The sequence below is a fragment of the Heterocephalus glaber genome, unplaced genomic scaffold (genome assembly GCF_053883595.1).
Source record: "Heterocephalus glaber isolate CG9 unplaced genomic scaffold, H.glaber_assembly_v1.0 deba00001610, whole genome shotgun sequence".
Taxonomy (NCBI): Eukaryota; Metazoa; Chordata; class Mammalia; order Rodentia; family Bathyergidae; genus Heterocephalus; species Heterocephalus glaber.
This window is the reverse complement of record NW_028258381.1, coordinates 2,070,073-2,214,251: the sequence shown is the minus strand read 5'-3', so window position 1 is coordinate 2,214,251 and position 144,179 is coordinate 2,070,073. Positions and strand designations below refer to the sequence as shown.

The following is a 144,179-nucleotide window of genomic DNA, read 5'->3' as shown; positions in this document are numbered from 1 at the left end:
AAAAGCTACAAGTGGGAGAAGCAGCATTGTGTGGTAATCTTTTTTGTAGACTGTATTAGTCAGCTTTCCCATTGCGGAGACAAAATATCCTATGCACACATCCTAAAGGACAAGAGGTTTAATTTAGTTTACGGATTGGAGAAATTCAGTCCATGGTCAGTTGGCTCCAAAGCAGGAATATCATGGCAGAAGGGCATGGTGGAGCAAAGCTACTCAGTTTATGGTGGCCAGGAAGTAGAGCTGAGGAACAGCACCAGAGAGGAGTGGGCAAGGAACCATACATAATATCTAAGGACACCCCTCCATGACCTACCAAGACTCACCCTGAGCTCTATTAATGTGCTAAGCACTTCTTAATCTATTGAAATTCATGTATCAAGATAAATGGTCACAATGGACTAAAGGTAACCTTGAAAATCAAAACAAACTAAACTAAAACAAACTAAAAACTAAATTTGGTAATGTGAGTAATAATGGATATGGAGCCTGACTTACTATGCCTGGAAATGAACATAGGTGGAGTCAGTGGATAGTATAAAAACATAAAATAAGAGGCTGGGGATTTAGCTCAGTGGCATTGTGCCTGCCTTGCAAGCGCAAGGTTGTGAGTTCAATCCCCAGTACCAAAAATAAATAAATAAATAAATTATAAATAAATAAATAAATAAAAGAAACAAGAGCAAGGTAGCACTCTCCTGTAATGCCAGCTACTTGGGAGGCTGACTCCGCCATTTGAGGCCAACCTGCTCAACATTGCAACATCCCTTCTCAAACCAAAAGCAACTCTGGATGTGGTGTGAAGGTCTGTAACCCTAGCATTCTGAGAAGCTGAGGCATGAGGATGGAAAGTGTGAGCCTGGCCTGGGCAAATTACAAGACCTTGTATCCAAATAAAAACAGAAAAGGGGTTGGGCATGTAGTACAATGTGAACACCCTCATTTCACACACACATAAAAAAAGGTAGTGCTATACATAATACAGCATTTTATTTAACTACACGTAACTGAAAGCTTAAATATCACATTTGTACCCTGCCAAAGAAATTGGGGTGGGGCCAGTCCAAGGCTGCTGTGGGATCTCAACAGGCTTTTTCAAATTTTTGCATCCACTGTCCTTAGTCAGGTCTTTGTCTTCATGCTTTTCGCCTCTTTACTGCAAGATAGTTGGTTCATCTCCTGGTATTACATCTGTATTCCATGCAGGGAGAAAAGGAAAAGGAGAAGTAGAAAGGGGCAGTGTATTAGAAAAATAAAAACTTTCACAGAAGTGCTCCACTTGTATCTTATAGAATACTACAGGGGTATATGGTACCTCTGGATGCAGCACAGTCTGGTTAAGCACATGTTTTTAATTGGACATACTCCACAAATCTAGGCTGGATTTTTCTTTCCCCCCAGCAGTGCTGAGGATTGAATCCAGGGCCTTGATCACACTGAGCTATATCCACAGCCAAATAAATAAATAAATAAATAAATAAATAAATAAATAAATAAATAAGAAAAGAGAATGAAAATGTGTATGAATGGATTAAGGATGGTCTCAGCCTTCGGTCAAACAGAACTAAAATTATTAGCACCCAAATTTCTCTACTAAAAACAATCCTGCCCCCACCTAATGGGTAGGCATGAGCCACTACATTAAAGTTGACTAGAAACTGTGTGAGATAAAAATGAAGAATGATTCACTCCTCTGGATGAGCTCATGATCCATCTTTCCCCCAAAAGCTAAAGCTCACAGACATCCTTCTCTAAGTCTGAAATGCCTTTAGTTACAAATCAAATGTCCCTGAAGAATGGGCAAGACGGGAGACACTCCTTTTAGAAGCCCATCCTCTCCAGCACCATTTATTAAAGAGGCTATCTTTCCTCCAGTGAGGGAGTTTGGCTCCTTTGTCCAAGATGAAGTGGCTGAGCACATCTGGAGTTGTTTCTGCATCTTCTCATCTGTCCCAGTGGTCCTCAGGTCTGTTTCTTTACCAGTACCATGCTGTTTTTATCACAGTAGCTTTGTGGTATAGTTTCAAGTTGGGGTTTGTGATACCCCCTGCATTGTCTTTGTTGCCTAGAATTGCTTTTGCTATTGTAGGTCTCCTTTTATTCCAAATGAATTTTTGGATTATTTTCTCAAGGTCTGTGAAGTATGCTGTTGGAATTTCATTTGGGATTACATTGAATCTATATAGCAGTTTTGGAATTGTGGCCATTTTCATTATATTGGTCCCATAGAAATCAGTATGGAGATACCTCAAAAAACTAGAATTAGAGATCCCATTTGACACAGGTATTCCCCTGCTGGGTATCTTCCCCAAAGAATTAAAAGAATCATACCACAGTGATATATGTGTACCCATGTTCATAGCAGCACAGTTTATAATAGCTAAAACTTAGAAGCAGCCTAATTGCCCATCAACTGAAGACTGGATAAAGAAAATGTGATTTTTTTATATAAAATGGAGTACTATTCAGCCATAAAGAATTAGAAATTAGAGAAATTCATAGCTAAATGGATGCACATTGAGGCAATACTCTTAAGTGAAATAAAAAGGACACACATGTGCAAATACCAAATAGTTTCTCTGGTGTGAGAAACTGAAAGTGTAAATAAGGATCAAAAGACATAACAGATATTGTGAAATGGGAAGAAAAGGTCCAAAAGGGAAGGGGTCATGGGAGGGATTGGAGAAAGGAAAGAAGGGAATGGAATTAATATGAGAAAATGAAAAAATGGAAACAAAGTCTTTGTAAATAGGGAGGGATGGAGGGGTTGAAGGGAGGGCAGGGGAAGGGAGAAAAAATAAGAACCAAGAAAGCTTATGTAAAGGTACAAATTCCCAATGATGAATGTCATTACATTGCATACCTAAAATGTAACAATATAATTCATTTTTTTAAAAAAAGAAACCCAACCTCTCACCCCTGTGCAGCTCCTCTCTTGGAGAGCCTCCTCCCCCCACCTCACAGTGTCCTCTGGTCTGAATAAACGCTTGTCTTTTCCAGGTGTATTCACTGACTATTAGTCACTGCCAATTCCTCACTACCAGCATCACTGACCATCTTGCAGGGCAAGGCTCACATGATATTATGACCATGTTAATCATTAAACATTGAGAAAGTTATAGAAAACCTACACTGAGAAATCTTGGTTTTGGACAAATACCCATTTACATTAATTTTTGTTAAATCCTTACTATTTATAGGAAAAAAGGAAGCTAAAACACTCCTAACATTTTTTCTCATTTTACATGGGTCCATTTTTCTTACCCATAATTACAAAATGCAAAAATAAAATAAACAAAACTATGAAAATAGATCATTTTCATAACCAGTTTTATGACAAAAACTTCATGTGGGGCCATGGATTTAACTCAGTGGTGCCATGCCTGCCTCAAAAGCACAAGGTCCTGAGTTTAATCCCCAGTACCCCTTCCCCCAAAAAACTTCATGTGACCTGAGAAAGGTCACATGAAAGGTCACACTACTGACAGTCATTGTTGATATGATTTCATGTTAATGCTTATTTTATATGTTGTAGAAATGTTAATGTATGATTAGAGCATGCTGCCTCAGGATCTTCTTGGAATACTACCTAATAAACAGTATCATCAAACTTCAAGCATCTCTAAGCCTAATGCTTTGAATAGGAGATTGTAAAACATGCTTACTGGGCTGGGGATTTAGCTCAGTGGTGCCCAAGGTCCTGAGTTCAATCCCCGGTACCAAAATAACAAAAACAAAAACATACTTACAAAATAGACCTTCATGTAACTATAGCTGGGAAGAAAGCTTAGGGTAAGCACATATATAACTGAATTAACACAGGCTGAAATTTTTTTTAAGTCCTGAAATTGTGAGAATCTAGAGTAAGATCAAATAAATATCTGATTGTTTATCTGCTGGTTGCAAAAATTTGAATAACTTAAACCATTTATGTAAATTAGTCACTAGGGGGTATCACAATCCTCAACTTGAAACTATACTACAAAGCTACTGTGACAAAAACAGCATGGTACTGGCAAAGAAACAGACCTGAGGATCAGTGGAGTGGATTAAAAGAGGCAGAAACAACTCCAGACATACTCAGCCACCTCATCTTTAACAAAGGAGGCAAACACCCTCACTGAAGGAAAGATAGCCTCTTTAATAAATGGTGCTGGAAAAATTGGGCTTCAACTTGCCAAAGATTAAAACTAGTCCTATATCTCTCACCAAGCACTAAACTAAAATTAAAATGGATTAAAGATCTAAATATTAAAACAGAAATGCAGAACTGGGTGGAACAGAGGTTAAGCAGAACTTTTGAAGACACTAGTGTAGGGAAAGATTTTATGAACAAAACCTCAGTCACACATGAACTAGCACAAACAATCAAGAAGTGGGATCTCTTCCTATTAAAAAGCTTCTGCACAACAAGAGAAACCACCAGCAGTGTGAAGAGACAACCCACAATGTGGGAAAAAATTTTCACCTGCTGTCCTCAGACAAAGGTCTACTATATAGAATCTATAATGAACTTAAAAAAATCAGACCTCCCAAATTTAAAGAACCAATCTAAAAAAGGGCATCTAAAATGAACAGACATTTCTCACACAAAGAAGTAGAATTAGCAAATAAACATATGAAAAAATGTTCAACATCACTGGTCATTTGAGAGATGCAAATGAAAACAATGTTGAGATTCCATCTCACCCCAGGAAGAATGTCTACTATCAAGAAATCAACCAATAACAAATGCTGACAGGGCTGTGGGGAAAGAGGAACACTACTCCACTGCTGATGGGAGTGTAGACTGGTGCAATCACTCTGGAAATCAGTATGGAGATACCTCAAAGAACTAGGACTGGAAGTCCCATTTGACCCAGCTATTCCCTTGCTGCGTATCTTCCCCAAAGAATTAAAGGAATCATATCACAGTGAGGTATGTGCACCCATGTTCATAGCAGCACAGTTTGTGATAGCTAAAACTTGAAAGCAGCCCAAATTCCCATCAACTGGAGACTGGATAAAGAAAATTTGATTTTTTAATATAAAATGGAGTACTACTCAGCCATAAAAAATGAGAAATTACAGACATTTATTGCTAAATGGATGTACATTGCGGCGATACTTTTTTTTTGGTACTGGGGATCGAACTCGGGACCTTGTGCTTTTGAGGCAGGTGGCAGAACCATCAAGCTAAATCTCCAGCCCCAATACTCTTAAGTGAAATAAATAGGACACACATGTATAAATACCAAATAGTTTCTCTAATGTGAGAAACTGAAAGTATAAATAAGGAGTAAAAGGTTAATAGATAATGTGAAATAGGAAGAAAGGGGCAAAGGGGAAGGGGAAGTGGGAGGGGTAGGGGAAAGGAAAGAAGGGAATGGAATTAATATGAGAAAATGAAAAAATGGAAACAAAGTCTTTGTAAATAGTGAGGGGTGGAGCAGTTGAAGGAAGGGCAGGGGAAGGGGGAAAAATAAGAACCAAGAGAGATTATGTAAAGGTGCAAATTTCCAATGATGAATGTCATTATATTGTATACCTAAAATGTACCAATAAAATAAAATTTAAAAAGTAAATTAGTCACTAAGAATGAAAGCACCAATGGTTTTGTAACCATTATGTATTTCTGAATGCTGAACTAGTCCCACAGCTAGCTCTGAGAATATCATTGACCAGGGGCTGCATTTAATATTTGTCTCCCAGTTTGTGCAGGATATCACAAGGGCAAAGGGTAAAGCACAGGCCCAGGACGTCTTTGGTCTTGTCTTGTCTGTTTCTCTGAGGTGACCCTCGACCTGGAAATACTTAAGCAGATACTTAGCACTGCAGTGCACATGAGAGCTAAACATCCTACAACTACTTTGTGCGCTCTGTGTGTTTTCTGCTAAAACATGCAATTACACAATAAGTAGTAGCTAAACATTTCATATATTATCTTATTCGATATCCATGGTATATAAACACTACATTATACAAGAATTATATAATATAGGCCCATACTATAAGGTTCAAAACTACAAGAAACTAACCTTTCTCCCGTTCTTCCTAGAGCTGCTGCAGCAGAGCTGAGAACCACATAAGTGACTAATCCAGAGTTTGGCTATAGCAGTCCTGCTCACATGCTAAGGTAGACACAAATCTTGGGGTGGGGTGGGCTGGGGTGGGGCCTGCTACTCACCTGTGTGTGCTGATTTGGGCCAAGGGTCCTACACATCCCCCAAGCTTATAGTGATGCGGATGCCAACTGGTGGGCCACATGCTGAGTAGCAAGACCCTACCACTTCTTTCCACCTTAAGTTTTCATATCTTCTATAAAATTTTCATAGGATGTAACTGTGAAACAGAATTTGGAAACAGCAATACCAATAACCTGCTGCTGCTGGTGACCTTGAGGGGTGTACGTCTGAGAGTACACAAAGTCTCAGGTAGGTCCATGTGCTTTGGAAATCCAGCCAGCTAGCCAGAGGATAGTGAAGAACATAACTGAGATGTGGGCAAAAACCTCCAAAGACTAGAAGCCTTTGCTCTCACATGTACTCAGAACATGGCTCTGCTCATGCCAAGATTTACTAAAAGGTAATTAACCCCAACCTTAAGAAAACACATATTTTCAAGAGACTAACTCTCAGGCTCAAGCAGACTTGTGCAATTCTGGAGGACCCAGTTAACATCTTGGGTCTATTACTTCTAAGGAACATTTAGACCCATAAAGAAACAAGATTTTAGCTAGATAACAGGCCACAAAAAAACAAACCAAAGTGGTGAACTCCACAGCAATCAAGAAGGACAAAAACGGATTGGAAAGCACAGTTCCTTGCAAGTGCAAGGTCCCAAGTTCGATCTCTGTTCCAAAACACCAAAAAAAAAAAAAAACCCCAAAAACAAAAACAGACCTCATAAAATTCCATCTGTTTATAGAATTTGCAAGAAACTATATATCCTACATACAGTACCAAAAATGGTTATCATATATCAATTTACAAAAGCAACATTTTGCACATTAAGTTAAGATTATGAGTCTTGAGCAAATTTGGATAATCATTGGGCAGGGAAAATAATGGCTATGCAACCCTGCATACACTAACCATATATGTTCCGTTCACATCCCTGGCTAAGTGCATTTTTATGTCAATATCTTAATAATTATGCCATCTAGACATATCCAGCCTTTCCTCTGATTTCAGTAAGGTCAGTATAACCTCCTTCAATAGACATGATATTATTCTCAGTGTGCTCATACCTAATAATCTAACTACTCAGTCATAATGGGATATGTCTGGTATATAATCAAAATCAAAGTATTTTTTTCAGTAGTATTTCAGATTCACTGTTTCATAGGATTATTAATTTGTTCTGATCATTATTATACAACGCAGCCATCAATACACCATACAATTAGCCCTATTGACATTTATGATCAAGAGTTCAACTAAATTTAGAAATATTGTGGCTTCTAGAGCTCCAATCATTTCTTGTTGTGCTCTAAGAAGCACATTGTTTTTACACCAAACATAAAAACATTTAAAATAATTCACAAAATATTCCAGTATTTTGTGAATCTAATTTTATTGACTTCTATAAAACATCATTTATTAAACTATCAACTTAATAGTACTTTTCAAAAGTATTCCTATTTTAGAAAAGCCTCATAACATAATATGGAATGGCAAAAAACTGCCTAAATTCTTCCAATGGCTGGATCCTTTCATAGAGTTGCTGATATTTGCTTCTGTGGAATATTGCTAAAAATATGCATGGAAAACAGATTCATTAGAAAGAGCTAGTCTCTTGCTATTGATCTCCAATTTCATTATACTATGGTCTGATAATATACCGGGGATAACTTCAATTCTTTGGCACTTACCTAAATATGTTCTATGAGCAAGTATGTGGTCTATTTTGGAGAAAGACCCACGTGCAGTTGAAAAGAGTGTGTATTCTGATTTTGTGGGGTGAAACACTCTGTAAACATCTGTTAAGTTCATTTGTTCAAGAGTTTGATTAAGTTCTAGTATTTTGTTGCTTGTTTTTTATCTAGTTGATCTATCTATTTGTGACAATGGGGTATTGAGGTCCCCCACTACTATTGTATTAGTGCTTATTATTATTTTTCATGTATTATGACTTTTTCATGTCCGTTAGTATTTGTTTTATATAGTTGGGTGCACTAGTGTTTGGTCCATATATATGTATGATTGTCATCTCTTCCTCTTGGATCGTTCCCTTCCTCTTGGATTGTTCCCATTGTGCCAACCAGCCAAAAGGAAGGGGCCCCGGCTAGGATCACTTCATCTTTTGTGGTTACTGCATGTCCAGCATGATGAACCCCATCTTCCATGAAGCTGCTCCCATCCATGAACAGAATGAGATCAGCATCGGCCAAGGGTGCCATTTGCAAGTCAGGGCAGCTGGAAAAGAGCTCATTTGTGACACTCAAACAGTCATGATCAGGAGGGCCTGTCTCTGTTGGCAAAAAGGTAGCAGGATTTAAGGTTTTTACAGGAATAAACCACAAGCGGGAGTACTCACAGAGAAGGGCTTGATACTGAGTAACCCGATTATTTGAGAGCCAATGATGCTCCCTTGTGTTTAGCAGTTCTAGGAGCGCATGTGGAACCTGTACAGTCAGTTTCTGACCTAAAGTCAGCTTGTCTCCTTCTTGGATCAAGAGAACTGAAGCTGCTAAGGCCCAAAATCAAGGAGGCCATCCTTTTGTTACTGGATCTAAATTCTTAGACAAATACACCACCGATTGATTCCATGGGCCTACTTCTTGGGTCAACACCCCAAGGGCCACATGGTTTTTTTCAGTCACATGTAGAGTAAAAGGCCGCTTTACATCTGGTATGCCTAGGGCTGGGGCAGCTGTGAAAGTCAATTTTAATTTTTTAAAAGCTTCCCTTTGTTCTACAGTCCAATGCAGATGATTTTCCTCCTGTCCCTTTAGGGCTTCATAAAGGAGTATAGAGATTTCTGCAAAACCCAGAATCCAAATTTTACAGAATCCTGCCTCCCCAAGAAACTCCCTCAGCTGTTTCTTTGCTTGGGATTCAGGGATGGCACTAATAACCTTTTATTTCCTAGGCAACGCATGTCCTGTGTTATTTGAAATCCTAAATATTTAACATGCTGTACCCAAATCTGGGCTTTCTTCCATGATACCTTATATCCAGTTTTCTTTTAAGTGCAGCAACAACTTTTTTGGTGCCTTCCCAGCATTGCTCTTGGGTTGGTCTACATAATAGCAAGTCATCTACATATTGCAGTAGGATGCAGCTATATTGTTCCACGGGGAAGGTAAGCAAGTCCTTGGCTAAGGCTTCCTCGAAAAGCATAGGTGAGTTTTTAAACCCCTGTGGCAATCTAGTCCAAGTAAACTGAGTCTTTTTCCCATCACTCTGGTCTTCCCATTCAAATGCAAAGATGGGTTGACTGAGGGGAGTGATGAGAAGATAAAAGAAGGCATCTTTTAAGTCCAAACTAGTAAATCATGCTGCTTCTGGGGGTATCAGACCCAACAAAGTATAGGGGTTAGGGACCACTGGGTGCAGCATTACTGTTCTGTCTTTTACTCCCCATAGATCTTGCACTGGCCTATAGTCCCAGCGGGTTTCCGAACAGGCAGCAAAGGGGTGTTCCAAGGTGACTTACATTCTCTAATAAGTCTGAATTCCTTTAATCTCATGATATGGGGCTTAATTCCAATTCGGGCTTGCCTGGACATTGGGTACTGTTTTACAGCAGTGGGGGCCAAATTGTCTTTTAATTTTATAACTGTGGGTGGATGATTCTTAGCTAAGCCTGGGGGTGATTCCTTTGCCCATACTCCAGGAAACATAGTTTTTAACTCTTGCGGAGCCTGGAAAACATCATCTACATTGTAACACTGCCATTCATCCTCTCTTTTAGTTGTTACCATCATGATGAGATCTCTTCCTGGGTCTAAATGCAGAGATGCATTTCCTCATTGGGTGAAAGTTATTGTAGCTCCCAATTTAGATAATAAATCTCTTCCTAGTAAGGGGATAGGACATTCTGGCATATGTAAGAATTCATGTTTCACTTTATGTCCTCCAATTTTACATGTCCTTTCATAGCAAAACTGGTGCTTTTCTGAAATTCCGGTGGCACCAATCACTTGGATGCACTCTCTGCTCAGAGGGGTAACTGGAGCTGTTACTACTGAATGTTCTCTGCCACTATCCACCATTAAGGACGAATTTTGGCCCCCTATCTTTACATTGTCCATGGGCTCATGGGGGCCTAGCTGCATTGAGCCTGATCTGTGTTAGTCACTGTCTTTCACCACAGACAGCAATGTGCCAGTATCCTTCCTTTAAGTCCTGCTTTTTTTTTTTTTTTTTTTTTTTTGAGCCTTGGGCACTTATTTTTATAATGTCCTTTCTCTGCAATATGCACACTGGTCAAACTCTAAGTCCTCACACCAAAACCTTTCTTCTGTCTTCCTTCTACTTTTGTTCCTTATCTTTCTTTTTCCTTCTCTTCCTTGGCTCCCATAGCTACTGCTATATAAGGAGCTCTCTTCTGATCCTTCTCATCTTCCTTCCTGGCCCTCTCTTTCTCTTTCACTGTCTCTCTATTCACATACCCTTTCCTCGCTAATGGCAACAGTTGTGTTATATTCATGCCTTCCCCAGTCTCCTGCCTTTGGACTTTCCTTCTAATGTCTGGTTCTGACTGGGTTACAAAAGTTGTATTAATTAGCTGATGGTTTTCTGGAACTGCCGGGTCAAATGGTGTGTACATTCTGTAGACCTCTCAAAGCCACTCATAAAATTTCTCAGGGCTCTCATTCAGCTCCTGCTGGGTCTCTGACACTTTAATCATATTAGTAGGTCTTTTACTTGCAGCCCGCATTCCTGCTAAAAGGGCTGTCCAATAATTTCTCAAGTTTTCCTGTCCTGCTTGGGTATTGGGATCCCAATCGGGCTGCACATTTACTGGGAATTGCTGTTCATGCCTAGCATCTGGATTCTGCGTATCACCCGGCATTCTAGTGGCATTAATTTTTTACATTTTTCCTCAAACTCTCTGCATTTCTTTAGGGGTTAACAAAGTTCTACAAAGTTTTTTACAGTCCTCCCAATTAGGCCAATGGGTAGCAAAGATGGAATCAAATAATTGAAGCACTTTGGCAGAGAATAAATGACTTTTTTCTCTGGACCTAACCTCCTTTTGTCCTTTTTTTAAGTTAAATCTCAAATACCGCATCTTGGTCTGACATATTTGTGCCTTTTCCCAACAGTCTTTTTTCTAACTCACTATAAAGGAGGTCATATTGTAAACTGTTGGCTCTTAAACTCTTTGAAAATGACCGATGTACACATATTAGTAACATACTTAGAATTCAACCCTTTGATGACAACCAATGTAAACATATTTAAACTTTTCATAACAAACTTGAAACCAACAAACAAGCATACATATTTTCTTGATAAATCACTTTCGTACATCTTTTGACATACCTAAACCTTCTGGTCTTGTATTTTTTTTTATCTTTTTAACAAGACAAACATACAAAATTTCTTACATCAAAATTGCATCTCTTTTACATATAGCTTTTTAATATTTTTTAATCTCACTTACTGTAGACCTTTTGTCACAAACTTGTCTTTAGCTGTTAAAATTTTAAAGTGTCCCTTTTTTGTTCTAAGATTGTTACATTTTAAATTTGGTTGGCTGACAATAGAGCCACAGTGACCTTGAGTTTTTTATCAACAAAGTACAGAAAAGAGCAAGTTAACCCTATAATTACAATTGAAGAATTTGCAAGTACAAGAAGTATTTTAAGCACACCAATTAAACATCAAGTGAAACTGAAACACAGATACATTTATCAATTAGCTAAAATTTGTAACTTGATTTCTCTTGTAAAATTTCTTACTTTCTCTGGCTTTGTTTTATGCTCTTCAGAGCTTTCTTAGCTGTTTTTAATCCATTACTTATTTTTTCTTTTCAGTTTTTTTTTCCAACTTGAGTGCAAGCCTTATTCGATCCTGAGTCTGACCACAGCATGCACCCTCTGGTGCACTAAAGTCAAGGAGTTTTCATGCTTTTGTCTCCACCTCCTCTGCATCTGTGAATTTAGCAACACAAAAAGAGGGGGAAAGTCTAAATTTTCTCAGTCCGGATCTGAAAGTACTGGTTACTTTTCAGCATTGTCCTCTTTCTGACAGAGGACCAGGATGTTGCTTTTCACTTCCGGGGTGCACATCTGAAGCCAAGGAGGCATTCTGTGCCATAATTTGAGCCATAAATCAATATAGGGAAATTGATCTGGATGTTCCCATCCAGGGGCGGTGACTGTTAGCCAGACAGACCAGATGAGACCCTCACCTAGGGATCTCTCAGCTGGCCAAGCTAGGCAAAGCTTGGGCCATTTTAACTCACAAAAGGCTCTAAGTTTTTGGAGTTTTATCTTAATACCATAATTTCCAGTAAAACATGTTTTAAAATTCCTAAGCATGTATTCCAAAACAGTAGGACGAGATGTTTCTGTCCCCTCGATCAGCCGATCAGAGTGTTGGTGTGTGTATGGGTACCCATGTATGGAGACGCAAGACAAACAAAGGTGGGGGATCATTCTCTTGCCTGCCTGGCTTTGGGCCTCTTGGCCACTTTAAGGTCTGTTCAGGCTAAGGTGAGCTGTCCCTTAAGCTCACTATTGTGCCTTTGTTAAATGCAACCACACAAGTTCCCCGACAGACAGCACACAAATTCCATGACTCAGGGAGGACTCCTTAAGAAGTGCAAGTGCCTCCTCCCTTTGTCTTGTTCCGAAGCTCGTTTCACACACTCTCCTATCCAGAACTCTTTCACTCACACATTTATCCAGAAGTTATCACATTCCCTCCCAGTGACCCCCTAACCATAACCAAAACAAATAAAAGAAGCTACCTTCCCAAATGGCAAAGTACAAGAGGTGATTGGGCCCCTGCACTGTATTTGCCCAAAGTTCCCAAAGTGAACCAAAACAAATGGGAGGAGCTATCTTCCTAAATGGCAAAGCACAAGGAGTGATCAGGCCCCTGAACTATGTTTGCCCAAAGTTACAAAATACGAATTCACAAAGTGAAGCCAAAGCAAAACCAAAAGTTAACAACTAGGAGGTTTCCCGGGGTTTCTCACCCAGCAAAGGAAAGAGACAGAGGGCCAGGGATTTAGCTCAGTGGTTATGCCGCTTGCCTCACAAGTGCAAGGTCTGGAGTTTTATCCCTAGCACCAAAAAAAAAAAAAAAAAAAAAGGAAAGAGACAGACAAGACACCAATAGCAATAGCCCTCCTTCTGTCATCTTCCATTCTCGGTTCCATTCTCCAGCAATCTGCCACTGGCCAGCGGGTCTCTGTGTCCTGTTGGGGAGCCTAGGAAATTAGTCCCAGGGGCGCGCCTATTCTCTCCAGGAGACAGAGCGCTGCTCCCTCCGGTGGAGTTCGGGCCAGTGCCCAAAAGGGCCGCTTTTTCCCAATTCCAGGTCAGGGAACCAAATGTTCTGGAATCGCGGAAAGAAATGTATGGAGACACAGAAATTGGGTAAAGAACCAAAGCCTTTAATTGCGAGTGAGGGGGACTGCCAGAAACTCGTCTGATCAATGTCTGCCCCATCCTTTGTTTTAACGTTTCCTTTTATATCTTCTTTTACCCATTACCTCATTTCTGGAGGTTTTAGTAAAATTTCTGTTTCACTTTTACAACTAGTTCCTGTTAATGGTTATAGTCACAGACATATAAAAAACAGATGGCGCCTAAAACACATACATTGTAAACTACCCAAACATTTCTACTTTGCTTTCCTCCAGGTTAAATGTTATCTACAGCTAGGTTACAGGTCAAAGGTTGAGTTAGCCATCACCTTAAACAATAAGAGTTATAGGAAAGGTAAATCTTAAAGGAATGTATTACTTATTCAACTTCAGCTACTTTAATAACTAACCTATAGTTCAAATTTTCTCTATCACTAGACTTAATAACCAAATTCAATAAAGTAGCTGGATACAAGGTCAACACACAAAAATCAATAGCTTTCCTCTACACAAACAACAGACTCACTGAGAGAGAGATAGGGCAAACAATTCCTTTCACAATAGCAACCAAAAACTGAAATACCTAGGAATCAACCTAACAAAAGAAATCAAAGATCTCTTCTCTGAAAACTATAGCACTTTGAAAAAAGAGATTGAAGACGATATCAGAAAATGGAAAGACATCCCCTACTCCTGGGTACAAAGGATCAACACAGTGAAAATGGCCAAACTTCCAAAACTCCTTTATAGATTCAATGCAATCCCAATTGAAATCCCAGCAGCATACTTCATGGACCTTGAGAAAACAATCCAAAAATTCATTTGGAATAAGAAGAGACCCAGAAGAGCAAAAGCAATTCTAGGTAACAGAGACATGGCAGGGGGTGTTACAACCCTGAACTTGAAACTATACTACAAAGCTACTGTGATAAAAACAGCATGGTACTGGCAAAGAAACAGACCTGAGGATCAGTGGAACAGATTAGAAGATTCAGAAACAACTCCAGAAACACTCAGCCACCTCATCTTTGACAAAGCAGCCAAACACCCTCACTGGAGGAAAGATAGCCTCTTTAATAAATGGTGTTGGAGAAATTGGGTTTCAACTTGCCAAAGACTAAAACTAGACTTATATATCTCACCATGCACTAAATATATCAAAATGGATTAAAGATGTAAATATTAAAACAGAAATGCTAAACTGGCTGAAACAGAGGTTAGGTAGAACTCTTGAGGACATTGGTATAGGAAAAGACTTTATGGTTTTGGGGGTTATTTTGTTTGTTTGGTTTTTTGGTACCAGGGATTGAACTTGGGACCTTGTGCTTGTGAAGCAGGTGCCGGAACCACTGAGCTAAATCCCTGGCCCAGGAGAAGACTTTACGAGCAAAATCTCAGTTGCCCATGAACTAGCACAAACAATCAACAAGTGGGATCTCTTCTTACTAAAAAGCTTCTGCAAGGCAAGAGAAATCACCAGCAGTATGAAAAGACAACCCACAATATGGGAAAAAATTTTCACGAGCTGTCCCTCAGACAAAGGCCTACTATCTCAAATCTATAAAGAACTTCAAAAAATCAGACCTGAGTCACGTGGAAGATGCCGAATCACCCCGCTACAGACAGGCAGGTCTGCCCATGCCCTACCTAGGTCCTGAGTCACACAGAACACGCTGAATCAGCCCGCTGCAGACAGGCAGGTCTGTGCATGCCCTACTGAGGTCCTGAGTCACGCGGAAGATGCCGAATCACCCTGCTGCAGACAGGCAGGTCTGCCCACACCCTACGGAGGTCCCTAGTAGCTCAGAACACAAGCCCAATCAGCCCGCTCCAGACAGGAAGGTCTGTGCACAACCTACCAAGGTCCTGAGTCATGCTGAAGACACCGAATCACCCCGCTGCAGACAGGTAGCCACCTGATTCCACACTACATAGACGCAGAGGACACCAGACCACCAGACCAAGGTACTGAGTCCCACTGTTCCCAGCCCAGAGGTAGAGGCTTCTGAGCTGTTGTCCCACTGCTCCTGGCCCAGAGGAAGGGGCTTCCGGGCCACCATCCCTCCCACCGCTCCCAGCCCAGAGGGAGGGGCTTCTGAGCAACCATCCCACTGCTCCTGTTCCAGAGGAAGGGGTTTCTTGGCCGCCATCCCTCTGGCTGTTCCCAGCCCACAGGGAAGGGCTTTTGGGTCACCATCCCTACCGCTGCTCGTGGCCCCTGTCCCGCCTCTCTCAGATCAGAGGAGGTAATCCATGCAGGCACTAACAGCTCCCTGCCCCAGTCGAAATGAGAAAACACATAAATAAGTCTCAAAACCAGACTTCCACATCACCTACAGCAACCCCAAAGGGAAATGAGATGGAACACTCTGATACTCAACCACCTGGACCCACTCAACTGGCAACAAAAGGGGATCTGGAAAAAATGAAATCAGAAATAATTTCTCAGATAACAGGAGAAATTGTGCCCTTAGTGCAAGACATGATTAATAAGTCTAGAGAGGAGCTCAGGAACATGATGGAATCCCAACATAAGAAACAAATGGAATCCATAAAACAGATGCAAACAGATTTCCAGAACATGAAAAACTCCATTGAAAGTCTACACAGCAGAATGAGCCAGTGTGAGGACAGAATTTCAGATAGAGAAGATAAGATTGCAATTAGTGACCAGGAAAAGAAAAAGTGCTTCAAAATTATAAGGGAACATGAGAAATCAATCCAGCAGCTGCTAGATGATGCAAAAAAGAATAACATAAGACTGAATGGGCTCAACGAAGAAACAGGAGAGAGTGCAGAGGACATAAAAAATCTCTTCACAGAAATAATGGCAGAAAACTTCCCAAGCAGGGGAAAAGAGCTTGACATACAGATAAGTGAGGCATATAGGACTCCAAATAGCCTTGATCAAAAAAAAATCTACACATAGGCATATAATTGTTAAGATTCCAGAAACACAACAGAAGAACAAAGTTCTCCAAGCACTCAGAGAAAAGAAACAAATCACATACAAAGGAAAGTCCATCAGAATCACAGCAGACTTCTCAACACAAACCATCAAGGCAAGAAGACCTTGGAGTGACATATTCCAAGCCCTAAAAGAAAACAGCCCCCAACCCAGATTGATGGACCCTGCAAAACTATCTTTCAAAATGGATGGAGAAATAAGATACTTTCATGACAGAGAGCACCTTAGGAATTTCGTGAATACCAAACCAGCACTCCAAAGAATTTTACACAATATCCTAGGAACAGACATTGAGGATCACAACCCCAGGAAGCAAAGCAGAATGAACCCATCTGGCATGACAAGAAATTAAATGTAAAGGGGGAGAACCCAACAAAAAGAAAAAGTCATGGCAATGATAAGTCAATATGTTTCAGTTATAACCATCAACGTTAATGGTCTCAATTCACCAATCAAAAGAAATAGACTAGCAGAATGGGTCAAGAAGCAAAATCCAACAATATGCTGCATCCAAGAAACACACTTAATTCAAAAGGAAACTCATAGACTGAAAGGTAAAGGGTGGAAAACAATACTGCATGCAACAGGAACCCAAAAAAAAGCAGGAGTAGCTATCCTCTTGGCAGAGCAAGTAGATTTCAAACCAACACTAATTAAGAGAGATGAAGAAGGACACTATATCCTTGTAAAGGGAAGAATCCAAGAGGAAGAGATGACAATCATAAATATCTATGCACCAAACACTAGTGCACCGAACTATATAAAACAAATACTAATGGACATGAAAAGTCATATATGCACTAATACAATTGTACTAGGGGACCTCAACACCCCACTGTCACAAATAGATAGATCAACTAGACTAAAAATAAGTAATGAAATACTAGAACTCAATCGAACTCTTGAACAAATGAACTTAACAGATGTTTACAGAGAATTCCACCCCACAAAATCAGAATACACATTCTTCTCAGCTGCACATGGGTCATTTTCCAAAATAGACCACATACTCACACATAGAACATGTTTAAGTAAGTGCAAAGGAATTGAAGTTATCCCCTGTACATTATCAGACCATAGTGAGATGAAATTTGAGATCCATAGCAAAAGAAACTCAAAAAATTTCATAAACATGTGGAAATTGAACAACACACTTCTGAATAACCAATGGTTCACAGAGGAAATTAAAGAAATCAGACAGTTCCTTCGATTAAATGACAATGATAATACAACATATCGGAATCTATGGGACACAATGAAAGCAGTCTTATGAGGGAAATTCATAGCTGTGAATATGCATATTAGGAAAACAGAACGAGCCCAATTAAACAACCTGAGGCTGAACCTCAAGCTTCTAGAAAAAAAAGAGCAGGACAACCCCAAAGCTCATACAAGGGAGGAAATTATAAAGATCAGAGGAGAAATCAATGCAATGGAGACTAAGAGAATGATACAAAAAATCAATGAAGCCAAGAGTTGGTTCTTTGAAAGAATCAACACACTTGACAAACCTTTAGCCAACCTTGTCAGAAAAAGGAAAGAAAAGGCCCAAATCCATGCAATTAGGAATGAAAAGGGTGAAATGACAACAGACCCAGCAGAAATCCAGAGGATCATCAATACCTACTTCCAGAACCTATACGCCAATAAGATGGACAACACAGCAGAAATGGACAGATTCCTAGATACATATGAATTACCAAAGTTGAATGAAGAAGACCTAAAAATTCTGAACAACCCAATATCGATGAATGAAATTGAAAACGTAATTAAAAACTTATCACCTAAGAAAATCCCAGGCTCTGATGGCTTCACTGCTGAATTCTACAAGACATTTAGAGAGGAACTACTGCCACTACTGTTTAAACTCTTCAATGAAATTCAAAAGGAAGCAATACTCCTAAATTCATTCCTCGAAGCAAGCATCACCTTGATCCCCAAAGCAGAGAACTGAAAAAGAGAAGTATAGGCCAATCTCACTAATGAACATAGATGCAAAAATCTTTAATAAGATACTGGCAAACAGAATGCAGAAGATCATCAAGAAGATCATACACCCTGATCAAGTGGGATTCATCCCAGGGATGCAGGGATGGTTCGATGTACACAAATCAATCAATGTAATACACTATATCAATAGAGCCAAGGACAAAAACCATATGATTATCTCCATAGATGCAGAAAAAGCATTTGACAAAATCCAACATGCATTTATGATAAAAACCTTCCAAAAAATTGGAATACATGGTCTCTACCTCAAACTGATAGAAGCCATCTGTGAAAAACCAACAGCCAATATCATACTCAATGGTCAAAAAGTGAAATCCTTCACACTAAAATCAGGAACAAGACAAGGATGTCCACTATCACCACTCTTGTTCAATATAGTTCTGGAAACATTAGCCACGGCAATTAGACAAGAGAAAGAAATAAAAGGAATAAAGATAGGAAATGAAGAAGTCAAATTGTCATTATTTGCAGATGACATGATACTCTATATAGAAGACCTCAAGAACTCCACCAAAAGTCTTCTAGACTTAATAACCAAATTCAGTCAAGTAGCTGGTTACAAGGTCAACACACAAAAATCAATAGCTTTTCTCTACACCAATGACAGACTCACTGAGAGAGAAATAGGGCAAATAATTCCTTTCACAATAGCATCCAAAAAACTGAAATACCTAGGAATTATCCTAATGAAAGAAATCAAAGACCTCTTCTCTGAAAACTATGAGACTCTGAAAAGAGAGATTGAAGATGATATCAGAAAATGGACAGACATCCCCTGCTCCTGGGTAGGAAGGATTAATATAGGGAAAATGGCCATACTTCCAAAACTGCTATATAGATTTAATGCAATTCCAACTGAGATCCCAGCAGCATACTTCATAGACCTCGAGAAAAAAATCCAAAAATTTATTTGGAACAAGAAGAGACCCAGAATAGCAAAAGCAATTCTAGGTAACAGAGACATGGCAGGGGGTATCACAATCCCCAACCTGCAACTCTACTACAAAGCTACTGTGATAAAAACAGCATGGTACTGGCAAAGAAACAGACTTGAGGACCAGTGGAACAGATTAGAAGATGCAGAAAGAACGCCAGACACACTCAGCCATCTCATCTTTGATAAAGGAGCCAAACACCCTCACTGGAGGAAAGATAGCCTCTTTAATAAATGGTGCTGGAAAAATTGAGCTTCAACTTGCCAAAGATTAAAACTAGACCTGTATCTCTCACCATGCACTAAACTAAAATCAAAATGGACAAAAGATCTAAATATTAAAATAGAAACTCTGAACCAGTTGGAACAGAAGTTAGGTAGAACCCTTGAAGACATCGGTGTAAGAAAAGATTTTATGAACAAAACCTCAGTTGCCCATGAACTAGGACAAACAATCAACAAATGGGATCTCTTCTTATTAAAAAGCTTCTGCACAGCAAGAGAAACCACCAGCAGTGTGAAGAGACAACTCACAATGTGGGAAAAAATCTTCACCTGCTCTTCCTCAGACAAAGGTCTACTCTCTCGAATCTATAAAGAACTTAAAAAGATCAGACCTCCCAAATTTAAAGACCCAATCCAAAAATTGGCATCTGAAATGAACAGACATTTCTCAGACAAAGAAGTAGAAATAGCAAATAAATACATGAAAAAATGTTCAACATCACTGGTCATTCGAGAGATGCAAATGAAAACAATGCTGAGATTTCACTTCACTCCAGAAAGAATGGCTGCTATCATGAAATCAACCAATAACAAATGCTGGTGGGGCTGTGGGGAAAGAGGAACCCTGCTCCACTCCTGGTGGGCGTGTAGACTGGTGCAAGCACTGTGGAAATCAGTATGTAGATACCTCAAAGAACTAGGACTGGAAATCCCATTTGACCTCACTATTCCACTGCTGGGGATCTTCCCCAAAGAATTAAAAGTATCATACTAGAGTGATATATGTGCACCCATGTTCATAGCAGTGCAGTTTGTAATAGCTAAAACTTGGAAACAGCCCAAATGCCCATCAACTGGAGACTGGATAAAGAAAATGTGGTTTTTAAAAAAAAATGGAGTACTACTCAGCCATAAAAAATGAGAAATTAGAGACTTTTATAGCTAAGTGGATGCACATTGAGGCGATACTCTTAAGTGAAATAAATAGGACACAGATTTGTAAATACCGAATAGTTTCTCTGATGTGAGAAACTGAAAGTGTAAATAAGGAGTAAATGTATAATAGGTCATGTGAAATAGGAAGAAAATAGGCAAAGGGGAAGGAAGTGGGAGGGCTAGGGGAAAGGATAGAAGGGAATGGGATTAATATGAGAAAATGGAAAAATAGGAACAAAATCTTTGTAAACAGGGAGGACTGGAGTGGTTGAAGGGAGGGCTGGGCAAGGGTGAAAAACAAGAACCAAGAGAGACTATGTAAAGGTGCAAATTTCCAATGATGAATGTCATTGTATTGTATATCTATGCTATAGTGTGAACTCAAGCTAAATAAAATTACAACATTAGGATAGTTCCAAAACCACCATAAATTCATTTCACTTGAAATTTGTTATTTAAATGACATGTCAAAGACAAATTTTCAAAAGGCCAAAATACCTTTTTTTTTTTTTTTTTGAGACAAGGTCTCAGTCTGGCTTTGAACTAATCATTATGTAGCTCAGGATGGCTTCAGTCATCCCTCCTCCTTCCGAAATCCTCCTTTCTTAGTCTTCCAAGTGCTAGGATTACAGGTGTGGGCCATCAGGCCGGCCCAAAATAGAATTTTTATTAGATCATGGTGAGATCCTTTTCAAACTGCAGAGCAGTTTCCTGGAGGGCTGGATCTGCTTCCCAGTTGAGTTTACTCCCCAAAATGAAGTTCTGCAGCACATGTTGAGTAACTGTAGTAGTCGGTGTCTCCCTCTGTAGGTTTTGTTGCGTGGTGTTTATCTTGCTTGAATTTTCCATACTGTCCAACTCCTCTTTCTGTTTCTTCTTCTCAGTCTGCATTTCTAAAAGCTTACTTTCTAAAGCTTGTTTTAATTGAACTATCTTCTTTCTAATATTAAGCAATTTTTCTTCTAATTCCCAAGATTCCTGTTGTAATTTCACTATTGATTTACTGAGCTTAAATATTTCTTTCCTGGTATCCATGAGCACACTGGTCTTGGTGTTAATATTTTCCAGGTTGTTTTTTTGTTCGTTTGGTTTTTTTTGTACCAGGGATTGAACTCAGGACCTTGCGCTTGTGAGACAGGCACAGTGCCACTGAGCTAAACCCCTGGCCAGTCCAGGTTGTTTTTAAGTGCAGCTGAAAGTTGCATCCTGCTTAATGCAAGGCTTTTCATTCCAAAAGCAATTTTCACCTTTTCAATTTCATTTTCTAGGTCTCCAACTTTAGCTTCAATTTGTTTTTCTTTTATGATTTGTTCTGGAGTTGTTTCTCCATTTACACCAATTCTAAGAGTTGTTTTGTCTGCACTGAGCCTAAACAGCAGCACCCTGTGGTTCTTGCTGTGTGGCCCCGTCCTGGGCCCTCCTGGACTGCTGCTCCATCTGGGTGGCCAGCACAGAGATCTTTTCTCACAATTGAGAAAAAAGGCTGAGATGTAGCTCAGTGTGAAGTTCCTGGGTTCATTCAATGTCCAGTACTGGAAAAACAAAACAAAATGCAAAACTTTGTTTCCTCTTTGTACACACATGTTCATAACTGCATGATTCAGAACAGCCAGAATGTAGAAGGAATCCTAGTGTCCATAGACAAATGAATAAACCAAAGTGGGAAATTATATATACACAGTGAAACATTATTTTGCCATAAACATAGATGAATTCTGAAGACACTTTGCTAACTGCCCCCTGTGTTAGCTATGTACATTAGTGAAACTGCCAAAGATAGCCTACTGTCTGACAATACATGAAGGGAGATGATGGGCCATTCTTGTTCCGTAGGTAAAGTTTCAAGTTTGCAAGATGGAAAGTTTTGGAGAATGAGAATATACATAACACTACCAGGCTACACACTTAAAAATGGCTGAGATGGTAGATTTTATGTTGCATTTTACCACAAATTAGATTCTTTTAATTAAAAAGAAGAAACTATGCACATCAAAAATTACAGATAGGAGAAAGTTATACAACAAGTTTCTGCCCAAGTTGGTGCAAGAAGAAGTGGTAAATAAATATATGTACTGGATCTTGCTGCAGATAAAAATGTAAACTGCACCATTTGCCAATGTTTTAAGTGAATAAAGCATGAAAGTCCCTAAGTTTATTTTCCTAACTTAAAAGCAGTCTTTCAAAAAATGTTTGAATTTGATAAAATTTTAATTTTGAAAAGTAAAGCATTAGTAAATAATAAAATCTGTTCCCTTCACCTCAGTGCTTTCTCTTTTGTTCATGGTGGCACTGGGGACTGAACCCAGGGTCTCATGGGTGCTCTGCCACAGAGCCACATCCCCAGACCCTAAGGGCTCTTACTATGAAATTATATAAACATGCATTTGTAATAAAATAAAACTTTCCCTCTAACCCTAAAGGACTGTGGAGTGCCAGTATGAACAGTGGGAAGAGACTTCATGAGGGAAAAAAATTGTAAATAAGACATTTTAAAACATTTAATGACTAAAAAAACCTTTTAAATTAATTTTAAATTATTAAGGCCCCTTACAAAGAAATAATATAAGAATTCATCCAGAAAGAAAGAAAGCTCAGCAGATTCTGCATCTTCAGAGCTCCCTTTGGTCACTGCCATAAGGTGGCCTTTGGCCTGCAGAGGCAGGCCGGCAGCAGGGGTCTGAAGTCCCTGTGCTGGCTGCAGGCTGGGCGGGGGGGGGGGGGGGGCAGTGCTCAGCCATCCTCAAACTAACTGCAGGCTGCCAAGGAGCAAACTCCCAAGACTGACAATGCAGCATCCCCCGGGCTCAGGCAGAAACAGCAAAGGCCAGGGTCCTGGCTGCCATCTCTGCCCTTTTCTATCTAGTAAAAATGAGGTCCACTGTAATTCAACCTATTTGAAACAGGAAGATGAATCCTAAACTCAAACAGGAAGATGAATCCTAAAGTCAAAGCCAGCCTGGGGAAATTTAGTGACACCTTGTCTCAAAATTAAAAATCAAAAAGGATTGGAGGTGCAGCTCAGTGGTAAAGGGTCCTTCAGCTTAAGCCCCAGGACCATTAAAAAAAAATAAAACAAAAAACTCAAAGCCCTGGACGGGGATTTAGCTTAGTGCTTCTGCCACCTGCCTTGCAAGCAGAAGGACCTGAGTTCGATCCCTGCTACCAAAAAAAAAAAAAATCAAACCCCTTTCCTTAACCGTGTCTACAAAGCACTTTTTGCTCTGGCTCATGGTCACATAGCAACCCCTAAGTGAAGGGAGGCTACACCCTGCTAGTTTAACTGTTGGATCAGCTGAGCACCAGTCTGCACACTGCCTGGTATACATTATACACACATACTTGAAAAACTGGGTGTTTGTTTGTTTGTTTGTTTTGGTGTCAGGGGTCAAACTCAGGACCTTGGGCTTGCGAGGCAGGCAGAGGCACCACTGAGCTAAATCCCCAGCCCAGGGTTTTTAAATGATGTCCAAGAACCACTAAAGTATGACTCCTCGAGTGCCTATTTACAAACTGGTAAGAAAAGAAACAAGTATGCCAAGGAAACAAAAAATAGATTGTCCTCAAGAAAGATAGATAAAATTATCCTCATCAGAAAATTTTGAAAAAAATAACACCTTATTTAGAATAATATTGGAAGTTCTGGCCAGGGATTTAGCTCAGTGATTCTGCCGCCTGTCTCGAAAGTGCAAGGTCCTGAGTTAGATCCCTGGTACCAAAAAAAAAAGAATAATATTGGAAGTTCATTGCTACTGAATATTGAACCCTCTTCCTTTCTCATAACTTTATGAGCATCTACAAGCAATGGTATATGGTTGCCTGAACATAAGAACATAGTGACTCCTGGCTCTAAGCAAAGGCCTGCTGTGTTCAGACACTACTAGGCACCAAGAAACTTTCAGGCCACCTGGGGAGACAGAGATTGAAGACATTAAACAAAAAGAGAACAGTGCCTGCTAAAACGGTGTTGTTCCCAAGCTGTGTGCTTCAAACCACGACAGAAGCCAGGCATGGTGGCCCATGCCCATAGTCCCAGCTACTCAGAAGGATGAAGTAGGGCAATCTCTTGAGGCCAGGAGACTGAGGCCAGTCGGGGCAACATAGTGAGACTCTGTCTCAAAAGAAAATAGTAATAATAGGATAGAATATTTTTAAAAAGTGAATAGCTACTACCAGTTGTTCACAGGTGAGTTGTAAATTTTTCTGATGGGATCTGTGTGTCCTTCCTTTTGCCCCCTTATTTCCAGGTTCATGCTTCAGCAAGCAAGGAGAGTGACATTTAAACTTTCTTCTGGTACCACCACCCCTGCAAGAATAGAAAACCACACCTTGTGTGTTCTCCAAGGCATGAATAAGAAGGAAACTTCCTCCATCTTTATCCCTTATTCTTCTGGAATCAGGACTTTCAAGGAAGATAGTATCTCCTTAAACAGACCCTGGCCAAAAAGCTTCATAGAGGAGTTAAAGAATAGGTGTGTAACAGTGAATAGTTTTCAAATGACTTATCCCATGAAGACGTGCCTTTTTAGGCCATGAAGACAGCAGAGCCTTGGGATTAGGATAGACCCCAAACTTTAGTGACTCAGCCAAAGATACCATTCCCTGAGGTCCTTGTTATATAAAACTGAGCCCCAGGGAACAGTGAGGCAAGCTGAGTGAATCCAAAGTCTGGAAGGTGAAAAACAGAGTTTTAATCAGCTTTAGTTCCCTGATACGTGAAGGAAGGGAGCAATCACAGCAGACCAGGATGACTCAGAATGAAATCAACTCTCAGATAGCAGAGGCCCAAACTAGAGACCCAAATGTAAGGCAGATATCTGGCTGGGGGAAGAGTGCCCCAGACAAACTTCCTGCTGATGCAGAAGGTGCCTCCTGGCCACCACAACGTGGTCCTTGTGACCTGAGGCAAAAGAGCTAAGCATAGTGTTTTGAAAGGAGGGAAAGCCCAGCAGTGGAGCAGCTTTACCAAGCCCAGCACTGAGGGATGGCATTTTCCACTGCCCCCAGGGACCGAGGTGCCAGGGTTGCCCTGAAGGGCCCATTTCACAGCGGACCATCACCACTTGTAGATGAGGAAGATTTATTTTTGCTGTAATAGTGGGTGCGTGGTGAGGTCTGGAGTGAGGGGAATGGCAACAGCTGACTAGCAAACGTTAGAGGAAGGTCCTTTCCAGACTTCTAAGTACCACGGTGTTTTAAGTTTTATTTTAACAACTCACAAAAATGAAATGGAAAAGGGATCTATTCAACTTCAGTTTATTGGGCAACTGAGGTTCTCTAGATGTCTCAAACTCACTATGAAAATATTTTATTTTATTTTTTTAATTTTTTGGTACCGGGGATCGAACTTGGATCCTTGCGCAGCAGGCGGCGAAACAACTGAGCTAAATCTCCGGCCTGAAAATATTTAAAAAAGTAACTAATTGTATTTAAACTCATGGATCAGGTAAATCCAGTAACACACATCACATATCCCTTATCCAAAACAGTATCTGAAACTGTAGCCAAGGCATTATGATTTCATGGTTACAGGCATAAGCTTTGAAGCCAGGCAGTGTGAAACCTAAAGTTCCAGTTCTGCTGCTGACTCAAGAGGTAATTCCAGGAAATAGCAGAAAGGGGTAAAAAGAAATGAAACAGGAAAAGGAAGGGCTCCTTTCTCCTCACAGCCCCACCAGCATTTGGTGTTGGTTGATTTCTTCATAGCAGCCATTCTTTCCGAAGTGAGATGGAATCTCGGCGTTGTTTTAATTTGCAACTCTTGAATGACCAGTGATGTTGAACATTTTCTCATGTATTTATTTGCTGTTTCTACTTCTTCATCTGAGAGGTGTGTATTCATCTCAGATGCCCATTTCTGACTTGGGTCTTGAAATTTGGATGGACTGATTTTATTCAATTTTTTAAAACTGTTGGTGGGAGTGTAGCCTGGGGCAACCGCAGTGGAAATCAGTGTGGAGATTCCTAAAAAACCTAGGATTAGAGGTCCTATTTGACCCATCTATTCCCTGCTGGGTATCTTCCCAAAAGAATTAAAAGCATCATACCACAGCGATATATGGGTACCCATGCTCATAGTGGCATAGTTGGTAATAGATAAACCTTGGAAACAGCCCAAATACTCCTCAACTGATGAATGGATAAAAAAGATGTTTTTAATGATGGAGTATTATTCAGCCATAAAGAAGGATAAACTTGAGACATTTCTAGGTAAATGGATGTACCCTGAGAACACAGTCTTAAAGGAAATAAATCAAACACACATGTGTAAATATCACATTGTCTCTCTGGTGGGAGAAACTGAAAGTGAAAATAAAGACCAAGTAAAAAATATTGTGAAATAGGAAGAAATTGTTCAAAATTATACAGAATGTGAGACACTTTATAAATACAATATTTTAAGCAAAAAAAGGTACAGTATTATTAGGAAATGAGCTGAGATATTAGCAAATGAAAACATATTCTTCTTAGATCATGATACACAGGGTATTTACTATTGTTATTCTCTAATCACTTTTGTTATGAAAAATTGTTTTTTCATGGAACAGCTTTTATATTTTCTTTATTAACATCTACTTGTATTATATTAAAATTTTTAAAGAAAGGGAAGGAAACTAAGAAAGGGAGTGACACCAACTGAGCTGGCACAGAGGCACCTGGGGTGCAGCACTGCTGGAGCATCTGCAGAACAGGACAGAGCACCTCAGAATAGTCCCAACCAAGAGTCAGGGAGTGGGGCTACTGACCCACCAGCCTTCTGTCCACCGGGGTCCAGGGCTGCTCCTGGGACATGAACTCTCTGGCTGGCCACACATGCCTCAGGACCAGAGCAATGTGATCTGGCAGAGAGCGTCTGGGCCCATAGTGAGAAAGCCTGTGCAGTAGCCAGGAGCGCCATAGGATAGAACCATGACACGCTGCCCACGAGGTGGCAAGGTCCACCCTGGGTAGCTTAGGAATCACTTTTAAAGACATGACCACATTTTACCTTCACTACAAGCCTGAGAGATAGGTTTTTACTATCCTCATTTTGCAAGTAATGAAACTGAGGATGCAAGACATATGATGTTTTCCCCAAAGCCACACAATTAATTGGCATAGAAAGCCATCTTCTAAGTTGAGCTTAAAAGGAGAGAAAACTAGTTGCCAATGACGACAGTCATGCTCCACACACACACACACCTAGTGGCACAAGGGCTATGGAAGACACCATCCTTGGACAGTTGCTGAACAAGCAGCAGCCACAAAAATAAATAAAATAAAAATAAATATACATGGGAAATAGATGATAGAGATAGATACATAGATAGATAGATAGATAGATAGATAGATAGATAGATAGATAGATAGACCTTTTTAAAAAAAAAGAGGGAGGTAGCATCCAAAGCAGAGAGCTTGGCTGCATTAGAATAAGATGGAGAAACTGAATCTGAGCTGATGTTGTAAGTTTCCTTCATGGAAATGAACCATGCGTTCCAGAAGGAATGAGAGCAGCATCTTTGGATGCAGGAAAGAGGGCACAGCAAGGCAGAAGGGGCTCAGTACAAACACACAGAGCTTTGCCACCTCTGCTGTCATGCTTCCCGCTCTGTCCCTCCCATCAGCCACATAGCCTCCTTGCTCACCTCTGACCACCTGCCACTTTACCTGCATGGGTCTTTTGCCTAGATGTTCCCTCTAACTGAATGTCCTCTCCTCAAATGGCCACCTTGGTGCACCTGTCCCCACCTCAGGCCATTCCTCACTGTATCCTCAAGGAAGCCCTGCTGTTGCAGTATCCTGGACACCATGTTCAATGCCATATCCTGATCGCATGCCTAACTTCTCATTCCTGACCCTCTGCTCTAATTTTTTTTCCCCTAACATTTATTGCCTTCTGACTTCCTGTTCAGCTATTTGTTGTGTATGTTGGACGTCTCTCCTAAACACAGGACAGTCATGCTTGTTGGCTCACTGACCCCAAGCACATAGACGGGTACCTGCTCCTGTGAGTGCTCAGTGAACTCTGGAGATAGATCTTTTGCAAATGGGAAGGGAGCAAAAGATGGAGGGAGGCAGAAGGAGGAGAGGGCAGGGGGACATAAAAAGAATTAAGATGTATTATGTACAGCACCAGCTCCACACAAGGCATGTGATCATTGTGTACTGCAAACATGGACTGTGTTGGTGATGAGGGCTAGAGAACAACAGAATCTTATGTGGAAACGCAAAATCCAAAAAGTCCAAATCATCAAACATCTTGTGTGTTTAAATAATCCTCACATACATGCCAAGAGCTAAAAACTCTGGAGTGTGGTGCAGCTGGGGACTCTGGGGGAGAGTACAGAGCACGCCTCCGAGCCTGAGGTATTTGCCCACCACCTTCAGGTCCTTATCCATTCAGGCTGTTCCTGGGGACATTAACCTAAATTTATGGAGCCACATTTAAAACTCTGACATGCCCTGATGAATACTGTAGTGTTAACTAATACATGATTTGATTTAACTAATAAATAGTTCCATTTCCCAAGACCTCAAATTATAAGTAATTGAGTATATGAAGAACATTAAAAATACAATACAGAGGGCTGGGGATTTAGCTCAGTGGTTCTGCCGCCTGCCTCGAAAGCGCAAGGTCCCGAGTTCGATCCCCAGTACAAAAAAAAATACAGTGCAGAGAAAATACAATATAGGTGAGAAAACTTAGGTCTAGGTGCTTTACATCATCCACTAACTCTGAAAGGAGTTTTTTTTAAACCTTTTTAAATCCTACTTAGTCTAGAGAAATTGACAGGAATTTCCATAACTGCATTATTCTGGGAATCTGAGACATTAAACCATTAAAAATGATGCAGTCTGACCCTGTCTAAGGCACAGCCCAGCAAGACACCTGGGAGCACGCGTGAGAGGGAGCAAGGAGACAAGGAAAGTCCAGTGACTGAAAAGTCTCAGTTAAAGGAGCAAGAAATCTGGTGGACACTATTTGAGCTAGAAAAGCTATGCTTAAAACTGTACCAGGTGATTTTTTGCCACACAATCTGAAAGCAGGTAAGGAAAGTGTTATTACACTGCTTCAACCAAGACTTCCCCTTGAGTTAAACTGTCTGGAAATTCCTGAAAAAATCAGAATTCAATCATATCACCACATTTGAAATGGTTGAATAAACTTACCGAGGATTTGCAATAAAATTCAGATTCTTATTATGATGGACTCTGTCCCCTCAGACAACAGACAGATCCCTGGGCCCCACCTCCTTTTCTAGGGTCCAGTTGTACAGCTGGCCTTCTCTTTCCTTCCCATGCTTGCCCACCTGGCTTAGGGGGCGGGGCACCCTGCAAATGCTGTTTCTCAGCCTCAGCACTGCAATAACTGGGATCAGGAAATCCTTTGCCAAGGGGAAACTGTCCTGAGCACTGCAGGTATTCAGCAGCGCTGCAATCTGCTGTCTGGATCTAGTCTATCTACCACACATTCTTGAAGGCCAAGGAAGACCACAACCTCGGTACTTCATTTGCCCTCGTGCATCCAGCACCCAGCAGCACAGTGCCTGACACTGAAGGCTGCTAGTTAAAATTGGCCAGCAAAAAATTAACATTTCAGGGGATTGTGAGGTTGGATTTCTTTTACATTCAAAGACATTAGGTTGATGCAAATCAATGTGGAGGTAGACAATATCCTAGGATGTAGGAGGAATTTTTTTGGCCATAGCTTTTGTTGAATGCCCCAATGGAAGGAGATTTGGATACAAAATTAAGCAGCTCTTAGACTTTGGATTCAGAGTAGCCTAGATCCAAAGCCTGGTTCTACAACTTCCCAGGCTGAGTTAATCATCTAATTTCACTGACTTACAGAATTTTGGAAAGAATGTTGTTATAAGGTGTTTATAAGGTTTGTAACCTAGCGATTGCTCAACAAATGACAAGTGTCATGAAATAATTTTCTTACTAACAACAACAGCTCTGTCCTGTCCATCCTTACCAACCTAGCCACACTCAGTTGTTGCCATTCAGCCTTCCATGGGCAAGCTAAGTCCCAAGAGCCCTGCCAGGGCAATCCACACAAGTGGGCAGAGTCTACAGTTCATTTTCCTCCTAACCTAATTATGCAATCATCCCAACTGGGTCTCGACCCTAACAAGAAGCAATCTGTCTCTAACTCCAGCTATCTTTGTTCCATCTGAGTAACTTGGCTTTTGTTCAAATTTCCTGAATTACACCATAGTTTCCTTTCCAGGCCAACTTTATCCTAAGATCCACCCATTTTATTAGGGCTCCTTGTTACGGTATTTTAAATTCACTTTCTTTCTTTTTTTTTCTTAAATTCTTTTATTGGTACATTTTAGGTATACAACACAATTACATTTCTCATTGGGAACTTGTACCTTTACATGACGTATCTTGGTTCTTATTTTTTCCCCATTTCTAGCCATCACTTCACCCCTTCCACCCTTCCCTATTTACAAAGACTTTGTTTCCATTTTTTCCATTTCTCATCATTTTTCCTTTTCCTTTTTTCCTTTCCCCTGCCCCTCCCACTACCCCTACCCGTTTGGACCTTTTATTCCTATTTTCCATTATCGATTATTCATTCTAATCATTGGCACATTTTAGGTATACAATATAATGACATTCATCATTGGAAATTTGCACCTTTACATAATCTCTCTTGGTTCTTGTTTTTCACCCTTGCCCAGCTCTCCCTTCAACTCCTCCATTCCTCCCTATTTACAAAGATTTTGTTCCTATTTTTCCATTTTCTCATATTAATCCCATTCCCTTCTTTCCTTTCCCCTACCCCTCCCACCTTGTTCCCCTTTGCCCCCTTTCTTCCTATTTCACATTACCTATCATATATTTTAGTCCCCATTTACACTTTCAGTTTCTCACACCAGAGATTGTTCAGTAATTATACATGTGTGTCCTATTTATTTCACTTAAGAGTACTGCCTCAATGTGCATTCATTTAGCTATAAATGTCTCCAATTTCTCATTTTTTATGGCTGAGTAGTACTCCATTTAATTAAAAAAAACACATTTTCTTTATCCAGTCTCCAGTTGATGGGCATTTGGGCTGTTTCTAAGTTTTAGCTATCACAAACTGTGCTGCTATGAACATGGGTGCACATATATCACTGTGGTATGATTCTTTTAATTCTTTGGAGAAGATCCCCAGCAGTGGAATAGCAGTGTCAAATGGGACTTCCAGTCCTACTTCTTTGAGGTATTTCCATAGTGATTTCCACAGTGGTTGCACCAGTCTACACTCCCACCAGCAGTGGAACAGGGTTCCTCTTTCCCCACAGCCCCATCAGCATTTGTTATTGGTGGATTTCATGACAGCAGCCATTCTTTCTGGAGTGAGGTGGAAATTCAGTGTTGTTTTCATTTGCATCTCTCAAAAGACCAGTGTTGTTGAACATTTTTTCACGTATTTATTTACTATTTGTACATCCTTGTCTGAGAAATGTCTGTTCATTTCAGATGCCCATTTTTGGATTGGGTCTTTAAATTTGGGAGGTCTGATCTTTTTAAGTTCTTTATAGATTCGAGATAGTAGACCTTTGTCTGAGGAAGAGCAGGTGAAGATTTTTTCCCACATTGTGGGTTGTCTCTTCACACTGCTGGTGGTTTCTCTTGCTGTGCAGAAGCGTTTTAATAAGAAGAGATCCCACTTGTTGATTGTTTGTGCCAGTTCACAGGCAACTGAGGTTTTGTTCATAAAATCTTTTCCTACACCCATGTCTTCAAGAGTTCTACCTACCTCTGTTCCAACTGATTCGGAGTTTCTGTTTTAATATTTAGATCTTTCATCCATTTTGATTTTAGTTTAGTGCATGGTGAGAGATATAGGTCTAGTTTTAATCTTTGGCAAGTTGAAACCCAATTTTTCCAGCACCATTTATTAAAGAGACTGTCTTTCCTCCAGTGATGGTGTTTGGCACCTTTGTCAAAGATGAGATGGCTGAGTGTGTCTGGCATTTTTTCTGCAACTTCTAATCTGTTCCACTGGTCCTCAGGTCTGTTTCTTTGCCATACCATTCTGTTTTAATCACAGTAGCTTTGTAGTATAGTTGCAGGTTGGGGATTGTGATACCCCCTGCCATGCCTCTGTTACCTAGAATTGCTTTTGCTATTCTGGGTCTCTTCTTGTTCCAAATGAATTTTTGGATTGCTTTCTCAAGGTCTGTGAAGTATGCTGCTGGGATTGCAATTGGAATTGCATTAAATCTATATAGCAGTTTTGGAAGTGTGGCCATTTTCACTATATTAATCCTTCCTACCCAAGAGCAGAGATGTTTGTCCATTTTCTGATATCATCTTCAATTTCTCTTTTCAGAGTGCTATAGTTCTCAGAGAAGGGGTCTTTGATTTCTTTTGTTAGGTTGATTCCTAGGTATTTCAGTTTTTTGGATGCTATTGTGAAAGGAATTATTTGCCCTATTTCTCTCTCAGTGAGTCTGTCATTCATGTAAAGGAAAGCTATTGAATTTTGTGTGTTGTCCTTGTAACCAGCTACTTGACTGAATTTAGCTATTAAGTCTAGAAGACTTTTGGTGGAGTTCTTGGGGTCTTCTATATAGAGTATCATGTCATCTGCAAATAATGACAATTTGACATCTTCATTTCCTATCTTTATTTCTTTTATTTCTTTCTCTTGTCTAATTGCCATGGCTAAAGTTTCCAAAACTATATTGAACAAGAGTGGTGATAGTGGACAACCTTGTCTTGTTCCTGATTTTGGTGTGAAGGATTTCAGTTTTTGACCATTTAGTGTGATATTGGCTGTTGGTTTTTCATAGATGGCTTTTATCAGCTTGAGGTAGGGACCATCTATTCCAATTTTTTGTAGAGTTTTTACCATAAATGCATGTTGGATTTTGTCAAATGCTTTTTCTGCATCTATGGAGATGATCATATGGTTTTTGTCTTTGGCTCTATTGATATAGTGTATTACATTGATTGATTTGTGTATGTTAAACCATCCCTGCATCCCTGGGATGAATCCCACTTGATCAGGGTGTATGATCTTCTTGATGATCTTTTGCATTCTATTTGCCAGTATATTATTAAGGATTTTTACATCTATGTTCATTAGTGAGATTGGCCTATAATTCTCCTTTTCAGTTGGGTCTTTCTCTTCTTTGGGGATCAAGGTGATGCTTGCTTCCAAGAATGAATTTGGGAGTATTGCTTCCCTTTCAATTTCACTGAAGAGTTTAAACAGTAGTGGCAGTAGTTCCTCTCTAAATGTCTTGTAGAATTCAGCAGTGAAGCCATCAGGGCCTGGGCTTTTCTTAGTTGATAAGTTTTTAATTACGTTTTCAATTTCATTGGTTGATATTGGGTTGTTTAGAATTTTTAAGTCTTCTTCGTTCAACTTTGGTAATTCATATGTATCTAGGAATCTGTCCATTTCTTCTGTGTTGTCCATCTTATTGGCGTATAGGTTCTGGAAGTAGGTATTGATGATCATCTGGATTTCTGCTGGGTCTGTTGTCATTTCACCCTTTTCATTCCTAATTGCATGGATTTGGGTCTTTTCTTTCCTTTTTCTGATACGATTGGCTAAGGGTTTGTCAATTTTGTTGATTCTTTTGAAGAACCAACTCTTGGCTTCATTAATTTTTTGTATCATTCTCTTAGTCTCCATTACATTGATTTCTCCTCTGATCTTTATAATTTCCTCCCTTGTATGAGCTTTGGGGTTGTCCTGCTCTTCTTTTTCTAGAAGCTTGAGGTTCAGCATCAGGTTGTTTAATTGGGTTCATTCTGTTTTCCTAATATGTGTATTCACAGCTATGAATTTCCCTTGTAAGATTGCTTTCATTGTGTCCCATAGATTCTGATAGGTTGTATTGTCATTGTCATTTAATTGAAGGAACTGTCTGATTTCTTCTTTACTTTCCTCTGTGATCCATTGGTTATTCAGAAGTGTGTTGTTCAATTTCCATGTGTTTATGAAATTTTTCCAGTTTCTTTTGCTATTGATCTCCAATTTCATCACACTATAGTGTGGTAATATACAGGGGATAACTTCAATTCCTTTGCATTTACTTAAACATGTTCTGTGTGTGAGTATGTGGTCTCTTTTGGAGAATGACCCATGTGCAGCTGAGAAGAATGTGTATTCTGATTTTGTAGGGTGGAACACTCTGTAAACATCTGTTAGATTCATTTGTTCAAGAGTTTGATTGAGTTCTAGTATTTCATTACTTATTTTTAGTCTAGTTGATCTATCTATTTGTGACAGTGGGGTGTTGAGGTCCCCCACTACAATTGTATTAGGGCATGTATGACTTTTCATGTCCTTTAGTATTTGTTTTATATAATTGGGTGCACTAGTGTTTGGTGCATAGATATTTATGATTGTCATCTCTTCCTCTTGGATTCTTCCCTTTACAAGGATGTAGTGTCCTTCTTTGTCTCTCTTAATCAGTGTTGGTTTGAAATCTACTTGATCTGCAAAGAGGATAGCTACTCTTGCTTTTTTTCAGGTTTCTGTCGCATGCAGTATTGTTTTCCACCCTTTACCTTTCAGTCTATGAGTTTCCTTTTGAATTAAGTGTGTTTCTTGTATGCAGCATATTGTTAGATTTTGCTTCTTGACCCATTCTGCCAGTCTGTTTCCTTTGATTGGTGAATTGAGACCATTAATGTTGATGGTTATAACTGAAATGCATTGACTTATCATTGCCATGACTTTTTCTTTTTGTTGGGTTCTCCCCCTTTACATTTAATTTCTTGTCATGCCAGATGGGTTCATTCTGCTTTGCTTCCTGGGGTTGTGATCCTCAATGTCTCTTCCTAGGATATTGTGTAAAATTCTTTGGAGTGCTGGTTTGGTATTCATGAATTTCCTGAGGTGCTCTTTGTCAAGAAAGTATCTTATTTCTCCATCCATTTTGAAAGATAATTTTGCAGGTCCATCAATCTGGGTTGGAGGCTGTTTTCCTTTAGGGCTTGGAATATGTCACTCCAAGCTCTTCTTGCCTTGATGGTTTGTGTTAAGAAGTCTGCTATAATTCTGATGGGCTTTCCTTTGTATGTGATTTGTTTCTTTTCTCTGACTGCTTGGAGAACTTTGTTCTTCTGTTGAGTGTCTGGAATCTTAACAGTTATATCCCTATGTGTAGATTTTTTTTGATCAAGGCTATTTGGAGTCCTATATGCCTCACTTATCTGTATGTCAAGTTTTTTTCCCCTGCTTGGGAAGTTTTCTGTCATTACTTCTGTGAAGAGTTTTTTTATGTCATCTGCACTCTCTCCTGTTTCTTCATTGACTCCAATGAGTCTTATGTTATTCTTCTTTGCATTGTCTAGCAGCTGCTGGATTGATTTCTTGTGTTCTCTTATAATTTTGAAACAATTCTTCTTTTCCTGGTCCTTAATTGCAATCTTATCTTCTCTATCTGAAATTCTGTCCTCACATTGGCTCATTCTGCTGTGTAGACTTTCAGTGGAGTTTTTCATCTCCTGGAAATCTATTTGCATCTGTTTTATGGATCCTATTTGTTTCCTATGTTGGGATTCCATCATGTTCCTCAGCTCCTCTCTAGATTTATTAATCATGTCTTGCACTAGGGGCACAATTTCTCCTGTTATCTGAGAAATTATTTCTGACTTCATTTTTTCCAGATCCCCTTTTGTTGCCAGTTCAGTGGGTCCAGGTGGTTGAGTATCAGAGTGTTCCATCTCATTTCCCTTTGGGGTTGCTGTAGATGATCTGGAAGTCTGGTTTTGAGACTCATTTACGTGTTTTCTCATTTCGACTGGGGGGGCAGGGGGGGGCGTGCTGTTGGCACCTGTGCAGCTCACCTCCTCTGAGCTAGGAGAGGTGGGACAGGGTCTGGGAGTGGTGGTAGGGATGTGACCCGAAAGCCCCTTCCTCTGGGCCAGGAGCAGCAGTACAGTTGGCAGCCTGGAAGCCCCTTCCTGTGTACCAGGAGCAGTGGAACAGCGGCTCAGAAGCCCCTACCTCTGGGCCAGTAGGGGTGGGATGGACGGCAGGTCAAAAGCCCTTTCCTCTGGGCTAGGAGTGGCAGGAGGGATGGTGGCTGGACAACCTCTTCCTTTGGACCAGGAGCAGTAGAAGGGTGGCTCAGAAACCCCTACCTCTGGGCAGGAATTCTTTAAATACTGAGAACTTCACTAGCTCCAGTACAGTGGTCTGGTGGTCCTGTGTCCTCTGCATCTTTGTAGTGTGGAACCAGGTGGCTGTACAGAGAAGAGGCCAAAGGAGCAGGGGGAGGAGGGTTGTCCAGTGGATTGTTGTTTTCAGCATGACTGGCAACCTCGGGGCTGCGTCCGAAGACCTTAAATTTACTTTCTTAAGCCAAGAATCACAGCCAATCTAACAACACAGATCAACCAAACCACAGAAACAAAACTAACATCAAAACTCCTAGAAACTCTCATGCTGCCCCTTATCCAGTAGACGGACCAAATGCCAGCCCACTGTCTGGGTTGGAGGTAGAATTCTCCACTAGAGAGTATGGTATCGAGTGCTGGAGCACAGACCAAACTGGGACTGATGTGAGGCAAAGGCAAGGGAATTATGTGGAGCAAAAAGGAAGGATAGGGGTATGGCTGGAATGACCAAAGCATAGCCTCATAACATCCCTTCCATACTCTGTCCTCTTCCTCCTGCTCCAAAGGTCCCTCCCAGCCAGTGGATGGAAAAGTGTTCAAAACACACCTCATACCCATGAAAACAGCTGATAACCATCATTATTCTAGCATTTCTGGAACTCCAGTTCACTTCCAGGTTGAGGTTAAAGAAAAACAACAGGGGCTGGGGATTTAGCTCAGTGGTTTTGCCACCTGCTGCACAAGCGCAAGGACCCAAATTCCACCCCCAGTACCAAAAAAAAAAAAAAAGAAAAAAACCAAAAAAACAGATTATCCTCTCTTAGCATATATAAAAGTGTTTAACAAATTCTTTTTTATTTCATTTCACTAGGTGGGGCCAACATAAGTTACAAAAGTTTAAGTCCTTTTCTGATTGAGTAACATGGTAATACTAATAAAAAAAAAAAAACCTGTTAACACATCTGGCAGACTAGTTATCTTTGTACATTGTGTGCTGCTGTAAGGGAATACCAAAGACTAGGTAATTTTTTAAAAACCAGAAATTTCTTACAGTTCTGGATATTGGGAAGTTTGGGATCAAGGGCCCCCACATCTGTTAAGGAGGGCCTTCACTTTTTGTGGTATAAGAGAGTGAAACCAAGCTTAACACAAGCTAAACAAGCAATCTGCAGCTGAGCTACATCCTAACCCTTTTTAATTTTTTATTTTATTTTTTTCAATTGTGAGATGTTGCACTGAATTGCCCAAACGGGCCTCAAACACACCATCTTCCCACCTCAGTCCCAGGGTAACAGCATTAGTCAGACTTCATTGCCTCCTGCACATCCCACCCTCAACACCACTGCATTATTGGCTAAGTTTCAACAATGAGCTTTAGAGGATACTTTTATTTGGGAAATGCTTTAGGAGATAGCACTGTGTCCCTTGTCCCCAAAATTGATGTCCTTCTCCCATGCAAAATACATCTCTTCCTACCCAATATCTCCGACATCTTCACTCATCCCAGTACTGACTCAAAAGTCCAATGCTCAGTCTCATCTGAATCAGATGTGAGGAAGACTCAAGGCCTGTTTCATCCCCATTATGAGGCAAATTCCTCTCTAGCTTCAAGCCTGTGAAATTAACAAGTTATAAGATTCTAAAATAAAATGATAGGGCCGGGGATTTAGCTCAGTGGTTTTGCCACCTGCTGTGCAAGCGCAAGGACCCGAGTTCAGTCCCTGGTACCCAAAATAAAATAAAATAAAATCATAGGATAGGTATTGGCTAGACATTCCTGCCCTAAAGGGAGAAATGGGCAAGCGGAAAGGGAAAAGTAACCCCGATTAAGTCCAAAACCCATCAGAGAAAACAACATGAAACCTTAAAGCAGGAGAACAATGTCCTTTGACTCAATGTGTTGACTGCTGGACACACTGGGGTGGGTTTTTCCTCCGAGCCCGGACAGCTCTACCCCTATGCTTTTTCTTGGCTCTGCTTGTGCAGCTGTTCTCACAGGTTGGAGTCTCATGTCCAGGTTGGAGTCTCCTATCTCCAAGGATAGACTCTCCAGGTCTAGGGTCTTGAGGGTGGCCCCAATTCCATGGCTCTCTTAGGTACCTCAGAGGGCCCATTAGGGGCCTATGGGGTGGCTCTACCTCTGCAACGAATCTCTCCCTGGGTCTCCAGCCTGTCAGGAATCTTTGAGATCTAAATAGAAAAAGCCATGCCCTCACAGCTCTTCCATACTGTATCCATGCAGAGTTAGCATGGCATGGACAGCACCAAAGTATATTACTTTGTGCCCTCTAGAGCTTTGCCAAAGCCACAGCTGGGCCTATATGAGTGGCATCTAGAGCTGAGTGCCTAGGGGAACAGAATCCCTAGGCAGTGCAGGGCACTAATCCTGAGCTCCTACAGGCACCTCTCTGGACACCTTGCCCTCACAGTCATAGCTTGCCTCGCAGTTCCCTGAACACCTTTGGAATAATTCTCCCATTGTCTTGATGAATAGAACTTGGCTTCCTTCTATCCAAGTTAATATCTTTAGCAAAAGGTCATGTGACAGAAAGAAGAATTATGACCTGAATGTGGGCATTCTTTGGAGCAGACGTTAGCAGAATTTTTCTTGCGATGCTAGGCGGTAAATATTTTAAGGTTGCATGTCATATGATCGGTTTCACAACACTCAGTTCTCTTATTGGGTAGCACAAAAAGAGCAACAGAGAGAACCCATCTGCTGCCATCTGAATATTTGTGTCATACAAAATCCAGTGTTGAAATTAAGCCCCCAACATTATGGTATCTAGAGGTAGGTGGGAATAAATTTGGTGAGTAAGAGGAGTGCCCTTATACAAGGCTTGAAGGAGGCTGTGAATCTGCCACATAGAAGGTGCCATCTATGAAGAAATGGGCCCACGCTAGTAGTCACTCAGCCTGCTAGTGCCTTAATCTTTAAATAAAGTGCTTGAAGGAAAACATGTTAACTGAAGAAAAATTAAATTTTGCTTTAGTATATGGTAGAGAGAGGTGCTCAAAACTGGGATTCTGCTATTGTATTATCACTTTCATGCTGCCAAGTGTACTGTTTCATACTTTTACTTGACCCAAACTAGCTCTGAAGAGCACACTTCCCCTACCTTCAATAAATATAAAACATCATTACTGTTTGCATGTGTCTTGACAAAGTGTATGCTCAGGACAAAAAGAACATAGAAACCACCTCTAGAAGGAGACTCCAGCACTCTCCAACCTGGTAACATATGTTGGCGAAGCCAGCCAGGAACAGGTACAGTCTTTTGGGGGCAGTTTTGTTGTTGTTGTTGTTGTTTCTCTCCCTCTCTCTCTCTCTCTCTCTGAAATCTATGGACTCAAATTGAGATGGGCTGGTTTAATTTTTTTTTTTCTTTCCCTCTCTCTCTTCCCTAGAAAAGCTCCAATCCCTTTCTTGTCTCTCTCCCAGGACAGGCTTTCATCTGTTGGAGGGCTCAAATCCATTTTGGTCATCAAGGAGAGGCAGAGAACTAAACGTGGTAAAAATTAATGGAGGGTGGGGAACTCAGGAAGCTTCCTACTCTGTCTTCCCGGGGGGTGGGGGCCATAGTCTCTGTTTCTCCAGCCAGTAAGAGGTTCACAGGTCACCTCAAGTTTATCTCTCCTTTTCTTTCTTCTCCTTCCCATTTTTGATTCCCATTTTGGATGTGAATCAGTTAAGAGCTGCCAGAGAGCCTGTTATTAACCCGGTGTCAGAACAGACCATTCAGGTACCATGTGTGGTATCTAGAGTTTACTATGCCTTTCTCTCCTCACGTTTCTGTTCTCTACATTATTTTGCCTCTACCATATTGGTAACTGGGTCTTTTGCCTAAGTAGTTGCCTACCAGAGTTTACTCCTTTTTTTTTGAGACAGGGTCTCCCTATATAGTTCAGACTGGCCTTGAACTCACTGTGTAGCCCAGGTTGGCCTCAAACTCGTGATGACCCTCCTGTCTCAGGCTTCTGTGGGATGCTGACTGCCACACAATACTTAATAAATGTTCAGAAAATGTGAATATACAGAGGCTCTTTGGTGCAAAATTTTCCCAAGCCCATCTTTTTCCTCAGTCCAGAACATTAGTAACATCTATACACAGAGACTTTCAAAAATATTCAGCGATTACAGTTACATTTTTGAGCAAAAAGAAACTAGTAAAAACAAAAAAATACTTTTCAAAGTAAAACAGTATAAACAATGAAAAGTTGCAATTGTGACATTGTCTTGGTTATTTTTCTTGTTGCTGAGACAAAACACCCAACACTCAAAGTTAGAGGAGGAAAGGTTTATTTTGGTTCACAGTTTGTAGAGGTTTCAGTCCATAATCAGCTGGCTCCAAGGTAGGGTGGCATGGCACAGGGACATCACAGAGGGGAAAAATAATTGGTATGGAAGGCAGGAAACATCAATCAGCAAGTGATAAGCAACCACCCTCTTCCTGTCCCTTATATTCCATCCAGGCTACCCATTAGGGCGGGTAGCACTCATACCCAGTGTGGGATACCCTTAATCCTACTCAGAAATATGCCAAACTAATCTGGATCAATTTAGTAATCACACACCCTTGATCCCAGCATCACACATTTAATCTAAGGATCAAACACAGTCTAGATCCAGCCACCTCTGAAAACCCTCACCTAAGACTGCATGAGGCTTTGCGGGGGATCTAGATTTAAGCTATGACAGATATTTTCCTTTACAAAACTGTACAAAATCAGTAGCTATTAGGCAGGTACTTTTAGAGACAATCACCTGTTTGTGAGGACACCACTGGTGAGTAGGGAGCTATAGCCCCTTTAAGTGATCATTAATGCCCTCAAAGTTATTGTTTGTTTCCAATTAGGCCCTCCAGTGAAACAAGGAACTAACCACCTTTTTTAGGTGACCTAGAGTAATATTTGCTCATTAAATTCTTCCTGTTAGAGTTTTCTGAATGTGTGATTTATGACCTTGAATTGAGCATGCTCAGGAAAGTCTCCACCTATATATATAATGACAGGTCTTTCCTATATGAATAAGTTTCCCCAGTAAAAGGCCCTTGCTTTTTCTGCCTGGGAGACACTACTTTGAGAAATATCCACAGTACTTGCCTTACTTGCTTCAAATAATAAACCTTCACTCTTTTATCTCCTGGTTGTGCTTATTGGCTTTGCATGTACTAAGGGCTGAACCCATTCCATTTGGTAATAAAATTAAAATTCTACAGTGTACACTAGACAGCATGAGGGTGAAAAATATCAGCCAACGTGGATATCATAAAATTTTCAAGAATGTGAGGGAAATTTAAAAAACAATTGAGTCTTGCCATCAACACTAAGGCTAAAATTATAAAGACAGAAGAGGGCCGGGGATTTAGCTCAGTGGTTTCGCCACCTGCTGCGCAAGCGCAAGGACCCAAGTTCAATCCCCGGTACCAAAAAAAAAAAAAAAAAAGACAGAAGAAAAGGATTATGTGCTTTTTATCTAATTACTATAAGCTACAAAGTAGACATGAAACTCTAAACAATAAAAGGAGAAAATAAAATAATAAATAAATAAATTGCTCAGGCTGACCTTGAACTTTCCATCTTCCTGCCTCAGCTTCCCAAGGAGCTGGGATTACAGGCATGTTGGTACCAGGGGATCAAACTTGGGTCCTTGCGCTTGTGCAGCTGGTGGCAAAACCACTGAGGTAAATCCCTGGCCCTACTGACCATTCTTGAAGCAAATATTGACTGATATGTTAGGTGTATAATGGAAATATTACCTCACAGTGACTTCAACTCCATACCTTGTCCTAGAAATAGTGGAATAAAGAGCTCTATCAATTTATTCTTTTTTACTCCTCAAACTTTTCAATAGAACTGACAGCTCACCATAAGAAATATTACATTATAAGCCCATATATATATTTCCTGAACTCATTTTCATCTTAAAGCCACAGCTAAGTAAATTGAGCTTTAAATTTTTAAAGGGATTTAATCAGGAGAAGTGGTGCACACCTGCAGTCCCAGTTACTTCGCAGGATGGGGCAGAAGCGATCTCTGGAGCCCTGTAGTTCAAGGCTAGCCTGAGGCAACATAGGGAAATTCTACCACAAGAAAAAGATGGCTTAAGATATTTTAAAATGCTATCATATCACTTAGCTATCTCTACATGAACTAATATGTTCCATGACTCTGTGGGTTGGGAAGAAGCTAACACACATTTTCCTAGCAGTTCTTTTGGCCTGGGCTCCTCAGCAGATGGCTGCTGCCCGGTGACCCATCTGTAGGTAGTTGGCAGTTCAGCTGGAGTTAGGGTTAGGGTTAGGGATATCCTCAGCTTTGGTGTTTGGCAAGTGTCAGTTGGAAAGATGGAGAACAGGCTTGTGCATCTCTCTTCACCTAGCAGGCTCATTCATATGGTCATCTCAGGGTTCTGAGAGCAGCAAGATGCAAGTCCTAACACATGAGAGCTTTTCAGGCTTCTATTTGCAGCACATTTGTTAGTGTCCTATTGGCCAAGCAAATCATGTGGCAATGCCCTGGTTCACAGAGTGGAGAAACAGAATTCTCTTCATGATGGGAAGACCTAAATTCATACTGTGAAAGAGCATGCATACAGGGATGAAATAATTTTTGCATGACTATGGTGCATGAAAAATAGGATGACTATCTTTGCAATTTATCACAATTATTTTTTGCTTAAATATATTTATTCCAGGAACAATCTCCTAACTGAAATGGAACCACACATATAGTAAATGATAACTTTGACACATATTCAAAAAGCAAAACTTTTGCTTCTTTTCTTGAGAGGTGGTATTAAATTACAATAAAGGAGAGCCGGAGATGTAGCTCAGCAGCACAGTGCCTGCCTGGCAGACACGAGGCCCTGAGTTTGATTCCCGATACAAAAATAATTTAAAACTACAATAAAGGAAAGCTAGGAGCTTTGAATGCCTTAAAGAGAATAAGGTCTCTTTTCTACATCTCCAACTCTATGGCAACTTTATGTGAATGAATGATTTGTTAGTTGTATATATTGATATCAAAATAGCAAGAAAAAGATATAAGAAAGGGTGCTCTCATAGATCTTAAATTTTGTGACTTTCTGAGACTAAAAGGAATAAACACATCAAATTAGAATGTAAAATCATCCATCAAAGACAAATATTCAAGTTTAGTTTTATTGGTTTCTACATTTCAAACATTTCTCCTACATTGTTCATAGCAAAATATAATAGAAAAAAGAGAAAACACAAGGTAGTACTTTTCCCCAAAATGGCTATGTATCAGAGAGATATTTACTTGTAAGGCACAGTTATTATATGCTGACACCTGTCAAATTTTCACCGAAAGAGTTAAGGCAATGGGACTTTCTCAGAGGGCAGAAGCCTGGACTTTACAGGATGCATTTTGTGTATAGTTATTCAGATTTTGGCCTTGGCAGGATCTTTCAAAGCAATGATTCCACCTTTGTATCATGTGGTAGCAAGTGACAGGATACTGACAAGCTAATCACCTAGTGCCTTTGATATCAGTTGGTATAATACTTGCAATTGATCCTTATTAATCATGTTCTTTATGTACACATCTTTGATATTGAAACTAAAGGAATCCCTGGATAAACCCTCTATCTTCATTTGCTTTTAGTTGTTTGCTTTTAGTTGATTTTAAATTTCATCAATTTTAGATGTCACACAGCTGAGCAATATATTGTCAGTCTCCCACTAGTTTTGCTGCAGATAGCACCATTAACATATGTGAGTCATAATAATAATAATTGTCTAGGTTACTGTCCAGAAGCTTGAAGTCCACCTTTGTTGAAACTGATACAGGGGAAAATAGAACTCCCAACCTGCTAGATGTCAGATGTGCCAAGTTCATGTCCCCTGAAACTGAAGAATGAATCCCAAAGGCCAAAGGAGGTTAAGAGTAGGAAAGGTTTATTAGAGAAAAGGAATGGCTCCTGAGAGGCAGAGGGATCCCAGAAGTGGGTTGACACCAAGGCCCTCTGTTAGGGTAATTTATACAGCAAAGTCACAACTTAAGGACAACATTGGTCAAACTACAATCGACCTCTAGGATTACAACCTCTAGGATTAGCTAATATTGGTCCAATAGGGAAGTGGGTCATGTAGCAAGGGTACATGGAAAGAATAAAGGCATTTTTAGGAAGGGATGGGTCCAGATGCTCTGGTCACCCACCTGGGTGACTGATGCATAGCTTCCTAGACCAGGTGGTGCTAATTATAGTATAATTCCAAGTTACTGCTTATCCCTTAGGAAGGCATGTAGGCCTGGCCATTGTATCTTTATCTTGAGGCCTGGCCTACAGCAATAATTATGTCTTTATTTTTTCTACTGACTTCCTTGAGAGCCCAGTCCCTCTCTGACTGTATATTAATTTCTATCTAACTTAGCTACCTATAATAACCTATTATAAAACCACTGAGGGCCGGGGATTTAGCTCAGTGGTTCTGGCGCCTGCTTTGCAAGTGCAAGGTCCCGAGTTTGATCCCCCATACCAAAAAGAACAAAAACACCTAGTCCTGTTGTGGGACTGCATAACCTTTGTTCCTTTTCTCCAGCCCCATTGTGATTAAATGTGAGTTAATGGATAAAGATGCTTGTTAGTTTTGGGACACTAGATAAAATTCTGTAACAGACCTAAAGTCCCAAAGTAAACTACTCAACTCCTTGTTTGCCCAGAGCTGATGTTCCAGGCACCACAATTTTTAGAACAAGCTGCAAATGTCTGCTGACCATCAATACATGACAGTTGACCACTAACCTTTGTCCCCTTTTCTTTAATTCTATATGTTAACTTCCCCCTCAACCCCCTATAAAAACAGCCTCGGACTCTGAGCCAGCTGCCTCTCTAAGCTATTTTGCTTTGGGAGTGCCATCTGGCCAGACTAATAAAGGTCTGTTTTCCAACTTGTCCGGTGTGTTCCTTCCCGGGTGTTCTTCGCTGTAGTCAGCTCCTCGGGGCATTTGGTAAGGCTCTTGGTCTTACATTCTGAAGGCACCGCTGAGATTCCTGGGTGTGCTTCACTAGTCAGCTCCTTGGAGCATTTGGTAAGGCTCTTGGTCTTACATTCTGAAGGCACCGCTGAGATTCCTGGGTGTGCTTCACTAGTCAGCTCCTTGGAGCATTTGGTAAGGCTCTTGGTCTTACATTCTGAAGGCACCACTGGGATTCCTGAGTATGCTTCACTAGTCAGCTCCTTGGAGTGTTTGGTAAGGCCCTCGGTCTTACACTGTGCTGATGGGTCTTTTGTCTGATATCTGGAGGGTGAACTCTTTGATATCAAGGTACAGAAAACTCCACTGTCAGATCATTCAAATCCCACTATTTTCTGAACATGTATCTTATGAAGAGCTATAAAAATTTGTTAACACAAATTATCACAGTGGTGCACCCACCTGTATTCCCAGAACGCTGGGAAGCTGAGACAAGAGGACTGCAAGTCCAAATCCAACCTGAGCAACTGAGTGACTTAGTGAGGCCCTGTCTCAAAATTTAAAAAAATTTTAAAAGGGCTGAGAATGTAGCTCAGTATGAAGGCTGTGGGTTCAATCCCCAATACCACACATACACACACAAAAGTGTATTACACATGCGTAGTCCACTTATTTCTTACCTTTCCCTTACCTTCTACCACCTTTCCCCCAGCCCTAAACCATCCTGCGTCTTTATTCTATAAATGCCCCTAAGCCTGAGACTGAGGAGATAGATTTGAGCCTTGCTCTCCCATCTCCACACCTGCCACCACATGGATAAACATGCAAAACTGATTGTTTGAGTGATTGGCATACAGCACCACAAACAAAATGGGCCTGATATGGTAACAATAAAATTATCCAGGAGGGAGAAGACAAAGGAGAGAATAAAAGAAACCTGACTTTGCCCCTGCTGATTTCTATGTCACCAGCTAGAATGGGTCCTTGCTTCAGTGGAAATTGAAATTAAAACTTGAGGATAAATTTACAGGAAAAAGCTTTAATTGGAAAGTGGTAAGGGAGTTTGGTTTGAAGAAGTCAGTTCAGGGCTAGTACATTTGTTCTGCCAACTCTCCTTAAATGACTGATGTGCCTCTATGCAGAACTCAGAAGAACCTAACTCAGAGTTTTACAAAATGAAGTTTAAATTTTGTTTTCCTTTTAGGTATTTGTAGGTGAAGGGTGAAGAGTCATAGGTTTTAGCAAAAAAATGCCTTTAAGGCTCTGTCTCAAAGGAAAACACAAATCTTGCTTTAATTAGTAGCAGCAGGTTAAGGGCCCAGGAGTTTGTTTGTCATTTTTTCCCCATAGTGGCCCCTGACTACATCACCTAAGTCTTGGGCTTTATCACAAGAAATATTTCCAGGGTGGGAGGACATTAAAAATGGACCCTTGTAAAAAGAAAGAAAATGTATTCCTCTAAAATGGTATAGGAGAAAGTGTTGCGGAAATCTCAGAAAGAAATACACAGAGACACAGAATTTGGATAAAATAATAAAATTTCTTCTCATGAGCAGAAGGGCATGCCAGAAACCAGTCTGGTCAATATCTGTGCCCTTTGTTCAGCATTTCCCTTTTTATATCCTTTTAGGCCATTATCTCATCCCTAGTGGTCTTTGATATGTAAATACAATTCCAGTTCCTATTTACAAGTCACAGACACAAGATAGGCCATATACATTGTAAATTCACCCTGGCATGGTAACTTTGTTAGGTTAATGAAGTTACTGGTTAGAATCAGATAATCTTCACCTTATACAAGGAGTTACAGGAAAAGTAAATCTTAAAAGAACACATTACTTATTTTGCTTCTACAACTACCTTAATATTCAATCTATTAAGTTATCTAAAACTGTTCCATATCAAAAGTAGTCATCAGTGAGCCCCAAACCACTTTTCTCTAGTTCATATGACTATGGATCTTGGTAAAAATCAATAGACCAAAACCTCAAGCCTTAGAAACTGCACTGGCTCCTTCCAGTTCTCTGGTGTGTTAGTTTTCTGTAGAAGAAGCCCTGGGGCCAGGGGCAATTCTCAGTGAGTTTATAAAGAAGTTGACTTGGAGACCACTGCAGCTTTTATTTTGCTGCATTCCAAGTTGTTTCCCTGTTCTTTCTGTAACATGGTCTCTTCTAAATTCCTGCATTTCCAGATTTCCTGTTAGTGCCAATAAGGAGTGAGTCCCAGTTTAACCTCCTGTCTTCCCTTACTGCTTTCCAATAACCACTTGCACCACATTCAGCTCTTTCTCATTCTGCTCAGATTTCCCCAACCAACCAGGCAGCATCCTATGCAGTTTCTTGAGAAAAAACAGCCAGCAATGGACCCCAGGCACAGTCCTCAGGCTCACACTCAGTTCTTAGACCACACCCACCTGCTGATCTCAGCCCCTGTCATCCCTAATGAACCAATGTAAGACCGAGGGCCTCACCAAATGCTCCAAGGAGCTGACTAGTGAAGCACACCCAGGAATCCCAGTGGTGCCTTCAAAATGTAAGACCAAGAGCCTTACCAAACGCTCCAAGGAGCTGACTACAGCGAAGAACACCCGGGAAGGAACACACCGGACAAGTTGGAAAACAGACCTTTATTAGTCTGGCCAGATGGCACTCCCAAAGCAAAATAGCTTAGAGAGGCAGCTGGCTCAGAATCTGAGGCTGTTTTTATAGGGGGTTGAGGGGGAAGTTAACATATTAAAGAAAGGGGGACAAAGGTTAGTGGTCGACTGTCACATATTGTTGGTTAGCAGACATCTGCAACTTGTTCTAACAATTGTGGTGCCTGGAATATCAGTTCCGGATAAACAAAGAGTTGAGTAGTTTACTCTGGGACTCTAGGTCTGTTATAGATCCCTATCTAGCGTCCCTAGACTAACAAGCATCTCCATCCATTAACTCACATTTTAATCACAATGGGGCTGGAGAAAAAGGAACAAAGGTTATGTAGTCCCACACCAAGAACACCACAAAAGAGGAAACAAGAGCAGTCACATTTGGCAGGAACAAGAATGATGAGCTGAAAACAGCAGTGAGCACATGGTTTCTGGTGGAGCATGGATATCGGTGAGGACTTCAGGCCTCCAGAAGCCACAGAAAAGAGGGAAAGCCAAATAATGTGACAGTGATGGCCCCACACCTACTCTGCAGCCTCTCCTCATGGGAGTAGTTAGGGCCTCTGTCCACTTGCATCTTGGATATGTGATGTTTTCAAAACAAGATTGTGCCTGACCCTCAAGGCAAACCTCCCCCCATCCACACAGGATTCAGTAAAAATTACTTGCAATTTCTGTGCAGACTTGGATTTTCTGTATTCATACATGCATTTGATGTTTTTGATGGGAATTTAGGAGACAGAGACCAATGACAAAAAAATGGATGAACTGTTTTCACTTCCTTGACCTCTCATAATCTAGCATTGCCAAAACATTTACATAAATTCATTTTAACCCTCAAGTATTTCAAATTCTCTGCCACATTTGATACATTGAGCATCCACTCTTCATTTATGTATCATTTAGCAAATGTTTACTGAGTGTCTGTTAGGTGCAGGCTCTTTTCTGGATGATAGGAATACATATGATGATGCCATGAACAATACAAAGATATCTCTGAATGCAAGTGAAGTTTACATTTCATATAATATCTTGCTTGAATTCTTTGGCATTTCAGTTCTCCCATTCTTCTTCCTCCAGCCTTGCTAACTCCTACATTTCCCCCACTGAAAATGAATCCTTTACTCTCAATCATATATCCCCTTTTGCCAAATCCATCCACATTCACAAATCCAACTGCCTCTTTCAGCAACTCTCCAAACTGCAACTTCTTTCCTGGTATCCTGGAAAGTCTTTGCAATCACTAAGAGAAGGGATCCAGAATGTTCTCCCACTACCTTGGGTGAAGAAAGTGGTTATGCTTTTCACCATCTTACATTACTATCAGTCTAACCAAGGTGGGGGTTTTTTTCCAGGATTCAAACTCAAAGTCTAAGCCCATATTTTATATAAACAGGGTTCTATACTCTTATGTTTATCTGTATAATGTCCACTTTGTGCTGTAAGCTTGATAGGAAAAATTATTCAATAGGATTCAAAAACCCCACATCAATGAGCAAGATACTTACTTGTTTGTTCAGGAGCTATAACAGGCAAAGAGTGAATTGAACGTAAAGAAAAGACAAATGAGTAGATAGCAGTAAGGAAGAATTAATAGTTTGACATTACTTTGATCCAAGGTCAACATGTGAGCCTAGAACATCAAACTGATGTTGGTATTGAGGTCTAGAAAGTCTCTAGATAGAGGAAAGATTTCAACATAGAGATAAGAAGCTTATAGAACAAAAACTAATTACAATGAGAAAAGAAGCCCCCCGACACATCTCAGTTAAGATCCTAGCAAAAAGACAGAATCTTAAAAGCTGTCAGAGAAAAGCAAAAAATCATGTATAAAGGTAGACCCATTAGGATTACAGCAGACTTCTCAACACAAATTTTAAAGGCTAGGAGAACCTGGAGTAAAGTATTTCAATCCCTAAAAGCAAACACCTTCTAACCCAGATTAACACATCATGCAACACTTTCTTTCAAAATTGATAAAAAAAAAGTACATTTTATAACAGAGAACCACTTAAGAGATACATGAACACCAACACCCACACTCCAAAAAATACTCAAGGATCCTAGACAGAGATAAGGAAGCCAACAAAGCTAAAAATTCAGATGAAATGAGTACATCAAGCAAGGCAAATAGATAAACAAAAATCACCAAAATCAAATGAATCACCAAAAGAAAATGCAATGACAGGAATAAATCAACACCTGTCAAGAATCACTCTCAATGTTAATGGCCTCAACTTCTCAATTAAAGACACAAATTGTCAGACTGCATCAAAAAACAGAATACAACAGCCTTCTGCACTAAGAAATTCATCTAATCCAGAAAGATATTCACAGACTCAAAGTCAAAGGATAGAAAACAATATTTCATGCATCAGGACCTTGAAACCAAGCAGAAGTAGGAATTTTACTCTCAAAGTAAACTTGAAACTAAAACTGATATGAAGAGACAGACAGTCACTACATACTAGTTAAGGGAATAACCCAACAGGAGGAGACAACACTTGTAAATATATACATACCAAATACTGGAGCACCATACTTCATAAAACAAATCCTACTAGACATAGAATATGAAATAAACACCAACACAATCATAGTAGGTGACCTTGATACCTCATTTCACAAAAAGACAAATCAACTAAAAAAAATCAGCATTGAAATTTCAGAGCTGAACCACACCTTTGAAAAATGGACTTAATAGATATCTACACGCTGTTCAACTCTACCATGACAGAAAACAGTACACACTTTTCTCAGCAGCACATAGAACTTTCTCCAAAATAGACCACACACTAGTTCACAAAACCTGGTTGAAAAAAATTGAAATCACCCCACATATACTATCAGACCATTGTTCACTGAAAGTAGAAATCAATCATGAAAGAAACCATGGAAAATATATAAAATCTTGAAAAGTTAATAACACATAGCCAAATACTCAGTGGGTCATAGAAGAACTCAAGGAAAAAATTAAACAATTTCTGTTCTCAAATGACAATGCCAGTACAACACACCAGAACCTATGGGACACAATGGAAGCAGTCCTAAAAGGGAAGCTTATTGCAATCAGTGCTCACATTAGAAAAACAGAGAGAGGTCAAATAAATTAAGGATGTTATAGTGCCAGTATTCCTCAAACCCTTCAATGAAGTTGAAAGGGAAGGAGTGCTTCCAAACTTATTCCTGGATAACAGCATCACTCTGCTCCCCAAACCAGACAAAAACTCAACTGAAAAAGAAAACTGAAGGCCAATCTCCTTAATGAAAATAGATGTAAAAATCTTCATTAAGGTATTGGCAAATAGAATGCAGCACATCATCAAAAGGTTCATACAATATGACTACATAGTTTTTGTCTAAGGGATGCAAGGATGGTTCAATACATGCAAATCAATAAATGTAATTCATCATATAAACAGAAGCAGGGACAAAAACCACAAGACCATCTCAATAGATGCAGAAAAAGCCTTGGACAAAATCCAACACCACTTCATGATTTAAAAAAAGAAGAAGAAGAAAATAGATACAGAAGGACTTTACCTCAGTGTAATAAAAGCCAGTCATGACAAACCAATGGCCAACATCATATTAAATGGGAGAAAGACTGCAAGCTTTCACTCTAAAATCAGGAACAAGACAAGGATGTCCACTATCACCACTCCTATTCAACATGGTACTCAAAGCATTAGCCAGAACATCAGGCAAGAGCAAGAAATAAAAGGGATACATAGAGGAAAAGAAGAAGTCACCTTTCTTTCTTTCTTTCTTTCTTTCTTTCTTTCTTTCTTTCTAAACAGGATCTTGCTATGCAGTTGAGGCTGATCCTGAACTCACTATGTAGCACAGGCCAGCCTAGAACTTGCAGTGATCCTTCTGCCTCAGCCTCCCAAGTGCTGGGATTACAGGCATGCACCACCATGTCCACCAGTCATATTATCATTATTTCACATGACATGATCCTCTATCTGGAAAACCCAAAAATTCCACCAAAAGACTTCTGGAATTAATAACCAAATTCAGCAATATAACAGGATACAAATCAACACACAAAAATTAAAAGCATTCCTGTACACCAATAATGAACTTACTGAGAAAGAAATTAGAAAAACAATACTATTCACAATAGCATCAAGAAAAATTACTTAAGAATAAACCTAACCAAGGAAGTAAAATACCTCTACAATGAAAATTACATCACTCTGAAAAAGGAAATCAAGGAGGATGTCAGAAAATAGAATATCTTCCATTCCTGAATAGACAGAATCAGTATTGTCAAAATGGCCATACTTCCAAAACTGATATACAAATTTAACACAATCCTAATCAAAGTACCTTCATCTTTCCAATCATAAAACTCCATGTGAAACCAGAAGAGATGCAGAGTAGCAAAAGGAATTCTGGGCAATAAGAGCAAAGCAGGAAGCAACACAATACCCAACTTCAAGTTATACAACAAGGCTACAGTGATTAAAAACAGCTTGGCATTGGAACAAAAACAGACTCATGAATCAGTGGAACAGAATGGAGGATGCAGAAGAAACTCCAGATACATTCAGCTACCTGATCTTTGACAAAAGGCCCAAAAACATGCACTAGAGGAAAGACAGCCTCTTTAGCAAATGATACCGAGGAAACTGACTATCCACATGCAGAAGATTGAATCTAGAACCATATGTTTCCCCATGTACTAAAATAAAAATATATCAAAGATCTAAATACTGAAATAAAAATGTTTAACCCACTGGAAGGTAAAATAAATAAAGCTCTTAAAGTAATGAGTATAAGCAAGGACTCTATGAACAGAACTCCAATTGCACAAGAAATAATACCAAGAGTTAACAAATGGGATCATATCAAAATAAAAACCTTCTGCAAAGCAAAGGAAACAACCAACAGAGTAAAGAGACAACTTACACAATAGGAAAATAATTTTTCCAGCTACACCTTGGACAGAAGACTTCTAGAATATATAAAGAACTTAAATAATTAGACCTCCCAAATAAAAGACTCAATAAAAAAATGGACACTGAAATGAATAGACACTTCTCAGAAGTGAGATTTCTTATCAGAAGAAGTAAAAATGGCCAATAAATACATGAAAAAATGTTCAACATTGCTGGCCACTAGACAAATGCAAATTAAACAACATTGAGATTCCACCTTCCTCCAGAAAGAATGGGAATCAACAAGAAATCAAATAACAAATACCGGTGAGGCTGTGGTAAAAAATGAACCCTCCTATATTGCCAGTGGAAATGTAAATTAGTACAACCATTATGGAAATCAGTATGGAGATTTCTCAGGAAACTAAAAATAGAAATTCCATTTGAGCCAGTTATTTCACCTTTTAGATACCATCCAAAAAGAATTATAGACATCATATTAGTGATACATGCATATCAATGTTTTTAGCAGCACCACTTATAATAGTTAAATCTTGGAAGCAGCCTATATATCAACAGATGAATGGATAAAGAAAATATGGTATCTATATGTAATGGAATACTGTGCTGTATGGCTATAAAGCAGGATAAATTTGAGATATCTGTAGGAAAATGGATGCACCTTGAAAACATAATGTTAAATGAAACAAATCAGACACACAAGCTTAAATGTCATATGGCTTCTCTCATATGAGAAATCCAAAGTACAAACAAGTAAAAAGCAAAATAAAAGATTAATAAAAAAAAAACAAGGAGATAGCTCTTTTGCAAAAGGGAAGGGGATCAAGAGTCCAAAGGTGGGGGAGGTCTAAAAAATTTTAAGATGTGTCATATACATGTACCAACTACCCTCAAGGAATGTAATCAGATGCTGCAAGTATGAACTAAAAATGCAAATGAGAAAAAGGGATCTAGAGATGGAGGGAGAGAGGAAGATGGGAAAGGGAAGGGGAATAAAAAGAATCAAGATGTGTCAACTACATGTACCTACTCCATAAGATGAATATAAACATCATGTATGGCAAACATGTATTAATGAAAAAAAAATTTTAAAGAAAGTAACCAAATACAAGATAAATAAACACATATTAAGAAGATGGCTTTGAGACTGATGAATGAAGGCAAAATTTGATATGTAGAGAAAAATAATAAAGTGTATGAATTCCTGGACTTCAGGAGTAAGGGTTTATCGAAGTCAAAGTTTAGAAAATCTACAAAACATTCTTTTTTTTTTTTTTTTTTGGTACCGGGGATCAAACTTGGGTCCTTGTGCTTGCAAAGCAGGTGACGGAACCACTGAGCTAAATTCCCAGCCCAAACATTCTTAACCTTTATAAAAAAAAGACTATGATGTGAGGGTTTGGGGCCTGAAGGACTAAAGGGATTATAAATGTAAGAGATTGGAAGGACCTTATGGCAGTGAGATTTCCAGAAATTGAGATGCTCTAGTTAATCCCTTCATGTGCACCATGTGGAAACTTGTGGGGCACTTTTAGAAAACAAAATATAAAAGATGACTCTGAGGAACCATTTGAACCTCTCCCACTGGTGAAGTAGAGTAGAATAACCAAACCATTCCTACATATATGACCTAAGTAATATCTAACAAGATCAGAGAATCAGTATTTAAAAGATAAAGTGTTTAAGAAAGGCCCATGTGTTTTACATGGGTAGTAAACTTTTTTTTTTTTTTTGGTACCAGGGATCAAACTCAGGTCTTTGAGCTTGTGCAGCAGGTAGCAAAACCACTGAGCTAAATCCCTGGCAAGCTATGGGTAGTAAACTATTTGTTGCTGTTTTGTGTTATGCATTAAAATGTTATATATTAAGTAGTGTTATACATTAAGTTGTAAAAGAGCATATTTTCAAAATATGAAGTAGTTCTTAATCTGATAAATTTGCTTTTATTCATCTTTACTCAATGATTTTATAACTTCAAAAACTATAATTTATCATTACCAAAATGCCTACTTCACCAGCATCACAAGTCAATTTAGTTTACTATTCTCATGAGCACCTTCCTCTTCTCTGCTATGGTGCTTTACAACAGCCTGAGTGTTCTTCACAGCCCACCATCTGATCTTGACAATGACACCGGCAGGAAATGATGCACACACTCTCTCCCTATTCTGTGGGTCGGGAAGCTTCTCCTCAGACCAATAAATTGTGCAGAGTCATAGGATAGTAAAGTTGAAAAATACTTACACTAAGTGTCCTGACTAGGACACTAAGGCTAGAGCCTTTTGCTCTTTCCATCTTTTCATTACCACTTTCACCTTTCTGTGCACCCAGTTTCTACACAGTGGCCATAAAATGCCTGTCTGTATTAAAGAATAATTATCAGCCATTTCTTCAACATACCCTTCCTGCTAGTCTCCCCATACATGGCTGCCAAACTGCACCTAGGCCTTCTACATATCACAGAGACACTAACCAACAGAGTCCAGAGCATGCTCACAGATAATCTCCAGCATCTCTCCTCCCCAACACTCCTAGACTTGATCCCAGTGGAAACTACAGCTCCAGGGAGCACTGAATTTCTGAGTCACTATTGCTCTGTGCCTGATGAAAATATGGAGACATATTTCCCTTTCCACACATCTCTTAACTAAAGTGAAATGGAAGGGATTGGCACAGATCCCTGCCTCTTGATCCTATGCCCTCTGCCCAAATTGCCAGGGCGACAAATATTGTGAAGATTCTCGATACCTGTTGTGGAATTATGTTGTTAACCAGATAAGAAGCTAACTATCACATGAGGGACAGAACCTATTTGAAGGCATCTTAAAATTTTCACAGTAAAATGAATCTGGGAAATATGTGTTTCCCATCCCTAATTTAAAGATTAAAATTTTAAGGGCAAAGTTTGAGGTATTTAGAAATTTTGAGAGCCCAGAACCATATACCTTTTCCACTTGAGTTTTTTGTAGATAGCCTCAAAGAGAGTCCCTTTTCTTTTTTTTGTGGTTCCAGGGATGGAACTTGGGACCTTGCACTTGCAAGGCAGGCACCGGAACCACTGAGCTAAATCACTGGCCCTAGAGTCCCCTCTTACAAAGGCTATTTTCCCCCCTCAAAACTGGGATTTGAGTTCAAGGAAATAGGCCTAAGAGACTGCTTTTCCATCACGTTAAAAAAAAAAATGGGGATTTGGAGTCACTGAAGTAGGCCTTTGAAAGGTTATCTAGATTATGGTATATATGATTTACATAAAGGTTGAGGAGTAAATACATATCTGGAAGCTGCATGGGATGGCAAGAGGATTGTAAACTGACTTCAGAACCCAACACTCTGGGAATGTAGACCCACAGCCTGCATTTGAAAGGGCTGCAGGGGAAGCATTAGCTTACAGAACAAACCAGGCTTCAGGGAAAGCAAGACAATGAAGGAAGAAATTCAGTAAAATGGCTGTAAGTATGAAAGAAATTGTTAATCTCTTTTTTTTTGGTACCAGGGATAGAACTCAGGATCTTGCACTTGCGAGGCAGGCGTCAGAACCACTGAGCTAAATCCCCGGCCCAAAATTAAATGTACTGATTTTTTTTTTTGGTATCGGAGATCAAACTCGGGTCCTTGTGCTTGTGCAGCAGGCAGCGAAACCACTGAGCTAAATCCCCGGCCCAGAAATTGTTAATCTCTTGATGAAGAACTCTGGAGGAATCTAGTGGATGTGAGAGAGATGAAGAGGAAGGAAGAAAACAGAGAGGTTGATCAGAGGAGAGAAATTATAAAGAAGTATTAAAAGTAAGGGAAATAATAAATAATGCCTTATATTTTGGTGATAACCAAGACTAATGGCCATATCAACTTAAATAAATATAGCCTAATAATACTTTAACACTGAGAATTTGAATGGAAGACACAACAGCAACTACATGAAGTCCTCTGGATGATGGGTGCAAAATGAGTAAGTGGCAGTGTACCTTAAAATTTCCTGAAGAGTTTTTATAAAACACAGGCATCCAGGCCCCATTCCCAAGCTGAACAGAAATCAGTGCAAGTAGATGATAGCACAGATAATCTTTGGCAGTGTACTCTTTTTAAGATCTCCAGGTCCCACAGGAATGAGAACCACTGGTACATAGCATAGTGTTGCCAAGTTGTCTCCTTCTAACATTGGCTCACCAAATAAATGTTACCAGGTTTTGTGGTACTGGCATCTCCTTCTGAGCTGGATTCCAGGTTCTTCTTCAAACAAAGAATTGAATGAAATGAGCAAAAAAGCAGTGACAAAGTTTATTTGAAAAAGTAAAAGTGAAGAGTGAGGGAGAAAATGGCTCCAGAGTGAGACTGGACCAAATAAAAGAGGAAAAAACAAGATAAGAGTACACCCTGGAGGACACAGGGTAGGCTATGATGAGGAAAGCCATGATGGTGAGCTCTTCATGCCATATATGTCCTTTTATGCCATCCAAATCTTGAGGAAACCCACAAGAACTGGGTCCTGGGGGCCGGGGATTTAGCTCAGTGGTTCCGTCTCCTGTCTCACAAGTGCAAGGTCCCAAGTTTGATCCCCAGTACCCCCCCCCCAAAAAAAGACTGGGTCCTGCGAAGCAGTGCTGGGATCCCATTCCTCAGGCTGACATGCCTCTAGGCCATCCTATTGAAAACCTGCTTGAGTTCTTGCAAGAAGTCCACATATAGGGCTTTGGGAACTGTTCTACACATGTGTCAAGTATCTTGTAATAACAGTCAGTTTGCCAGGGCCTAATCTCCTGTCTCAATTGTTCTCAAAGGTGGTCCTGGACTAGTATTCTCACTGTGACCTGGGAACTTTGTTAGGAAGGCCGATTTTCAAGTTCATCTCCAACTTTTCTGAATCAGAAACTCTGAGGTAAGGCCCAGGACTCCATGTTTTAACAAGATTTCTAGATGATTCTTTTGCTTGCTAAAGTCCAGGAACCACTGGAATCAGGGGAGCAGTTATAGTTGTCTGTAGAAATCTACCAAAGTTAGCAGGAGTTAGGTTCTCATTAGCATTTTATCAGAAATTCTTTTTACATGTAATTTTTGGCAGTTAGATGGACAAAATAAAACAAAACAGAAAAAATAAGGTCAACATTTCATTTATCTTACTTAAGACTGACATTTTTAATATGTTTATAGTTAACATAAATCTTTCATGTTACAATTCAAATGGATTTCCTTGATTTTAGCCTGAAATAAAACTGCAACCAGCCAGTTATTATTCTTTGGAGAGTCAAGCACACTGAACAGTTCCAAAAGGGCAACGAATGGCCCATCCACCTGCTTTATGAAAATTTACAGGGTAAAGATAGTATTTGAGTTATCAATTTTAGAGCCAATAATATGAACATATATAATGACATTTTTTGTAGTCTCTATTTTTAAAAAAGAGAAAGGCATCCTCTCTGAAAACAATCAAAGGAAAGAACATTAAGAGAAAATTCCTCAAACTAAACAAGTTTAACTACTGGCAGAAAGACACACAGAGAAATGTGTTATACATTTCCTGGAAATGTTAGCTGTTAAATGGAAGGGATTATATTTCTGTATTTTCTTAAATAAAGGTTTGTTGGGATCTCCTCAGTGGGAGACTGGAGCCTGAAGACAGTATCCGATGAAACCTATTAATTGAAGGGCACGGGGGACCAGAACTCTGTGTGGAGTTAAGGCCAGGTTTATTGCTAATATTCTTCTTTTATACATTTTTCTGCAGGATACATCAATCATTAACAATTTACAGTGCTAGTCAACTAACCACTAGTTATATCTGTGAGTACATAAAGCATCTAAAGAACCATCTCCTTTAACTATGCTCCTTTAATCTTAGTGCATCTTATCTAAATCATCCTGGCTACTTAAACCTTCTAAAAAGTTAGCTATTCTTATCTATTCTTATGCCAAGCAAATATTTGACAGTCTCAAGGGACCACAGCGGAACAAAGAATGTGGGATTGACAAACAGCTTTCCGAAGTTATCTTTAACTTCTCTATCTGGGCCTGCCATAGACATCAGGACAATCTGTCTTCCCAAGGCTGTCCAAGGGCCTGAGAACTTCTCATATCCTCCACAGAGGTTGGTCCATAAGTTTAAATAATAACAGGCTGCCATTCCACGCTCCAAGGGCAGAGAAGGTGAGCCGCGCAGGTGCCAAAAGCACACCCCCCCCACCCCCGTGGAAATGAGAAGACACATAAACAAGCCTCAAAAACAGACTTCCAGATCACCTACAGCAACCCCAAAGGGAAATGAGATTGAACAATCTGATACTCAACCACCTGGACTCTCTGAACTGGCAATGAAAGAGGATCTGGAAAAAATGAATTCAGAAATAATTACTCAGATAACAGCAAAGATCATGCTCATAGTGCAAGACATGATTAATAAATCTAGAGAGGACACAGATAAAAAAATAGAGGATCTGAGGGACATGATGGAATCCCAACATAGGAAACAAATGGAATCCATAAAACAGATGCAAACACATTTCCAGGAGAGCAAAAACTCCATCAAAAGTCTGCACAGCAGAATGAACCATTGTGAGGATAGAATTTCAGATATAGAAGATAAGATTGCAATTAGTGACCAGGAAAAGAAAAATTGCTTTAAAATTGTAAGGGAACACAAGAAATCAATCCAGCAGCTGCTAGAGGATGCAAAGAAGAATAACATAAGACTGATTGGAGTCAATGAAGAAAGAGGAGAGAGTGCAGATGACATAAAAAAACTGTTCACAGAAGTGATGGCAGAAAACTTCCCAAGGAGGGGAAAAGAACTTGACGTACAGATAAGTGAGGCATATAGGACTCCAGCTAGCCTTGATCAAAAAAAATCTACACATAGGTGGTTAATAGTTAGGATTCCAGAAATCCAACAGAAGGACAAAATTCTACAAGCAGTGAGAGAAAAGAAGCAAATCACATACAAAGGAAAGCCCATCAGAATCACAACAGACTTCTCAATGCAAACCCTCAACGCAAGAAGAGCTTGGAGTGATGTATTTCAAGCCCTAAAGGAAAACAGCCTCCAACCCAGATTGATGTATCCTACAAAACTATCTTTCAAAATTGATGGAGAAATAAGACACTTTCATGATAAAGAGCACCTCAGGAACTTCATGAATACCAAACCAGCACTCCCAAAAATTTTAGAGAATACCTTAGGAAAAGACAATAAGGATCACAACCCCAGGAAGCCCAGCAGAATGAATCCTTTGGCTGTAACAAATTAAATGCAAAGGGGGAGAATCTAACAAAAAGAAAAAGTCATGACAAGGCTTTTAAAACTTTGAACTTCATCTCCCTAATGAGTGTATAATTCAATCTTGTTATTGTACTGATTAGTATTTTTCTGATTCTAGAGTTGCACACCTTTCCTTGTGCTATACTGGCTATTTATCATCTTCTTATGTCTACATTTTAATTGGGTTGCCTATTAATGAGCTGTAAGAGTTCTTTATATATTCTGGTCATAGGTTATATGCATTGTAGATATGGTCTGTTTAAGGACTACTTTTCATTTTAATGATGACATTTAAAGTTCTAAATTTTGATGCAATCTCATTAATTTTTTTCTTTTATACATCATGTTTTTTGTATCCTAGGTAGTTCTTGCCTACCCTAAATTCATAAAAATTTTCCCTTATAATTTACTCTTAAAGTTTTATACTTTTAGGCTTTCATATTTAGGTTCATAGATCCCTTCAAGTTATTTTCATGTATGGAAAAAAAGAGTTGAGGTTAATTTCTTATATATGGATACCAGGTGTTCTAGTGCCATTTGCTGAAAACACTATCTTTTCCTTGGCTCTTGAATTGAGTTTATATCCTATAAAATGCTAATGTTAAATAATCTTTCAAAACTCAGTGGACCATATATGTGTGGTTCTATTTCTAGATTCTCTGTTTTACTCCAATGATCTATATGTCTTTCCTTACACCAACACTGCCTTGATTACTGTAGCTTTAGAAGAAGTCTTAAAATTAGGTACTAAACATCTTACAACACTGTTTTTTTTTAACTTTTCTAGGTCCTTTGTACTCCTACATAACTTTTAAATTTCAATATCCAATTCATTTATAGCAAGTATACACAGACTTGAATTTTTATATGTACCTGGTGTTTTCTAATCCTGCTAAATTCAAATACAAGTTCTTGGGGCTCCTAGAGATTTCTTAGTATTTTCTCTGTAGATGATCATTTCATCTACATATGAAGATTTTGCTTCTACCTTGCCAATCCTATCCTAATCATGTCATTTTATTGCCAGACTATTTTGGTTGGGCCTAGGTTTCAAATTTTAATGGACAGATAAAGAGTAAGCGTATCTGCCCTTGTTCCCCACCTTAAGGTGAAAGCATTGTATCTTCTCCATTCATATAAGGTGTTCTCACTGGAAATATGGAGTACATGTCTTTAATCTGTTGAGAAGGTTCTGTTCTACTTCTAGTCTCCTGATAGCTTTTAGCATGAACAGCTGTGGAATTTAGTCCAATACTTTTTCTCCAACTAGTGATAGGATCATATGGCTTTTTCCTTTCCTCTGTTTAAATGATGACTTTTGGGGGTGGATCTTCCAATGCTGAACCAACACTGCCATCCCTATAACAAAACCACTTTCTACATACTGCCAGATCTGACTTCTAATAGTTTGTCTTGTTAAACAAATTTCTATCTATGTTCATACTTTTTTCTTCTATTATCTTTATCTAGTTTTAGGATTAGCATAATGTTGATTTCCTAAAATGAGGGGAGAAGTGTTCCTTTTTTTTCTGCTTTAAATGTTTGATATAATTTATCAGTTTAAATGTATATGAGCCTGTTGTTGTCATATAGGTAGGTTTTCAAACTAGGAATATACTTTCTTTAATAGGTGCTATTCAAATTTTATATTTCTTCCAGAGTTAGTTTCATTAATTTGTCTTCCAAGGTACTTCTTAGAAGTTGTCAAATTTATTTCAAAACAGATTTTTGAAATATGCTTTCTATATCCTTTTAAATTCTGTAAAATCTGTGCTAATGTCTCCTAGGTCTTGATATTGTAATTTTAAAAATGTGTAATTGATATTGTGTAATAGAAAATAAAGGTCTAGGGGGCTGGGGGAGGGGGGAGAGGGAGAGGAGAGAGAGGAAAAAATATATGAGAAAGGAAAAAAATGGAAATGGAATCTTTGCAAGTGGGGAGGGGTGGAGGGCGTGAGGGTAGGGCAGGGGAAGGGGGAAAAAATAAGAACCAAGATACTCATGTAATGGTACAAGATCCCAATGATGTATGTAAATGTATTTTATACCTAAAATGTACCAATAAACTTAATGGTTGGGGAAAAAAAGAAAGTTTAAATAATAACAATTTGCTCTCCAATCTGGCCTAGTTTGGCTTCCTTTTTCACTGTAACATCTTGAATTTTTCCCAGTGCTTTGCAATTCACTCCAAAAAAATCTAAAAATAAATATGTTTAAGGAAGAAAAAAGCAAACTAAAACAGGAAGCTTAGACTCTGCTAACAAATAGATCATTTATACAGAAAAAAAAAAATTAACAAAACTACTGATCCAGATCTCTATTATTGTTTACCTAGACAGTAACTGGGTTTCCTTCCTTTTTTTTATTACACTTTGCTGCAAGATTTTCTCATAGCAAAATGCAAGAGCTTTCAGTAACTATCTCCCATAAATACCCTAAACTACAGACAAGATTTTGATTAGACAAGGGCCTCAGGAGACACAGCCCAAGGAAAATTACCGTACAGAAAAGGATGAAAAACCCCAGAGAAACTACAGGGCATCACAAACTGACTGGGAGGCAGGCTGAGGTAGAGTAACAGGTAAAAATAGTGTTGTTAGATTCTGCTCTGCCTGTCTCATAGCTCCTTTGGACCACTCTGAGTCAGAAGGCTGTAGCAAGAGCCTCACACTAGGAAGGGGAGGCTGTCCAGCTGCCCTGAACTCTCACTTCTCTCATCCACTCCACCACCCTTGCAGAAAAGATGGCAGGTCAATGGCTTTGGAAGAGAATCTCCACCAGAGGAGGATCCTAGTGGACAGGAAACAAGGAGTAGCTATGACTGCATAGTGCTCATGTCTTTGGTCTCCAAAATAAGGAAGCTGGGTGTGATGGTGCACACATGTAATCCTAGTACTCTGGGAGGCTGAGGCAGAAAGATCACAAGTTTGAGCCCAGCCAGGACCACTCAATTACTTAGCAAGGCCCTGTCTCAAACTAAGAAACAAACAAATGCCTGGAGATGTAGCTCAATGCAAAAGCTTTGAGTTCAATTCTAAATAAAGCCACAAAGAATCCAAATTCTGAGGACTGAGCATTGAAATCTCACCCTGGTACCGATAATCTCAGGGGAACATCAGCTCACAGCCTAAAATACCTGAGGTTTGAACCACTCTAAAAGGAAAACCACACACTAAACAACATATACCATATCAAGCAGGACTATGGAAACAAACAGATTAAGAAAGTAAAATAAGCACAACCAATATTATAAACACTTATTACAGGAAATAGGAAAAAAGGTATAAAGAGAGCCAAATGGGAAAATTAGGTATTAAAACAAATAATACTTGAAAGAATACTAGGTGCAATAAATAGCAAGTTGAATATACCTAAGGAATAAATTGTAAAAGAGAAGCCAAGGGAATGTCCCAGAAGATAGATTACAAAGGATAAAGAGATAAATGCAGAAATGAAAAGTGAAGCATGGCGAAAGATAAAAGCAGACATACTGACATCCTGAAAAGAGGAATCCAAAAGGAAAGAGAAATAAAGGGAAAAAAAATTTAAGGAAATAATGAAATAAATATCCTTGAATTAAATAAAAATGAAAGAACTGAGATGCCAAAGAAGAGATTAAGAGCCTAGAAATAGTGTTGTAAATTTAAGAACATTAAGAGGAAGAAAATTCTAAAAGCCTCCAGAGAAAAAGAGTGTCTTTCCTACAAAGACACAAGAATCAGACTGGCATCAGATTCTTAACAGCAACACTGGATCCAAATACCTGGGGATTTTCCAGATATCATTCTGTTCTTGATTTACAATGTAATTCCACTGTGGCCTAAAAATACTGTAGCTTGATCTTTGTACATTTACTGAGAATTGACCATATGGCCCACATTTTTCATTCTGATCTATTTTGAGCAGACTCTTTGTTATGGGTTGCACCTATATGTGCCCCAAAGTTTAATGTGCTCATAGGTGGGGCTTTTGGGAGGTGGCTGGATCCTGAGTATGTGATGCTGGATTAAGGGTGTGAGATAACTAATGCATTTAGCATAGTTCTGAGTGCAAATAATGGAAGCCTCACCCTGAGTGTGGGTGGCACCAATCAATAAGTTCGTAGTCTGAATGGGTTATAAAGGGACAAAAGGAAGGTAGTTCTGCCTGCTTGCTGCTACTACTGCTTGCTGCCTTCTGCCTGCTGTACCATGAACTGTTTCTCTGCTGCCAGGCCCCTCTGCCATGAAACTACGCCTTGGAGTCAGCTGACCACAGATTTAAACCTCTACAAACTATGAGCTAAATGAATATTTTCTCCTTTAACTTGTGTCAGGTATTTTGTCCCAGCAACAATAAAAGTAACTAAGACAGGGGCCAGGGAATTAGCTTAGTGGCACCATGCCTGCTTTGCAAGTGCAAGATTCTGAGTTCGATCTCCAATACTGGAAAAAACAAGTAGCTAAGATACCCTTCCCCAACAAAGGGAAGGCAAATAAGAACATTAATACATGCTCAACACTGTCGGTCACTAAGGAAATACAAATTAAACTCATAAGAAAACATCACCACACACTAACCACACCAACAATTGCCAAGGATGTAGAGAGTCTGAAACTCATACACCACTGGTCAGAGAGAAAATAATTCAGCTACTTTAAAAATTAGCTTGGTAGTTTCTTTAAAATTAAACATATAGGGCCGGGGATTTAGCTCAGTGGCACCGAGCCTGCCTCCCAAGTGCAAGGTCCTGAGTTCAATCCCCGGTACTGGAAACAAACAAACAAACATAGATCCTACCATATGATCAAGCTATTCCATTCCAAAGCATTATCCAAGAAGTCTCTATGTAAGATTTTTATGTAAATGATTATAGCAAATTTATTTATAATTCCCCAAAAGGGAAACATTTCAAATAGACATTAATAGGAGAATGTATAAACAAACTGCAGTACAGTCATATAATGGAATACTATTCAACAATAAAAGGAATGAACTATTTCTACATGCATAGAAGTACATTCACATGATGAACATCAATATAATTATGATAAACAACAGAACAAAGAGGAGTCTATACTGTTTGATCCATTAAAATGAAATTCTAGAAGAGTCTACTCTATCTTCATAGAAAGAAGATTGGTGATTGGGAATGGGGAAGAAGGGCAGGGAGGGGTGGGAGAGCAGGATTACACAAGAGCAACAGGAAATTTTGGGGGAGATAAACATGCTGGTTATCTTGAATATGGTGACTGTTATGGTTTGTGTCTTGATGTCCCCCCAAAGCCTCATGCAGTCGTAGGTGGGGCTTTTGCAAAGGTGGCTGAATCTACAGTGTGTGATTGATTCACAGTACAATGCTAGGCTCAAGGGTACTAGGATTAAGGATGTGAGTGCTACTCACCCTAAGTAGTCTGAATAAGATAAAAGGGGCAGAAAGATGCTGTTAAATTCCCTTGCTTGTTTTTGTTGCTTTGCTACCTTCAGTCCACCATGAACTATTGCCCCTCTGCCATGTGCCACTCTGCCTTAGAGCCAGCTGCTTATGGACTGAAACCTCTACAAACTGTGAGCTAAATGAAGCTTTCCTCCTTTAACTTTGGGTGTTGGATATTTTGTCTCAGCAATGAGAAAAGTAACTAAAACAGTGACCATTTCATGAGCATATGGATACTTTAAAATTACCAACTCATATAGTTTGAATATGTGCAGTTTACTGTATATAAATTATATCTCAATAATAAAATAATGGGATAGTTATTAAAAATAAAAATGAAGTTATCAAAAATTAATTATTTTAGGGCCAGGGATTTAGCTCAGTGGTTTCGCCACCTGCTGTGCAAGTGCAAGGACCCGAGTTCGATCCCCGGTACCAAAATAAATAAATAAATAAATAAATAATTTTTAAAATACACACTTTATTATCTGAAAAAAATTACCAAAGAAGAGAGATAAAATAAAAATGAAAAGTATGTCTATTTCAATTTGAAATAATATCAACCCAGTGATAGGGAGTAATAGCCCAGGGACATGAGATGTTATGTATCAATAGGAATTCAGCCCATAGGCAGAAATACATATCGCTAAGAGAGAATTTAACATAATTAAGAAAGTGTCAACCAGGTTGTAAAGAATGAAAAAAATCACAAAGGGAACCATTACCACCTCACCAACTCTTCTCCATAGCAGAAGTTTGTTCCAGTGGCAACCCTTGATTCCAGTTTGCTGTGTTTCCAACATTCTCGAGCTGTCTCAACACACCTTTCACAAAGCTATGGGCACTTTCTCAAAGCCCTCAGTCCAAACTTTTCAAGTCAACTCTTCCAAATTTATAAATTTATAATTTCATAATTTTAATTTCCACTAACATTCTGTAGAAATATTGAAGAATATGAATGCCACCATTTAAGAAATAATTAAAAATTTTTCAGTCATTTTAAAGTGACTTAACAGTATTGAAGTTTTGTTTTGTTGTGTTGTGTTTCTGGGACTGGGTCATGATATGTAGCTCAGGGTAACCTCAAACTGTCTACATGGCCCAGGCTGGCCTCAAACTCAAGATTCTCCTTCCTCAGCTTCTCAAATGCTGGGATTATAGATGTGCCACCCTACCAGGCTTAAAGTTGTTTCAAGGATATTGAAATACTTACAGATGAAATAATTTGAAGTCTATGATCTGCTTTAAAATAACCTGAGGGGGAAGCTAAATGTGATGGTGCATGCCTGTAACCCCAGCCCTTGGAAGGCTGAAGTGGGAGGATTGTTATAAGTTCAAGGCCAGCAGGGACTACAAAGTGAGTTCTAGGCTAGCCTGAGTTACATAGTGAGTCCGGAGAGAGAGAGAGAGAGAGAGAGAGAGAGAGAGAGAGAGAGAGAGAGAGAGAGAGAGAGAGAGAGAGAGAGAGAGAGAGAGAGAGAGAGAGAGAGAGAGAGGAAGAAGAAGAAGAAGAAGAAGGAGGAGAAGGAGGGAAACCGCAAAAGTTAGTAAGGATATGGATAAAATAAGAAGGAAAGAATAATCACTACACTGTATGATAGATATAGAAGAGTTTGTTACAACAGTCCATTTTGTGTTCAAAACCTTCCATAATGAAAGGTATTTTAAAAACAATTAGGGGCCGGGGATTTAGCTCAGTGGTTCCGCTGCCTGCTGTGCAAGCACAAGGACCCGAGTTCAATCCCTGGTACCGAAAAAACAAAAAACAAAAACCAATTGTATTTATACAATTAAGACACACACAAAGGGTCTATAAAACATCAAGTATATGAGAATGGTTGACATTGGTGCAAGTGGAAATAGAAGCAAGAATAAAAAAATAACGAAACAGAAGAAAGCCCAATGGCAAAAATAGGCTCCAAACTAAGGGATACAACTGGCTCCACTTTGAGCACATGAGAGGAAAAACAAAATCCTAAGCCTTTAAATTAACATTTAAGATCTAAATTTAGATTCAGCACACCTTTTAAAGTTTATTTTTTTCATTTGCTTTCAAAATTCCAATATTCCATCAAAATGAAATACTTATTGTTGGTCATGTGTCTTAGTTTATTAGGCTGCTAATAAAATACTGTAAATATGTTCAAGAACAAAATTTAAACAAACTGAGCTTAAAAATCTAATTGGCTGATATTAGCAATTCATTAATTGGGAAGCATTCCATCTACAAAATAGAAAGGTGTTCCACTGCGGTGACAGAACAGTCAGTTTTTCTAAGGTAGCTTGAGCAGGAACAAAGAAATTACATAATGTGAAAAGTCAATTAGTAGCCAGGTGCAGTACACACCTTAATCCTAGCATTATGGAATACTGAGAAAAGCGGATTGCACATTCAAGCTCTACATGTGATCCTTTACCTGCTCCTCTCTGGCACTGTACCCTGCTGTGCTCCCCAGCTACAATGAACTAAGCAGCTTTGCTCCTCCATTCTGCCATAATATTTCTGCCTTGGAGTCAGCTAACTATGTAATGAATTCCCCTAACTTTGAGCTAAATTAAAAATGGTTCCTCCTTTAAGTTGTGAGTGTTGGGTATTGTGTCCAGTAACAGGAAAGCTAATACTGAACACTGACACCAGAGCAGTAGCCTCATTCTTGTGACTATCTCAGACTATGAGGTTTAGAAGTCTTTGGAGCTGTTTGCAGTAAGAGTTTGGAAAGTTTTGGAGATGCAGGCTAGAGAAATCCTAGAATGCTATAAATGGTACCTGATGGGTGACATTGGTCTTGGCTTTGAAAACCAGCATGCCAATAGGAATGCAGTTAGTAGAGGCCAGGCTCAAGAGTTTTCAGTTGGGAACAAGAACTCCACTAGCAATTTGACTAGAGGCCATGTGTGTTATGCTCTGAAAGAAAAACTGTCCACATTTTCCCCATATCTGGAGATTTTGTGGGAGACTAAGATTAAGAACATCAGACTAATTAATCTGGTAGAGAAACTTTAAGGCAGTACAATATTCAGGCTGTGGCATGGGTACTGCTGACTGCTTTTAGCTAGACTGATAGTGAGAATCATGGCAAAAGGCAGAGGATAAACATTTTTAAAATTTAAGTTTTTACCCAGAAGGCAAGTCGGGACCAAAGGAGATGTGGCTGCTAAAGAGATTAACACCGTTAAAAATAAAAGCAAGTACTTTGTACAGGGTTAAGAAGAAAGATTTCTGATTCTAGGAATCAAGAAATCCCCTTCATGGCAGGCTCAGGGATCAAAAGTGTCAACATTTCATTTGAGAAAAGAGTCCCTGCACACCCTGCTCAAGACGGCCCTTCTAGGGAATTGATTCCCTGGGATTCATTTCACTGTGCTCAGCCACCCAAGCACTCAGTGGCCTCTCTGGCACTGTTCCCCTCCTCTGCTTCCCAGCTGCCGTAAACAAAGCAGCTTCTATCATGCTCCTGCCTTGGAGCCAAATGACTATGTGAATTCCCCAAATCTTGGGCTAAATTAAATATTTCCTTCTTTAAATTAGTGGTGTTGGGTATTGTTTCAGCAAAAGGAGAGCTGATGACTACAAGGAAAGAAAAAACATGGCATCATTTTGTAGAAGATGGAAACACTGGCATTGGAGAGTCTTGGGCTCAAATCCTATGCATAGCTTTCCTAGGTCTGTGATCATGGGTAGGTCAAGTTCAACATGTCTAATTTTCTGTGGTTTCTCAATTTTAAAATGGAGCAACAATTACTGTTGCCATTGTTACCCTGCCTCAGCTTTTTGTTTTGTTTTTGAGACAGTCTTGCTATGCTTGCCCAGGATGGCCTGGAAATCCTGAACTCAAGTGACCCTTCTACCTCATCAGTCCTAGTAGCTGGGTCTTATGCAGGTCAAAATTTTTAACCACACAGTACCTTCTGGGAGGAGGAGCTCCTGTTGAAAGGAGAGTGGGCTGGAACTGCCCTGTGGTTTTCTTAAGGACTATGTCTGTCAGGAAGGCTGAAAAGAAAGGAAAGCTGGGGGTTGTAGAAAGGCAGTAAAGGAGAAGGGGATGATAGAATCTTCCTTTTCAGACTTGGAAACCATCAGGCTTTGCTGAGAGGCTCAGAGACAAGGAGCAAACACTAAGAACAGATTCCTTGTAGCCTCCTTCCCACAAGCCACCTAGGACCCGCCAATCACAGGCAGGAAGCTCTGGCACCAGACTAGGCTGGGAAGTGCAGTGGATGTGGCTGGAACTAGCAGGGGAGAGTGGGCATGGGAAGGACAGATTATACACTCAGCAAGGGGCACTCCATTGAGACTTCCAGAAACACCTAGCAGGTCTCAGGGAAAAGTAGAGTGTGTGGGGTAGGTCTGAGGCCAAGCAATCACATACCAGGGGAACAGAACCTTGGTAAATTCTACATGAAAATTCAATGGAACACACCTATTAGATAGGTAAACTTTTAAAAGTGTGCATAAATTCTCAAAGAGTACTTTTTTCAACTGCAAAATGGAGACACTGCCCACCTCATAGGGTTTTCATGAGAATTAAATGAAAGGCTCTTTAAGAGTTTGGACACAGTAAGGGGCACACACTAAGGTCTCAGTTAAGGACACAGTGACCACAGTGACTTGATCCACACCTAGAAACATTCAAGAGGCTTTATGTAAATAAGGGTTGAACAAGATGAATCAGGCTCCTTGATCTTTTCCTCTTGTAGAATCATCCAGCCAACTTTTCCCCAACAAAATATCATATCTTACATATACAAATAGACATTCTTATTTTGCCATAAGCATCAATCAAAGAGATATTGTGCTGCTCCCCCTGCACACTCTTGTACTCACCTTGAGCACTGAGACACAATACAAGGCTTCTCAGAAGATAAGAATGTTGTTCATCTTGCTCTCTGTACTACTGCACATAAGCCCTACTTGGAGGCTGCTTGAAATACCTCAAATATGGTTTCCAAAACAAGAAGGAAATGCTTGTACCTTTTATTAATAATATCCATAGAGAACAGTCTTCTGTAGAGAATTTTTCCAAAGCAGGTTCAACACCAGTTTTTATGTCATTCCTCTGGAGCTTTGAAATGCAATGATAATACAACAACTAAAAGTCTCAGAGAAAACAAAGCATAATAGTCATTGTTTTTGTACCATGCCAATAGTAGTCTAAGTAGTTAAAAGAAACCTAGTTTTCATTAATCAAGCAACAACACGTTTACTAAATTGAGTTAACAGACTTTGAATATTGGAGGACTAATTTGCAGACTTACGTTTTTGCCTTTTAAGTAAATTACCTTATAATCATCTCAATATAAAACAGTCCTAAACTGTATAAATGAGCCATAACTTGAAAACTAAAACTTGGAACCCTTAAAACATATTACTATAATTAAAATTTAATAATTTGAATCTTTTTTCCATCTAGAAAATACAAGAAGATATAGAGAAGAAATCTTTATTGAGGATTCCATTTTCATGCAGAAATTATACTTTATTATGATGGAGGAAAAAAACCCTAGGAATTACAAGCAAACTTGCGTGTGATAGAATTAAGATGGATTAAATTATTTCTTATAAATTTGACATCATCAAATGTACCGAATTTCTGAAAAACAGAGCTATTTGTTGTACTTTTTCCCTTTGTGTTTTACATTCTGTAAGTCTTCCACCTTCTTATGACAGGAGCTTTTTTTTATTAGCATAGAATTCCTGTAGAATACTGAGTGTAATATTACAAAAGATATGCGATTATTGTTTTGTCTTATGTAAATTTGGGGGGGGAGCATATAACATGGCAAGTCAATTTAAAATACCAAATATTCTTTGACATTTTGATAGTAGTTGGACTAATAATTCTCATCATGTACCGCTCATACTTGGATTAAAGAAATTAGTTAAATAGTATGTTTTTATGGATCTATAGGTGTGTCACAGAAACAAAGGACTATCAAAGGCAACTGGGGGCTGGGGATTTAGCTCAGTGGTTCCGCCACCTGCCTCGTAAACCACAAGTGCAAGATCCTGAGTTAGATCCCTGGTACCAAAAAAAAGCAACTGGAATATCTGTCTTTTGATAAAAGTTAACCCTGATTATAGCACTGTACATTTAAGAAGGAAGTTGCAGACCCTACCTGAAGAAAAATGGGCAAAAGAATGTTCTACTTCTGCTGTCATATTCATCCCCAGCTAAAGTACAGAGAATTTCTCTAATGTGCACTTCTTTTGGGCTGCAAAATCATAGCACCAGTACATAAGTCATTAGCAAAACCAGGAAACAGTCCGACACATATAGAGCCTCATGAGGACAACAGGTGCACTCCATTACTGTACTGTCTTCAAAATAGCATCTAAAATCAATTTTGGTTTATTTCATCATCTTCTAGAAGAAAACCTCCATGAGAGAATTCATTCACACACTACCTAGTGAGTGCTTGTTAAATAAGCACAAGATTCATGTAGACCATTGCCTCAGTTATGTAATTACACCACGTTACACACTTCCCAAACTAAGTTCTGTGTAGCTCAGATCAACACTGGTACTGATTTCATAGCTAATTTGTTAAGATACTTAGTTCAAATTATGAAATATTAAAAGACATCTGTAAAAGATCCTTCCTTCTCTTTCTTTCTTTTTTTCTTTCTTTCTTGTGCTAGGGATGGAGCCTAGGAACCTTGAGCATGCTAGGCAGGCACTTTGCTACTAAGCAACACCTCCAGCTTTGTAAAGATTTAATTATTTGTTTTACTTAACAAAAGATGATGCCAAATATAACCTCATTCATAATCTTTCAAAGACAAATTCTCACACTCAAGGTTTTAGCTAGCTATCACCATTGCAATCAAATTATGACTCATAACAACAGAATTTCCCTATCACACATTGCTACACTATGGGATTGTGCTCCAAACCTTACTGAGAATAGCATAAACAATGCTTGACTTCCTGTATGTGGAAATAATTCACGATCTTTCACAAAAGTTGCATTTGGTTTTTCTGGACAGGAAAAACTCACTTTACTGTGTGCTTGAGAGACCTCTCTAAGCCAAGCATTTTCACTTTTGATATCATAAATTTTAGTGGATATTATGAAATGACACTAAAAAGGAAGAGCTTGTTTTACTTCCATAGATGTACTTTAAAGATAATAAAGATTTTCTTTTAAAAAGTAATCATCACTTACAGGACTTTCAGCTATACTACCCCCATATTACTTTCATCTCTCAAGCCTGTACTTTTGAGTGTCAGGGATTCAACTTCTGACTCTATGTTGGTCCATCGGCACATGATATGGATATTATTCTAAAACCCAAGAACGATGGACAAAATAAAAATAAAAGTATACAAAAACCTAAAATATCAAGTTTAAGAATTTTCTTTTATGCATCTTCACCAAGTAATTGTAAGTCTTGTTTTGAAAATCTGTATTGAATGAGCCATCCCATGACTTACCCAAAAGAGCTGCCATCAAGGGCCGTTTCCATCATTCAACATTTCTCTAATGACTGAGTTTCTTTAAGCATTCTAAAGAGCTAAGTTGACACTTAGAAGTAGTGGGTACATGCAGAAAATTCTGAAGGAGTGAATTAAATTCATTTTTTAAAAAACCAAGGCTGTCTACTCTAAGTTTATGCATAAAAAATTAAAATTGTTAAATCAGATACTTAAATGTAAGGCACAAGGTACATTATAGGTGTGCAATGTTCACCCCCTAGCCTCACCTCTCCCTCTCTTCCAAAGCACACTGTAAGCTTTGAGGCCAGAGTGCAAGTTCCAGGTGCTACTGTTTGTAGGGTTTTGGTTTGTTCTTAACAATGTGAAGAAAATGGAATAAATTGGACTTAAAGGTAAACAGGCCTGGATGAAATGTGACCTGTTAGTATGTTTTCTAATCAGTGAGCTTCAGCTTCCTCCTCAGAAAATGGGTACCACCTCCAAGAGCTGTTGGAATGAGTGTTTTCACTGCCACAGGGCAGAAGGGAGTTAGTGTTTTGGCACCTGAACTATTGAGGGGACGTTATAGTTCTGGGTCAAATTCTTTAGGAAGCTCTGTTTTATTCAGTTTGAGGGGAGGAATAGGTATAAACTTTCTGGATCATAACAGATACTGGATAATTTCTTAGTTTCTCCTTCTGGTCCAGATTAAAGACAGAGCAATCTGCTTACCTGGTGTCCAGTCCACTTACCTGGCTAATCCCTTTTCTGAAGGGCAGTAAGTGTATGATTGTCACAAATAAGATGATGCTAAATGTTTGGCCTTTCTCAACTAATCATTTTGATGACCTCAACTTTGCAAATATTCAAGGAAAAGCCCCTGAGGAATACCTGAGTACATCTTCATGCTTATAGGCCAAGGTTTCTTGATTTGGTACTTAGTACTGTTGACACTGTAAGCTGAATAATTCTTGAGGGGCTTTCATATGTATTCTAGGATTTTTTGCTTTTAGGTGAGTTGAATTTTTTTTTCCTTAAGGTACCTACTACATTTAAACCTAAGAGCTAAAGTTGGTGGCAGAGGATACGGTGTGTTGAAAAATAACAGGTACAATTATGTTAATGCTTTTAAAACTGTCTTATCTAAGTGAAATTGATCAATACTCAATCAGCTACCTTTCTGCAGGAATGTGACTATGATTAGCACTGGTTTACATCACATCATCCCTGTAGGGTAGGTTGCTGTGTGCCAAAGTTCAGTTATTCTTATCTAATCTAGAATGAAGTCTACATTCATTCTAATGAGTGAAATGAGAGGAAATAGGTGGATATGAAGATTAAGAATCTTTTAAGGGGTAAAACGTGTCTTTAAGACCTTATTCACCTTTTGTCATGTGGCCTACTTACACGGTAATAATTGTTCATGTCAGCCATTGTGAAACAGTTTATACTGCATGTGACAAGCATGATTTTTAAGTTTTATTTTCAAATGCAAAGTCCTGTAATAATTTGGAATAAACAACAACTGGATAATGAATATCTGCAGTTTTCCCATTTTCAAGATGAAGGAAAGTGATTTGTTAAGAGATTAATCTGATGCTCATTTCTTTCCATTTTCCTGGCCATTTATCTTTTGCTGAAAGCATCTTTTACATTTATTTTTTAACCCTCAGAGCTAGTAACTACCTGAGACGCTGCTCCTGTGAGATTTGGTTTAATGATGGGAGGAGGCAAATAACTGAAACAAGATAGGCTGGGTTGTGACATAAAGGTAGGGTACAACTCTGCTCGACTTTTGAGAGTACTGTAAATATCCACAATAGTTGTGTTTTCTTTAACCAAACTGCAGTGAAAAGAATAAGCCTGCTGCACTCAGCTCCCCCTTCCTGTCTCATCAGATAATCTTGGCACACACAGGAGATGTGACTGACACACACGGTAAACATCTAGATTAAAAAATGTGTTATGGAAGAGACAGAGCCACAAATCTGTCCTCTAAACACTTCCCCTCACTCCAAACACTTATCCCATCGTTCTTGCCACTTTCAGAAGCAGTTCTGGAAGTCTTGTTTTATGTCTTTATAATATGTATGGTGAATGCTGCTGCTGAGCACCACCCAAAGACAGACTTGTAACAATATGAGGCGTGTCTGCATCCAACGGATCTGGTACCCAGTGTCTCACAGCTCTTCTTCAAAATCAAAATGACCATGAAAGACAATGATTTTAAATGGATCGAGCACATCAAGGGAGCCAGGGCAGTGCAACTAAACACATTCATGAAAGAACTGCTTCAAGAATGACAGGATGAGTATATGAAAGTGCTGGGGAATACTGAAGGATATTAATGGCAGTATGTCTTTTACTGTAATATATTTTTTAAAAATTTACATGTTCACTGTATTTTGTGATCATACCTTCTTTTTCCTTAACATCTCTTAGCACAATTTTCCTTTTTTTCCTAGTCTGGAGAAAAAGCTCACCAATACTCATGAACTCTGGATCCCATCAAGTCATGTTTCCTGAGAGATCTCGCTTCTAAAGCATCTTTTCTTGTTCCTGTATCTTTAGTCTTGCACCTCGCTGATCCTTACCCATCTCTTTAACACACTTGAGCATCTCCATCTTTAAGAAGGATGTCACTGCACTACACAGACCTTTAGTAACTACATGAAAATGAGCAAGTTTAGACTGGGCAAGCTGGTGCAGCCTATAATCCCAGCATTGGAGAAGCTGAGGCAGGAGGGCCTCTTTGAGTACTAGGCCAGCCTGGGGTATATAGTGTAAGACCCAGATGAGACTTAGCACAAGTAACGCCATCTTGTTACAGGCCCTCCATCTTGTCCCTGTGGGTTTTGGGTTCACTACAGGACACAGAGTTCCCAGAATGTACTTATTTGTCTGTTAAGACACCATGGAAGGTACCATTGTTTCTGTGTAAGGAACATCCTGTTTGCGAAGTAAAGAACATCTGCAACCCCCCCCCAACCATCCCCTAACTGCAAAAATTCCACTTCTGTAGTTCTGCTTGCTAAGTACCCCTGCAGCCCCTATAAAACCTTCCAACACCCTGAGCTCGGGGCCCTCTCTAAGCTTGTTTGCTTGGAGGGCGCCATCTGGTCAGACTAATAAAGGTCTGTTTTACTTTTCCAACTTGTCCGGTGTGTTCCCTCCCGGGTGTTCTCTGCTGCAGTCAGCTCCTCGGAGCGTTTGGTAAGGCCCTGGGTCTTACAATAGTGAGTTCAAGGTCAGCCTGAACTAAGTAGGGAGCCCTTATCTCAAAAAGCCAGTAAATAAATAATAAAAAAGAAAATGAGCAACTTTATCAAAAACCCATTAACCAAAAATCAGTTTAAAAAGCAAGACAAAAGAGCTACTTTGCGTTTTTTAAATTTAAAATGACAACAACACATCTCAACAGCCTGTATTAGAAATACTACACAATACAAAGGACAAGCATGTTTTCAACTCCGTACACAGTACTGACACTGGGCCATTCAGACAGATCGTCTCCCGGCTCCCATTTGCACAGGTGCTGAGGAAAGGATCTACTGATGGTAAACACAACTTGCCTTGCTCTGACACCGTGAGTTATTCTCTGACCTGGAATGAAAACCTGTCCTTTAGACTTGCTCTCCTCTTGTAAGCCACTGGGGACCTTCTTGAGTATTATCAAATTCCAAGTATAATTCATTTACCCGCAGGGAGAAAATCCCTTCTACGTCTTTGATACTTCACTATCCTGTGCACTGAAGTGAAGAAATAATTTCCTACAAATCAAGGGTCTTTTCACCCAAGGCCACAGCATCTCCCGCCCGAGGGCTGCGCTGAAGGAGCCCCTAGGGGCCGGGCCGGCCGTGCAGCAGCCCCAGGAGCATCGCTCTGCGAAGACCCGGTCCGCTCTGCGGCCACGGTCAGCAGTTCGCTGCCCGACCCACTGAGGGCCGCGCCGGGACACAGGGCCAAGGCACCTCTGGCCCGCGAAGGGCCTGGTCCAGGGGGCCTCTGGCGCCGCCTCAGGCGGGACCCGGGATACAGGGGCCGCTGGGACACACCACTAGAGCCCCCTCGCCCGTCCGCCGAGGAGTGCTGAGTCACGGTGAGGCGGCACCGGCGCGTCACGCGGCGGGGTCCAGACCACAACAACGGTGTGGCGTGCGCTTCCTCCCGCCTCCGCTGCGCATGCGCTCTGTGGCCGTGCGCCCCAGGCCGTGCGCTCCGCAGTCCGAGTTTTTGTGGCGGCTGGAGAGGGTGTGCGCGGCTACCCGCAGGGTAGCGGGTCTTGGCCGCGGCGAGTCGCACCTCGAGTCATCGCTCAGGAACCGCGGCGTGTGATTGGGAAAGACCTGCCTGTGCCCCAGGAGGGCACAGTCTGCTGACCACGCGCGTGCCCCATGGAGATTGGGGTGGTCCCAAGCCCCGAGACTCCTGGATTGGGTGGGGAGGCCCCGTGCGAATGTGAGCTGCAACCCGGGCAGGAGCTACGCAGGCGGCAGGATGCCCAGGACAGAACGGAACCGAGCCGGGGCTGGGCCTCGCCATGCAGGCCCCACCGTGGTGTGGGGAGGTCCGCTTTGCAGAATGTAAAGTAGCTGTATCCACAAAGTGCGGTGTGAGCCATGTATGTAACCTTAAAGCCGTATGTGGCCACGTTTAAGAACTAAAAGGAAGCAGGGAAATTAAATATACTGATCTTAATTTAATTCAATATATCTGAGATACAACACTTCTAATGAGATATTTACATTCTTTTTTGTACTGATTTGAATCTGATGTGTGTATTACATATACACCTGGACTACTAAATTTGCTTTGGAAATAACTTCATTTGCATTTGGATTTCATAAAATCGACAGTTGAAAATTCAGTGGAGTCACATTCCCAACTTGTTCCAAATTTACTTAAAAGTTTTTTGATTACCGAATGGAATAACACTTCAAGTTTATATCCAGGTCAGTTAATAGAGATAAATAATCAGGTTTTTAGTCATGTTATTCACTTTGAAAAAGCTTAAGAGCCACTCGTAGTTGGTGGCTATTGTGTTGGACAATGCAGGTCTATGAAATGTGAGATTATGCAATTAACCAAATGCTCTTTGGATGCCTTATCTGCAAGGGAAACACTCTCTCCCCTTCCCACTATCTGCTTTCTACAGGGAAGCTAACATTTATTAAGCACTTACTCTACACCAAGCACTTTTCCAGAGATAAATGTACAAAAAAGCAGACGTCGTCTCTATTCCTAAAGAAGTCACTATCAAGTGTGTTTTAAAACGATCCTATCATATAGAGGGGCGTGTACGAATTCAACCAAAATACAGCGAGGGTGACTGGGACTCAGAGGGTGAGCAGGAGTGTGTCAGGTGGGAATTCCAAGCAGAAAAGCAGAGAGCCAGGGCCACACGTGTTAGGCAAGATGACACGATGAGGGGTGGCTGCACCAGATTCCCAGCCCCACTTTTTTTTTTTTTTTTTTTAATCTTGAGACAGAATCTCCCTAAACTGTCCAGGCTGATTTTGAAATAGTGGTCCTCTTGTCTCGGCCTCTGGAGTAACTGGGTTTATAGGCATGAACCTCTAGCTGTGTGCTAGGGATTGAAACATCTTCTGAGCTCAGCACATCTCCGGCCATACACACGGGCTCCCCCGCACACAAACAGCCACAGCCAGACCTTCCATATCTGTGTTCCTAGGCACCCCCAGCAGAAAAGTGGTGGGTAAAGACTACTATCAAAAACTCATGCAGCAATCAGTAAGAGTTTATCAGATGTTATATCCAGTTTGAAGAAAGGGAGCATAATAAACACAATCCTTGGCCACAGTGCCTGTGTAACACAATTGCTGTCATCTTCCCCCTAGCCCGTTGAGGTCTTGGATGAATCTTAAGTTTGGATGGCAGACAAACTTTTGGTGAAGGCTCCTACTGTGGCCTATCTGGAAAATTTCACAAAGCCCCTTCTGTTGCCTTGAATGGTGTCTGCACCACCCAGAGAACATAGTACCAGTTTAGAGGCTATACAAATATGATGCTTTTGTCCAAAACCTTGTGGATGAATCAACTCTTAATAACCAGGTTAATTTATTGGCCATGAACTCTTTGCACATTTACACTGTATAATCCTTATAACACCAATAAACGATTGGACTAATTTATTTTCATATAGGAAAAATGTCTCGCAGTCAGTAAATAAATGGTGGACTGTAAGGGCTGGGTATTTAGCTCAGTGGTTCCACCGCCTGCCTTGCAAGAGCAAGGTCCCGAGTTCGATCCCCCGTACCAAAAACAAAAGCAAAAGAAACAAATAAATGGTGGACTGTAGAGTTGAATGTTTTACCTGTCTCACGAATTAGTGCTTTTCACACTTCGTGCTGCTCTCACCCTGCCTTTATAAATAGGACCTTTTCCGCCTAAAAAGTAATCTGGTAGGTTCTTAACTAGTTCAAGTAATCACCTTTTTTCCCAACTGGGATTATCTCTTTATTTTGAAAAACCTATTTTCCCCACCATATTTCTTAATGAGCAGCCCCTCCCTTGCTTCGCCCCGCCCCGCCCCAGCGAGTCCCCGCCCCCACCACGCCCGCAGGCCCTACGCGCCAAGGATTCTGGGCCAGCCCCCCCCTCCGCCTCCGCCCCGCCTCCTCCCCGCCTCTTTCTCCGCCCCCGACCGTGGCCCATAAGATGCGGAGCGCCGGATCTTGCGGAGGAGCAGCGGGTCGGCGGATGCGGTACTGGGCATGCTCGGTGGCTGCGGCGCAGCCTTTGGTCACAAGTAGGAAGAAGCCAGTAGGCGACACCAGCGCGGGGAAGCGGGGCCGCCGCTTCGCCGGGCCCGGGGTCCGCAGCCGCCTCGGTGCGGGAGTAGCAGGCGAGGGCGCGGCCGCTGGGCCGGGAGCCTCCAGGGCCCCGCCTCCGCCCTGTCCCGCCCGCCGCGCCGGCCGGTCAGTCACCCGGCGGCGTGTCGCCCGTGTCGGAGCGACTGAAGGCTGAGCGCTGTCGAGCGGGGCCATGGGGCTTCTGTCCCAGGGCTCGCCGCTGAGCTGGGAGGAGACCCGGCGCCACGCTGACCACGTGCGGCGGCACGGCATCCTGCAGTTCCTGCACATCTACCACGCCGTCAAGGACCGGCAGAAGGACGTGCTCAAGTGGGGCGACGAGGTGAGCGCGCCGCCGGGCGGGAGCCGCCACCCGGTCCGGCCGCGGTGCTCTGGCCTCGTGGGGCCGGGCCGGGTTCTGCTCGGGGCCCCTCGCTTTCGGAGATGGGTCTGTGGGGCGTGTGCTGCAGTCTTCCTCAGCCAGGTGTCTCCTTTCAAACTTCTCTACCTTCTTCTAGGTGCCCTCCCTTAAACTTTGTAAATTGAAACTAATAAATCACTATTCAGTTTTTCTAAGGGGGGAGAAAGTTTCCTTGTCCCGTGTAGCTGTAAGGACGCCCGCACCTTCGGAGTGAGGATGTGCGGGCCCGCAGCCGCCCGAACTTCAGTGGCGCGGTGCTCTGCCGGAGGTGAGCGCTCCGCTCACGGTGTGGAAGCTTTGTCTGTCCCAGTGGTCTTGAAAGCAGCGGGATGAGAACTTGGATGAAGTCTTTTGTGTCCCCTCTTCCTATTAAAAAAAAGTAGATTGGTGTTCCGTACATATAATTGATTAATTTCTAGAGAAGTCTGTCTCTGATTTTCGTGTTTTTGCATTTGCCCTTAGTGGTTTGCCAGGCCTGTAATCGATCTAATTGTGGTCAGTGTTGTGAGGACTCCAAGAGAGTGCTGCTTTGCCAGTGCAGCACACCTAGCGAAAAGGTTTTCAGTTGCGAAGGTCGGTAGGCCGTTCTTGTACAGCTGAAGGAGTTGTGTTGTTTTAAATTAGATAAGTGTAATGGCCAGGAATTGACTTTTCTATCAAAATGGCCCGTCACACATTGGACAGAAAAGAAACGCACAGCATGTGGTGACAGTTCTTCGGTTTTCATCTGGAGTTCGTTGCCTCGGTGCACCAGACATGCACCGATCCATTGGTGTGTGCTGTCTCACCGAAGGGGGAAGCGTTAGCCGAGGTGGATAGGGACGCTTCCTTTTTGTGCACCTGTTTCCCTAGGGCCATGTGCCTGGTAGGGTGGGTATCTGGTACAGTACTTGTGGCATTAAAGTTTTGTTTTTTGACTTTTAATTAGGACTACCAAAAAAAGGCACTGTCCCGGGTAGAACTGCATCAGTGGAGACAGCACATTCTAGTACAGAGATCTCTAGAGAAACCCCCCCACCTCCCACAGATCTTCATGCAGGACCCTCCCTGAGCCCCTAGTGTCCTTTTGAAAAGTGTTTCTCCTGTGGGCAAGAAGAGCACTTAAAACTGATCCCCCTACTCTTTACTTGGAACTCAGGGCCTTTTGCTCTGAGGTACGTCTCCAACCCCTTTTTAAAAGATATTTTTTCTTCTTTTTTATTGAAGCAGGCAGGGTCTCACTGAGTTGCCCAGACGGCTCAAACTTAAGAACCTCCTGCCTCAGCCTCCCAGAGTGCTGGGTTGCAGACATGATCACCATATATAGCTACAACTACCTATTTAAAGCAATTTGCAGTTGTTGAGTAAACACGATAAAAGAACCAAGAGTGCAGCCCAATGTTTCCACTTGCACAGACTCTCCTGGAGACAGGGTTAATAGTAATAGGTTTGCCTCCCCTCCCCAAAAGATCAAGGGAGATGGAAAAAGTGATAATACAAGGGTTGCACTTGTTTTATGCTTTTATAAGGGGAGAAATTGGGTCCAGCACTTCAGCCAGGTAACAGTGCTTCCTGAAAAGGTAATACTTAGCAGAACTGTTGAGCATCAGAACTCAGTGGGTGGCACTGGTCTTACATAAAAATGTGTCACAGACGTCCTGTGAAACTTCACTGTTTTTTGAGACTGCATCTTTAAATTTCATGTTCTAAATATTGTATCATAAATGAAATACAAAGCTACAAATAAGATTTTTTAAAAACTTGACTTGATGCTTCCTCTTTTACCATCATTTTAGGGTTTTCCTATCTGTTTTCTCCCCTTAGATTCTTTTCTTTCTCACACCTTCCTTTGTCCCCCACCATCCAACAAATTAGCATCCTTCAGAGTTTGGGGTTTACTGATAACAGAAAGTTTAAGGTAAAAAGTTACCTTAGATGAAAAAATCTGCTCACTTACTGTATTCAATTCTGCTTCAGTCATGGCTCTGGGCAGAATGTAAATTTTTCAGGAATACCATTCCTGCCTTCAAATGTTGACAGTTGGAAATAGACAACCTGACAGAAGGGCAAAGGTTAAGATCTCCATGGCTGCCCCTGATGGCTGCCCCTGCTCCTGATCCTGAATAGCACCTTAGTGGGCCTGCAGCCTCCACCTGGCTGTTGGTCCTTAGCTCACCCCCCGTGTTTACTGACACCTCTGCCTACTCTAGCCTCATCCCAGTCACCTCCCTCTTGTTAGGTAGAACATGCTGTTTTGAACTACAATTCATGATCCATTAGTGGGTTGAGAAATAGAGGATTCCATTGGGGACTTTTTTTGTAGGTAAGAATACTTAACCATAAGATCTGCATTTTGAAGTGTGCAGTACAGTATTGTTAACTACAGAAACAGGGTTATACATGTCTCTGGAATTTGTTCATCTTTCATAATTAAAACTTTGTGGTCATTGATTACCAACCCTTTTTTTTTTTGGTACCGGGGATCAAAATTGGGACTTTTCGCTGGCGAGGCAGGCGCAACCGCTGAGCTAAATCCCCGGCCCAAAATGGTGTGTTTTTGTTTTTTGTGGCACTGGGGATCGAACTTTGGTCCTTTCGCTTGCGCAGCACGCGGTGAAACCACTGAGCTAAATCTCAGGCCCAAAGGACTTATCTTTTCTTTCTTTTTGGTACGGGGGATCAAGCTCGGGTCCTTTCACTTGCAAGGCAGGCAGTGGAACCACTGAGCTAAATCCCCAGCCCCTGATTAGCAACTCTTTATTTCCCCCTCACCCCAGCCCTGGCCACCACTGTCCTACACCCTGGTCCTAGGAGTTAAAAAAAATTTTTTTAGGAGTTTAAATATTTTAGGTAGCTCCTGCGAGATGAAAGAATACAGTATTTGTCCTGTTGTGAAAGATTTATTTTACATAGTGTAAAATTCAGGTTATCACACATGGCAGGATTTCTTTTAAGGGCAAGTAATATTCCATTGGTTGTATATACTGCATTCCCTCTACCCATTTTTCCATGGATGAGCATGTACAGTTTCCACACCTTGGTGCTTGACATTGGAGTGCCAATCTCTTTGTCAAACAGGGCTTTTTGAAAATGAAATGAAATTGAATGAAGAATATCAGTTTATCATACATAGTAAGACTTTTCTGTTAAACATGTGAGTTATTTATTTGAGAGTAGTTGAAAGGGATGTGTAAAGGTAAACTGTTCCTTAATGGGATTCACAGTTAAAGGAGCTTGAAGGCCAGAATCTCCAAGATGTTATGCAGGGCTTCCTTGATGAAGTGACCCTTGTGGAGAGGAGCCCAAGGTTGGCACAAACACCTGCACACAGTAGGAACTCACAATCAAATATACTGAATATATGGGTCCTAGCCGGCCTGGCAGCAAGTCAGCTTGCCTGAATGCAGAAGCTCGGGAAATAACTGACCAGCAGGATGGGTAGATAAAAGTGAGAAGGGTGTGGGGAGTGGGGTGGCCCTGGAGATGGAGAATGCCTGTGTTGGGCAGAGGAGTGGCTTGGGTGTGATGTGCTGGACTGCATGGGCTTGATAACGAGTGATATTTTCAGGGTAAGATGTTGTGCTTACAAGGCCAACGACCTGTTGTAAACAGCAACAAAACCTTAACACTGGTCATAGGTATGTTGGAAGGGAGCCTGCGCTTAGAAACGCTCAGCCTTACAGACGAGGACAGTATTTGTACCTTCACAACAGAAAGAACCCTGCATTAGAGTTCAGTTTATGTTCCAGTCCAAGGTCTGCTGAACTGCCTATGTGATCATGGGCCACAATTTTCTTGATTTGAAAATGAGAGGGCTGGACTTTGTCGTATCCCTTCCAACTTCTACAATAATATATATATTTCAATTAAGTCAAACCAGGATATGGTTTGGGGTTTTTTTTTTTGGTACCAGGGATTGAACTCCGGACCTTGAGCTTTTGAGGCAGGCAGCGGCACAAACCAGGAGGATATGTTAACTCTGAAGTCCACCTGGAGGTGCCCCTCTCTTTGGTAGCATGGGTTGTACCGTAAAGGCCTATGTATGCTGGCTTCAGGGCAATGCAAAAATACTTCCTGTGAGAACCTTAAACTAAGTAGGCAGATTCCCAGGTCACCCCACAGGTGTCTGCTTCACCTTTAATATGACAAGTCCAACTCTAGGTACCACTTACCGTGTTGTATGAGAAATAGAAGTTCTGAAATTGCTTGTTTCGCCCCTGTACCAGGGGATGATGGGAGAGGGGAGCAGGATGGATGTTACTCTTGGGTGCTCTGCTGCCTGCTGGGGTGCAGAGAAGTAAGCACAGCACTGTCCTTGCACCCACCCCCCACCCCCATCCCCCAGTCTGCAGATGCATGTTTTGTTTGTAACTTGAATGTGCACATTGAAAGGGTGATCCAGGAAAGTAGTCTATGATGCAGATGTGGTGATGAGTATCACTCGTGAGGTTTCCAAGCCTTTTCTGGGTACTTCATGGTGGAGGTATCATCATAATTGAAATCTGTGACTACATTTCTTAAATACATTGTATAAGTTTTGAATTTTGAATTATTTATAAGTCTGACATTTCGTCACATCTCCCTTTGCAGCATTCAAACTGTACAGGTTGTGGAGGTGTAAAAAAACTGCACTTAAAAGAAAACATTAGTTTTCAAATTTTTTAAGCCAGTGCAGTGTTTCTTTTCTTTTTTTGGTTATCAAGGATCAAACTCAGGACCTTGGGCTTGCGAGGCAGGCGCAGTGCCACTGAGCTAAATCCCTGGCCCAAGTGCAATGTTCCTTAAAGGTAAGAAGATAAATTGTCCTCTAATTAGCAGAAAAGTTCCTGTGAACTTTGAGAGTGTCTTCATATTTATGAGAGTGTTATGGATAAAATAAAGCTGCAATTGAGTTTACAAAGGGCTGGTTTGTCAGTTGAGTCTGAACTTTAGCTTTGCCTGTGTTATGATCTAAAATGCTTAACTGTTGAGAAGATGTACAACTTAACTAATAAGCTTATGATTCTGAGTATACAGCTCTGAGTTATAATCTAGAACAGACGAAAAACATAGTCAATTTAGTCTGCTTGAAAGTTCTGAGTGGCTCTGGATAAATTGCTTATTCTCTCAACTTCAGTTTTGTCAGCTATAAAATGGGGACAATTTTACTTTCCTTATTGTATTATATTGAGATTAAATTAGATCCTTTTAGTGAAATGGTTTATGAGTGTTATTAGGACTCATTAATGATAGCTTAACTGTTTACTTGGAAATTTAAATATATCCAGTACATCTCATTTAATAGCCCTGTTCACTGGAGAATGAGGCACTGAATATGAGTAGGGTTTTTTCCCAGTTAACTAATCAGATGTTATAATGAGTTTAGTAATTTTAAGTGAAATTTTAAATTGCATTTCAAAACCTAAATTGTATTAAAATGCATTATTTGACTTAGAATAAGATATTGCCCACAAATTCTTAACAGTCATCACAGAGACTCAGGTTCCTCTGAAAGTTATTGTAATTGTGTGCTGTTTGAGGCAAAAGCAAAGTTATCACATCTTTCTCTTTTAGCTGTCACTAGACATTGATAGCAGTATTTATTGACCTGAATTTACTTTAATAAAGTTTATTGGTACATTTTAGATACATAATAACATTCATCATAGAGAATTTGTATTTGTACATGATATATATTGATTCCTTTTTTTCCCCTTTTCCTCCCCTCCCTTGAACCCCACTTCTCTCCTTATTTACAAAAGCTTTGTTTCCATTTTTCCTCCTATTTTCTTTTCCTTACCCCCCCCCATTCTCCTCATTTGAACATTTTCTTTTTGTTTCATAATATCTATTATACATTTTGGTTTCTCACACAGAGAAACCATGAGATATTTGAACATGTGTGTCTGTTTATTTCACTTAGGATTATTGACCAGAATTTAAATGATGAAATCAGAGGGCAAAAAGAGTTAGATGTGATTAGAGCTTCCTGGTGATTTTTTTTCCAAAGTTCCCTTCTTAGCCAAAAGATTCCTCCTTTGAAAGCGAGGGAGCCAGATACTGACCCTGTGTGCCTACCAAGAATTAATTCTTCAATTTTAGGCTTGCCTTGAAGGTGAGGTAGTCTACTGCTTCTGGTGTTCATCTCATTTGTCTTTTGTTTTGTTTCTTTGTATGTGTGTGTTTTGGTTTCTTCTGTTCTTTTTGTGTTTTGTGTGGATTTTTGTTTTAAACCAATTTCATTGAATTATAATTTACATACAATATTAATGTGTTATGCACAAAATTAATATACATCTATTTAAAATGCACAGTTCAGTGACTTAAGTGTGCTGTGTATATAAATACAAAACATTTATGGACCATTTCCATCACACCCCACAAGTTCCTTTGGCAGATGTTGGGGCGGGGGGGATAAGAGGAGCATTTTAAGTACTTTAGATACCACCTTTGGGAAACTGCCTGAAAGAATGTGTGGTCACACACTCTAGGAGTCCTAGCACTCTAGGAGGCTGAGGCAGGAGAATTGAAAATTCAGTCCCAGCCTAGGCAACTTAGTGAGAACCTGTCTCAAAATTTTAAAAGGACTGAGAATGTAGCTTGGTGGGAAGGTCCAGAGTTCAAGCCTCATTGTGGTGCCAAAAAAAAAAAAGGTAGTTATTAAGTAGATGAAGAGGGGTTCAGGCAAGAGAAGAGTGTAACAGAGGAAGAAAGAGGAGAAATATTGTTGGAGAATGTGGGCAGGTTTATGTGCGTTTTGGTGGTCTAAACAACCAGTTTGTAGAAGTCATTATATAATTCTGGGTAAGTAGTAACTGCTTTAAAAGTATGAGTTAAGGGTAAGAGTGGAAGAAAATGGTTTATTACTACTGCACACTTGGCCCTTCTAGAAAAATCTTTCTGGGCTGGGGATTAAAGTCAGTAGCACTGCGCCTGCCTCGAAAGCACAAAGTCCTGAGTTCAAGCCCCAGTACCAAAAAAAAATCTTTCTGGATTTATGAATCAATTTCTGTGATTATCGTATAACTGTCGAATCTCTCCATCTGAGTGCCTTCCTGTATTCAGAAGAGCTGGCGGCCAGACTGACATGTAGCTCAGTGGGCTTGCCTGCCTGCCTGTCATGTGGGAGGCAGAAAAGAAGAAAGAAGAAAGGAAGAGAAAAAGAAGTATTAGCAAGTACGTTTCTTTCTGGTACGCTATAGTTCCACTTTGAAGCACAGACTGAGCTAAAGACTCCTACCCTGAGAAGAGACAGCCCAGTACTACTGAGTCTCTAACATCAGACTTCATGCTTTTGAACACATGCAGGCATCTGAATATATTGTTAAAGTTAGGAAACTGCCTGTGAGGCGTTACATTCCTGCTGTTATTGGAGGAGCTATACCCTAGTGACCTTGCTAATTAGTATTCTGTTTGTATGTTAAGGATATAAACCAAGTGTAGGTTTTTTTTTTTAACATTTTAACAGCTTTATTGGAATATAATGGACAGATTAAATGTGCAATTAGATAAGATTTTTGTTCTTTTTTTTTTTTTTTTTTTTTTAACCAGGGATTAAGCCCAAGGCCTCACACATGTTACTGAGCCACATCTGCAGCCCCTGATAAATTTGGATATATGTATAATCTGCAAAATTATCACCATGTATCTGTTATCTACAAAAAATGTTTTCTACTCCTTTGTAATTCTCCCCTTTCCCCACCCCAGGTGAACACTGTTCTGCTTTTTGTCACTATAGCTTAGTTTTTGTCTCCTAGACCTTTATATCTAGGAAATCTTACAGGCTATAGTTTTGGTTTTGGGGTTTTTAAAAATTTATTATTATTTTTGCATTTTTTGAGACAGGGTCTTACCATGTAGTTCAGGCTGGCCTTGAGCTCACTATGTAGTCCAGGCTGGCCTCGAACTCATAGTGATCCTCCTGCCTCAGCCTCCTGAGTGCTGGGATTAACAGGCATGCGTCACCACACCCGGCTTCAGGGTATCGTTTTGGTCTAATTTTTTTTTTTTAAAGAAACAGGATCTCATTGTGTTGCCCAGGTTGGCCTCAAACTCTTAGGCTCAAGGGATCCTCCTGCCTCAGTCTCCCAAGTAGCTGGGACTACAGGTGTGCACCACCATATCCAACTTAGTTTGACTTTTTTTTTTTTTTTGGTACCGGGATTAGTCTGACTTAACTTGGTATAAATCTTTGGAGATTCACCCATATTGTGTATATCAGCAGTTTACTTCTTTTAACTGCTGAGTAATACTCTATTCTGTTGATATACTACGGTTTGTTCACCATTTGTGTTTTTAGCCATTACAGCTAAAATTTATTTGAGCATTAGTCTACAGATCTTTGTATGGGCTTATGCTTTGCTTTATCTTGGTTATTACTTACAGTGGTGTGCGTGTAACTTTTTAAGGAAAGTACCACGTTTTTCCAAAGTGGTTCTACCATTTTACATTCTCACCAGCAGGATACACACCAGTTCTACTTCATGCATGTCCTTGCTGACATTTGGAACGGGGGCAGTCTGATTGCGTGGAGGTAGTAGGACTCTTGTGTGTGGGAAGAATGGTGGCAAGCTTTTGAGAAGCAGGGAAAGATGAAAACAGAGTGAAGCCATGGCCTTTCCAGTCAGGCAGGCACTTCGGGCTCTGGCAGCAGTATTGTCTTGAATGTATCAAGGACTTGGAAGAGTAAAATTGGGTTTCTAGCAAAATAAATGTCACAAGGTTATGCGTGTTTTTATGGCTCAAATGGTCCTTGAAATCCTGATTGTAATTTTTAGACAGAAATAGGGGAGTGCATATAGTTTAGGGTCATAAATTTAGGTAGTGTATCCATGGCCACTAGTGAGTGCCTGGCCCTGTTGTATGTGAAACTGAATGTAGTGGGTTGAGTATGTTAGAATGATGGCCCTGAATCTCCACTTAAACCTATGTTTCTCACATGTTGTGTAAAAAGATAAGAAGCATGTAATAAACCTCAAGTCTAGCCAAGTTTTATTTTTTGTTTTGTTATTGTTACCTTTATTTACGTTGCCTGGTATAGAACCCAGGGCTTTGCACGTGCTAGGCAACCACTCCACCGCGGAGCTATACCCCCAGACTGAACAGTTTATTTTTTACACATCTTTATGGGTAACCAGGAAACTTGGCCATCTGGACTGGCCTGTTCTCAGAGTTCCTATGGCCATGCTTCTACTCTGTTGTATACTCTCTAGAGGCCTTCCGGTATTCTGGGGTTTTTGTGTCTGTTGTGGCCAGGATTTGATAGTTGAACTAATTTCCAGAATAAGATTACAGAAGATCCCCCAAAACAGATGTCCTGATTACATAAATATTCACGAAGAACCATTGTTGTCTTTGTTCTCTTCCTGCCAGATTATTTTATTTTGGTTCTTTGGCTTCAATTAACTCCTTTCTTTTTGAACTAAATGCTAATTTAACAGAATTACAACAAAGCCCTCACGTGAGAGGTTCCAAGACCCCTTTCCTGGAAGCTGTTGAAAATCTGGGGTATGATTCGGCCCTGTTTGGATCAGCCACAGAAGTTATGAGTTAGGGTTTCCAGTTTCACAGAGATAGGAAAGGTCTTTTAGTACCTGTAAAAACTGGCTGGCACTTCTCTAAAGTGCTTGAAAGAGTTAGGGATTGCAGCAAGTTACCTGCTAGAAACACTAGAAAGCTCACAACAACAGAAAAACACCCTCCTGAAGTATATGTTCTGAGAAGTAACCAACCCTAGGACAAATGGGAAGAGGTCTCGTGTATGTGCTTCCTCAGCTTCCCTCTCTAAAGGCTGACCTGTTTAGCAGACCAGGTGTGGAAACTTTGTTACTATGGAGAACACTTTTCCAGGGCCCTGATGAGCTGGGCCTGGTGGAGGTGGCAGACCTAGGGGTTGTGATGTGTTGACTCTGCTACTCAAATACAGTAAGAACTAGGAAGTAAGCAGAAGTCTTCTAAGCACAGAGTTCATGCAGTGTGCTCCTGGAAGCTGTCTCAGGCACTTCCCAGATCACTTCCTTTATACATAGGTCCTGTAACTTGGTTATCCAGTGTGTCAGCTCAGGATGAACTTCAAGATACAAATTAGGCAGAAGAAAGAGAGGCCAATCTGGAAGAGCAGCTGCAAGAACAAAAAACAAAAACATGTAGATATGACCACCCCATATACCCCTAAGGGTCTTTTGTTTTGCTGTATTTCTAGTTAAAGAAATGAAATGACTAATGAAGTCTAAAGCCCTAATAAAAATTGAAAGTATTAGTATTGTCTTATTGGTAGCAAAAGAAGATATAGTAAATTTTAGAAAAATTCTCACCCACAAATATGTAAAAACTGTTCAAGAGCGCATACTTTCCAGTGAGGCCCTGACTGAGCCAGCCTTCCTGGCAGTGCAGAGTAGGACCTGTGTTACGTTTGGTACTGGTGTGGGTGGCTCCTTGGGGAGGCCAGAGAGGGGCATCACCTTATGGTCTGAAAAGGTTTCTCGGAAGAGGTAGCACTTGAGCAGCAAGCTGTCTGAAGGCTGAGGGGAAATTTTCCGGGCAGAAGAACAGAAGCCCTTCAGAGGCCCTGTGAAGTGATTACCTGAGGAACCGAAAAAGGCCAGAAAGGTGAGGCAGGTGGAATGAGGAGGCTGAGAAGATGGGCCCTGGCATTGCTGGGGAGGAGTGTCGGTCCAGGAGAGGAGACTGATCTGAAAGGGGAGGAGCCCTGGGTCTGTGGGTGGGTGCTCGGTTTCCATATTAGTAACTGTCTTTTGTGCCCAAGACAGACCACCTAAAACAAATGCCTTGCAAACAACATTTTTGTGAAATAGGACTTAACTTTCCATGAGAGACATTCTCATATCTTACTCTACTTCTTTAAAAAAGTTTAATAGTGTTGGTCACAACCCACCATGGCCCACTAAAGTTGGAACCAGCCTTTGAGAAAACACTTAAAGTTTTCTGCCTCAGTGTATCACTGCCCTAGAGCAATTAAATTAAACCAAACCCTGATCTTTGAGTGGTACTGTGCTTAATAATGTTAGGCTCTTTACATGCATGATTTGATGTAACGCCCCTCAGTATTGTAGGTATTGCCTTCATTTTACCGAAGAAAACACTGAAGCACTGAAAAGTAGCCAATACTTGATCTGATTGCCTGCACCCTGCTCTGCTTGGCCACAGAGGTCACCCACATAGGCAGAAGAAAGGCGCTCAGAACACTTTGGTTTGTTGTTTTTTTGTTTGCTTTGGGGTGGGGTGGGGTGGGGGGTGGGGAGGTGGGTGTTGATGCTGAGGACTCTACCACTGAACTAAATCCCCAACCCATGGCAGTTTTTTTTTTTTTTTGGTACTGGGGATCGAACTTGGGACCTTGTGCTTGAGAGGCAGGCACCGGAACCACTGAGCTAAATCCCTGGGCCCCCCCACCCCATGACAGTTTTAATAGGCTCCAACCAGAGGGTGGAAAGCAAAAAAGAAAGAAGAGAGGGAGGAATGCTGGTACTACAGAAGTGATTTTTTTTGTATTTATATATTAATTGGTACATTTTAGGTATACAATTCATTTACATTTATCATTGGGTGTTTGTACCTGTACATGATGTATCTTAGTTCTTATTTTTTTTTCCCTATTACCTATGCGCCCTTCACCTCCACCACCCTTCCCTATTTACATAGACTTTGTTTCCTTTTTTTTCTTTCTTTCTCATAATTTTTCCTTTCCTTTCTTCCCTTTCCCCTTCCCCTCCTGCCTCCCCTCCACCTTTGGACCTTTTCCTATTTTAAATTATCAATTATTCGTTTTAATCATTTTCATCCTTATTTACACTTTCAGTTTCTCACACTAGAGATACTATTCGGCATTTACACATGTGTGTCCTATTTATTTCACTTAAGAGTATGGCCTCAATATGCATCCATATAGCTATAAATGACTCTAGCTTCTCATTCTTTATGGCTGAGTAGTACTCCATTTTATAAAAAAACCACATCTTCTTTATCCAGTTTCCAGTTGATGGACCTTGGGCTGTTCCCAATCCTTAGCTATTACAAATTGTGCCGTTATAAACGTAGGTGCACATGTATCACTGTGGTATGATTCTTTTAATTCTTTGGGGAAGATAACCCAGTAGGGGAATAGCTGGGTCAAATGGGACCTCTAGTCCTAGTTCTCTGAGGTATCTCCATACAGATTTCCACAGTGGTTGCACCAGTCTGCACTGCCACCAACAATGGAGAAGGGTTCCTTTCTCTCCACACCTGCGCCAGCATTTGTTGTTGGTTGATTTCTTGATAGCAGCCATTCTTTGTGGAGTGAGGTGGAATCTCAGTGTTATTTTCATCTGCATTTCTCGAATGACCAGGGATGTTGAACATTTTTTCATGTATTTATTTGCTGTTTTTACTTCTTTGTCTGAGAAATGTCTGTTCATTTCAGATGGCCATTTTTGAATTGGGTCTTTGAATTTGGGAGGTCTGATTTTTTTCAATTCTTTATATATTCTAGATAGTCTTTATATATTCTCTTTGTCTGAGGTACAGCTGCTGAAAATTTCTTCCCATATTGTAGGTTGTCTCTTAGCTCTGTTGGTGGTAGTTTCTCTTGCAGTGCAGAAGCTTTTTAATAAGATGAGATCACAGTTGTTGATTCTTTGTGCTAGTTCCCGTGCTACTGAAGTTTTGTTCATAAAGTCTTTTCCTATGCCAATGTCATTGAGAGTTCTACCTAACTTATTTTCCAGCAAGTTTACTGTTTCTGTCTTGATATTTAGCTCTTTAATCCACTTTGATCTTAGTTTAGTGCAAGGTGATAGGTATGGGTCTAGTTTTAATCTTTGGCAGGTTGAAATCCAGTTTTTCCAACACCATTTATTGAACAGGCTATCTTTTCTCCAACGAGGGCGATTGGCTCCTTTGTCAAAGATGAGGTGACTGATTATGTCTGGGGTTGTTTCTGCACCTTCTAATCTATTCCACTGATCCTCAGGTCTGTTTCTTTGCCAGCACCATGCTGTTTTTATCACAGTAGCTTATGGAGTATATTTTCAAGTTGGGGATTGTGATACCCCCAGCCATGTCTCTGTTGCCCAGAATTGCTTTTGCTATTGTAGGTTTCTTCTGCTTCCAAATGAATTTTTGGATTGTTTTCTCTAGTTCTGTGAAGTATATTGTTGGAATTTCAATTGGCATTGCATTAAATCTATATAGTAGTTTTGGAAGTATGGCCATTTTCACTATATTGATTCTTCCTAGCCAGGAACAAGGGATATCTTTCCATTTTCTTATATCTTCTTTGATCTCCTTCTTCAGAGTGCTGTAGTTTTCAGTGTAGAGGCCTTTTGCTTCCTTTGTTAGGTTGATTCCTAGATATTTCATTTTTTTAGATGCTATTGTAAAAGGAATTATTTCCCAAATTTCTCTCTCAATGGGTCTGCTATTTGCGTATAAGAAGGCTATTGTCTTTTGAGTGTTGACCTTATATCCAGCTTCTCTTAAATCTGTCAATTAGGTCTAGAAGGCTTTTGACCGAGTTTTTTGGGTCTTCTATGTAAAGTATCATATCATCAGCAAATAATGACAGTTTCACGTCTTCCTTTCCTATCTTTATTCCTTTTATTTCTTTCTCTTTTCTAATTGCTATGGCTAATGTTTCCAGAACAATATTGAACAGGAGTGGTGATAGTGGGCACCCTTGTCTTGTTCCTGATTTTAGCATGAAAGTTTTCAGTTTTTGACCATTTAGTATGATGTCGGCTGTTGGTTTTTCATAGATAGCCTTAATCAGGTTGAGATAAGGACCTTCTATTCCAATTTTCTGTAGCGGTTTTATCATGAATGGGTGCTGGATTTTGTCAAATGCCTTTTCTGCATCTATTGAGATGATCATATGGTTTTTGTCCTTGACTCTGTTAATATAGTGTATTTCATTTATTGATTTACGGGTGTTGAGCCATCCTTGCATCCCTGGGATAAATCCAACTTGGTCAGGGTGTATGATCTTCTTGATGACCCTCTGTATTCTGTTTGCCCCAGTATCTTGTTGAGGATTTTTGCATCCATGTTCATTAGGGAGATTGGTCTGTAGTTCTCTTTTTGGGTTGGGTCTTTCCCTGGTTTTGGAATCAAAGTAACACTTGCTTCCAGGAAAGAATTTGGAAGCCTTGCTTCCCTTTCAATTTCCTTGATGAGTTTAAAGAGTAACGGCATTAGTTCTTCTTTAAACGTCTTGTAGAATTCAGCAGTGAACCCATCAGGACCTAGGCTTTTCTTTGCTGGTAAAGTTTTTATTACATTTTCAGTTTCACTCATTGTTATTGGGGCGTTTAGAATTTCTATATATTCTTCATTTAACTTTGGCAGTTTGTATGTATCTAGGAACCTGTCCATTTCTTCTGTGTTTTCCATTTTATTAGAGTACAGTTTCTCAAAGTAGGTATTGATGATCCTCTGAATTTCTACTGGACCTGTTGTAGCCTCACCTTTTTCATTCTTAATTGCATGGATTTGAGCCTTTTCTTTCCTTTTTTTGATAAGGTTGGCTAAAGGTTTATCGATTTTATTTATTCTTTCAAAAAACTAGATCTTCGATTCATTGATTTTTTTTTTTTTTTTTTTTTGTATCGTTCTCTTGGTCTCCATTGCATTGATTTCTGCTCGGATCTTTATAATTTCCTTTCTTGTACGAGCTTTGCATTTGTTATGCTCTTCTTTTTCTAGGAGCTTGAAGTTCTGCATTAGGTTATTTAACTGAGTTCTCTCTGTTGTCCTAATATGGGCATTCACTGCTATGAATTTCCCACGTAGAACTGCTTTCATTGTGTCCCACAGATTCCTGTATGTTGTACTGGCATTATCATTTACTTGTAGAAACTGTCTAATTTCTTCTTTAATTTTCTCTGTGACCCATTGGTTGTTCAGGAGAGTGTTATTCAATTTCCATGTGTTTGTGGGTGTTCTGCGGTTTCTTATGTTATTGATCTCCAATTTTATTGCACTATGGCCTGATAATATACAGGGGGTAACTTCAATTCTTTTACATTTACTTAGATTTGCCCTATGAGCTAGCATGTGATCTATTTTGGAGAATGACTCGTGTGCAGCTGAAAAGAATGTGTATTCTGATTTTATGGGGTGGAACACTCTATAAACATCTCTTAAGTCCATTTGTTCAATAGCTTGGTTAGAAGTGATTTTTTTTTTTAAATGAAAATGAATGAATCTTAGAACCATCGATGCTTACTTCAGCATTTTTCATTACCAACTGGCCAGTAACTTGAGTGAAATGCCAGTGTGCTCAAAATGGCACTTTTGAATATGCTTGATGAATTTCTCTACCCACAAGACCACTGCTAGCTGGCTGAGGAAGGTGGCTGCAGCCTCTCCAGCTGAGCTCCTGCTGGCAAGTGAGTTCTGTGCCCTGGCACATACCCTGTGATCCTTCTAAGAACATCAGGCTGACTTCACTTGTGAACTGTGCAGCCGCAGCTGACCTTTTCCCAGCTCTGCAGGGAGGGGCTAGACTTGGAGCTCCAAGCCCAGAGCTTTGAGATTTTTCATCCTTTACAGTGGTGTCAAAATGGCAGGGAATGAGTTTCATTAATGTGTCTGAATCTTTCAAATTCTGTCTCAAGTAAGAGAATCTCTCTGTTGAAAATCTGTTATGACATCCAGGTAAATTTCCTGAATGGGAGCCCCATGCAGCCTTATGAGGGTGACTGAGGTTTTCATTAAGGTTTCAAATTGCAAAGTTCCTGTGTTATCTTGGGGACCACAACAGATGTCACATTAGTACCTTGCAGTGCTACCTTTCCAAAGTTGTCTGAGAAGACTGGTAAGTTTCAGAAATAACAGCAGACTGCCTGCATGGGCTTTGAAGACATCCAGAGCAGTCAAGGGATTTCTTAGGAATTAGCCCATGTGAATGCAGAGCCCAGAGAGTAAATTTCGCATGCCATCTGTGAGGCATGAAAGGGCAGATTGATATCGAAGGATTTCCTTTGTGCCAGCATTAGTGTGTCTGGTAAAAATAATTCCCAGGTTGTGGTTTCTCTTGGGTTTTAGTTCAGTGCTATTCGATACAATTTTTACATGAATGGATATGTTCTACTCTGCACTGACCAGTAGGAACTAGAAAATTGAATTATTTTATTTTTGTTAATTACTTTAAAATCTAACCACACATGCCTAGTGGCTACCATAGTGGACAGCATGATTTTTTTGTTTCTTTAATAAAGGATGTCATTTTCTCTTTATGAGATTCACTATAGGTTCCCCTGCAACTCCCATTTTATTTCTCTTTTAAAGACTTGAAATTTTTCACATGGGTCTCATATCACTAATCTAGGCATGTTAAGAATGTGTTTTCTCTATGAGACAACATAATGAGTTATTATTCCACCCAGTCGTGTGGGAAAAAATCATTGATTTTTATGCAGTGTGAAAATTGAGATTAATATAGTATAAATAAAAAGCAGTCTGCTCTGAAAGCTAAATTCCAAACGTAGCATGCCAAGAGAAGACCAGGTCAGGGAGAGGCATGTTTATTTTGGTTTCTAAAAATTTAAACTTCCCTTAGAGCAGTGATGGTGAACCTTATAGAGACCGAGCACCAAAGTGCAACCCAAAACCCACTTATTTATCGCAGAGTGCCAACATATCAATTAAACCCAACACTAGCCAGGCATATTGGCATGGGAGGTTGAGGCAGGAGGATTGCCTCAAGTTCAAGGCCAGCCTGTTCTACACAGTGAGTTCAAGCCAGCCTGAAATACATAGTGGGACCCTGTCTCAAAAATTAAAAACAAAAAACAGCAGACAAAAAATCAAACCTGAATACTGAGGTTTTAGTTTAGGAAAAACAAATAACATGCATTGCATAAGTTTGCCAGCACTGCCCTAGAGCGTATCATGTGTAATTCTGTGGTATGAATTGACATTTTAAAATAGGAGGAAAGCCTGTTCTCCCAAAATATAGGAAAATTTTTAAGAATTTGCTATAACTTGAGACTTAACTAAAACACTTTCTTTTTATTACACAGGGCAATTTAATATATCAACAGTCACCAATTTAAAATATCACCGTATGCACATAAAATATCATAGAAAAGCACATTGCAGTTTCCATTTTATACTTATTGGCCCCTCCAAACTGCTCACAATATGACCATGAAAACAGTTTTGTGATATTTGTAGCATTACCAGATCGATATATCTAACCCGAGTCCCCCCAAACCATATTTGGAGCCATGTCCAATTTTATTACATCTGAATTACAATTTGGTTTTTTTTGTATTCATTAAGTTTATTGGTAGATTTTAGGTATACAATATGATGACATTCATCATTGGGAACTTGTACCTTTACATGATGTATCTTGGTTCTTATTTTTTTCCCCATTCCCCTGCCCTCCCTTCAACCCCTCCACCCCTCCCTATTTTTTTTTGTGTGTGTACTGGGATTGAACTCGGGTCCTTGTGCTTGCGAGGCAGGTGGGTGGAACCACTGACATAATCGCAGGCCCTACCTCTCCCTATTTACAAAGACTTTGCTTACATTTTTCCATTTTCTCATATTAATTCCATTCCCTTCTTTCCTTTTCCCTACCCCTCCCACTTACCCCTCCCCTTTGCCCTTTTCTTCCTATTTCACATTATCTATTGTACCTTTTAGTCCTTATTTACACTTTCAGTTTCTCACACTAGAGAAAGTATTCGGTATTTACATATGTGTGTCCTATTTATTTCACTTAATAGTATCGCCTCAGTGTGCATCCATTTAGCTATGTCTCTAGTTTCTAATCCTTTATGGCTGAGTAGTACTCCATTTTATTTAAAAAAATTTTTTTTTTCTTTATCCAGTCTCCACTTGATGGGCAATTGGGCTGTTTCTAAATTTTAGCTATTACAAACTGTGTGGCTATAAACATGAGTGCTGAATTACAGTTTCTTATGTAGTTTTCCACTATTTAAAACACAGCTGCTCTTTGGGTCTTGGCATTCAGGTCTTCCCTGTGTAACTGTGGATGCCTAAAAACTAGGTAGAATTACTTGTAGCTAGCGGGTGCCCCAAGTTTGGATATCATGCCAGATACAGAAATGGTTCCATCCCGCTCAATGGGCGAGAGTGCTTGTTAGTATTATGCTGCGTAAAGAAATGGTCTTTGCGCCAAAGGCATGGTCCTAGACCGCAAGAGCTTAGAACCTGGAGGGGCCAGGTGGTGGCACATGGGGGCATGATCTGAGGGCAGTGGGTACTCGGGCATCCTGGAGGAGCCTTGCTTTTGCCCATATTCTAGGAAGGTGTGTAAATGTAAGTGGATTTCCTCTGGGAAGCTTGATTCCCTACATGGGGTTAGTTGGTCGTTCTGCATGCCAACGCAGGTAACTTAGCTATGCCCTGTTGTCGGCTGTCTCCAGTAGGAGTGGTCTTGAGAACAGGAGCCACATCTGCCGGGCCCTTCGTAGTATGCCCGTCGTGCTCAGCTCGGGGCTTCATGCAGCATGAAGAGACGGCAGGGACAGTGTTTGGGCACTGATCAGTCATCAACATTCCTTAGAGCCTTGGCCCACAGGACAGCCATGGACTTGTGTAGGGTAATTTGTGGAAAGAGCCAAGGGTGGAGTGGAAGGGCCGGCCCTGAAGCCTAGGCCTCAGGAGGGTGGCCGAGACCCTGCCTGCCTGCCCCACAGCCCTCCTGGCAGGCACGCAGAGCTGTCACTGTCTGCCTCCTGGACCTGACCTGGCCTGGGGTGTGGACTCACCCCAGGTCACCCACTGCCAGGTGCATACTGCCCACCAGGGACTTGGTGATGGGCTCCTCCTCCTCGGCGCGTACATGCTGGGCTTGTGTAGTTGTGAGTGGAGCAATTCCTTGTTCTAATTTATACGTAAACTGACAGAAGAACTTTCTCAAAGTATAATGTCTCCAAATGGGAAGCTGCCGTAACTATACTGAGTCTTATGGAACTAGAATATTTCCTAATTAAGCAGTTTTCACCTCTCAGGTGTAGAAATAAAGAAGTCAGTGTTTTATAACATGCCTGTCTATACTCGAAGCTCCTGGAAGCCCTTACCCTCAAGAAAGAATATCAAAATGTATAAAACTAAGAAAAAACAATTTTTAAAAAATTTTGCACTCATGCCCTTTAAAGATTTAACATAAATCCTAAAAAAATTAAATGTTAGCTTTTATTTTAAACTTTACAATCACAAGCATTCTGCTCCATGTCTAGTCTATATTCAGTATTATAGAGTACAGTACTTATATCACCCTCTATTAAGATTTTTTTTTGGCCTACTTTTAAATAAACTTAAGCACCTTATTACCCTTGTCCAAACCTGCATTAAATGACTGGAGGATTATCGTGTCCAGGTTGTTCCTAGCAACACTGTGTAACACATAAGTACATAATGTCTTTCTTTTCTCATATCCTTCAAACCATTTAAAAAAATTTTTTTTTTCAGTTTTTATTGTGTTTTTGCCCTTAAGTCAGCTGCTCAGAGATGTTGGTGACTTATTCTAATGAGAGAAGCCTTTTAGTAACAGGGATGTAAAGGATTTTAATTCTCAGAAAACGGTATATTGGCCGGGGATTTAGCTCAGTGGTTCCGCCGCCTGCTGTGCAAGCACAAGGACCAGAGTTCAATCCCCGGTACCAGAAAAACCCCCCAAAAAGGTATATTTTTAAAACATGAGTGATTTGGCAAAGAGGTTCATTATTTTTATTGGATCCATTGTCCCCATTTCAAAGGGCAACTGCAGAGTAGCAAGCTCCTAAGTCCATTCTAGGGAGCTGTCATCTGTGTAGTGTGGAGAATGGAGCTTGCTACTTCCAAGGTAGTGTGTTAATTACCTGAAATTGAATTGGTCAGCCTGCAAAGTGAGCATTTGCCGTGCTCTTTGGGTGTATGCTTTCACAATTGCATGTATTTGAGATGTACATAAGGGATATTGCTGGAATTCTGAGCTTATTACCTATTCAGTTAGGAAGCTGATAAGGTAACCCCCTTTCTCCTTGGAATATGTTCCAAGACCCCCAGCGGATGCCCGAAACCTGGGTAGTACCAAACCCTATGCATACGTTGTTTTTCCTGTACCTGTGTATCTATAGTAATAAATCCTCGTTTATAAATTAGGCACAGTAAGAGATTAACAATAAGTAATATACTTATTGAAATAAAAATTACGTGTCTGTTCTCTCAAAAGCGTCAAGACAAATGTTAGTATTTTTGATCTGTGGTAACTAAAACAGTAAGAAGCAAAACCTTGGATAAAGGGGAGTACTGTGTGTTTAATCCTGGGGATCGATGTGGTACAGAAGGCCCGCTGAATCTTCTGTCATTATTGTCTCTTGATTGTGTCTGTTTATCTCCACTGGATGCAGAGAAGTTGTTTATGAGGGATAGGGACAGTATCAGGGAGCTCATCGTGGCTTTGGGTTTTTTATACTGGGAAAGCATTGTTTTATTGAATCACTTCGGGTTATCAATCATTTTCTAGGTTCAAAACCAAACTCATTTTAGGCTCTGGTTTGGCTTTAAAGATTCAGTTAACTGAGTGCTTGTGTGAACTAGAGTTGGGAATAAACATAAATGTGTTGAGATGGTGGGGGTGAAATAACAGAAATGAGAGGTTAGAGTGGTAGCAGGTTGAGGATTAATGTGGAGAGTGTAGGGTGACTACACAGAAGAGTACTTCAGAAGGCCGGAAATTTTTTTTTTTTTTTTTTTGCAGTACCAGGGATCGAACTCAGGACCTTGCACTTGCAAGGTAGGCATGGCACCACTGAACTAATAAATCCCTGGTCCTATAAATTTGAGTTTGAAAATTTTCGGTAATTTCTTAAGGCTTCCAGTAAGAAATTAGACATATCAGAAAATAGGTCTGTTTTCCTCCTTCATTTGGTAAATATTTTGATACATTTGTTTCATTTGCTTGATTAGATAATGGAGTAATTATTTTTTAATTAAGGAGAAGCCAGTTAGTTAACATTTTCAATGTCATCTACTTGGCTGATACTGGACCTCAGAATGAGTTTGAGCTTCTCGTCCTTTTGCCTTATTCATCCTTACTTGGAGGCTGAGTGATTTTGAAAACTAAGGATTTCAAGTCTTCCAGGAAACCAACAAATTTATTACAAGTTACCCTGTTTCACTGCAACAAAAGTTCTTGCTTATGTTGGAAATAGACCAAGGATGCAAAGCTAGGAACTATCTCCTTATTTCTTTAAGGAAGCACTTCTCTGGGGGAGAAGACAGCTCTTGTAAGGTAGATGGCGGCAGCTGTGTTGCAGCCAGGAAGTGAAGATGACAGAATGCTAAAGGACTGAGAGTTAGGAATGCCACATAGGGATCATGGGGACTCCAGCCCAGTGGCCCTAAGAGGTGAGCTATGGCCTGTATGTTTAACTGTGAGAGCAGCTATTGGCTCAGCTGCTGTGTTAGAGCATCTGCCCTGCTTCCTACCAGAGGAATAATCCACCTGAGAGACTGTTAGCCAGTACTGTAGCCTTTCATTGCCTTACGGCTCACAACTTTATAAAAAGCCTGTCATACCTTACCAGAATCATTCATTGTCCTTTGTACTCCTAGCAGAAAGGTGAGACAGCCTGACTCTTGTGGCCTTGGGTAGCTGATTCAGCCTCTGTGCACATCTGTAAAATGGGTGATGACATTTACTTTTGTGTGATAGATTTGAAGATTAGGATCCATAAACAAAGAGTTCATGGCACAGCTTTTCTGTTTGCACACATTTAAAGACAAACTCGATTCCTACACACAACATGTTTTCATCCACCCATCCCGGGGCTGCACAGCACTCCTTTGCACAGGCCTTGCTGATCAGGTGTCAGAGCTCCATGAGTGCTGTCTGGCAGCATGTGTGCCCAGACTGACACTGTGGGCAGTGCCTGCACAGAGCACACACCTGCCGCACTGGCCCAGTTCTTACTGTTTCCTGAACTAAAAAATTTTGATGAGTACCTGACCTCATCAGTAAGATGATTCATAAAAGTGAATTCAAAGCTTATTTTTTACTGTTGTTTAAATCTACCCCACTGTTTTCTGTGGTTACCAGCATTTTTCCCCTCTTTCTAATTATTCTTAGCTGCAGGCCAGTCCCTCTTTCATTACAGTGTAAGACTGAGAATCTGTGTTTTCATGTGAACTGTCAGGAAAATAGGGGGAATACTGTTGCCTGCCCCTTATTTGTAAGTGCTGAAAACCAGATGAGATATCAGGATGTCTTTATGGTCATTGTCACGATGCCTTATGCAAAGAGTACTTTCAGGAATTTGCCTGAATAGTCTAGTTCTGTACCTTTCCACGTCAGTATACATACTGATTCATAATCCTCTCTATTCATACCCCCAGCATGATTTAAAGTATGCAGTTGCAGGGAAAACAAAAAGCAAGTTCTAGTTGTGCTCTGTCCAGAAAGGACTTGCTTTGGTATTTAGCTCTTGATTCTTAGAAGAATTCCACCAGGTATCATTGTAAATGCACCAATATGCCCTGCATCATAAATTTGTGCTGTTTCAGAGTGTGAAAATGTCTTAAATTATTTGTGATGTGTCAAAACTGAATAGTAGGAACCCATAAAGAACTTCTTCACACAGTTGTGTTTATAAGCATGGTTTAACTCTCCAAAAGTAGGACATTTGCCAGCTGTGGTGGCATACTCCCATAATCCCAGCACTTGGAAGACTGAGGCAGGAGGATTGCTTTAAATTCTTGGCCAGTCTGGGCTACATAGTGAGTTCAAGGCCAGCCTGAACTACATAGCAAGACCCTGTTTCAAAAAAAGAAAATCAAAAGTAGGACTTTTGTAGCAAGCACAATTATTAAACAATCTGCGACCAAGTGTAATCTTTCTTAAGTGGAATTTCCAGAAAACCACTTTCCTGTGATAAACTAAATGAGGAAATAAAGTTTAAAATGGAACTTGTTTACAACTGTAGTTCATAGAACCTTAGCTTCGAAATGCATCTGTCAAGTAGAGCTTGTCACAGTGGACACTTTGACCTTTCTGTAGGACGTTGAATAAACAGGGGAGCAAGGCATTAAAAAATGTGTTCTTGTCCATAAACAAGGCCACTGTGAATGGGCCGCCTCTGCGGGTTTCCATAGTATGCAAACATACCCTCCTGTGTGTGGTAGTGTAAGCAAATGTGACTGTTCATGTTTCCCTGACTTTATCTCTAAAGGTCACACTGAGCTCAGGACTGGAAAAATGTTAATCTTTCTGTCTTATTTTCCATAGGTGGAATACATGTTGGTATCTTTTGATCATGAAAATAAGAAGGTCCAGTTGATCCTGAATGGAGAAGATGTTCTTGAAACTCTACAAGAGAAGGGGGAAAGGACAAATCCAAAGTAAGCTGCTGCTGTACTAGAAGCTTGATCCAGTGTTTCCGGAACAGTTGGCACTGCTGAGACAGCCTTTCCTCACACTTACAGAGTCAGGATGGCATAGCGTAGGAGTGCGGGCTCTTGCTCCAAGTTGACTCAGTTTCAAATACTGGTTCCTTTACTCAGTAGTAGCTGTAAACCTCTCTGTGCCTCAGTTTCCTCATCTGTAAAGAAGTAATAATCAATACTTGCCTCTGCAGTGTTGAGATTGAATACATTAATGTGTTAAAACAACACATTAAGCTAAACATAAAGCCTGTTTATTATTACTAAACTTTTTTTAAATTGCCAAAACAATTAAGATCATACCCCATGGTGCCAGATCAAACTCCTGGAGGTAGGCTTTGTTTGGCTAGTGTGATGTTTTAACAGCAGCTGGGAGCACACAGGGCAGTGGCATGTGAGCTGTGGTCATTTTCTGCTCGCAAGCATGGGAAGCTGCAATGGCTTGAACCCACTGAGGACCACTCGCTCCTTTCGTGCAGCATGCACTAGCTTTGTCCCGGGAAGTGAGTGACTTACAAATATGTTTTTTATTTCTTACATTAGTGGAAGAGCCATGAAAGTTAAGAGCCTTATGAAGCAGTTCTTAGCTTTGCTTAGAGCTAATGGTGTTCAGAGTTTTAAAGCAACTTTTCAAACTTCTAAAATTCAAGTAGCCTGCAGCAAAAGACTAAGATTAAAACAAACTTTTTCTCCCTGTAGCCATCCTACCCTTTGGAGACCAGAGTATGGGAGTTACATGATTGAAGGGACACCTGGACAGCCCTACGGAGGGACTATGTCTGAATTCAACACGGTGGAGGACAACATGAGGAAGCGCCGCCAGGAGGCTACCTCCGTATTAGAGGAAAACCAGGCTCTTTGCACAATAACTTCATTTCCCAGGTTAGTCGCTGTCATCAGTTACTTTCCCACGATGGAACAAAACACCTGACACCTAATACTTAAAGGAAGAGAGTTCTGTTTGGCTTACAGTTTCCAGGGAATTCAGTCCAGAGTTGGCTGGTTCCAAGACAGAAGTACAGGTAGAAGGGCAGGGAAGGACAGCTGCTCATCCCTGGGCAGCCAGGAAGCCAGGAAGAAGGGCAGAGCTGGGGACAAGCTCAGGTCATGCCCCAGCTACCACCTCCTACTGCACAGTCAGCTCCTGAGCTTGTCAGTGGATGAAACCCCACAATCAACCACTTTCCAGATGCATGAGACTTTGGGGACATGTTAACTCCAAGCCATGACAGTTCCTATTAGCAATGTGTCTTAGCCAGAGTATTGAAGCTGAAGCAGAGGAATGTCCTAGGGAGAGAGAGTGGCATGCGCAGTGGGCCTCAATGAGCAGGTGAGATGCACCTGCTGGGCCCTGGAAGAAAGCTGTTAGTTAGCTGGTGCAGACCGGAGGCACGGTGTGAGGTGCAAGTGTGTGTCAGGCAGGCAGCAGGCCAGATCAGGTTATCTGAACTTTGATTGTCACCCTGAAAGCAGTGGAAGCCCTGAAAAGGTTGGGATAAGTGGACAGGGTCACATTTTTGCTCTGCAGCCCTGGTCTGTCTGTGGCGTAAGCAGCTGTGAACAGGGGGAAGGAGGCACGTGGTGGCCTGGCTGAGGGTAGACTGGAGCTGGGGAATGCAAAAAGTGCAGAGCAGGCATGTCGGGGCTGTTGTGCAGGTCGTTGCAGTGTGGTTTAGAGTGCTAGTATCAGCCACTGGCAGGCCGCCACATTACTGGACAACTTTTAGCGGCTTGAGAATTCAATGTCTTATATTTTCTTTTTTTCTCCCTTAACATTGTAGAGGGCTTACATTTTCCTCAGATTAAAAGGGGGAACATAAACTAGAGCTGTCTTATATTTTTAAATTCAAGAATATGTAGTATTGATAGATGGTAAGCTTTCTCTCTGGGCAACAAAATACAGTATTTTGTTAAACCCTACCATGTCTCATACCTTAATTTTGAGAATGGCTGTATATGAAATACTTGGTTGTCCTGTTAAAAATGTTGAAGCTCTTTTAAGTCACTGTGAAGGAAAAGCTGAGACAGGGCTTTCTATTTATTTATTTACTTTGCCTAGCCATATGAATTAGGATAGGGTATTTTTAGACTTGTAAACAAAATTGGAATAATTACTAGTGATTTAGTTTTTAGAAATTTCCCATTACAACTACAGTAAATGATGACATTTTATTGTGTTATGGGTTCAAGAGAGAAGGGAGTGCTCTGTTTAATTATAAACATGTGATTGTCTCTCTGTGAAGTGTCAGAGCTCTGGAGAGAACTAGAGTCCAGAACAACATTCATGTGGCTATTTATTGTTTGTTTTTGTTTTTTTTTTTTGGGTAACGGGGATCGAACTCGGGTCCTTGTGCTTGCAAGGCAGGCAGCAGAACCACTGAGCTAAATCCCAGGCCCTTCATGTGGCTATTTAAATTAACCTTACATAAAACGAACATTTCATGTGTTCAGCATCTGCCTGTGGCTATTGGCTCCTACATTGGTTTGGCCAGCACAGATGTTAAACATTTCCATTGTTGCTGGACTGTACTGGTCTAGAAGAAAGCAGGGCTGCCCGAGTCTGAAGATACACACTTGGCTCCTCCTCATAGCCACACAAGTACATTCTCATTCTCTTTCTCCAGCCTGATTCTGGTTGGTGAGAAATCTCCTCTGAGTTTACGTTTGCTGCACCCCTAAAGGACATTTCCTAAGTGTGTGGCTTGTAGTAAATTAGTAGATGATGCACACAGCTGCGGGAGTTTTCTCGAGCAGGCACACATTGGAGCAGCTTTCTAGGTAAGATCAGCACCTTCAGTTGTTTGCCAGATGCAAGTAGCCAGCCCTTGGGCTTTTCGTTTTATGAAATGTAGGGGTTAAAGATAAGGCAAAGGCTGGTCTTGGCCCACCAGCCAGAAGTTCTTTTCTATCCTTCTAAACTCTGACTTGTGCCTCCTTTGCTTTCTTTCTCTGACCTTGTTAGGCTTTGTCCTCCCTCATAGTACTGTTAGCACTGACCTCACGTTCTGAACTGGGAAGAGCCAGTGGACTCAGTGCAAGGGAAAGAAAATTTAAGCTTTAGATGTAGGGACAAATAAGGTGCTGCATTTTTCTGTGTTGGAATTAGAGCTGTTCTTGAAGTTAAGACAGTGAGGGAGGTTTCAGACTTGAGAAGAATACCAGAGATATTGCCTAACTGTGGCAGAACCTGAAGAGACCCTACTCAGATTCAGAAGAAGCCTGCCAGATTTGGGCAGTCATGATCAAGGGTCAGAAGATGGTCTCAGAGTTTATAACTTCTAGTGAAGGACACCTCAGAAGCTGCTATCACTCCCATGCTATCAGTTAACCAAAGGAAGTCGCTTGCATGCTGTCACTCTCAGGAGGGCCTGAGCACAGGCTTTGTAGATGGGGAGTGAATGGAGGCTGATGGAGTCAGCTACAGCAGGTCCTGATGCAAGATAGTGAAGTGCGTGCAAGACAGGGCTTGGGAAGGGGTGACACTTCCAAGGAAGAGGGAGGGGGATCCAAGTAATACAAATGAGATGTTTTTGACAGATGTGAATTATGGCAAGACAAGGCAGTTGACTCCTGAATATACATCCCATCTATTAAGTTCTTCAATTTGTTGTAGATTAGGCTGTCCTGGGTTCACACTGCCCGTGTATAAACCCAACCCAGTCGAAGGAGGAGCATCAAAGTCCCTCTTCTTTCCAGATGAAGCAATAAATAAGCACCCCCGCTTCAGGTGAGTCCAGCTGTCTGCTGCAGTGCCCTCCCACGCCTGCTGTCTGAGGACTCACTGCCTTTTGGCTTCCTTCTTAGTGGAATAGGAGACAGGAGATGTGTACCACTCACATCCTCAAGAGCACGAGGCTCCCTGAATATGGCTGCTTGCAGCCAGGCTTGATCTGTCCACTTCCAAGTCATTTTTAAAGTCACTAGCTTAGCTGTTGTCCTCCTTAATGATCAGATGTGTCACAGCCCTGTTCCTTGAACATCAGTTTGGGATGTGTTCTCTCGGTTGCTGCTCTAAATCACACTGATGTCTGTGACCTCCTGCCTCACCCTGTGTCCTGTGACTGTGTGAAAGATGGGCTCCCTGCTGTAGACGATAGGGCTCTCTCGCTTCTGTTCTGTTGACAGGCCTGTCAGTTTGTAGTTTGGTTCTTACACTTCAAATGGCTTCAGGGCCCCGGCCAGCCTGACGTTGGCTTTGCACCATGAGTGCTTCCTAGAAGAGATGGCATAACCAGCACTAACCACTAGGAGCATAATGGAAACCACAAATATAATTGTTAATTTCCTAGTAAGATGTGAAAAAAATAGAGGAACTGAATTTTATTCTAGTCGATCCAGTATATCCAAAGTATTATTTCAACACGTAATTACCATTTTAAAATACTGAATAAGAATTTTTACTTTAATTTTTATACCAGATTTCCCAACTAGTATGTATTACTCTTGTGGCAGGTGAGAATCAGAGCTAACTGCATTTCTGCTTCGCAGCTCAGTGTGCCCCGGAGCTTCTAGATTGGCCAGCACAGATTGGGGAGGGAGGGGTGAGGCACTGGAACTCCAGAGATGCCTGATAAAGTGGGGACTATTAGAAAAACACCTGAACTTGGTAAGGAGCAGGGAGCCATGGAGGCACAGGGAGTGAGCAGCAAGAGCCAGGGCATGGCTGGAACTCCAGACCTTCTCTCCAAAAGTCCCTTTAGAGCACCTGGGCACAGCATGTTCTCTGGAAGAGTGTTAGTGTGAGGTAGGGTTTCATTCCATTCACGGGAAATGTGTGGCCACATGCCCTGTTAGACAATGGCTCGCAGGCACCCAGTTGCTGATATTTGGTTCTCTGTTCTAGTACCCTGACAAGAAATATCCGGCACAGGAGAGGGGAGAAGGTTGTCATCAACGTACCAAGTGAGTCCGCAGAGGGGAGGTGGGGCAGGAGACAACTGCTGCACTGTTGTTTAACCCCTGACTCTCACTATTTCCTTTTCTTCACTACTAATACAGTATTTAAGGACAAGAACACAGCGTCTCCCTTCATAGAAACATTTCCTGAGGATGATGAGGCAGCCAGGGCTTCCAAGCCAGATCACATTTACATGGACGCCATGGGATTCGGGATGGGCAATTGCTGCCTTCAGGTACTGTTTGAAATGCACAGGGCAAAATGTCCTTGTCCATTTCTTTTTATATATATATATCATGTTTTCCATTTCAAAAATCACTTAATGAGATTGAAATGGTAGCTGCCATGCCTTTCTGAAAACAAAAGTTATTTTAGTATATTCATTTGAAACTGTCTCGACTTAAGTTCACTACAAAAGTATATAGTCATTAATTAACAAAATGCAGAGCGGTCCTTGGTCACTTTCTGCCTAATTTGTACTGCTGCCTAGTGGTAGTTTAACAAAACACTTTCTGAAATTGAGCTGTGGTGGAAGCACTCCAATGATTTGCTGATCCAAGAGAAAGATTGTTTGGACTTTAATTTCTATATTAGTGCAAAGCCATCTAGTGGCATAAAAGAATAAATATTTAGTGACCTACGTTTGCCTTTTCCCTGGCTACGTTATGCCAGAAGTAAAGTAGGCCTCATCTGTGAACGTCCTTAACATTCTTCCTGGATCCCAGTGTCCCTGAGAGTTATTGCACTGTCCACCCTCTGCCTAAGGAGGAGAGCAGAGGCCTCCATGTAGGAAGCCCGTGTGGGTGTTGGTCTGTCTGCTCCCATGCTTGGGTAATGCCTTTCACTTTTTTGGCTTAGTTTTCTCAGTTTTCAGTTAAAAAAAAGGCTTATAGGGCCGAGGATTTAGCTCAGTGATTTTGCCGCCTGCTGCTCAAGTGCAAGGACCCAAGTTTGATCCCTGGTACCAAAAAAAAAGAAAGAAAGAAAGGTTTATATTGGGTCTGATTTTGAGCTAACATTTATTTCATTGCTTTTATTAACAAATGCTTAACCTCTAAGTTGTTTGAGGTTGTGCTATAACAAGGGAAATTGACCAAAATATAAATTTTCAACTTGAGAATTTAAAATTTAAAAAGAGAAAGAGGCTATTTATTGTCCAAGGAGATTTTCTTCCATTGTAATTGCTTCAGCTGATTAGAAGCAGAGTCCCTGGGGCCCAGAGCCCAGGAAGCCTGGCCCTTGTGGGCACCCCTGGGCTTCACCCTCATGGCTCTCAACAGAGCCCAAAATGCCTAGCGTTCTCATCTCCGACAGCTGCAGCAGATACATGCATCTTCTTACATGTAGACCTCCAACCTGATTGTTTTTGAAGCTGTGTGTAGCCCAAATTGAATGCCAAGGTCAGATTTTTCCATGCCAAGTATGTTCAAATAACATGGCCAAGCTTAATGTTTTTTCTCAGTTTTCTTGACACAAGTAGGCAGTGTAAGATATGCAACTTCAAAATAAAGGCCTGATAAGTTTCCTTAGAAATGAGCACCCTTAGTTTACAAAGAGACCCTTTGACTTTAAACTGCGCATCTGCTGTCCTATCTTAATTACGAATACGTCTAAAGTGAGCCATTACACTCTAGCATTTAAAGTACCTGGCTTCAGAATTGTGTAAGTTCTAACAGAGTGCCCAGTGCCTTCTCTTGATTTAATAATAAGCCAGGGAGTTTTGCCAAGGACAGCACAGTTGCTCTAAGATAGTTCCAGAGAAGCATTCTTTCCCTTGAAACACTGTTTGAAAAATAAACTTATCTTAATGGTAGGAATAAACATTTTAGTAGTGCAAAAATAATTAAGCCTTGTCATGGGTTTAGTAATATTGTTTTCCCAGTGACATGTCCAGTCTTAACACTTCACTTTTAAAAATCAATGACAGATAATGTAAAATGTGTGGCAAATGAGATAAATTCTGCAAATAATCACCGAAACCTCTGCTTTGTATCTCTTAAGTGATATAGTAGAAATTGCTTGTTACTATAAAGTAGGAAAAGAGTTTTGAAGTAATTTTTTAAAGAATTCCTGTACTGAACAAAAAACATTTTAATCACATTCAGATTCTTAATTCTTTTTGGGCTTCTCAGAAATCATTTAGTAAGTTCATGACATGTTAGAGGAGTTTATTTCTGTCTGAAATAATCGTGTGACTTCAAAACTGGGTGCTAGGGCAGCTTTAGATTCGCTTTCTAGCATCTACTTTTCAAAGCTCTTTCCCCTGTCATCAGTTTCCTAGTGAAATGGTGACTCTTCTTTATGTGATACTTTAAAAGGACCCAGAAACCAAATCTCTTCGTGTGTTTGCACCTTGTAAAGGTGTGAGATCTCTTTTCCTGTCCCCATTAAAGCTGTTATCCACACTGATACCCTGTTTTATTTGGTGGACATGCTCTAGAGTAAGCCAGATGGTTACTAAATACCAGGTTACACTTGCTAATTTTCTTAAGTAAACTTTCCGAAGGTTGACTTTTCCAAGATTTGCCTATAAATTGCTTTGTGTGTCCTAGGCCAGCTAAGAAAAGCCAACAAAACACAGGAAAGAAAAAAGGTTTATTGTAGTATCTTTGAAATACCAAAAAAAGTAACACTAAAACACCCCAGAGTCACAAAAGGGGCATAAACAAACTAAGAGATTCATGTTCAACGGATTTCATCAGTCATCATGTGGGAAGCATTTAGGTATTTTAAATCTCATCCTTATAAATTGTCATTGAGATCAGTTTTTCAGTTATCTCACCACAGCTTTGTCTGTGTGTTCTCTTCATTGTCACCCTCTTTCCTTCAGAATACTCTATGAATAAATATTTGTTAAGCACTAAAGAGCTGTCAGGGCATCCTTGTTTCCTTACCTCACACAAATTGATTTCCAAGTTCTCATTCTTTGCAGATGCTGCCCTTGCTTTGGTTATCAGTGACCTAACCACCAAACCTCCTAAAACTTCCTTTTAACCTTTGAGACTTTTTTTCTTCATGTCTGTGACACAACTCTTCTCCACAGTGAATTAATCAGTAATAGCTAGTTAATTATCATTACCTTTTACTCAAAGGACTGGGCCAGCTTAAGCATCAATATGGAAATTATAGAAAGGCCAGGACATTAAATTGTTCAAATAATTGTTTTCTGTAGTCACCCCATTGACATGAGCTGCACTCACAGCGCTGTAGGTGTACTTGAGTCTCTCACAGAAGTTGTCTGTAATAAGGCAAAGTTGAGATGAGATTGTTAACAATAAACATGCTCATTCAGCTGTTATATAAAAAACCGACTTTTGGGCTAGAGATTTAGCTCAGTGGTTTCGCCGCCTGCTGTGCAAGCACAAGGATCCCCGGTACCAAAAAAAAAAACGACTTTTACATGTGTTGTGCAAGTGCTTACTGAGCATGTACATTATTTTCTGCACCAACACCAAATGTAAATGCTCATTACTGAGTAACAGTAATAAAATTAAAACTCTTCAATTTGCAATTACAACAAACTTGCAAATAGAGATACGATTTGTGTTCCTTCTTCCTTCCACCACCATCTCTACCCTTCCCAATGAAAGGTGGCAGGACGTCTCTGGTTTCTTTTGGATATTGCAAAGGACCCTTCTCTCCTTGCCCTCTTATGCGGTCTTCCCACCTTCAGGTCTCCCCATCTTCCAGGCCTAATCTCCAGATGTTTCTCCAGCTCAGGTTTTTTTTTTCCAGTTACAACGATGGAGACCAAGCTGGGGCCTCTTGTCTTTCCCTCTGGATTCATAGCCTGCTGGGTTGCAGCTTCTTCTCTCTAACCCCTTCCTGTGTGTCCCAGGAACACCCAGGGCAGACTTAAATGATTCCTCACTCTGTCCTGCATGCCACCTTCTGCTCGCCTCAGCTGAGTGTTTGTACTGCTTTCCTTTCTCATTAGTCCTGCTCTCTTCCCAGCTGCTCCCCATTTGTACAGATACTTCCAAATCCCTACCATTTTTGTTTGTTTGAGACAGGGTCTTGCTATTTAGTTTAGGCTGGCCTTCAACTCAATCTGTAGCCCAGGCAGGCCTCAAACTTCTGCCTTCCAAGTGCTGCTATTAACAGGCTTGTGCCACCAAAATTTAAATAAGCCCTCAGCTAACTGAAGTGACAGGAAGCTGCAGGAAGAAAAATGCTAGTAGAAGAGGAAATGCCTCATCAGCTTCACCATGTTATGTGTGTCCAATTTCACCTAGGAATATAGTTACTTAAATAGGTTGTCCCTGTGTCACAGAATGTGTTTAAAATACCGCTTTCTGGGCCAGGGATTTAGCTCAGTGGTGCCACCGCCTGCCTCACAAGCACAAGGTCCCAGGTTTGATCCCCAGTACCAAAAAATAAAAATAAATAAATAAAATAAAATAGCACTTTCTAGTTAAATTCACCCATGGCAGCTTGTAAGCAAGATTCTGGATTACAGGAGGCTCTGATGTGGCTGTGACCTTGCTGCCCCCTCCCCTAGCCACCTTCATTCTCAGACTTCACTGCCTTCGGAGGATGCTGATCAGTCTTTGTTGATGTTAACATCTTCCATTCTTAAAACAGGTGACGTTCCAAGCCTGCAGCATATCTGAGGCCAGTTACCTTTACGATCAGCTGGCCACTATCTGTCCAATTGTTGTAAGTAGAAATTACATTTTATTTTAAATACATCTTTGTATAAAAGATCGCATGTGCAGAATTTGCTAACAGTGTGCTGTTTTAGCCCAGTTAAGGCTTCTTTCAGAAATGAGCAATGTAAATAGCATGCCAATAAAGAGCTAGTGAACCAAAAGTCTAAGCTGTAGACCCTTAATTGTGGCTAGTGAAGCACATGTGTGTTACACACATGTCAGGTGTGTGTGTGGCCCTTGTCCTTCTTGTATCATGCCCCCACATTGTAGGGCTAAACAGGTCAAATCCACAGATTTGGGGTATTTCCAGCTCATTTCTCTTTAAAAAGCAGGCCCAGGTAGGTGTGGTGTAACTCCATATGGGTTGCATAAATGGTTCTTGACCAGAAAATGCATGCATGCTTTTTTCATCATGTAAGTGGTGCTCTGAACCACAGGAGCTGACTTTGTTTGTTTGCAGATGGCTTTGAGTGCTGCGTCTCCTTTTTACCGAGGCTACGTGTCAGACATTGATTGTCGCTGGGGAGTGATCTCTGCATCTGTAGATGACAGAACTCGGGAAGAGAGAGGACTGGAGGTGGAATGATTTTCCTTAATAGTCCTTTAGACTGTGGTAATGGGGTAAATGGGGTTGTTGGGACCATTTGCAGCCTTGACATCTCCCCTCACTGTTCACCTCGAGTTGCTTGGTCAGTGTGGGAAGAAGCACACAGGATATAAACCGCTCTTTATTGTGGGGTGAGTATGTGGGGAAAGTGATTTGGTTTGGGTAGAGAATAGTTTTCATCGTTTGTTGAAATCTGTGTTTGCTTTCCCTTCTTTTAAAATGATAGCACAGGTTTCTGTGATTTGGAAGTCCATGCTGAAGGCTGCTGGGCCCCACATGAGCACTTTGTATAAGATACTTTGTGCTGTGGGGCATGCCTTGTCCTCAGAGAAAGAAAGGCTTTGACCACTGAGGGTGGCTCAGCCTGCTCCTTCTCATGTTAAGCTATGGAACTGCGTTGCGTCCCACCAGACAGCAGTGTACACTACAATCCCCTATGGAGAGATGTTAAATCGGCCCAACCCCTCCCAGGCTTGTGACTGAGAATCTTTGTAGCTGGGACCTGGGAGTGGATGTTTTTAAAGGAGTTGCCCACAAGAATTCTGATGTTCTCAGCTAGGGCTATTCTACTCTAACTGAACCACGGCCTTCACACTGCATTACATCCCCAGTCCGTCACCCCCCTTAATTAATTAATCTGTCATTTTCAGACAGGGTCTCACTAGGTCACCTAGACTGAGCTCGAACTTGTGATCCTCCTGCCTCAGCTTCCCAGAGTGCTAAGATTATGGGGTATACCACCATGCCTGGCTTCCACTCTGGTCTTTGTGTAATTATTTACAACTTATTGAATGCACTGTCTAGACATATGTTCTTAAAAACCATTGTTATATATTAGTTGCGGTGTTACTTTCCAACCAATGTGGCGTTGATTTGAGTTTTTGTATTTTAGCCACTGAAGAACAATAACTATCGAATCAGTAAGTCCCGATACGACTCCATAGACAGCTACTTATCTAAGTGTGGTGAGAAATACAACGACATCGACCTGACCATAGATAAAGGAGTCTATGAGCAGCTGGTGCAGAACGGTGAGCTGCCCTGCAGTATGTCTGTATTTGACTGTACACCTTTGATCTTGAAAGCACTCTTCACCTTTTTCTGACTCCTGGTCAGGTTTCTGTTTTTAGTGTGAAGTCTCTAACTTTTCTTATGAGACTGATTGTTCCTAAAGCTCAAGTTCGAAATACTTGTGAGATTTTTTTGAATTTTAGCAAAAGGAACTTACTTTGGAGCTCTGTGTCTAGGTCCACACCAGTGCCCCACAGGCATTGTGTAAGTAGTGAGTGAGACTCTGACTCCCCAGGTCCATAGGATAAAGTCCTAGGCGAGCTGAGTGCTGCAGTCCAGATTCCTAAGCTCCTGGATGCCCTTGCTTCAGCCTGGACTTGGAGAGTGGTGTGGTGGTCTGGCAGGGGCCCATGTGCTCTGTCTTTGCAGGCATCGATCACCTTCTGGCCCAGCATGTTGCTCATCTCTTCATCAGAGACCCCCTGACGTTGTTCAAAGAGAAAATCGACCTGGATGATGCTAATGAGTCTGACCATTTTGAGGTATTGCCTCTCTTTCATATGGGTTTCACTGCACAAACCAAGAGACAATTTTCTGTACCTATGAGGAATTGGTGACAGTCGAAGTCTCACATGTCTCTCATTTCTTAGTGTAGTAAAGAACTAGGAAAAATTAAAAATTGGGCCAGGGACATAGCTCAGTGGCACTGCGCCTGCCTGGCAAATGCAAGGTCCTGAGTTTGATCCCTGGTACCAAAAAAAAAAATTAAAAATTGATTTAAAGTACCCTTATTTAATTCTTACTAGTTGTTTTTTCAGTTCTACATTTCTGTGTTCAGTATTTTTCTCTTGTTTGCTTAATGATGGAAAATTCAAACCTATACTGTACATTTATTTCAGTGCTGTAGATAGCACCTGACTCTGATTGGACATTTACTGTCTTGTTTTCCTAAAATGTCACACTCAAGAAAATCTTAAATTACAGCAGTCTTCTCTGATTAAACCACGTCATTGCAATATTTTCCCGAATTTGTGAAGAGTTGCTCTTATCCTCTGCTGTTTTGTATTCTAGAATATTCAGTCCACAAATTGGCAGACAATGAGATTCAAGCCCCCGCCCCCTCACTCCGACATTGGCTGGAGAGTGGAATTCCGCCCCATGGAGGTGAGGCTCTCATGCTCGCGGCCACTCATCCCTTCTGGTGCTTTCATCAGAAGGCTCTTGAGTTTTTTAAGAGGCCGGAGAGATCCAGTGCACTTGTTCTGAACAGAAATGTGGGCAAGGGCTTCGGGCCCCAATGGGAAGGAGGAAGTGGCTTGGGATGGTGCCCTCTGGAAGGGCCAGGGGAGGGAAGAGAGGCCGTGAGCTGCTCCCTGATGTCTCTGGGCATCTGCTCATGCAGGTGCAGTTGACTGACTTTGAGAACTCCGCCTATGTGGTGTTTGTGGTGCTGCTCACCAGAGTGATCCTCTCATACAAGCTGGACTTCCTCATTCCTCTCTCCAAGGTGGGCATGCAGGGCTTCCATAGAGGCCTCGCTGCAGCGCAGGCATGGTGACCCATCAGCTTGCATGTTCCGCATGTTCTCTGTGCGTCAGTTTGGTTTCAGGGGGCATTCACTGCCCTGGAGGCCAGAACGTTTCTCCCTTCACTCTGTTGTTTTCCTTTTTGGTCTAAGCCTGGTTTCTAGAGGCCTCCATCAAGGTGATGGCTGGAGGAGGTCTCCCCAGAAGGATGTGTCCTTTGGACTACAGTGTTAAAAAATGAGGACAGAAGAGGGCGGGGGATTTAGCTCAGTGGTGCTGTCCCCTGCCTTGCAAGTCCTGAGTTTAATCCCAGATACCAAAAAACAAACAAAAAATGACGACAGGAGGGAAAGGTCTCCTCAGTCAAACCAAATTGGAGATGTTTCTGGGGAATGTATATGACTTTGTACTGTCATAGAAACAAATTGGAGACAGGCTTGGTAGCACATATCTGTAATTTCAGCACTCTGGGAGGCTGAGTCAGAAGGATTGCAAAGTTTGAGCCCAGTCTAGGCAACTCAGCCACTTAGCTGTTTCAAAACAAAAAAGGGCTGAGGATTTCATTTAGTGTAGAGGCTATGGGTGGGGGAGGAATGAAGTCAACAAATGAGCATTAATCCAGGAAGACCAAAGGACCCCCTTTCTGGGTGTGTGTCCCTGCAGAGTGTCGGAGCATGTCCGGGCTGTGAGGCCTCACAGCTGGGCAGCCTGGGGCTGTGGCTGAGGGGTCACAGCCCCCTGGCAGGAGAGTGGGCAGCTGGTCAGCGATGAGAGCTCTGCCATGGGTGCCTTCCGAGGGTTCTAAGGCTGGGGAAGAAGCCAAGCAGCCCCATCACAGTGGGCAGGGAAGAAAGCTAAAAACCAGTCAGACAGCCTCCCCAGCACACTGTACTTGCCAGTCCTTCCACAGTGATTCACCAGCTGTGCCTGTCCCCTGCGTCACCCAAGGGACGTCAGCTTGTCCCTTCCTGCCATCACCCAGGCCAGAGGTATCCTATAGGATTGGGGCTTGCGTGGCCCTTATTGGTGGACATGCTGGGGACACCTCCACCAGGGGGAGTCCATGCAGGGTGCCAGCCAATTCCCCGGGTGTCGGTAGAAGGATGCCTGAAAGCCAGCAGGAAACTGAGTGACCAGCAGCCGGGCCCACAAAGGACATTGTCCCTGTGAGCATTTCAGTCAACAACTGGAGGGTTTTTTTTCTTCTTTTAAATTTTATTTTATTGGTACATTTTAGGTATACAAGGTAATGACATTCATCATTAGAAATTTAAACCTTTACATAGTCTCTCTTCCCTGTCCCCTGCCCTCCCTTCAACCCCACCATCCCTCCCTGTTTACAAAGACTTTCTTTCCATTTTTTCATTTTCTCATATTAATTTCATGCCCTTCTTTCCTTTCCCCTGCCCCTCCCACTTCCCCTTCCCCTTTGTCCCTTTTCTTCCTATTTCACATTATCTGTTATACCTTTTAGTCCTTATTTACACTGTCAGTTTCTCACACTTAGAGAAACTATTTGGTATTTACACATGTGTGTCCTATTTATTTCACTTAAGAGTATCACCTCAATGTCCATCCATTTAGCTATAAATATCTGAAATTTCTCATTTTTTATGGCTGAGGAGTACTCCATCTTATAAAAAGCACATTTTCTTCATCCAGGCTCCAGTTGATGGGCATTTGGGCTGTTTCCGAATTTTAGCTATTATAAACTGTGCTGCTATGAACATGGATGCACATATATCGCTGTGGTATGATTCTTTTAATTCTTTGGGGAAGATGCCCAGCACAGGAATAGCTGGGTCAAATGGGACTTCCAGTCCTAGTTCTTTGAGGTATCTCCACACTGATTTCCATAGTGGTTGCACCAGTCTACACTCCCACCAGCAGTGGAGCAGGATTCCTCTTTCCCCACAGCCCTGCCAGCATTTGTTATTGGTTGATTTCATGATAGCAGCCATTCTTTCTGAGATGAGGTGGAATCTCAACATTGTTTTCATTTGCATCTCTTGAATGATCAGTGATGTTGAACATTTTTTCATATGTTTGTTTGCTATTTCTACTTCTTTGTCTGAGAAATGTCTGTTCATTTCAGATGCCCATTTTTGGATTGGGTCTTTAAATTTGGGAGGTCTAATTTTTTTAAGTTCTTTATAGATTCTATATAGTAAACCTTTGTCTGAGGAACAGCAGGTGAAAATATTTTCCCATATTGTGGGTTGTCTCTTCACCCTGTTGGTGGTTTCTCTTGCTGTGCAGAAGCTTTTTAGTAAGAAGAGATCCCACTTGTTGATTGTTTGTGCTAGTTCACGGGCAACTGAGGTTTTGTTCATAAAATCTTTTCCTACACCAATGCCTTCAAGAGTTCTTCCTAAACTCTCTTCCAGCTGATTCAGTGTTTCTGTTTTAATATTTAGATCTTTAATCCATTTTGATTTTAATTTAGTGCATGGTGAGAGATAGAGGTCTAGTTGTAATCTTTGGCAAGTTGAAACCCAGTTTTTCCAGCACCATTTATTAAAGAGGCTATCTTTCCTCCAGTGAGGGTGTTTGGCTCTGTCGAAGATGAGGTTGGCTGAGTGTGTCTGGAGTTGTTTCCGCATCTTCTTATCTGTTCCACTGGTCCTCAGGTCTATTTCTTTGCCAGTACTGTGCTGTTTTTATCACAGTAGCTTTATAGTGGAAAGAGTTCTTAAGCAGACCCTAATGAGTGGGCATAGAACTACCTGGGAGGGTGGCATCCATAGACAAGCACTATGGACCAAAGACCATGGGAAACATGAGAGTTTTCAGAAGCAAGTGCTTTTTATTTTCATATTTTTAGTGTTTTGACATTTTGAGACAAAGTATCACTATGTAGTCAGGCTGGCCTTGAGCTGGCTATTAACCCAGGATGGGCTCAAACACAGCGGCAATCCTCTTGCTTCAGCCTCCTGAGTACTTGGATTACAGGTGACTCCCACCATGTGTGGCAGAAACAAATACTTTTAAAACTCAGTATGCACACCAGGAAAACACGTTACAGAGGACCCTGCATAGTGACTTGGGAAACCAGATTCATATTCATTCCTGCAAAATGGCAAGAGAAATCAAAATTATGGAAAATTACATTGGAAAGTTCAGTGTTTGTCTAATAATTTAGAAGAAAAGTCTATATAGAAGAGATGTGAGATACCGTAATGAAAGAAATAATAGACAAACATTAAGGAGAAAAACAGAAAGAAATCCCAACTCCTGAGCAGTAAAAAAATATGACTGTCGAATTATTTTCCTGCCTAAATTCTTTAAATTCCAACTGATTCTTGCAAAATTTAATAGGTTAACCTACGGCTAAAAGTATGCCAGCAGTATCTTATATCTGTCCGGCCTCCTATAGCTATAAACTGAATGGCTTATAAACAGAAATTTATTCTCATTGGTTCTAGGGATTGGAAAATCAAAGATGAAGACCCTGGGAAATTTAGGATCTGATGAGGGTTCACTGGTTTCAGGGGCCCGGTCTCCCTGCATGGTCACCTGAGGGGAGCTGGCTACCTGAGACTGCTCTGTAAGAGCATCAGTGCCCCCAGAGGCCCCGCCTTGTGACACTTCCCTGCGGGGATTGGGTTTCATGGTGAATTACTCAGCTGCTGGCATCTAGCAAAGGAAGTGGTAGGAGGCAAATGGTAGGTACATTTTAATGCCTGACATTTAGTGAACAGTAATTTCAAAAGTGCTTGTTTAAAAGTAAACTACTAGTATAGAAATAGAATTTTTTAAATCTATCTGAATTTGCTTCTAAACCTTTGGCTGAAAGAATAAAGAAAACAGAAAGCTTCAGTGCCACAGAGGTGGGGTGGGCCCTGAGAGTGCTAAAACAGTAAACCCAGAGAACATAAAGCAGGGAAAAGAAATAAAATCAAACAAATGTGAGTAAACTCTTACTAAAAGGTAAAATGGGGAACATAAATCGGCAGTACTACAACATAAGTTTGTGTGAAGGGTGCCTAAAATAAGGACACAGGCTTGCCATAAGGAGCTACGTGATGACCTTCTGAAGGAGTGGTACAGCAACACCGACCAGAATAAAATGTGAAGTAGAAGAAACTGTTCAGTGGGGTCCGGAAAGCAGTGTTAGTACTCTTCCAATGTGGTACTAGTGTCTGGTTCTTCTTGGTACCAGAAAGCGGAGCTGCACTTCTAGACATATGAGGAAAGTCGGGGCTCGGGGAAGACATGGCCCGGATGTCGATGTCAGAGCTCCATCCGTCAGTCAGTTGTTCGGCTTACATGCTTTTTAACCTAAGGAGGTTACTTCTGCCCTCAGTGCCTCATTTTCCATATGGAGAGGGGTCTGTAGGCTGCAGAGAGCTTATCTTGTGGGGAGAGAAAGCCCTCAGCAGAGCACCTCACCTCACTGTGACCTGGTGACCGACAGCCCCAGGGTGAGAGGATGGTGCATCTTCGAGCACTACCCTTCCCAGAGCACATTTGAAGTAGATGTTGTGTGGGATGCATTCCCACCAAAATTCAGCAGAATGATATTCAAGAGAAACTTAATCATTGCAAATTTAAAATACTTTTCCTAATATATTTTAAATTGAGTCAAAACTAGAATGGCAGATTATGTAGGAAAAAGTGAATGACAGTGAGACACTGACAGAGCTAGTATCTTTAAGAAAAATACCTTGGCTTTTAGTTTTAAGAAAAAGAATGAAAATAAACCTTAGCAGTTAAGAATTTGAAGAGCAGTTGCAAAACACACCTTTTGGTTTGGTTCGGTTTGGTTTGGTTTGGTTTGTTGGTTGGTGTTTTGAGGCAGGGTCTCATTTATAGTCCGAGGCTAGCCTCAAAACTGCAATCTGCTTCCCTCAGCCCCCTGAGTGCTGGGGTTACAGATGTGTACCACCATGCCCAGCTAAAATATGCTTTTAAAAGATTTTGTGAAAGCAGAAATTAAGTCTCTGTGAACTTTTGTCAAGACTAAGAAAAAATTTTCATTGAAAGATTAGAGATATCCACAGCCATGGTAGACTTTTAGACTATTATTGGAATATATTGTTAGACGTGTCAAGATTATTCTGCAGGTCCAGCATGTAAGGGAACAAAGTGGTCACAAAGGACTCCCCCATAATGAGTGTGGCGGGGCTTGTACACTCATTCTCTTTCACCTGGCCCTTTGCCTGTGTCTCATGTTGAGGCACCACAAACTACTAAACACTTTAAAGGATCTGCTTCAAGGGTCTTAAGAAGTCATTGGCGAAGTGGAGAATTCACAAATAAAAGGGAGATTTTTAGGCTCATGAGAGTCGACATGGCCAAAGCAACCAGGAAGTCAAAAAACCCTGGGGACTCTGGTCTGCAAGCCCCCAGTCCTGTCTCTCCCAAGTGAAATTGTCAGAGACCCTGGCAGGAGGGACAGGCACTGACCTGCGGTCCGGAGAAGTGGGCTCCTGCCCTGCCCCTGTCTCCCTGGCACCTCTGAAGGGTATATGGAGCCACTCACCTGCCCTTTTAGCACCACAGACACACACAGGGATTAGTGCAGAGGTCCTGTGAAATGAGACCTCCCACCCAAATACTCTCTAAGGTATGCTTCTCTGTATCTCCCATTGTTTCTCACATGCACAGTTCAACCCATGCCAAGGGTTGCAGCCCCATGTAGTACAAATGTCCAGCCGGAAGGACTGGAGGAGAAGTAGAATATGTACAGCGTGCGTGAGGAAGGCACCACCACCTCAGCTTGTAATGAGGAATGTCTTGACTTAGTTGTGATTCTTTCTCTCCCTCAGGTTGATGAAAACATGAAAGTAGCACAGAAACGAGATGCTGTCTTGCAGGGAATGTTTTATTTCAGGAAAGATATTTGCAAAGGTATTACATTTTCTTATGTTTCGACAGTCAGTCTTTGCTGCCACCAGCTGCTGCAGCTCATCTGCCCTTCTACAGGTGGCAACACTGTGGTGGACGGGTGTGGTAAGGCCCCTGCTGGCGGCGCAGACCTGTCCTCAGAGGAGTATGCGCTCATGAGCATAGACACCATCATCAACGGGAAGGTAGGCTTGCCCGACCCTCGCTCTGCGCACCAGCTCCAGGGCCTCATGATCTGTCCACTTGCTTCTTGCAGGAAGGTGTTTTTCCTGGACTCATCCCAATCCTGAATTCTTACCTGGAAAATATGGAGGTGGATGTGGATACCAGATGCAGTATTATGAACTACCTGAAGCTAATTAAGAAGAGAGCATCTGGTATAGTGGCCTTTTTTCCTTTTTCTTCATCTTCTACAGTACACAGAAGCACAGACTCTTAAAATAGTTCTTCAAGGACCCTTTAAAATACACCAAATTTGTCCCTGCACATTTTCCACATTTTAACAACTTTGCAATTTGGATAGGCCTTATAGTTTTTGATGGTCACAGTTTGAATTAGCAGAATGTTTCCTTCTTACTGACTTACGGAAAAGTGACACATCTTCAAGTCCGTGGCGTCTGAGGTGGTGCAGTGCAGTGCAGCCAGTGGCCTGCCTGTCATTTGCGACCTGCTCTGTGCTCTTTGCACATCCTGCAGGGCAGTGCCTCTGAAAGCAGATTCAGTTTGCAGCTCATGTGGCCAGCCCTTCAGCATGGCCAGTCAGCATGGTGGGTGACCTGTGGGTGCCTTTGCTTGCTGGCTTTGAGGAGGTCATGTTTACAGTGCCTGGCACCAGGGATACCAGCTGCTAATGACAGAAGGAGTCATAACAGTAATGATGTTTGCATTTCACTTCCACAGTCATAAAGGGTCCACTGTAGAACCCCACAGCACCCCTCAAATGGTTCATCTGCCAATTTCCCTCTTGATTCACTGTGCTCACTGCTTCCTAGTCTTTGTTTTCTCCACTGCTTTGAGCAGTGAACGATTGTCCTGGAGTATCTTGTGGTCCTCGGAGGCAGCCTCATGACCACAAGGGAGGATATGTGTGCTTGTGTACAGCCACTGGTTCCTGTCCCTTACGAGGTGGCAGTATAACTGTACGGGGTAACACTTAACAAGTAACCATAGGAGTGGACGTGTTGCGGCCTTGCCCTCCCACAGGGGGAATTCTTCACATACCGTGAGAAGCATATTGTTCCCAGTTCCCTGCCATGTGGCTACACTGACAGGTCAGATTGCTTTCTTTATAGACTGATGCTTAGGTTGGCCACTAAGTACCAATTCAGTTTTTAAAAACATGTCTTATATTGTCTTAAAAATGTTTGTTTCAGGAGAACTAATGACAGTTGCCAGGTGGATGAGAGAATTCATTGCAAACCATCCTGACTACAAGCAAGACAGTGTAATAACTGATGAAATGAACTATAACCTTATTTTGAAGTGTAACCAAATTGCAAATGAATTATGTGAATGCCCAGAGTTACTAGGATCAGGATCAGCATTTAGGAAAGTAAGGTACAGTGGAAGTAAAACTGACTCTTCCAGCTAGACTTGCCGCAGAGAGATTCTGCAAAAAGATGCATGTACCGACATTGAAGAGCATCTGCAGGACTGACCAGCCCGTGTGGAAGGTGTGGAGACCAAACACTAGCCCTGTGGTGTTGCCCAGGCCAAAGGGCTAGAAAGTGAGTTACAGGCTTCCTTCAGTAGGTGACTTAGAGTTTATACAGTGTACATGTACATGTACATAGTAAAGTATTTTTATGATTGACAATGTATTTTAATATATGTAAAGTCATTGTGAACTGGCTTGTACATTTTTTAATTCTTACTCTGGAGCAACTACTGTCTAAGCAGTTTTGTAAATGAACTGGTAATTAATTGTACAATACCTGCATTCCAGAGTTTAAAATGTTTACTGTAAATGTTTGTTCCTTTAAAGACTACCTGGGACCTGATTCACTGGAATTTATCACTTTAAAAAAATTTTTCTTGATAACTTTTTTGCGTCTTTATTGTATACATTAAACCACTGGAGTCCATTGCAACTCTTCAAGAGTAATCTTGGATTCCTGGCACCTTATCTATGATGTTTCTTCAGCAATTAGAGTAGCTGGCTGTTTGGTCACCTTGCCCCAAGCTTTCAGTATTAAATAAAACTCATCGGGCTCTGATGGCTATTAGAAAAGGAACTTTCCTTCTTTCTTTGTTTAAATTTGCTGATTCAGTTAAATTTAAAGACAACTCTATAGGAGGAAAGGAGACTTGCCCAGAGGTCATGTGTAAAGATCCCTGTCTTCTTCCTTCCTCTCTTCCTCTTGCTCCTCCCTATACATGCCAAGAGTACTGTCAAAACAGCATCAGCTCTTCTGCTTGGCCTGTTATTCTGGTTGCTACTGTGTATTAAATTTTCAAATCAAATGCAGTTTCTGTAGTTTTGTTTGTTACTCATTTTGTAGTTTCTAAAAGCAGTTCACTCCAGATTTTACTTGGGGAATATTTTACATACTGCCCTACCTTCTCTATAAAACTCATAAATCATGAAATGCACTGAGTTTTGTGAATCGGGTTCCTAAATGGTTGATTGTAACCCCATCTCTGGATAGCATCCACATTCCCAGCACATTTGCATGCTTCGCTTCCCCCAGGCATACAGGCTTTCTCAGAGCTCTCACTTTTGTGTCTGCCCAGCTTGCCTGTCAGCTGGGCTCTTTGCTGGTGCAGTGAGTCTGGGGTGGGGCTGAGGTTGCATTTGTAACTGGCAGCTGCTGCTCTGCAGGTAACAGAGTAACCTAAGTTATATTGTAGCAAGTCCATTTAAAGTCTCAAATTTAACAGTTGCCTTTAATTCTGATGAGATGTGTTCACATTTTCTCACACAGGTAATGGTGCTCTTCCCCAAAAACAAAGTAAGCCTCATACAACTTTGATGAATGTTACTATCTGAATGCAGCTGAGAGTGCAGGGTTAGTGGACAGAACTATAAACCCTGAAATAAACAGGAGATGCTCTCTTCTGGTAGAAATACTGTGGCCACTTAGCACACACTGGCACACACACCTTCTAACCCGGGTCCTGCTTTCCTGTTGGTCACTTCTGCTGTACGGAGAAGAGCTTTCTGACCCCAGCTCATCTCTGAGGCCACTTGTGAACCCTTCATGAGAAACAGGGAGCTTTTGTGGGCTTCTGAAGGACCTCTTGGTGGCGAGACCCAGGATGTGGTGTTGGGTAGGCTGTGCCTCTGCAGAGCTGGAAGGGAGGTTTCTTGGGGCACTGGATCCTTGTGAAGACAAAATGTGGAAACAACCTTCAAGCCTCTTGTAGTAGTGATGAGACAAGAAGACCTAAGGAAGTGGGCTTGTCATACCAAGCCCTACGAAGCTTGGCTAGGTGAGGGGCCCTGCTAATGAGCTTCCCGTGGAGCTGAAGGCCCCATACTTCCTACAGATAAGCCATCAGTTCTGTCTGCTCTTCCCTCCATATGCTTTTGTGTAAATATTTAACTTTCCCTATAAACATTTTTGGAAATAACATGCTGAATGTTATTTTTAAAAGTGTAAAATGGCATGTCAGTGCTGCTACAATACCATTGACAAGTGACTTAGCAGACATTTCTCAAAGATTTGAAGGCTAGAAGTCCAGGATCAAGGTGCTGGGTGATTTTTTCCTGTGAGGGCTCTTCAAGATCTTGAATGTTACCTTCTGTGCCCTAAAAGTCTCCAGTAAGGACACTTGTCTCATCCTTTACCCTCATGACTTAACTGATTTCCCAAAGGCTCCACCTCCAGAGGACATCTTATTTGGAATAAGGTGATGCATTGAGTGCATAACAGAAGGTAATTGGTGTGGACTAGAGACCTTGGCTGTGAAAGGTTCAGACTCAACAGTTGGGTTTTCTTGGTCAGCAGAGGCTGAAACAGGCTGCACATTCCCCAGAGCCTATTCTATTAGTGTCTATGAAAATGAAACCTTACAAAGCTAAGTATAGGAGAGGAATTGAAAAAGAGCAATGAACTATACAAGAATGATACAGAAGCAAGAACTGCTACATACATGGATGAATCGCACAGATGTCATGCGAAAGCCAGATAATGAAAGAATGCTGTTTCCATGTGTAAGTTCAAGAACAGATAAACCTAAAAGTGTCATCGAAGTCGTTCTAGTGGTTACGTCTGGACAGGAGTAAATGTGTACCAGCTGCATAGACAAACTTCTGAGTAGGTATGTTTTATATCTTAATCTGGGTGATGAGTCATGGTGTATTTAAACATCACTGAGCTGTACACATAAGATGCAGGCACTTTACACATTTTGTTATACCTTCTGAATAAAAGCTATTCAGAAAGGAGAAAAAAATTCGCTAAGCAAAAACTCTAGTGACAGTGTTATGTATTGAATAACTTTTTGCTCCTTTGGATACGTTATTTGTTCAGCATGGCATCTCAGTGGGAGCAGTTTATGAGCTAACATGTCCATCAAAAGTAGGAGTCAGGGCCAGGGATTTAGCTCAGTGGTTCACCGCCTGCTGCACAAGCGCAAGGACCCGAGTTTGATGCCCAGTACCAAAAAGAAACATAGTAGGGGACAGAGGTAGACTGGAAACGGAAGGGGAAGTAAATATGATTGGATGCAATGTATATATGTACCAGTTCCCCAAGATGAATGGAATTAATATATCACCAGCATATCAATATAAAAGTTTTAAAAATCAAGTGTATTCTGAAGTACCTAGGAAGTTTATCAAAATGGAATTCAGACAGAATCCAAGTATTTCTAGCATAAAAGCAGAAGAGTAGATTTGAATTCAAATCCTAATATTTTCACATACTGGATGGCTTCAGGCAAGTGACACTGTTTTGTCTGTCTCATCTGTAAAACAGATGTAGGAAGACCTTGCTGAGTTGGGATGGGGCGGGAGTGAGGTGCTGCCTATCAAAGCAGAGTACACAGCCCGTTCTCAGGCACTTTGTCTTTGTCTCTGCTCCATGCTCCATGACTTTTTATTACCATAATGTCATTGTGGCCATACAATATTCTGTATGACTTCAATGCTTTTAAGTTTTTAGTAGCCCAGTGTTTGGCCTTTCTGGATGAATTTTCCATGTACACTTCAAAATAATGTGCACTTAGCATCTTTAATGAGTATTTTTCCTTACTAAGGTGAATTTTTTATAATGTTTGTATCTTCTGCAGCCTGTCTGCTTTTCTTTCAATTACCAAAAGTAGAGCTTTAAATCTAAAAATGTAATTGTGAGTCTCTTTCTCCATTTAGTTTTGTCAGCCTTTGCTGTCTATACTTTGAAGAACTGTGAGTAGTTTCCTTCACCTTTAGGATTGATATGTCATCTTGATAAATGATACTGTTGTAATAAAGTATCATTTTTTACCGCTGGTAGTACTTCTGCTTTGAACTTTAATTGATATTAGTATAGCCATACCAGTTCTTACAATTAGTACTTCTATAATAAATTATTTTCCATTCTTTTATTTGCAGTTTGTCCATGCTTTTGTACTTAGAGGATATCCCTTCAAACAGCTCATAGTTACTTCTTATTTTTAAACCTTATTTTTAAACCTTGAAGTACTTAGTTCACTGACATTTATAGTAATAGTTGATATGGCTGAGTAAGTCTACCTTTTTTTTTTTTTTGGTACCTTTTGTTCCTGTGTTGCTGCTGTTCTTTAATCTACTTTTCTTTCCATTTTTCGGTATTGTTTTATATCCTCAACGTAGTTATATCTCTTTAAATGATTCTTCCGTGTATTTCCCAGAAGATCACCTCTACCTATCACAGTTAAGCATGGATTTATACTGTATTCATTCATGTAATTTAAGGCCCATACAACAGTATACTCATTGCCACTTCCCATACTTTGTGGTTCTTTTTTTTTTTTTTCTTGGTGTAGAACATTTATTTATTTTTTCCATGAAACAAAGTTTAGGTCAGGGGGAAATAATTTTAATCAAAGAATTGTGTATTTTCTCCCCACATATCCTACTTTGAATTAGGAAATGACTTTGCAACCCATTTCACTACAAGTAAAATACTACAAAATGTTTACATGAGAATATTTTTTAAAACTCAAACATAAAAACTAAAATGAAATAAACTGGGTTTTTGTTGTTTTTTTTGTTTTTTGTTTTTTTTGTTTTTTTTTTTGAGAAATCTCTATTCCAGGCCCCACGGCACACAAGAGAGTCAAAACAAGTAAAAGACGTGCCTGGTCACAAATTTCCAAAAAATTGCAGGAGGGGAAGAAAGGGGATACAAATGACAGTGTGGAGAGAATGGATATTAGCAGCACGGCTTCGGTAACCAGTCTTCTGGATGAAATACCCTCTCATGTGCAGGACATTCCGAACAAGGCTGGACTCTAGGGTATTCCTTGAGCTGAAATTAGAAAATAACCCGACAGTGAAGCCGCTCTTTCACGTAAGCTGTAGTGTGAGTGTCCTGCTCCGTGAACCGCTGCTGTGAACAGAAGCCTGTTTCGGCATCGGAAGCTGTCCCAGCAGCCCTTCCATCTCTTTCATGAAAGCTTCATAAACGTCATCCTTAGTTTGTACTGAGACAGGAACAGAAGGACCAGATTTGGGGGCTGCTTTGGCAAGAGGCACAGCGGAATCACCTCTGACTTTCTTTGGGGGGCAGCAGTGGCCCCTTTATTCTCGACGTACCCTCAGTGCAGTGGGCACGACTCGAGTAATCTCTGCCTTGGGGTTAATGATCTGTGGCTTAGCGCTCTGTGGCTTTCTTCTCAATGGTGGCTGCACTCCTGTCATCCGCCTCGGGTCGCTGAATCAAGTTGGCCGGGGCAGGCACTCAACACGCCTGGGTTCGGCAAGGGAGCTGGGGGGGAAGAGCCCAGGTGGGGCAGGTACGAGTGGAGTCACCAAAGTTGGGCGCATCACCAGGACAGGGCGGAGGGATACCTGGTAGTGCAGGGAAATGCAGCCGAATGCAGCCGTGGTGGGGAGGAGGGCCAGGGAGCAGCGCTGGAGGAGGACCAGGGGGAGAGCCAGGGGGTCGGCCCGGTGGTGGCGCTCGGAGTCTCAGGAATGGAGGAGCCCCTGGAGGTGGTCCAGTAGGCCGCAAAGGTGGAGCAGGGGGTGGTCCCAGAGGAGGCGGGCCTGGCGTCGACGGCGCTTGAATCTTAGAAGGCGGACAGACTGTGGGGGCACCTGTTGCTGGGAAGAAGCAGTAACCGTGCCATCAGCAGAATGAAAATTCTCTTTATGCTGTTTCTGTGATTGCTTCTCTGCTTCAGAATCATCATCATCATCATCGTCTTCTGAAAATTCCTCTACTTCCCGTCCCTCCTCAGGGATCTCCTGACCAGCCATTCGAAGCATCATGGCTTGAAGAGGAGTCAGCTCCTTCATGTCCTTCTTTTCCTTTCTTGATTTTCCAGGCATATCTGCAAACCGCACACTCAGACCTGATTTCTCTTCAATGTTGTCTCCCTCGTTGTCATCGCGGTGCACAAACTCATCCCCCTCACTTTCTCCTTCTGTCCTGTCCGTGTCACGGTCATCAAAGCTGTCATCATGCTTGTCTTGATCCATGTCCTCAGGGTAGCCGTCATCTTCACTGGTGCTGGAAACGTCATCATCATGACCACACTGAGCAAGATCAGGACTATAAAACATGTCCTCGTCCCCCCTACGAAGAGGAAGATCTAGGACAAAGCCCACTTTACAGCCGTACATCTGCAAGACTTGGGGAGGAGATGGGCCAGGGGGAGGACCAGGAGGTTTCCTGCCAGAGGGTAAACGTGGAACACCATGTCCCAAGAAGAGGAAGGATGGAAACTGCTGGAGTTGGATCCAGGTCCATAGGCTGAGGTTTTCTTAAGGATGGAAGGTGGCTGGGCACCAGGATGTGGTATGTCCTGGATTAAGATGTTGGAAGGAGCACGCGGCATATCTGGCAAAGGAATACTCTCTACTTCCACATGCTGAGCATTCTTGACAGCATCAAAATATTGACTAAGTTGAGCCCTTTTCTGTTCATATTCTACTTCTAGCTTTCTCATTTCTTTGTAAATATCTGGATTCTCTTTTTCACAAAGTCATAGGATACATTCAAAAGTTTCACATTCTCATTCAACTGTGGTTGTTGCACTGGGTTAAACTCCATTTCATCCAATTTCTCTATGTCCCAGATAATCTGGGATCTTTTATCTTCAAAACTGCACCTCAAACCATCATGCGCTGTTTTTTGTTCTTCAATTCTCTCTTCCAGGCTTCCTTTCGAGCTTGGTCAATAGGGTTCATACATTTTCCACTCTTGGTGGATGATGACGATCTCCACCCCATATTGGCAATCTATAATGGTTTACTTATTCTTTAAAAAAAAAACCACACAAACACTTCTGCTGGGCTCCCTGAACTGTTAGAGGCAGGGAGGGGATGATTCCTGGACTCCTTTACTCCGCAGGGGCCTTCACCTCTCCTCCCATTCTTTGTGCTTCTATGTCACATATTTTACTGCTACACACGTTATGTTGCTCATAATCCAAAGGCGATGTTTTACATTAAAAGGAAAGTATCCCAAGCCTTTATATCTAACATACATAAAGAACAATTGAAACTCAACAGTGAAAGCCAAGCAATTTGATTATAAAATGGGCAAAAGATATTAAGACATTTTACCAAAGAGGTGAGGCAGATGGCAGATAAGCACATGAAAAGATGTTCAATATCATTGGCCATTAGAGAAATGCAAGAGTGTGTGGCAAAATGAATATTCCTACTCACCTACTCGAAAAGCTGACATTGGGAAGAATGCAGAGAAACTAGGTCCTTCACACATGGTATGTGGGGTGTAAAATGGTAACAGTCTCAGAGGAGCAGTTTGGCCATTTCTTACAAAACTAATTACCATTCAACCTGAATAATATTTATGTTCATAAAAAAATCTGTATATAAATGTTCATAGCAGCTTTATTCCTAGTGGCCAAAAACAAGAAACAACCTAGATGTCCTTCCAGGAGTGGATGGTTAACCAAACAGTGGATGGTTAACCATACATCTGTATCCTCAAATACCACCCAGCAGTAAAAAAGGAACAGACCATTGATACAAGTGACAATCTGATGAACATCCAGTGAATTATGCTGAAGGGAAGAGGCCCCCTGTTGATCAGGTCACTGGAGTAGGGGTTGGGGATGAGTGCAGGAGAGGTTAGTGTGGTATCCAAGGCCGTCAGTTCAAGAGATCCTGTGGATGAGGGAACCAAGGTGCCTGAACTGTGGCAGTAGATATATGAACATACAAATGCGGTCAGATTTATTGACCAGGACATGCACACAAAGGAGTACAGGTTGAACCAGGGAGATCTGAGTACGGTTGGTAGATTACATCAATGTCGATTATTACAGTCTTGCATCTGTTTCCATTGGAGAAAATTAGGTAAAGTGTACATGGGATTTTTCTATTATTTCTTTTAACTATGTGAAGCTATAATTATCTAAGAACATAAAGTTTAATTTTTTGGAAAAGGTAATCCTACAGGTGCCAGAAGTTATAAAAAGGTAACAAAGGTTCCCACCATTAAAGAGCTTCATTTTCTTTTCTTTCTTTTTTTTTTTTTTTGGTACCAGGGATCAAACTCAGGACCTTGTGCTTGGAAGGCAGGTGGTGCCACCACTGAGCTAAATCCCTGGCCCAGGAAATCGGGTTTTAAAGAGGCCTAAGGTCCATTGGTCACATCAGGAAAGAATTTAATTGTGACAGATGATGTCTATTATGTCATCACACCAGTTAACATGTATGGCACAATTCTAAGTGCTTTACATGTAGATCGCATTTGCGGGATGATGTGATTATTGCCATTTTGCCGGTAAGGACACTAAAGTATAGTCAAGTAACTTGCCCAAATCATTTGTTTAAAATCCAGAGCAATCTTGATTTGGTCAATCTTGAATGATATTTCAGTGCTATATAAAGAGCACTGGGTTATTTTTCCAAAGTTTTGGGTTCTAGTCCCACTATATTACTGATTCATGTTTTAATTTGAGAAGCAATTCAACAACTTATCTCCACTTGCAAAAAGAGGATGAAGTATGTTGCTAGAATCCTTACCATGGGTGTGCTATATTTTGTAACTCTCTGACTTCAGAACAATCACTAAACAAGAATGTTCTCCATTCTCCATCCCCATTTTAGCAATTAGAGCTCTCTGGCGGCCTCACTCCCTTTCCCTGGAACCCGTCCATTGTATTAAGCATCCCATGCAATAATATGCCTATGTTTGTTCTCATTGGGTTACTGGCCTCTACCCTCACCTTTTCTCTCTCTTCTGCAGAAGCCTCCATAATGCTTTCAAGGAAGGTTAATTTCAGGTGCTTAACAATAGCAGTCATTTATCCAGTGCTTACCAAGTGCTAATCATCAACACAAACCGTCAGTCAACACAAAACCATGAGAAATGGGTTCAGAGCTTTTTTACACTTGTAGTTTAGAAGACTTAAATCCTTGGTCTAAGGACAGTCACTAGCAGTGATAGATGAAGTCAAGTCTTCCTTACTTTTCTTTCTGAAAATTGGCACTCAATAGCAAACCATTTTAGCTAAAGCACCTTGGAATTCCAGCAGCGCCCTCATGATGGCAGTATAAGACTGATCCATGTGCCTGCAGCCTTCAGCACCCAAGAGCCACCCTGCACAACATACTTAGGAAATCAGCTTTTGGTCAGTTCTGGAATTGTGTGAAACGCAAAATTAGGGCACTCCGAAGGGGGAAAAAGTCTCAGGTATCTAGGTTGTTGAGCTCAGGAACAAAAGGAATTCAACACATTTGTAAAACAAAATTACTTCCTATGGGGAAAACAAAGCACCTACTTGTTGCTGCCCATCCATTTAATAACTGGCCTTGGAAGTCATCCGGCATCAAGCACAATAGCCCTGCCCACAAATGTTATCCCCATTTCCTCTGTCCCCTTCAAACCAAGCATTTGAGAATAAGTAGTACTCCTTTCTTGATTTACTCTAGTAACCAAATGAAGGGACCACTGGCATATACAAATGTCACATATTTTTATTGACACATGTGGCCTTATGAACCTTTGTCAAGGAATTAAGTTAAAAAAACCCCAAAAACCAGAAGGGTGATTCAGCCAACATTGTCAAAGTGCTTGGTGGAGACTAATAACAGGAAAAAACACCAAGAAGTAAGCATTTATCGAGTTATGTCCAAGGGCAATAGGCACCCAGGACCAGATAGATTTTTTCAGAGAACTGTCCTATCCACCCATAGAATTGGCCACAAAGGGGTCTTGTTTTTACTTCATGACTCTTGGTCATAGCTGATTAGACTAGAGGTGAACACTTGACTCAAGAGGAGGCAATCCATTGGCTGGCCAGAAGCCAGTGTTGCCCTCTCCCTTGAGAACTCAAATAAAAGGCTCAGGTGCAGGCCTCTGGGACTGTGTTCAGTCCCAGGTGAACATTGGGGAGAAATCGTAAGGACTCCTGCTGTGTGGGGTCCACCTTTTTTCACATGCCGGGGTACACCAGATCCCTCCCAACAAACCTATATTTTTGTTTAAGCTTATTTCAAGTGGGGTGGTATGATGTGCATTTCCTGTGGAAGGCATCAGGCTTCTGTGCACAGTTGGTTGGAGGCATAAAGAATTTATGACACATTCCCTGCTCCTGTGGAATCTTCCTTACTGTAGAAAAGAACAGGGTCTCTGGATTCAACCAGTTTGATGACCCCACCAACATTCTTGTTTTTCTCTCAGAATCTCAGCTTTGATTTTAGCAAACATAGAGATGATAACATCTGCCTAATGATGGCATTCTGAGGAGGAAGTACCCTCTGCTGTGTACACTGAACGGCAGATAGATGCTCAATTAGCAGCAGCCTCTGCTGCACTGTAAGCATGTCCTTCAGCTGCTCTCAATCGCCAGGCACATAAAGATCGTGGGAATTTTTTGAAACAGAAAATGCATCATTCCTATAAACCAAAAGAAACGGTAGTAATGGGTGTGAAGCCAGGGAAAGATTCTCTCTGTTTGGAGCCCATGGAGTGGCGGAAAGGAGTGGATCACTTAGGAACAGGCTTGAGGACTGGAAGACTGAAGCCCATTTCTGCAGAGAAAGGCTGTGACTACCATATTCTAACCCAGGGGACGAGGCTCAGCAGAAAAGCCTGGGGGACCCACTTCCTCGGGAACAGTGGTGCAGGGCAGGTCTCATCTTCTTACTGGCCACTGCTGTCCTGTTAGATCTCTCTTGTGGAGAGAATGTCCATCTGATCGACCCTTCCTCACAGAAGGCACAAGAGCCCCATGCGGGTGCCCCTTCTCAAGAAGACAGGGAGGACACAGACAAGGAAAACCTCGATTCATACATGGAATTTGGGCCACCATTAGGGAAAGCTTTTAGCTTAGGGTAGGTTTTGGAATGTCCTTAAATCAGCTCCTCTTAGACACGGCATTAAATTGCCTGCTAGGCCTAGAGTAAAGACTCCCAAGAGGCCTTGGGGGTGCTGGGAAGTCACAAAGGTCCTCACTGCCTTGGAGCTGAGAAAGCTTTGACAATGTTGTGTTAGGTCGCAGCTGGTGGCTGACAAACCTGTCTTGAGTGGCTACTTAATGCCAAGGATGGTTGAGCATTGCAGGTGCCCAAAACAGATTCTGCCCTTAAGAATCCTATGCCTGGGATGACCAGTAGCCCAGAAACCGAGCCTCCGCCTTGGCCCTTTCTAACCACCGGCCCCCTCCCTGCCCTGTCGCTATACCAGGCACAGTATCTATGGCAGTGGGAGGAGCAATGGATGGAGTGTGTCAAGTGCTTGCTCTGTACTCTTCTGCTGGCCTTCTGTGTCCACCCAGTGGTATTAACCCTGTGTGTATAGCCCAACTGTCTTGAGTCACACCAGGCCCCATGGGGCTTGTCCTGTCCCCCTGCTGCCTCTCATCTTCATTTCAGTTCATGTCTTCCTCTCCCTGGTGGCCCTTGTGGGCCCTGAAAGAGCTGCTGTCTTGTGATCACATTTGCCTTCTTCCCATCCCTTACCCTGTGAGCAGAGGTGGCCGCCACCATTGCTGGCTATGTTTAGAGGTAAGGAAGGGGATAGCAGAGTTTAATAAGGACTTGCAGCCACAGATGCAAAACTAGCAAAGGCAGATAAGCATGGCCTCACTCCGGGACAGGATGGAGGAAGAGTTTAACTGCAGTGGAAGTGTGAGCTATACAGGGTGGGAGAACACCTGAACATGATCAACAGCCAGGTGCCTGGCTGAGTTCTATGTGATGCAAGTCTACACCAGGGCTGCATGGAGAAGATCTGGCTGAGGAATAGTGTGCTGGGGTGGCTGTAGCCACCCTGGGCATTGCTTTTGCAGAAGGCCTCGGATTTTTCTCTGCCAACTGCCTTGTGAAGATACTTGAAACGACTGTGAGTGGTGTAGGAGGTCTGGTCTTCTCCATTCCCTCTTCTAGTGTAGTGGAATAGTGTCTTCCAAGTTTTCCATTGAATGGGTTGTATTGTCAGGCACTGACCCCTGCCAAATCCTACAGCTTCATGAGTATCCACTAAATGTCATGTAGAACTTAGGATTCAGCTTTCTTTCACTGTCCAGCCTTCCTTGGATTCATCTCCAAGTTCTGTGGAGAATGTAGAAGAGCTGTTTCCTCACAGCCCTTTAGTACACTGGCAGACTAGTATCTCTAGTCCTCTTTTTAAGGATGAAATATGTAAGGCAAAGGAGGTTCCAGTCCATTACCCAACTGTCCTGACCCGCTTTGCCATCTGACATTGCCCTCACCCACTAGATAAGTCCTTCTCCCCCATAGTCTGGCTGCCTAAATTGGACAAGTCTGGGAGGCACCATCTCATGAGTATGTGACACAGCCCTGGGGACATACCCAAACATTTCAGGGCTGAGCTATGAAGCAAAGGCTAGCAAAACATTGCTTACATAATCAAAGAACAAAGAGGAGTGATGTTTCAAAATTGAAGGAATAGGTTAAATAGGACTCTTTCTGAAATATAAACAAGACACAAGATAAGGATCTCAGTTTGCTTTGATGGCATTGTGATGGCTTTCAAATCTTAACTTTTCTGAGTGTATGACCCAAACAAAGCATATCTGAGTTTGGCCTGGGGTGCCTCAGGGCATTCTCTTTGATGGATGGAGAAAGAACAAGTTTTGCACACTGCTAACGTTAAAAACGAAAGCAAAAAATCTCCTTTTCTGGCTCAAGGAAGCCACCAGTAAGACAAAGTTAGTGTGAGTGTTTGGTATTATCAACATCACTCATAAGTAAGTAGTTTTAGTGAACGCACTCACTATAAGAAGTCATTGGCCTGACAGTTACTGCTCTGGATAAAGTTTTAAATAAATTCCCTAATTTTTTTCCAGTGTGTTTGTCCCTGTCAGTGGGCCTCCAAAGAACCTTGCTGTAGACAGTGGCTCTGTTCTATCCTTCTAGGGACACACTCTCAACTCTTCTTCCCTAATCTAGACCCAGGGCCTGCAGTGACCAGGTCTCACTGCTGCATGATACCGTGTTTCCTGGCTGGCAAAGGCTCTCCCTGGAGCTTGCAGGGATTCCCTGCTTCTCATTGAATTTTGATGATAAACCTATAAGAAGCTTGGTCACAAGGGGGGAATAAAAGACATACATGAGGTGAGGAGGCACTTAAACAAAGAGATCAGGAAAAAAGTCTCCTGACATCTGACTGCTTGGCTTCAGCTGTGTGACCCTGGGTAAGTTATCTAAATTTCTCATGCCTCAGTTTCCTCATGTATAAAATGGAAATTACAGTAATAGAACTTTTGGGAGACTAAAAGAACCAGTATGTGTTGAGCACCTAAAACAGGACTACAGAACAGAAAGCACTACAAATCCTGGCTGTTGTTCTAGTCCAGTGAGGGATTAAAAACTTATCCTAAATGAAGAAAGATATTCAAGAGATTACTGTAAATTTTAGCTTGATGTAAAACTTATAGCAAAACAGCATCAAGAAAATGAAAAGATACATAACTAGCTGGGGAAAATACTTCATACATTACAACAAAAATTAATATCTATCTATAAAGAGTTCACAAACATTGAAAACTAACAATATTGAGGCTGCCTAGCAAAGGCAAAAAAATCTATTCATAAAAAATGGAAAGCTTGGACTGACACACCATGTTCATGGAGTGGAAGAGTTAATATTAAAATGTCCGTACTACCTAAAATGATCTACTGATTTAATGCTTTACCAAAATCCCAATGACATTTTTATTGCAGGAATAGAAAAACATATCTTTAAATTCTCATGGAATCTCAAAGGACCCCAAAATGGTCAAAATAATCTTTAAAAAGAACCAATTTGGAGGTTTCATACTTCCTGATTTCAAAACTTACTACAAAGCTGCAGTAATCAAACCAGAATAAAGACAGATGTAGGAAACCACTGCCTAGAAATAGTCCCTTACATATGTAGCCAAAAAAGTGACCAGGCAAGGACGACAAGATCATTCAATAGGGAAAAGCCCACCCTTTCTACAAGTGGTTCAGGGAAACTGGATATCCACACTAAATAATGAAGTTGGATCCTTACCTTACACAATATTCAAAAGTCAACTCAAAATGGATCCAAGACAGAAATGTGGGTCCTAAAATTATAGTATTCCTATAAAACAAACAAAAAGGGGAAACAACATTGGATTTGGCAATAATTGTGGACTTGACATTAAAAGCATAACCAAAAAGACAAAAGAGACAAACAGAAATACACAAAACCTAAAATCTTCTCTGCATAAAAAAACCACTCAATATATTAAAAAGGCAAGCTAAAAAAAAGGAGAAAGTGTTTACAATCACATTTGGTAAGGGATTGATATGTGGCATATTTAAGGAATTTCTACACCCGAACAACAACAACAAAAATCATCTAATATTAAAATGGGCCAAAGACTTGAGTAGACAATTCTCCAGAGAAAATATACAAATTCAACATCACTAATCATTTGAGAAATGCAAGTCAAAATCATAGTGAGGTATCGGTTCATTAGAATGGTTGCTATGAAAAAAACAAAAACCAGGTGCTATAGCAAGGAATCCAAACACTGTTGGAGGGGCTGCACAATCTCTACAGAAAACAGGATGGAAATTTCTCAAAAAATTGCCAACAAAATAATCACATGATCCACAATTCTACTTTTACATATATACTCCCCCAAAATTGAAAGCATGAGCTCATATTTGTATATTTGTACACACCTGGTGATACCAAGGTGGAAGCTGACCAAGTGCCCTCAATGGTCTCTACATATAGTAGATATTATTTAACCCTAAGAGGGAAGGAAACTGGCATGCACTGCAACACGAATGAACCTGGAAGACCCTATGCTGTTAAATAAACCAGCCATAAAAGAATAAACACTATTATTTCACACAGACGTATCTGGAGTAGTCAGATTCACAGAAACATAAAGTAAAAGGTGATACCGGGGGCCATGCGAAGGAGGAGGGGGTATTGTTTAATGAATATAGGATTTCAGGTTTGTAAGATGCAAAGTTTTGTAGGTTGGTTGAACAACACTGTGAATGTATGTACTTAACTACAGAACTGTACACTTAAGAATGGTTAAAGTGATACATTTCTATTATATGCATTTTACCATACCTAAAAATATTGTTAAAAATTTTTTAGAAAAAAAAAGCTAATAGAGCGTGTGGAAAAATATGCAAACTGTGTAGCCAAGGACGTGAAAATTAAAACAAGATTAATTTTGCTGATCAAGTTAGCAGTTTGTTTCAGAGTATTGTATTCCATATGGGAATAAGTAAAGCAAAATGGACACTTCCTTATACCTCAGAACACTAAACCTTTGACCCTAACATATTTCTATCTTTGCTCGGGTATCCTATTCATAGGAATATATCACAAATATAGATTTTATATGCATTTTAACATAAAGACGTTTCCTCACATTGTTATTTATAATAAAAAATTAGATAAGGCAAAGCTTACTAATAAAGAATGGTTACCGAAGTTAAGTTATAGAATAACTTTTGCAGCTGTTAGAAATTATATTTATAAACAATATCTAATGACATGAGAACTGTTCTGATATAATTTTAGTATGTGAAATAGGACAAAGAATATGCAAAATAACAACAAATAGATATGCAACAAATATAGGCGAGCAGAATAAAATGAATGAAAACAATTGAGATATGCACAATGATTTCCTTTATTTGGTCAGAATTAAGGTGGTTTTATTTGCTTCTTTTTTTTCTCCTTTTTTTGGTGGTATAGGCAATTGAACCCATGGTATTTATACTTTATTTTTTTATTTTGAGGCAGGGTCTTATTAAGTTGTTAAGTTCCCCAGGCTGGGCTGGAACTCGAGATCCTCCTGCCTCAGCCTCCCAGAGACAATACTTTTCTACTGTTTTCTTTCCCAGTGCGTCTAAGATCACTTCAGTACTTCTGCAGAAGGTGCTTGCTTCACTTTCAGCATCACACCAGGACTGTTAGTTAGTGATTCTTTTATTTATTTATTTGGTACCGGGAATCAAACTCAGGACCTTGTGCTTGCGAGGTAGGCGGCAGCACCATTAAGATAAATCCCTAGCCCAGCCAGTGATTCTTAATCAGTGGACATCAGGGAGGTAGTCAGTAAGCTCTTCTTTGGCTCTCAAGTTCATGTTCATTTGGTCCTAAGTTCTAGGCCTAAGATGCAGTTTTATTAATATTAATTCTACTTTTATATATTTTTTGTTACTGTTCTATGGTAGTAAAATACATGTAGAGGGTTTTTTATTATGCTATTTTTAGGACACTGTTCTTGTATATTTTTAAAGAACAATTACATGTACTCCTAACAATATCCAATTTTTGCATTCTTAAAATTTGTCATCAATTTTTTTTACTTTCAACTTTCAATGTTTCTGGAAGATGTAAACAAGTAAGCTAACCAGAAAGGTGCTTAATAAAAAATAAATTAGGGAAACTTGTTATTTTTTTTCCATTACATCCTCAGCTCTTTCAAACATATTTTTTATTTTGGGACAGATTTCACTAAGTGGCAAAGTTGCCTACACTGGGCTTGAACTTGTGATCCTCCTGTCTCAGCCATGAGGAATGTTAGGAATATAAGTGTATGCCACCATGCCTGGCTATCTTGCTACATTTTTTGATCCCCAAATCCATTTGACTACAGACCTCTTCTGTCAAATAACGGCTCTTGACCTTCTGCGAGCCTGTGTCTATAAGGTGACCACTGTGGCAGGCTGGAGAGGTGAGTGAGACAGCTGGTTGCTGGGAAACACACAAACACATTTCCTGTGAAAGCAGAATTTTGTTTCTACCATAATGAACCTAAAATACTTCATGGGTGGGTTCAATGATGTACAGACTGAATCATGTCCCCACAAAAGTCATGTCTGAAGTCCTACCTTCCAGGATCTCAAAATGTGACTGTATTTGAAATCGAGTCTGAAGTTACAGTGAGATTCCTGGGCCAGGCCTGTTCCAACTCAGCTAGTGTCTGCTTAAGAAGTCTGGAAACATGCACATTGGAAGCTGTATGCAGACACAGGGAGGAGATCCTCACCTGAACGGGGAGAAATCAACCCTCCTGATGCCTGATCTTGGATCTCTTGTCTCCAAAACTGTGCAATAAATAAATAAATTTCTGTTATCACTGCCACCTAGTCTGGGGCACTTGGTTATGGTAATTTACCAATACAAGTAGGGTACCAATGTGCCACCCCTGAATGGGCCCAGTTGGAAGACCGCACCAGAAACAGTGGACCACTGACACCAGTGAGAGTCGGGTGAGCACAATGCCACTGACACAGCATGCTGTTCAGTTGACATTGTGATTGGTCTGAAGTTGGCCACAGGCAGTGAGTGCATCCTCCTACTTCCTGTACCTGAATGACCATGAAGTGCATTTTGTTCAAAGAAATGAACCAGCACATTAATTCCCAGTACATCAGGGAACACTTCTACTTTCCCTATCGCCCCAGAAACTTTCTTCAGTGAGTCTATTTTCCTAAAACCACTTCTTCCCCTGTGGATGAAGAACCCAGGCACAGTTTCCATTCTCCTCATTCCAAAGTAGGGCAGATCTTTGTCTGTCCCACCACTGTCCTGAAATGAGGACATGGTGACTGAGGCGAAAGCCTGGAACTCCTCCATAAGGCAGCGACATTGAGCCTCATCAGTACAAGCCTTGACTGTGAAAGCATCCTGGGCCTGGAACGACCCGCTGGACCTGAACCAAGCCCAGGGGTGCCGGCCCTGCCTGCCCTGAGGGCTCAACTCCCCTGGCCCTCGGGGTCCCTGATCCGAGCCCAGACGAGGCCAGCATCTGCCCGCCTGGAATGCTGATTGCTGCTGTCTCAAGCCAGGGCGTCGTCGCTGCAGGGCCACATTCCTGTTTGGCCTCAGATTGATGTCATGGACCCTGGGCTCTGTCTCCCTCTGATCTCTCTCGGCCCTGCCTCCCGACACACACACACACTGTTCCTCTGCCTGCCATGCTGGTCCCCACCATCCCATGGAGAAATGCTGCTCCAGGGCCACTGGGGCTCCCACCCACACTTCCAGGTGCACATCCACTAGTGTGGCTGCAAGAGGCCTGTGTTCACCTCCACACTGCAAGCCCCCAGCACTGCCTGACCTGCACCCACCCTGGTAAACAGCGGCTGAACAAAGGTTGCTCCCAATTGATTTCTAGCTTGATATTCTGGTGCCTCCAGGCAGCTCTGTGGAGAAAGAGAGGACTCCAGGGAAGGCTGGAAGGATGAGTGCATGTGTGAGCATCCACGCATGCGCATGGGGATGTGTGTGTGTGTGTGTGTGTGTGTGTGTGTGCGTGCCTGTGTGCACTTTTTTAGAAAACCCTTGCCCACGGTCTGTACGGTTGGTTCAGAAGATCAGCACCTCATTTTCTCTTAGAAGAGCTGCAGAATTGGAGCACACAGCCCTGAAAGTGGGTTGCGTTCCTTCCTTCTGAGCAAGCAAGGATGCCAGTTGACGCTGTACCCAGCTCTACACTTTCAAATCCAAGCCAGCTTCATGGGTGTGTGACCACCGAGCCACTCAAGGCCCTGCTCAGAAAGTACCTATGCCTGTTGTAAATGCTGCACTGCTATTGCTAACATTAGCAAGAGGCCGGGAGCCTCTTTTCTTCATTCTGAACTGGGCCCTGCAAATAACACACTGAAGTTGGCCCTGGGTAAAAAGTTGAGACTTGCTCAGCATTCGTCCTTCCCCAAGGGTTCTCCAGCTGAGTCCCCACTGGCCTCCCTCTGGCTCTGTGAAAATTGAGAGAGAGGTTGACTCGGCTCCCACCTTCATCCTCAGCCATTGCAAGGCAGTCACCACGCATGCGCCCTGTGCTCTCCTGGGGGTGCTTTGCACATCTCTCTCATCTCTTCCTGAGGTTCCCTGGGGCTGCTCTGCAGAGGCCAAGTGTCTAAGCCCCTTCCCAGCCTGTTCTGCCACCCCTGCACTCATCACTTGGGGGAGGTAGGACACTGCTCTGTCCTGGCTGCTGAATTTCTTTTCTCTTCTTTTCTTTTTCTTTTTTTCTGGTACTGGGAATAGAACTCAGGACCTTGCGCTTGTGAGGCCAGCACGGCTTAGCTGCTGAATTTCTGGAGAACCGGACTTGGGGAATTGGAAAGCCTTTTGCTTTTGTGGAGACTCAGAGCTGAAGAGTCTCCCAGGGAACCTGAAGTTGCTTTCCTACCCTTCTTCAGTAGTTATGCCTTCCAGCCCGAGTGGAATGCAGCCCGGCACCTGGCAGGTGTAGCTCTCCATAAATACCCATTGGAAGAATAAAGAGCAGCAGTAGTTTGAGGCTGTCTTGCTTCTTTAATGTCATTTTGTTTTTATTAACACATTAATTATGCATATAAGTGGAGGTCTATGTGATATTTCAACACATTCATACAACATGCACAGATCAAATCCAGCCCCCCTTAGGCATCGTCTTCTGCCCCAAACCCTTCCCAATCTCTAATAACCATGATGAGTTGACTTTGTATAACTTCTACATGTGAGATAGAATATGCAGTATTCGTATTTCTGTGTCTGGCTTATTTGACTACTTAACACAATGTACCCAGATTCCATCCATTTTACTGCAAATGACAGTATTTCACTCTTCTTTAGCTGAGTAGTACTCCATTGTGCATGTGTGGATGTGTGTGTTCCTGTGTGTGTGTTTGTGTGTGTGTGTGACATTTTCTTTCTTTTTTTTCTTCTTGCTGGGTATTGAACTCAAGACCTTGTGCTTGCCAGGCAGGCATGGTACCACTGAGCTAAATCCCGGCCCTCGACATAGAAAATGTCCATTCATCTGTTGATTGATACCTAGACTGATTCCATATCTGGCCATCACAAACAGTGCTGCGATCAGCACGGTATGCAGGAGTCTCACTGGTGCGCGGATTTCCTGTCCTTTGGATATACACCCAGGGATGGGTGGACCACATGGGAGGTCTGGCTTTAGCTTTCTGAGGGCCTTCCACACTGCTTTCCATAATGACTGTACTAATTACAGACCCATCAGAAATGTATGGAGCTCTTTTTTTACACTATATCTTCACCAGTATTTGCTGGGGTTTTGTCTGTCTGTCTTTTGATAATAGTTATCCTGACTGATGTAAAATCTCTCATTGTAGTTTTGATTTGCATTTCCCTAATGACTGATGAGAATGAGCATTTTTGTCATATATTTTTTGGTAGGTTCATCTACCTGGACTCTACTGTGATGTTTATATTTTCCTT

At 41.1% G+C, this 144,179-nt stretch overlaps 1 protein-coding gene and 1 pseudogene across 5 annotated transcripts; one reads left to right on the top strand and one right to left on the bottom strand.

Moving 5' to 3' along the window:
• Positions 1-79,944: 79,944 nt before the first annotated feature.
• Positions 79,945-124,839, top strand: Gclc (glutamate-cysteine ligase catalytic subunit). Of its 5 annotated transcripts, XM_087195736.1 has the most exons (17): positions 80,117-80,400; positions 101,153-101,188; positions 103,679-103,791; positions 104,533-104,715; positions 107,447-107,560; positions 108,677-108,735; positions 108,832-108,965; positions 113,315-113,389; positions 113,843-113,959; positions 114,882-115,020; positions 115,430-115,542; positions 116,072-116,164; positions 116,403-116,507; positions 122,298-122,379; positions 122,455-122,561; positions 122,633-122,753; positions 123,750-124,839. In XM_087195736.1, the coding sequence occupies exons 1-17, from the start codon at positions 80,251-80,253 to the stop codon at positions 123,965-123,967; spliced, it is 1,959 nt and encodes a 652-aa protein (XP_087051862.1). In that variant the 5' UTR covers positions 80,117-80,250; the 3' UTR covers positions 123,968-124,839. The 5 variants fall into 5 exon arrangements, with proteins under 5 accessions (XP_012922537.1, XP_087051862.1, XP_087051863.1 ...); XM_087195737.1 differs by lacking the exon at positions 116,403-116,507; NM_001303306.1 differs by lacking the exon at positions 101,153-101,188 and having other exon boundaries at positions 80,135-80,400.
• Positions 124,840-128,725: 3,886 nt separating this feature from the next.
• On the bottom strand, positions 128,726-130,873 carry LOC101703726 (WW domain-binding protein 11 pseudogene; annotated as a pseudogene).
• Positions 130,874-144,179: the final 13,306 nt, after the last annotated feature.

Bases quoted from the DNA above. Each gene is read 5' to 3' on its own strand.
- Gclc (XM_087195736.1), top strand. From the start codon at position 80,251: ATGGGGCTTCTGTCCCAGGGCTCGCCGCTGAGCTGGGAGGAGACCCGG. The intron at 108,736-108,831 runs GTGAGTCCGCAG...CTACTAATACAG, and splicing joins GGTTGTCATCAACGTACCAA to TATTTAAGGACAAGAACACA. The intron at 116,508-122,297 runs GTGGGCATGCAG...TCTCTCCCTCAG, and splicing joins TCCTCATTCCTCTCTCCAAG to GTTGATGAAAACATGAAAGT.